This window comes from Thalassophryne amazonica, chromosome 1, assembly GCF_902500255.1.
Source record: "Thalassophryne amazonica chromosome 1, fThaAma1.1, whole genome shotgun sequence".
NCBI classification, from domain to species: Eukaryota; Metazoa; Chordata; class Actinopteri; order Batrachoidiformes; family Batrachoididae; genus Thalassophryne; species Thalassophryne amazonica.
Window position 1 is genome coordinate 45,670,024 of NC_047103.1, and position 144,179 is coordinate 45,814,202.

Genomic DNA, 144,179 nt, shown 5'->3' on the forward strand with positions numbered 1-144,179 from the left:
CAAATGCAAGGGAGGTGATTGATGCAGAAACCCTGACACTGAATGAGTATAATCTTCATATCTGGATTTTGTTGTGTTTACATATTTGAAAAAGAAACGGTAATGTGGTGTTATAAGTTGTGCGAGCGTTTTGCCATTGTGGTCCATTTAAAAAATCAAATGACAAAACAGAAGTAATAATAAAATAATGATAATAGTAATAATAACCCATGGGGATACACAGGCTCTAGATTGGGTAGTGTTTATTAAATAGGTAGCTGACTTTTTTCAAGAGTGGTAATAAATTGTTTCTGTGATGAGTTGGAATGGCGTGCAAGTCCAGAATGTTTAAGAACCTTAGACCTCAACAGTTTTTAGAGGAAGAACTCAACCCTTTTATTTCCTGTTAATTATGTATTTTTTTAATGTTTATTTACTGTCTTAATGTATTTATAAATTATTTAGGTCCTTTTTATCATATACAATGGTCCCTCGCTATAACGCGGTTCACCTTTCGCGGCCTCGCAGTTTCGCAGATTTTTTTTTAGTGCAATTTTGCATGCTGCTGATTTTTTTTTTTTTAACAGCGCATTGTGTTCTGGGTCCTTATCAGGCGGGCCGGTCGCAGCACTGGTCGGCATCACCGCGATTGCTCTCACTGCCTCCAGTGCGCTTACTGTGTCTGCAGGCTCGGTAAGTGCGACTTCTTGCGGAAAAATCCGCAGCGCTGCATGGTGTTGGTAACCGCAGCCGCAGAGCTCCGTGGCCACTGAAGAGGCTTGTATCTTTTTAATGACTTGGCTTCTTTGCAGGTCCAGCATCCATCTCGCAACGGTAACACCGGAGGCAGTGAGCGAAGAAAACAGCACACGCATTGTGTTCTGCGTGTGCCTGTTTATAATCTTCTCGCCCAGAAGAAAAAAAGAGCGCCAACAACTACCCATAATTGTGTTCTTCACTCAGAAAAAGACACCTGCACCAAGGTGTCACTTAGTGGAAAAAGACGCAACAGCGGAGCGGCGCCAGGACGAAGAAGCGCGGTCAGAGGAACTGTGAAATACTATTAATAATTTCTTATGTGTCCAACCTCGTAGGTTGATCGTTAAAATTAAATTCGTTAGTTCTAAAAGCCATCATAATTATTTATAGGAAAATGTTCTATTTTTATTTCTCAAAAAAAGTTTGGGCCTGAAAATAGTTTTGATCTTTGGTTTGATTTCTATATACTAGACTTATTTTTCTACTAAGGTTTGAACTTTGAGAGTGTTTACACAGGAGAGAAAAGTGAGGAAATGTTAATGCCTGTTTGAGAAAAGTGTAAAGTGTGTAGTGAGGGGTTTTGCAGCCTTAAAACATCTATAATAATTGTAAAACTAATGCTGACTACTTCGCGGATTTCACCTATTGCGGGTTATTTTTTTAACGTAACTCCCGCGATAAATGAGGGACAACTGTACACACTATTATCATCATTGTTATTATTACTATTGTTATCATTATTTTATTATTACTTCTATTTTGTCATTTTATTTTAAATGGACCACAATGGAAATAAGCATTTTCACTTTCTTGTTTCATCCGTATTTTTTTTTTTAACATATTTACAATAATATTATGTACTTACATTGAACTTACTAAATACAATCACACACACATTCACTCTTTTAACATATATATGATTTTCTGTCCATGCTGGAGTGGTGTGAGTCTAGAATGTAGTTAGCAATGTCCACTGTTTTTAACTAATATCCATACTTTCTCCAAAAATATTTGTTCTATCAATGTTCTTTGGTAGCGTTCATGCTTGACCCAAAATACATAAGCATACCAAAAGGCAAATGTCAGCTGTCGCCATTTTCTGCGTGATTGAAGTTACGCATGCAGAGCTTTTTGTCTTTTCCACATCCTGCCGCAAGTAGGTGCTTCTATTTTTCGACCTGCAGAAACAGTGACGGTGGTGGAAGACATCAAAAGCAATACTCTTTTCATTCATGGTAACATCAACATGACACTTAACTAAACTGACTAAACCAGTTGAACTATAAAAACTCAAATTATTAACACTAACAACACGGTTAAACTAACATGAACCACAATAACATTTGAAATCCCCAAACCCTGAACTCCCATGGTACATTGCAGAACAATGTTCATTGCTTACTGGTTAGCTAAAATTGTTATTGTCACCAAAAATATTTGTCCTATCAACTTTCCATTTTCGCAGCATTCAACTTTGGCCCAAAATGCATAAGTATACCACACGCCAAATGTCAGCTCTTCCCAATTTCTGTATGATCGAAGCCATACGTACTCACGCACATATACAGAGGCCACTTGGCTATTATTATATAGATTATTATTATATGGCTGTGATGCTACACATGCTCTGAATGGCTTGATGACCGGTCAGATATTTGCCCATATCCGGACTGGTTAACATGACAATTGATCCGCAACGCATATCTTCATTACAAACCAAGAAGCTAAAAACGTAATTAGAAAAACTAGACACGAACATACTCCATAAATATCTAAACAGCATCAGAAAAACACAGAATGAAAACTTACCAGGTAATGGTTGGATCATCTGTTAGCAAGTTCTTCATAGAAGAAAGCGAACAAGCCCAAAACGTCAGCAGCATATTCGGATGATACTGTAAGTTTGCCTGTTTATATCTGTAATAACCATATAATGAACAAACTATTAACCTCGTTTGCTCGGTCTGTATGGGGATATCAAACCTCTGTGTTTTTTGCATGGACCTCGCTGTGCTTGGTCCGTACTAACACCTTAGTCTGATATTTCCCTGTACAGACCTCTCACTCGGTTAATAATCCTTTATTATTGGCTGTTGGAAATTTCCCTGATAATCTTTAAAACATTTAAGATCTCTAGATACTATCTTAATAGTTTTTACAGTGTGCACGCAGATAACATTTTGATAATGGATCAAATACATTCGGCAGAAAAAAAATTTCACAGGAAATTTTGACCCGGTCATTAAATGAGGCGCACGTCCCGATTCAGGATTCCCGTAGATGTTCAGCGCCTCCTGATTTAACTAATCCATTACCTACATATCGCTCACATCGCATAAATGCCCCATCCGATCTCAATGTATTTCCATTAAAAACCCCGAGCAGTCTGGACGTGCAGAGGTGCAAATTAAAGTTCAGCTCTGATACTCGCCACTTTGAGGAAAGTGGGACCGGAGTCATTTCTGTGATTAAAAGTCTGACCATTTATTTTTTTCAAACCGTGTTCAGACTGGGACCTGAAGCCTGATGTGTACCTGGTAAATCAGACACAAAAGGCTGTGATTTGACACTTTTCTGATTTAAAGCCTTCGTCTTTCATCATATTGTAACAGTTGTTACAGCGCGCACACTGATAAATGGATCAGAAAAGTCCACACATTTACAGCACAAAGTCAATAAAAGAGAAAAATGTACAGCTTACCTTTGATTTGGAGGTGATGATTGTAGAAAGAAAAGCTTGTTGAGGGTCAGATTAGTCCAGAATAAAGCATAATCCAGAAATGGAGAACTTTAAAACTGTCACACGTCATTGCATGACACGGAGTTACAGAGCTGCAGCTGCATAAATCAGGCTTTAAATTAATTAAATAAATCATCAAATTTACATAGATTTGCAATTTAGCAAATCTATGTAAATTTGATAGCTTAATTATTTTTATATTTATTTTGATAGCACATGCATCTATCTGGATGTGTTGCTGTATGTGGTTAAGTGATTTTAAAAATTGCTGGAAACATTAAAGGTTCATTAAGTAGACAGCGCAGTTGAACCCAAAATGGCGCCATGTTCTGAGTTGATGCCACTCTCCAATCAAGGCACTCTAGGAGTGGCTAATAATTTTGTCCTCATCTGTATCTAACATTTGGAGAGAGATATGTTGTTAAATGTCAGTAGGAGTCCACCTACAAAACTACAAAAGTCAAATGAAATGTAAAACAGCTGGAGGCCCTTAAATCATCCCTCTCCAGGAACCTTGGAGGAATTCTGACCTCATTGCCATTGCTCAGTCTGAGATTGATCAGAGCATAAGTGGGAGGTGGAAGAAAAAAAAAACTTATGTCCAGGAGTTGTCTCATAGCAACATCTATGTGGATGCACTCAGATTAACAGCCAGTGCTTCCATATGTCAGACCATATCATAGATGAGAAAATGAGAAACCACAGAGGTGTAGTTACAATCAAATCAAATCTATTTCCAGGAAAGAAAGTAAATTAATTTTCATGTGCTTCTGAAACCTGAACCAATGTGGTATGAAATATTGTGACTAAATGATAGAGATGGAACAAAAGGCAGAATTAGGACATATTCTGTGAAGGATACAAAATAATTCCAGTTATTACACTCTGCAGGAGCACGTTTGATGCTACTTCAGCCAGTGTTAATCATGCTTTATGCAAGATGGAGTTGCATCAGGAAGGGCATCATGTCGCACTTGTTTCAAATCAGACACAGATCCGCACTGGATCTGCAGCTGTGGTGACCCTGAGCAAAAGGAAACGGGTTTTTCTTAATAATACTGAATCAACTCTATCATGATAGAAATGAACCATTATTAGTTGATCAAGTTAAGTAACTTTATGAAAGTTTACTCACTACTCAGTTTTACTCCACAAATGTAATTTAGTTTTACTCCACTCATATCATTTAATGGTACAAGTAGGTAGTTTGTTAAAAGACTTTATAGTGCAGCAGATAAGTGTAATAATCATTCAGCTTATGATACAAGCGCCAAATTTGGTATGGAAGTACTTAAAAAAAAAAAAAAAAAAAAAAAAAAAAGCCATTAGCCATAACATTTTAAAGTTAAACTTTTGAGGGGGGTATCTGTTGAAATCATTGCTTCACCAGTTAAACATTCCATTCTGGAAGTTTCCAGTCTTCATGCACTGATATGGGAGCAAAGCAAACTCCATCACAGAGAATCTCTCTGTGTGCTGCCCTTTAGCCCAGAAGCCATGTGGGTTGCTGGAGTGTGGCCGTTGCTGTGCACAAGCAAGTACTTGGAGCCATAGGTGAGAGTTAGGTAAGAAGTAAGGACAAGTGTTCATCTAAAGGACATGGCTGACTTTAAAAGCAAAAGTACTACCACTACTACTAAACCCAGCACATTCTGCAGTATACACGTCCTACAGCATGCATGCACTTATGGTAAATGGACTGCATTTATATAGCAGTTTTCCATCTGCATCAGACGCTCACAGCGCTTTACAATTATGCCTCACATTCACCCATTCACACAAGCGCCGATGTCAAGGCGATTGCTACACATTGGGAGCAACTTGGGGATTAAGGACCCTTCACCTAGGGCCATTAGTGATTTTCAGGTCAGGTTGGGGTTTGAACTGAGGATCCTTTGGTCTCAAGCCCAAAGCTTAATCACTAGAACAGGGGTGGGCAATCATGTGCCATAAAGGGCCGAGACACTGCAGGTTTTCCGTGCAACCAGTCACCTCAGCAGGTGATTTCATTAATGATCAGGTGTCTCAGCAGGTGATTTCATTGACAACCAGGTGTTTATGTTCAGAGGAGAAGCTCATCAGCAACCCACCTGCTGAGGTGAATGGTTGCATGGAAAACCTGCAGTGTCCCGGCCCTCGATGCCCACCCCTGCACTAGAACATTACCTCCTGACATCGGGGTAAATGTGAGGCATAATTGTAAAGCGCTTTGAGCATCTGATGCAGATGGAAAAGCGCTATATAAATGCAGTCCATTTACCATTTACCTCCCACTAATTAAAAACATATATATCCATCTAACAATTTTGAACGTCAGAAGGAAATGTAAAATGTTTGAAATAAATAAATAAATAAAACAAATTGAGCATGAAAATCTTGCCTGAAGTTAATTTCAACCCCCCCCCCCCCCCCAAAAAAAACCCCAGTATATTTAATAGGTACTACATTGAAATAAACTAATATTTCCTGTAGTACCATTGTTTCTTGTAGACCTTGACCAAGTTTGCACACTGCAGCAGGGATTTTGGTCCACTCCTCCATACAGATCTTCTCCAGATCTTTTCAGGTTTCAGCTCACTCCAAAGATTTTCTATTGAGTTCAGGTCTGGAGACTGGCTAGGGCACTCCAGGACCTTGAAATGCTTCTTACGGAGCCGCTCCTTAGTTGCCCTGGCTGTGTGTTTGGGATCATTGTCATGCTCGAAGACCCAGCCACAACCCATCTTCAATCCTCTTACTGAGGGAAGGAGGTTGTTTGCCAAAATCTTGTGATACATGACCACATCCATCCATCCTTCCTTACAGTGCAGTCCTCCTGTCCCCTTTGCAGAAAAGCACCCCCAAAGTATGATGTTTCCACTCCCATGCTTCACGGTTGGGATGGTTTTCTTGGGATTGTTCTCATCCTCCAAACACGGCTCATGGAGTTGATACCAAGAAGCTCTATTTTGGTCTCATCTGATCACATGACCTTCTCCCATGCCTCCTCTGGATCATCCAGATGGTCACTGGTGAACTTCAAATGGGTCTGGACATGTGTGGGCTTGAGCAGGGGGACCTTGCGATCCTTGCAGGATTTTAAACCATGACGGCGTTGTGTGTTACTAATGTAATCTTTGCGACAGTGGTCCCAGCTCTCTTCAGATCATTGACCAGGTCCTCCCGTGTAGTTCTGGGCTTTCTCAAAAATCATTCTTACCTCATGAAGCAAAGTCTTGCATGGAGCCCCAGACCGAGGAAGACTGGCAACAGTTGTTTACGCCAACAGTTGTTTCCTTCTCACCAAGCTGCTTTCCTGTTGTCCTGTAGTCCATCCTAACCTTGTGCAGGTCTACAATTTTGTCCCTGGTGCCTTTAGACAGCTCTTTGGTCTTGACCATGGTGGATAGGTTGGAATGTAATTGATTGTGTGGACATGTGTCTTTTATACAGGTAGCGAGTTCAAACAGGTGCAATTAATACTGGTAAAGAGTGCAGAATAGGAGGACTTAAAGAAAAACTAACAGGTCTGTGAGAGCCAGAATTCTTGCTGGTTGGTAGGGCATATTTATTTCATGCAATAAAATGCAAAATAATTATTTAAAAATCATACAATGTGATTTTCTTCTTTTTTTAAGATTCCATCTCTTACAGTTGAGGTGTTCCTATAATAAAAATTACTGATCTCTCCATTCTTTGTAGGTGGGAAAACTTGTAAAATCAATAATGGCTCAAATACTTATTTGCCTCACTGTAGCCGTCATCTTGAAAACTGAAGTGGCTAAGTTTTTTTTTTTTTTGCATAAAGTAGACCAAGAAGTGCAATTGTGCCAAGTTTGGCGCGTGTATCACAAAATGAGATTCTCGTGCTATATGCATTCATCTGCTGCACTATTAGACGTTTAAAGTTAAATTTGTTAGTCATTTCTTGTATAAAATTTTATAATTGCTTCTCACAGTGAGTTAACAATGCAGTGAAATCCTTTCAAATGGTGAAAAATGCAGTGACGCATCTGGTACCTCACCAACCTAAAAGGTCATGTTACTCCACTGGTCACCGACCTGTACTGGCTACCCACAGCAGCCCAAATTCTGGGCCCTCACGTAAGTAGTTTTAACTCCATCATGCTTAAGAAGTGAACACAACCACTATGTGACACACCCCCACACATCTTTTTTTCATGGTACACACCTACACATTGGCCTTGTAGAAGTGTGTCTTAAGTAATACTCTATCTTGCGCACTACGTTTCCAGTAAGAATGCCTTATGGCATTGGGTGTTTCTTTCAATTTTCAAATCCTCTTAAAGACCATTTCTGCTACCCCCTCCTCTCCTTACCCAGTCACCTTAACATACACTTCACTACCTATTTCTGATGAGATGCAGTACTTAGTACTTACTCTGATGACTTTTACTTTACTTGAGTTTGACTGTTTGTTCTGCACTGGATAAGCACATCAGCTAAATGAGTACATTTTTTAAGAGTAAATGTCAGACTGTTTTTATTAGTTTGGTAGGTTCTGTGACTTATACTACAGTGCTACCTATAAACTGACAACACAAAAATTACTTATGTAATAAAAATGACATTTAAGACTTTCAAAAAACAAAGCACTAAACAAAATAAATTTGCACTAAAGATAAACTAGAATAAATGGCGATACTATAACGTGCACTACAGCAATGCACAAAAATCCTAAATTAAACAATTGAAAATACAGAAAAAGGTACCCTTAGATTTTTAGACCACTCACCCATCAGTCAAATCCTATGCTGGTCTGATGTTGGCTTAAGCCTCGAGTCCACACATTCCTGTCAATTTCCAGGTGGGCTCCTGGTAGAAATCGGGAAGCAAACGACGTCCGAAGCCACAAAAGGGGTGAAGCTGAAGCTGACAGTGACATTACCAGTGGTGACACCTTTTCAGGGGATGGAATATTTCGCTGCCTGCTTGCCATTCTGCCGCTGAGGTTTAGGATAACAGATCGGGTACAGATCTCCATCAGTGTTTGTAACAATTCGAAGGTTGTGAGCTTGCAGCAGGGTTCCCAAAAGTTTCAGATGGCCTGGTTAATTTGGTGTGAGCTTGCCGATGACCTGGCTGGGTTCCCGATGTCTATCGCCGTCAGAATTTTAAACAGTCAAAAATTTTGTTCTAGATTGTCCCAACACGCCAAATGGTGAGTGGCATGCTCTAGGATGACCATGTATGCCGATCATCCAGCGAGTTTGCTATTTCGCACATTTCTTTTTTTTTTTTGTATCAGGAAGCCAAGTGCAACCGAACGGGACACGTGTGGACAGGGAGTTTTAAGAGGCATTTTGTAACATGTGCGACTTATACTCCAGAACAAAATAAAGCATACAAGTTGAAACATACACACCATCATATTAACTTATATAGTGCACAAAACATGCATCTGCACTTGTACTCAGTTGCACAGGGTTTCATAAATCCAGAGGGCTGTTTCAGTGAGGTACACACACACACACACACACACACACACACACACACACACACACACACACACACACACACACACACACACACACTAGATATTAGATTAGACTAAATAAAACAGACGTTTAACAAATCACAGGGCTTTGCATATGAAGGGCGATTATAAATTCTTATAATTGGTCATTTTTCTGGGGGGGGGGGGGGGGGGCACCTCTCAGACCAGAACAGTTCTCAATATTGGCAAGAAGCAACCCAGCTTTCAATCAGTCCTGAGCACAATAAATAATTTAATCAACTTTTTTATATTCTAATCCAATGAATTACAGTGATGCATTAGTCTGATTCTGCTAAGAGCATGAGATGAAATAAAGAAATAGATGTTTTCAAACAACCATATTCACTGTTTCAGTAATGTAGCCCATTTATAATGTTTATACATTCTATTTAACAGGATCAATACATTACCTAAAGGTTACCACTGATAATAAATGTTCAACAGAAAGAAAAACAATGAACCAAGACTGTCCTCAACGCATACAGCTCATCTGCATTAGCAGCTAGGTGGCGTCACTGGATAAGAACAAACTTCTCATTTTGACTTCAGGGCAAACTGTTTTTCACAGTTACTACAGTTTGTATTGTGAGGAACAACCAAGACAGTTATATAAGATTTTGTTGAATTTATTCAGTGTAAACATTTATAACCATTTTATTCAAATCTCAATACTATACTTTGGATGCAGTTTTAGCATTCGTGGTACAGTAAGAAAAGTAATTAAACAAAGGCAAGTCGTCACACAGAAATGGCTCAAAAACCATCAACTTATTTATTCAATGACGCAAAATCTGAACTCACGTCAACATGCATTCTATAAAGATTTGTCACACAGGACAAGGAAAACTGTTGCATATACATTTACGTATTTCAGAGTAGAAAAACAGGAGTTCCAAAAACAGAATATACAAATATGCAATGTAAAGTATTTACAACTAATTTCTGAGAAGTGTGATTCTGATGAGAGTTTCTCTTATGTCTCTTAGCTTCTTGAGCTGTTATGCTGACTGGAATTAGCGCGGTTGTTTCCAGCTGTAACGGTCCCAAAAACAAGACAGTCTGACTTTGTGTATACTTGTGGATTGTTTAATGCTGTTTTGACTAATTCATATTCTCAAACATTCAAAGACCTCCTGAAAGCTAATGCACATTTTCCATGCACATGAAGAGAGAATATGTAAAACAATCCAGTACTGATGTAATAGACTTTTTCGGCAGTTGCTGGTCTGTCATACCACCAACTTGTACAAAAAAAACAACTAAAAACTAAAAATAAAATCATCAGTATGATGTGTGCACAGTGTCCAGACTGTGGTTGTGCTCCCCATCAGTAGTCCTTTTTGTGGTGTTGCTCAGCTGTACCTGCTGCTGCGGCTGTGACTTCTGCCCCTCGAAGAACTGCGACTGGACGAGCGGTAAGACCTACAGACGCCAGATTACAATGACACACTTTATCCCGTTTACAAGCACTAAGGAGATTAGTGCATGTAGGATGCAGACAGCCTTCATAGAACTTATGAATTCACATTCAGAAGAAAAAAATAAATAAAAAATAAGCAAGACAGGAAAAATTAATCAGTACATAAATTATAATAGTGTGTATTATGGATGCAGCGACTGATTATTAGATTTAGAAGTGAGATTGTTTTCCATTCAATCATTTTCTGCTGCTTGTCCGGGTCCAGATGGTGGTGGCAGTAGACCAAGCAGCTCTTCCCACACTTCCCTATCCAAGCCATTGGACAGGGACTCTCTTAGCTCATTCTAAGAAGCAAGCAAACTACATCTATTCATGTATTCATGCTCCTTGAAATGAGAAAGTGGGCTGTGCTCAGCTTTAAATCAGGATGCTTATTTAAGTTAGCACAAAGAAGCAATAAATAGTCTGAAAACTTTTTGGACTAATTCTGCAACATATACTGAACAAAAACATAAATGTAGCATTTTTATTTTTGCTCCCATTTTTCATGAGTTGAACTCAAATATCTGAAACATTTTCTATATACACAAAAGACCTATTTCTCTCAAATATTGTTCACAAATCTGTCTAAATCTGTTAGTGAGCACTTCGCGTTCGCCGAGATAATCCATCCCACCTCACAGGTGTGGCATATCAAGATGCTGATTAGACAGCATGATTATTGCACAGGTGCGCCTTAGGTTTACCACAATGAAAGGCCACTCTGAAATGTGCAGTTTTGTTTTATTGGGGGAGGGTCAGAAAACCCATCAGTATCTGATGTGATCACCATTTGCCTCTTGCAGTGCAACAAATCTCCTTCACATTCCTGCAGTCAGGGTGCCAAATGCACACTCCCTCAAAACTTGTGACATTGGCATTGTGCTGTGTTGTAAAACTGAACATTTCAGTGTGGCCTTTTATTGTGGCCAGCCTAAGGCACACCTGTCCAATAATCATGCTGTCTAATCAGCATCTTGATATGCCACACCTACGAGGTGGGATGGAATATCTCAGCGAAGGAGAAGTGCTTACTAACAGATTTAGACAGATTTGTGAACAATATTTGAGAGAAATAGGTCTTTTGTGTATATAGAAAATGTTTCAGGTCTTTAAGTTCAACTCATGAAAAATGGGAGCAAAAACAAAAGTGTTGTGTTTATATTTTTATTCAGTGTAATTCACATTTTTATGACAACTGTCAACAGGTGAATTCATAGATGATCAAGACTAAGTTGAGGGGAAGAATTCATCAGTAAAACCACCTGCTAAGGCAAATGGCTGTAAGGACACCCTGCACCATCTTGGCCCTTGATGGTACACTGTTGCCCCCTCAAAGAGACAAGTGATCCATCTCCACATCCCAAAAGTACTCATCTAGCTACCACAGCCAGGTGATACATGGCCGCCCCCTTGGCCTTCACCAGTGTCTGGGATCCTCAATTCTGAGTCATCAGTATGCTGGATCCTGCTCTGAGAAGCACGCCACATGAATGTAGCTGAGATTCCCTTAGAATGCAAGTAGTAAACTTCATCAGTCTCCATAAGTAACCGTTTATTTGACACAAAGTTAATCCATCGGGAATGAAGCATGTTCCAGAGACACCTTGTACCAAAGACATCCAGCCATGGCCTTAGGTCACTGGTTTGAGTCCAAGTCTCACAGCCATGAAGTAAGAATGGAAGCACCAGGATTCTGACAAGTTGGACGTTTGTTCTACTGCAAAGGTATATTCATTGCAAAACACCTGTCCAATGACCTTGTGACTCCATAAACTCTGTCCAGGCTTCTCTTCATCTCATAGGCCAAACTTCCAGACACATGCCAGTGCAAAGATAAGTGAAAGGCTTTACAAGTTCCTTAATCTCCAAGTTGCTACCAGTGTGCATTTGAGCAACCTTGCAAAGCAGAATCCTGACACTGGAGTGTGAGTGCATGAATGTGAGGCATCATTGTAAAGCACTCTGAATGTTTGCATCAGGTGGATGAGCATCACAGAAATGCAGTCCATTTACCATTTTCATCACAGATGCACTCCGGATAGCTATGTTAGCGCTGATCTTAGACAATCGCAAACCCAGACACTGAAATTCCTCACTCGACTTCTTAAGCGCCGTAATAAGGACATCCATTGATTTCACAAAGATCACCGCATCATCTGCTAAATCAAAATCAGCAAACATTTCCTCTCCGACCACGGCACCCAGGTTGTCGGACTTGATGACACTACCCAATCGTCAGACCATGGAAGCATTGAACAGAGTATGAGTCAGAGCAATTTCTTAACAAATGCCACAAGTCACTGGGAAGATTCTTAAGTTAGAGAAACTACACTCTGCACAGTATTCACAAAGCCTACATACACCCTAAAAACATACATGAACATGCATGGCTGTGCATGAAAAATGCATGGCCAATCAAAATATAACATTCTGAAATCGATATAGGCCACAAAGACCTGTCAATATTCACACTTGCTACAACATGCATGAACACCCCCTCTGCACCCCCAAGCTTATAACTTAGGGAGGTCAGTACTCACTGCTCTGGTTTACAATACAGTAGTGTTCAGAATAATTTCTACTTTTTCTTACTAATAGCCCAATTTCATAGCCTTAAGAGTGTGCATATCATGAATGCTTGGTCTTGTTGGATTTGTGAGAATCTACTGAATCTACTGGTACCTTGTTTCCCAAGTAACAATAAGAAATACACTCAAAACCTGGATTAATCTTTTAGTCTTTTATCACAACTTCCTCAAATAATCCTTTAAGCCTCAGTGTGTATACTCATCAATTAAAGCCAAACAATTTTAGGGACACAAAATTAATTAAAATGTTTAACAAAATTGTTTAGAAGTTTAATGACTGAAATTTTATCATTCACAAAAAACTATTTGGAGTGGTTAGGTGACACTCATACAGATGTGAGTACAGCAACTGATCTAACAATGTTAAAAAAAAAGACGAGATGTGGTGTGACCTTTTTGTTCTTGTGTAAAAGTCTGAATAAAGGCTATGTATAACATATTCATCCACAATTAAAAAACAGAAAATGAAAATACTGACGTGAGACCGGGCACCATCCAGATGTCTGGTGCGGTTCAACAGGAACTTCTTACCAAGATCTGCGGTCTGAGCTCCTGTAGCTGTCACTGCACCTGTGTCCACGCCTCCAGCTCGCACTACGACTCCGGGAGGAGTAGCTGTCAGAGGAGTCTGACCTGTATTAACATGAAACAACATAACCAAAACTGTAGTGACTTTAATGCAAAAACCAGTGACAGTAAGCTGCTCAATTTTTCTCAATTTGAGTGGTAAAAAACAGACTACCTTATTGCTAAATCAAAACTGAAGACATCATGACTTTTTTACATTAGTGATTGATGATTTTTTTTTAAACTTACAGTAGTGTTCAGAATAATAGTAGTGCTATGTGACTAGAAAGATTAATCCAGGTTTTGAGTATATTCTTATTGTTACATGGGAACAAGGTACCAGTAGATTCAGTAGATTCTCACAAATCCAACAAGACCAAGTATTCATGATATGTACACTCTTAAGGCTATGAAATTGGGCTATTAGTAAAAAAAGTAGAAAAGGGGGTGTTCACAATAATAGTAGCATCTGCTGTTGATGCTACAAACTCAAAACTATTATGTTCAAACTGCTTTTTTAGCAATCCTGTGAATCACTAAACTAGTATTTAGTTGTATAACCACAGTTTTTCATGATTTCTTCACATCTGCGAGTCATGGAGTCAACCAACTTATTCCACTCCAAGATTCTTTAACAACATTCCACAATTCATTCACATTTCTTGGTTTTGCTTCATAAACAGCTTTTTTGACGTCACCCCACAAGTTCTCAATTGGATTTGCTGAGACTCTGATTCACGCATTTGTCTCTTCTAGATTGGATTATTGTAATGCTTTATTTTCTGGTCTGCCGCAGTCTAGCATTCGAGGACTTCAGTTGGTGTGGAATGCTGCTGCCAGAATTTTGACACAAAGTAGAAGGTTTGACCACATTACTCCCATTCTGGCATCCCTTCATTGGCTACCGGTTTCTGCCAGATTGGATTTTAAAGTTTTATTGTTGGTTTATAAAATTGTTCATGGACTGGCGCCTTCCTACTTGGCGGACTTGGTTAAGCCCTACGTACCTGCGAGGCCTTTGCGTTCGCAGGGCGCAGGGCTTCTGTGTGTTCCGAGGATGAACAAAAAGTCTGTGGGGTATAGAGCCTTCTCCTACCGTGGTCCGGCTCTCTGGAATGATCTACCTGCTGTTATTCGGCAGTGTGACACGGTGGAGATTTTTAAATCAAGACTGAAGACCCACTTTTTTAGACTGTCTTATTAATTTTTTAATCTGTTTGTGTTTGCTTTGTAATTTATTTTTATTCTACTGTGTTTTATCTTTTAACAGTGCTTTTCTTGCTTTTAATTTTGAATTTCGATTAATTTGTGTTGTTGTAAATTATGTGAAGCGCCTTGGTGCGACTGTCGTGATTTGGCGCTATATAAATTAATAAATTGAAATTGATTTAGGTCCGGGGATTGGGCAGGCCACTCCAAAACATTCATTTTGTTGGTTTGTAACCAAGATTTTGCTCGTTTACTAGTGTGCTTGGGGTCATTGTCTTGTTGAAACAGCCATTTCATGGGCATGTCCTCTTCAGCATAAGGTAACATGACCTCTTCAAGTATTGTGACATATCCAAACTGATCCATGATACCTGGTATGCGATATATAGGCCCAGCACCATAGTAGGAGAAACATTCCCATATCATGATGCTTGCACCACCATGCTTCACTGTCTTCACTGTGAACTGTGGCTTGAATTCAGAGTTTGGGGGTCGTCTCACAAACTGTCTGCGGCCCTTGGACCCAAAAAGAACAATTTTACTCTCATCAGTCCACAAAATAGTCCTCCATTTCTCTTTAGGGCAGTTGATGTGTTCTTTGGCAAATTGTAACCTCTTCTGCACGTCTTTTATTTAACAGAGGGACTTTGCGGGGGATTCTTGCAAATAAATTAGCTTCACACAGGCGTCTTCTAACTGTCACAGCACTTACAGGTAGCTCCAGACTGTCTTTGATCATCCTGGAGCTGATCAATGGGTGAGCCTTTGCCATTCTGGTTATTCTTCTATCCATTTTGATGGTTGTTTTCCATTTTCTTCCACGCGTCTCTGTTTTTTGTCCATTTTAATGCATTGGAGATCATTGTAGATGAACAGCCTATAATTTTTTGCACCTGTGTATACGTTTTCCCCTCTCCAATCAACTTTTTAATCAAACTACGCTGTTCTTCTGAACAATGTCTTGAACGTCCCATTTTCCTAAGGCTTTCAAAGAGAAAAGCAAGTTCAACAGTTGCTGGTTTCATCCTTAAATAGGGGACACCTGATTCACACCTGTTTGTTCCACAAAATTGACAAACTCACTGACTGAATGCCACACTACTATTATTGTGAACACCCCCTTTTCTACTTGTTTTACTAATAGACCAATTTCATAGCCTTAAGAGTGTGCATATCATGAATGCTTGGTCTTGTTGGATTTGTGAGAATCTGCTGGTACCTTGTTTTCCATGTAACAATAAGAAATATACTCAAAACCTGGATTCATCTTTTTAGTCACACAGCACTACTATTATTCTGAACACTACTGTATAACTGGCAGTGGTTAAAACGTGACTCAGTAGAACTGCAATTAAGGCAAAATGATGTTATGGGATTTATGATACCATTGCCTCAATTTGACTGTTAGACCACTCAATGATAAACTATTAAAACATTTTTGAGTTAGTAAGTTAAGGAACCACACCCACCTGGATGCCCTACGGCGGTTGTATGAGCGACTTCTAGAATGACTTCTGCTGTATGTCCGACTAATGTATAAAAAAAGCACAAAGCAAGCATGCCAAATAGATTTATGTCAAACATACTTTAATAATAACAGAACATATTAAAGTTCAATTAAAAAAAGTCTGAGTTTTTTAAGCTAAATTATACAGATTTTATGTATAAAGTTTGTCATTTGTGTTCTTCAAGAAATAGTCAAAGAACTTCTATAAATACAGCTAAACACCTTGGTGCAAGCAAAAAAAACAAAAAAAACAAAAAAAACAAAAAAAAAAAACATTTTTGGACTGTTATCTCTGCATATTGTTTGATTTTGTGTGCCTTTTATACATGAAATGTTGCTAAAAAGGTAAAACACGGTGTTCGTTTTGAGGCCAGAAACGGATTTATCCATTGTATATGCTTTTTTTTTTTTTTTATGGGAAAAAATGGTTTTGGTTTAAGAACAACATTTTGGAACAAAAGAAATTGTGCACAGCGCAAATTTTGCATTTTGCATCAACACTCTTAGTTTCTTAGTGGAGCAGAGCAGAAGATTTTCTTTCACCAAAACAGAACAAATCCAGGCTTGCATTTCAGATGTACCTTCTGTAGCTAAACTTTCAGTGTTTCTTTTTAAAGAAAACCCTCCCCTATACCACTTCATCATGCAGCTGTATAACTGCTGATACAAAATACAAAGCCTGTACTGTGCACAAGTTCTCCAATCACAGCCACATAAGCCTATAACTTCTTCTGGGTTGTCTTGGTGGCTTTCATCACTCTTCTCCATCTTGTACAGTCACTTAGTTTATGAAAACTGTCTACTCCATACAGATTTACCAGAGTGCCATACTGTTTGTATTTTTTTTTTTGTAATTGATGTAAATAAAATCCAAGACCTATGCAGTGGCAGCTTTAAAATCAGAGAGCCTCATTCACAACTACCACAAAAGACTCCAAGCTGTCACTGATGTTAAAGGGGCAATACACGGTAATAAGAACAGGAGTATTTAAACATTTGATCTGGGTCATTTGGGTGTTTCTGTTGTCATTATGACAGTTATTTGACAATAAATGGCTTCACCCAACCATTAACCATGAGTGAAAAGTTTTTGCATTATCATTCATATTCTGTGAAAAATGGCAAAGAAAAAAAAAAATCTGCCAGGGTATGTAAACCTTTGAGCACAACTGTACATTACACACACACACATATATACACTCAACAAAAATATAAACGCAACACTTTTTTTTGCTCCCATTTTGTATGAGATGAACTCAAAGATCTAAAACTTTTTCCACATACACAATATCACCACTTCCCTCAAATATTGTTCACAAACCAGTCTAAATCTGTGATAGTGAGCACTTCTCCTTTGCTGAGATAATCCATCCCACCTCACAGGTGTGCCATATCAAGATGCTGATTAGTGCAAAGGTGTGCCTTAGACTGTCCACAATAAAATATGTTTTTACGTCAGACATGCTTGAACCCTCGTGCGCATGCGTGAGTTTTTCCACGCCTGTCGGTGACGTCATTCGCCTGTGAGCACTCCTTGTGGGAGGAGTCGTCCAGCCCCTCGTCGGAATTCCTTTGTCTGAGAAGTTGCTGAGAGACTGGCGCTTTGTTTGATAAAAATTTTTTCTAAACCTGTGAGACACATCGAAGTGGACACGGTTCGAAAAGTTAAGCTGGTTTTCAGTGAAAATTTTAACGGCCGATGAGAGATTTTGAAGTAATACTGTCGCTTTAAGGACTTCCCACGGAGCGGGACGTCGTGCAGCGCTCTCAGGCGCCGTCGTCAGCCTGTTTCAAGCTGAAAACCTCCACATTTCAGGCTCTATTGATCCAGGATGTCGTGAGAGAACAGAGAGGTTTCAGAAGAAGTCGGTTTCAGCATTTTATCCGGATAGTCCACTGCTCGTTAGTCTGCATCTAAAAAGGAGTGAACACACCTTGGAGAGCTGTTGCACCAAGTGGACTAACATGAATCATGGCTCCAACACGAGAGATGTCAATTGAAACAAAGGAGAGGATTATCAAACTCTTAAAAGAGAGTAAATCATCACGCAATGTTGCAAAAGATGTTGGTTGTTCACAGTCAGCTGTGTCTAAACTCTGGACCAAATACAAACAACATGGGAAGGTTGTTAAAGGCAAACATACTGGTAGACCAAGGAAGACATCAAACTTAAAGCAATATGTCTCAAAATCGAAAATGCACAACAAAACAAATGAGGAACGAATGGGAGGAAACTGGAGTCAACGTCTGTGACCGAACTGTAAGAAACTGCCTAAAGGAAATGGGATTTACATACAGAAAAGCTAAACGAAAGGCATCATTAACACCTAAACAGAAAAAAACAAGGTTACAATGGGCTAAGGAAAAGCAATCGTGGACTGTGGATGACTGGATGAAAGTGATATTCAGTGATGAATCTCGAATCTGCATTGGGCAAGGTGATGATGCTAGAACTTTTGTTTGGTGCCGTTCCAATGAGATTTATAAAGATGACTGCCTGAAGAGAACATGTAAATTTCCATAGTCATTGATGATACGGGGCTGCATGTCAGGTAAAGGCACTGGGGAGATGGCTGTCATTACATCATCAATAAATGCAGAAGTTTACGTTGATATTTTAGACACTTTTCTTATCCCATCAATTGAAAGGATGTTTGGGGATGATGAAATCATTTTTCAAGATGATAATGCATCTTGCCATAGAGCAAAAACTGTGAAAACATTCCTTGCAAAAAGACACATAGGGTCAATGTCATGGCCTGCAAATAGTCCGGATCTTAATCCAATTGAAAATCTTTGTTGGAAGTTGAAGAAAATGGTCCATGACAAGGCTCCAACCTGCAAAGCTGATCTGGCAACAGCAATCAGAGAACGTTGGAGCCAGTCCATGCCTCAGAGACTGCAAGCTGTTATAAAAGCCAGAGGTGGTGCAACAAAATACTAGTGATGTGTTGGAGCGTTCTTTTGTTTTTCATGATTCCATATTTTTCCCTCAGAATTGAGTGATTCCATATTTTTTTCCCTCTGCTTGGTCTAAAAAAGTAACCGTTACTGACTGCCACAATTATTTTTCCTGATTTTTATAGTGTTTCTTAAAGCCAGAAAGTTGCCATTTGAAATGACTTTAGTTTTGTGTCATGTCTGTGATCAGCTTTTTTTCTACAAAATTAAACAACTGAATGAACATCCTCCGAGGCCGGTGATTCCATAATTTTTGCCAGGGGTTGTAGACAAACAAACACATGTACACCTGCATGCACACCTATGGACAATTTTAAGTTTCCAATTCACCTAACATGCATGTCTTTGGATGTGGGAGGAAGCCGGAGCACCTGGAGGGAACCCACACAAACACGGCAAGAACATGCAAACTCCACACATCTTTTAGGTGCTTAGGTCTGAAATGCAGAACAAAGCATCTGCAAATGGCTTTTGCAAATCAATTATTACTTCCCATCCCTTTCGACCAGAAACCCCTATGTCCAGCTCTTTTCTTATTCAAAACAAAGCATAGCCATTTCTGCTGTAGCGACAATTGTCTGTCCATGCTTGGAATTTACCAGCAGTTGTGTAAAAAATGTGCCCTTGGTAAATGAACTGCATTTATATAGCGCTTTTCCATCTGTATCAGATGCTCAAAGCGCTTTACAATTATGCCTCACATTCACCCCGATGTCAGGGTGCTGCCATACAAGGCGCTCACTACACACCGGGAGGAATAGGGGATTAAAGGCCTTGCCCAAGGGCCCTTAGTGATTTTCCAGTCCAGCAGGGATTTGAACCCATGATCTTCTGGACTCAAGCCCTACACCTTAACCACTAGATACCAATGATACGACCACCACAGTCACAAAACTAGCATTATCACATTTTTCAGAATTTTGGTATGAGGCATTTGGTGAGGATGCCCCTGGTCATCTCCCTGGGAAGACGCCCAGGGGGAGACCAAGGACACGTGGAGGGATTATTTCCCAGCTAGTCTGGGAATGCCGCAGGATCCCCTTGGAAGAGTTAGAAGACTTGGTTGAGGATAGGGAAGTGTGGGAGAAGCTGCTTGATCTGCCGCCACCACATACTGGACAAGCAGCGGAAAATGAATGAACTTATCATTAAGTCAATCTTTCATGAATTACCTGTGAGCTCTATGACTTGGATAGGAGCGTGACCGTCCTCTACCATGTCTTCTTCGACTCCTACTGCGACTCCTAAAAGAATTATGAAGTTCTAAATTATTTAAGATAACACAAAGACCAGAATATTTTGAAACAATCACAAATGCGACACTCATCCTTCTCATTGAATCAACTGCCTTTTCTCTGACCTGGAAGAGTAGCTGGAGCTGTGAGACCTGCTCCTGGACCTGCTGGAAGAGTGGGACCACCCTCTTGAGCAAGATCGGGGACTGGAGACAGAGTGAGACTTCTTTGGGGACCGGTTACCAGAAGTTCCCTTTGTCTTCACCACAGAAGGGGATTTTTCCTCACTGGAGCTTTCCCGGTTCCTTTGTCTCTGGTTGAGTCGTACAGTCTTACGAACCTCATCAAACAGAGATCCCGGCCGGACTCTGTTTGTACTTTTTATCTCCATTCTTACTCCCTTGGTGCTGGGGTTCTGGTTCTCTTGAAGTTGAATGTTGCACATGTTGACTGCTGGCTGACTCAAATTCTGCACAGCCATCAAACCTTTTAATGGTCTCCATTTTAAATTGATAACGGTACCTGTAGATTTGCCAGTGGTTCCTTCATCTTGTATTCCACTTCCCATTGCTGTGGAGGTAACAGAAGGCTCAGACGTTTGTTCTTTACTATGAAACTTAGGCAAAGAGTCAACAGCTTTAGCTGCTGTGTCTGAAGAATTTGAAGTACTTTTTATGGCTGAGTCAGCTGAGTTAACTGAAGAACCCTGAGGAGGTTCAACAATTGTCTCCACATTATGCTCAGGTGTGCATATGTCCATATCATCCAATAAGCCTTCGTTCTTTATATTGGATGAGGAACTAGTATTTGAGGTTTTATAGACACAGTCTTTTAGACTTTGTTGATCCTTTCCTTCTTCTCTGGAAAGCCGTGAAGAATTCTTGTGTAAGGAAGTTAAATTCTGGTCCTTTGCATTCACGGCGTCTACACTCAATGATTTGTCAGATCTTTGTTTGACAGCTCTGTCGGGACTATAATTTTGTTCATACCGCTTCTCCTTCTTTGATTCGTCCTCTTCCTCCTCCTCTCCAAACTCTAAGGGTGGCTGCCAATGAAATGTCTCTTTCAGCTTCTGATGTTTCCTTTTAGATCTTTTTGTCTTGCCTTTATTGTGATGCGAACCAATTTTGGTTTCAGCTCTCCTCTTGTGTTTATGCTTATGTTTTGCCTTTTTCTTGGTCTTATGTTTCTCTGCATCTGTAGCTTTCTCCGGACATTCCTCAGACTGACCAGAAGCAGCAGTGTTCTTGGGTTCCAGTGCAGTCTCTGTCTCCGATAGCTTTCTGCAAGTCTCGTATTCTGATTCTGAACTTGCCTCCCCTTCTTCTTTTTCAGATATTGCCAGTGTCCTGGATGGCAAATTTTCATTGTCACTTTCAGAATTCCACCCAGCAGGAGCAGATGACCTCTTGTCCATTGTTTCACTGAACTGAACTGGTGCTTTCTGTGTTTTAGAAAAGGTGTCACTGTTGCTTCTGCTCAGACTACTATCACGCTCACATTCAGAACTGAGATTTAAGCTGTTCGCCTTTGTGTCTCCATCATGAGAGATGTCCTTCTCTTTTGTTTTCTCCAATGAACTACCTTTCATGAAGACTTCAAAACTAGGGCTGATTTCATTACTACTTTTGCTTTCTGACTCTGCCTGAGCATCTTGATCACTGCTAAGTGAAATGTACTTCTCTAAATATTTTATCCTCTTTAGGGAACTGTAATACTCTTTCCATTCCTTTTCTAATGAATTTTTCTTGCGGATAATTTTCTTCTGGGAGTGTTCAGAGTCTGACCTGCTGTAGGATGATCTGCTGTCACACTGACGAGGCGACCTGGACCTCGTACAACTTCGGCTCTTTGAGCGACTGTATGAACGGCTGTGGGACTTGCCTCTAAATGATCCACTGCGTGAGCGCGGTGCAGCTTTATCCACTTTGTCAGTGTACACATATACATTTTCAGAGTTCGCTGGTATAGTCTTTGGCAAATTTGAAGTCTGAGCTTTTTCCGTAACACTAAAAACAGATTTCCCAGGAGACGTAGGGGCATCAGCAGCTGCTTTAGCTTTGACTTCGTGAATATGGATGTAAGAGGGCTTCCAGGGCTTTTGATCAGGCTTCCAGCGTGAAGGTGGAGGACTGTCACTCAGTGGGATAACAGGGATACTTTTGGGGGCTGGGATAAAGGGGAGTCTGGGCACAGGTGTGACTATGCTGTCTGGAAGCTTCTCTGGCACATGGATAAAGGTGCCTGCCTTGGACTTGCTGTCTTTTGTTTTTCTTGGAGATCTGGAAGAACTTCTTTTTCTGGATGATGAAAACGACCTGGATCTATGCTTTGATCTTCTTCTTGACTTGGAACTGGATCGCGATCGAGAAAATGAACAAGATCTGGACCTCGATAAGGACACACTTCTAGATCTGGACAGACTCCGAGACCTTGAGTATGACCTGGACCTCCCACATGATCTAGACTGACTAGACATGTGGGATCTTGAATAGGATCGAGAGTTTCGTAACGACGGTGAGGACCGTCGTCTTCTCCTATTTGATGAATGATGCCGACTTGAAGAGGATCGAGATGAAGAATAGGATCGTCTGAAGTCGGACTGTCTTCCTGAACACACTGACCTTTCACCCTCAGACGGGTCAGACTCTTGACGTTTGTACTTGGAGCCCTTCTTCTTGCCATGCTTATGTTTTTTGGCCTTCTTCTTGCGTTTGTATTTTTTCTTCTCTTTCTTATACTGTTGGCGTACACTAGATCTGTCAGAGCTGAGGCTTGAAGAGTGTTCTGAAGACTGGGACCAATCTGAGTCACTTCTGTTATCCCATCTGCTTGAGGAACGGTCATTCAATCTGTTAAATCAAAAGATGAATGAAGCAAAAAAAACCTTGATATTCAATTTCACAAAGTTAAAAAAAATTATACTTGTCTCCTTTGCTCCATCTCTCTTCACTCGGGGGCTGATAAGCTTTGGTTCGCTTCATCTCTTCTTTCCAGTGAGGTGGCGTTTCACTGCTGCCCCGCTCTTCCAGAGAGACAGAGCGGGATTTAGACCTTGTGGGCGTGTGATATCTCTGTAGAAGAAAAGTTGCAACAATATAATTCTACATATTAATATACCTCAAATCTTCACACAAAACAGACATACAGTTATATTTGTAATTAGACATAACTTTATTGATCCCTTGGGAAGACTCCCTCAGGGAAAGAGCAGCACTGACCATCTAGAAGAAGATTTTGTTTAGATGCATAGATGATAGACATTATAATTTTATTTATTTATATTTTATGTTTTGTGTGTTTTCTTTTAATGTTGATGCATTTTATTATTTAAAAAAAATAATAATTTTGTGTGTACCCTGGACATGGTTCTACATCTGGAACTGTAGGTGGTCCTCCAGGCCACAGTTAATACTTTAGAGGTTGGCGACGGGATTGATGCTTCAGCCTCCATAAAAACACCTTGCACAACTTCAAGATGAAAAGCAAGAACTCTTGTTTGCACACTCTGTGGGAGGAACTCTGCCACTGATGACAGGGTGCATTATGAAGAGGATGGGGGAAGCCATCCGGAGCTTTGACGTAACGTGAATTTCTCCACTATGAGATCAATAAAGTCTTATCTTATCTCTTTATCTCCCGATAAGAAGAAACCACAGGAGAGCACCAAGGGTCTCCCCTTTGGAGAGTGGCAGCTGAAGCGATGCTGAGGGGTCATCCACTGCATGGCTGTGCCCATTTCCAAAACTGAGGTGGCTCATGTGGGTGGGCACCTGGAACATCCTTTCACTCAGCAAGGATGACTATCTTCCACTGTTGTGGAGGGAGCTTGGAAAACTCCACATTGCAGTGGCCCACGTTTCATCTGGCTACAGCAGATAGATGGTTATTTCAGAGATGTGGGAATGGACCGGTTGTCTGCCTAGATGGTTGCCTACCAGGGCCCAAAGTGGTTCTGCGGTGTTGTGAATGTAGCAAAATGCAGCACCACCATATGCTCCCAGACTTGACACACAGATCAACTTTACAATGTTTACTTCTGTGGTTACTTTTGTAGCGCATGGCCTCAATTCGCCCTAATTAAATAAATACGTTAATGCTATCTCAACAAAAACCTGAGGTTTGGAACTGAAGACAGACTGTATTTTCACTCCCAGTGGAGAAATTCCTGCATCCATCTGGAGTTAAGCCTGAGACCCCCTCCCACCCATGGTCCAACACTGGGCTTCACAACTGTAATTCAAAGTTCTTCAAAGGGGAGCCCTTGCCTTTTTATCAGTGACTTTTCAGTCACTGTGAATTACATGACATTATAATGGCTTCACGTCAAAATCTGAGTTTCTTCAGGCCAGGAGAACCCAAATTTTACGACTTCACCCAAGGCCAGAACCTCTCCACATCGCCAGAGGACCTTCCCCATGATAACACGTGGCCATAAAACTTTGTCTTGACAATCTGCTGTTATCTTTAGGTCTAAGTGAAGAAAGACATTCTTTTAAAATAAAAGAATTGCATCAGTATTATTTTATTCATATATAAAGACTTCTAATGTTGGTATTGATTAGTCAAACGAAATGCTTTGCATATAATCATTCCATTTGATTGACATGTCCTTGTAACTGATTTGTGTTTAAGTGTGATCTTTCTGCATTATCAATATGTTGATGGTGAAGTATTCTGTTTATCCACAGGATGTGTTCAAGTGACGATTAATAATGTGCATCCATTCGAGTGTCTTAGAACAATAGTATAATAAAACAGTTAATGTGTTTAAATAGTTGAATCATTTGGGTCTACCCTGTGAAGACATGAAGTTTTCTGTGAGATTACACACCCCTTAAAAGGTTAGAACAGACTGCTGCTCTCGCTCTCTTGCCTCTCTCTTCCTCCTCTCCACCTCTTGCAACTCTCTTCCTTTCCTTGAATGCTCAATTATTTTTGGGTCAACAAGGCCCCATGCTAAGCTCACCTAGCTGAAGCTACCACGTGGCATTCATTCTTTGTTTTATTCTTGTCTCAATTTTTGAAATTTTTAACCTGACGCTTTAAGGTGCATCAAGTCTTTCGAAGATTTAAGAGAACGTCCGATCTGAACTTTTCAAAATACTAACGAATTTACAGAAAAGCGACTGCAGGCGGCCTGCTCTGTGTCAGCCTGATCCCGTCAGATCTCAGAAGCTAAGCAGTGCAGGACCTGGTTATTACTTGGATGGGAGACCTCTTTGGAACACCAGCGGCTGTGTGTGTTTCTCCAGGTAACACTGGAGTTGTGTCAGGAAGGGCATCTGGCGTAAAACCTGTGCCAACTATAAGAGGTGCACCGATCGATCAGGCACTGATCATTAGTGGCCGATCACGCCTTGATCGGTGATCGGCAAAATGCGCCGATCAAAAGGACCGATCACAACAGTGCAGGCAGTAGTGCAGGGAGCGCTTGGTCCTGTCATGACACGCCCAGCCAAGAGCATGTGTAGTTTCAAAATGGCCTCGCCGGTCTGGACTTTTTTTGCGGTGTCAAAAATAGACAGGGAAATTTGCTATTTGCAACACTTGCGACTAGGGATGGGTATCGAGAACCGGTTCCTTTCGGGTATCGTTAAAAAATGATTCGATCCACCGACATCAATAAGCTTTGTGCTTAACAATTCTGTTATCGGTCCTTCAGAGTGGCCGTTGTTTTGGGAGGTGTTTGTCAGGAAAATGGTAATTTCTCTACATTGATTACAGACCCTGCAGCGGGTCCGTGATCAACTTTTCTGCAGCGCGGCTTTGCTCTGAACCTTGAACCAATCGAAGCAGTGGTTCGCAGATTGAAGCAATGCTTCGATCTGTTGCTTCGTTTATACTTTCTTTCGCTTAATTTTCCCCCGCTAAAACCCTAAAGAGCATACGTCTGTGAGCATTATTTATCTTTTCTATGTTAAACTGACCTGTTATGGTCTTCTGAAACAGGTGACAGATGTATGTTATAACTTAAAAACGGGAGCGATGCTAACGCGTTAGCATGTCTATGGCATTTTCAATGTTAAAAGTTAGCATTACGCATTTGCAGCTGTCATCACGTTCGGGTGCATTTGTTTTCAAATTGTAATATTTCTTAAATTTATTTTTGTTTCTATATTAATAATCTAATGCTTATTATATACAATTTTAGAGAAAGAGACAAAAAGAACCTGAATAGAAACACAACAGAAAATATAAAAGCAACTAACAATGAACATACATAAATAAATAAATACATACATACAGAAATAAATAAGTGTTTCCTGTGAACACCTAGTGACTCTTACACCTCCATTTCATCCCTGTCTTATTTAAGTTTAATGACAGTTTGTTTCGGTCAAACCATATTTTCAATGTGTTAATTTCTTCAGTGATTTCCTCCAGAACTATCTGCCAAACTAGAAAACTGCTGCATCCTAGTAAGAGCAGAATACTGCTGGAATGAATTTAAATAAGGAAAGTTGTTTTGTTTTTTCTCACTAAATGGATGCTGCACTCACTCCAGTATATCGTCTGGAATAGTCCCAGACTGCATTTCAGAGCTTTTAGAATTCAAACATTTTCGTGCAGGTGGTGTTGGAGGTAATTTTGGGTTTCAGCTTTTTTTGTTTTTCACCACTTTCATCCCTGAATATGTCAATCGTGAGTCAAGTTTGTGCGGATTAAAGTTATGAACTGGGACTCCTGTCTTGTTGCGTGAAAGAAACGAGAATCGTCCTCCGTTCTGTTCACACAGCTCCAAACGTTGCGTGGCTCTCTGATGAGTCAAGTTAGAATGATAGAGTCCAGTCTGAATTAATAACTTCAAAGTGAAACACAGTTTTGTTTATTTTTGTTTTTTCTTTCCTCTGTGACGTAAACTCATTTTGACTTCTGATATGAGCTGGACGGACAAGGAGAGCAGTTGCCATCATCTAATGTAGTCCATGTCCGTCCAGCTCATATCAGAAGTCAAAATGAGTCAAATGGCTCTGAGAGATCTAAATAGACTGCTGTGTAATGAATGGAACCACACTGCCATCTAGTGGATATCCAGTGTGCGTGAGTGTGTATTTGTGAATCAGTAGGCATTTGTTTGTGGATCTGTGGATTTCGCAAAAAGAATGTCTCAAAATTACGTCACAGAGAAAAGCGATGAATGCATGTAATTGGTGATCCACAAATGCTGAAACTCAATTCACATATACAATTTCCAGTTTTACAAATGTAATTTTTTTTTTTTTTTTTTTTTTACAAATTAAGTTTTATATTTGGAAATACAACATTAACTGCAAAGACCAATTTCCAAGTTACAAATATGAAATTTGCATTTGTGGATATCTGAACACATTTGCAAATCAATGATTATTTGTAGATCACCCCGTGTGCATTTACAAATATTAATGAGACAATTTTAACCCCATAGAATGAGGGCTGTATTTTACATTCTGAACGTTCTGTAGTGTGTAACCTGAGCAACATGAAACATGGAAAAAAAAAGCTTGCTGGTAGAACAAAGTCAGTGTAATAAAACAAAAGTTGGCAGTTTATTCTAGTGTTGAATGCATGTTTTTTGTTTTCATCATTAAGTTTTAATGCAAAAATAGTCCTATACATTAGGACTACATTACCTATATTCTTATTTTGGGCATGATCCAAATACGAGGTCTATTAGAAAAGTATCTGACCTTATTATTTAAAAAAAAAAAAAACCATATGGAATTGAATCACGTGTGATTACATCAGCCAAGCTGGAACCCTCGTGGGCATGCGAGTTTTTTCACGCCTGTCGGTGACGTCATTCTCCTGTGAGCACGCCTTGTGGGAGGAGTGGTCCAGCCCCCTCGTCGGAATTCCTTTGTCTGAGAAGTTGCTGAGAGACTGGCGCTGTGCTTCATCAAAATTTTTTCAAAAATTGTGAGGCACATCCAGGTGGACACCATTCGAGAAATTCAGCTGGTTTTCTGTGAAAATTTTAACGGCTGATGAGAGATTTTGGATTGTTTCTATCGCTGTAAGGACTTCCCACGGAGCAGGACATCGCGCAGCGCTCCGAGCGATGTCATCATCCTGTTTCAAGCTGAAAACCTCCAAATTTAAGCCTCTGTTGACCCAGGACGTCGTGACAGAACAGAGAACTTTCACAAGAGGTCGGAATCAGCAGTTTATCCGGACATTCCACTGTCAAAGGAGATTTTTTTAATGAAAGACGTGCGGACGGATTGGCACGTGTTTCATGTAAATACGCCGAAATGCGCGCGTACTCAGCCTTTTGCAGTGTTTGTTCATACTTGCAGCTGCATGTGTTCGCTTTTTAATGTGTGCACACAGTCACGTGTACCATGCTGCTATTAAACCAGTTCAGTGCTATTTTCTGCCTCTGTGGAAGTGCGCTCTGTTCTCTACTGCAGGTGTGGTGCGGCTCAAAAACAGTCATTTAACTTTATTTATTTATTTATTTATTTATTGTCTAGATGCTGCTGAGTCTGGCTGTGGTAAAGGCTGCCCTGAACGAAACGCTGTGACTCATTAAACTTTTAAACCTCCGGTTACTCCAATCAGGTCCGCTGATTTGATCAGACCTGATCGATCAGGTCGTCTGATGATCGCATTGACATGCAGCGAGTGCACTTTTATTTTAAAGCGTCACAGCTCTTTTCAGATTTGATCAGATCTGATCGATCAGGGTGTTTGATGAGCGCACCGACATGCAGCGAGTAAGCTTTTATTTTAAATTCACAAGTCTGATCAGACCTGATCGATCAGGGCGTTTGATGAGCGCACCGACATGCAATGAGTGCGCTTTTATTTTCAAGTCACAGGTTTGATCAGACACACAGAGAGAGAGAGAGAGAGAGAGAGAGAGAGAGAGAGAGAGAGAGAGAGAGAGAGAGAGAGAGAGAGAGAGCACGCTCTGTTGTGTTTCTGGATTTCTGAGTTGAGGTTTGATTCCCTGTTCTGAACACACAGGTGCTGTGGGCTGTGTGATCATGTTCTCATGTTCTCCAGCTGACGCACTCAGTTTTTGGTTGTGTACAGGAGCGCAGTGTTGCACAGACTTGCATGCAGTAACGCTGTGCTGCGCAGACCTGCTTCAAACTGTGTCCAGCGCGCTACGCCGAAGAAAATTAAACGTTTAATTTCTTCCATCCTACGTGTGTAGCCCTCAACATACTGTGTAATTAATTGTTTGCAGTTGTATTGTTGCCTTTGTTTGTATATTTTGTTATGTATGTACTGTTGCATGCCTTGCCCATTGGATGGCTTGTTGTTATTATTGAGGACCCCCTTGAAAATGACATTATAAATCTCAAGGGGTTCATCCTTTCAAGTTAAATAAAATAAATGTTTTCTTTTTCTTGATGGTGGAACTAGAGAGGCATAAGCCCCTGACTGTGTTCAGTATTTACCAATAAAAGCATGTGATGTTAATGTCATACACTGTCAGCCGCCGTTCAGTGTGTGCAAGCAGCTCAGTTCAGCATTTACACACACAAACATATTTATTTTCTGTTTTACAACGAGCTGAGAGAACGGCGATCTAACCACAGCTTTCATTGTTTTTGCACGTTGTCTCTGATATTTCTTTAATTATTATTACCGGTATTTATTTTATTTTTTTACACACAATCAGACTATTTGAATACATTTGCATATTCAGATAGAGGCGTGGCCTGGAGGAGTGTGTGCTAATTTCTATGTTCAGTAGGATGTACAAACCAATCGTGCGTGGATTCATACCTACGCACACTTTGATACATCTGAATAGATTTGTGCTTACGCCTAATTCAGGGTTTTGGCATACGCCAACTTTTAGTAGAAAGTCAATACAAGTCTTTGTACATGAGGTCACAGGTCATGGTGACAGTACACCAAACAGCTCATCCAACACTTCCCTGTCCTTGGCCAAGTCCTCTGACTCTTCCTAGGGGATCCTGAGGCATTCCCAAACCATCTGGGAAATATAATCCCTCACCTCGCCTGGATTACGGAAACTGGGACCTCCTCCTGGAGCCGGGCCTGGTGGGCCAAGCTTGCAGGTGAGCGCTTGGTGGCTACACCAGAATTTGTTGGTTTCTTCTTTGGCACTCCCCTCAATTACTTTCAACAGAATTAATCTATAGGTTTCTGGGTGAGCCCGGTGACAATAAAACAAATGGACCAAGAGTCACGGACGAAAACTACCTCATACATTGACACTAAATCCTAATAAAAAGACCTTTAATTAAAAGTCTCAGATGTTATATAAAGTGAACTTACCATTGTGCCTCTACCTTTGATCTTGCGCCCAGATTTGGTGACTGCTGGTTTGAAATCAGTTGAAAGTGACAATTCTTCTTTCTCGGGCCTGAAACAAATTAAAGGACATGTCGCATGTGTTTTAACGTCCCAGTTAGCAATACAACATCAAAGTACTCATGATTGTAAATCTCCTTGCTCACATGCACTCATAAGTAGTGGTTTCTGATGTTTTTTATTCCTCTCCCGAAACGAGGAAACAGGTGCATTTCCGGAAAACATCTCACTGTGCAACAGCATAGCCAAACAACTGGTTGGTTTAATGCTGCGAACCTGCAGATATATGTCTTGTATTGGAAAAACTCAGAAGACGGTATTTTCAGTAGCAAATGGACTATCTAATATGCCACAATCCTGACAGAAGTTGAGTTGAAGGCAGAGCTGTGATCGGACATTACGTGCGTGCGCGATCAGAACCTGGGAGCAAGTAGACCTGGTTGTTATTCTCTGGTCAAATGGAACTTGAAAATAATCTCTGGCTGTGGATCTGTGAGGACGAGTGGACCGTTCCATGGCTGGTGATTGCAATTGTGATCACGTGCGTGGGGGCTTGTTTTTGTTGTGAACTAATTTGGAAATCTTTACACTGGGTGAGTGGGATGTTAATTTGTTTTTCATCTTTTGTTTTGTGTTCTTTTTTAATGGAGCTTTCAATGAAAGTACTTTTTGAACAATATATAATCAGTATTAAGCTTGTAGACTTTCAAGTGTCATAAAACTGTCAATTTCTATAAGGAACTTTTTAGAGAGAATTAATGTTGAATAATCCCTTAAAAAAAAAAAAACAGCTGACATGCAGGTTAAAACGGCCGTTACACTGTTTTAACCTGCATGTCAGTTGTTAACTGCCGCTTAATGGACGTGGAAAGTCTCTGTGATGACACATATATATATATTTACAGTGGTCCCTCGCTATATCGCGGTTCACCTTTTGCGGCCTCGCAGTTTCACAGATTTTTTTAGTGCAATTTTGCATGCTTCTTTTTTTTTTTTTTTTTTTTTTTTAACAGCGCATTGTGTTCTGTGTCCTCATCAGGCGGGCCGGTCGGCATCACCGCGATTGCGCTCACTGCCTCCGATGCTCTTACCGAGTGTGCGGGCTTGGTAAGCGCTGCAGTGGGCCACTCACACCACCCCACTGTCTGCTGTGCGGAATTGCGGCCAAAATCTGGCAACAAATCCAGAGACTACGCTCACTGTTTTGATGCAGAGCGCTCCAGCAGCTCGCAAGGATAGAATTCAGCAGCGCTGCATGGTCTCGGTAACCGCAGCCGCAGAGTTCCGTGGCCACTGAGAAAAGTTTGGATCTTTTTAATGACTTGGATTCTTTGCAGGTCTCGCATCCGTACCGCAACGGTAACACCGGAGGCAGTGAGCGAAGGGAGAGGACGCGCATTGTGTTCTGCATGTGTCTGTTTATAAGAATCTTCTCGCCTAGAAGAAAAAAAGAGCGCCAACAACTACAAATAACTGTGTTCTTCACTCAGAAAAAGACACCTGCACTGAGGTGTCTCTCAGTGGAAAAACACGCTGCGACGCCAGGACAAAGAGGCGCGATCAAAGGAACTGTGAAATACTGGTTAGTCACTATTTATAATTTCTTATGTGTCTAACCTTGTAGGTTGATCGTTAAAATTAAATTTGTTAGTTCTAAAAGCCATCATAATTATTTATAGGAAAACGTTCTATTTTTATTTCTCAAACAAATGTTTGGGCCTGAAAACAGGTTTTGATCTTTGGTTTCATTCTATAATACTGGTCTTATTTTTCTACTAAGGCTTGAACTTTGAGAGTGTTTACACAGGAGAGAAAAGTGAGAAAATGTGTGTAGTGAGGGGTTTTACAGCCTTAAAACATCTATAATAATTATAAAAAATAACGCTGACTACTTCGGGATTTCACCTATCGCGGCCTATTTTTAGAACGCAACTCCCGCGATAAAAGAGGGACCACTGTATTAGATTTTTCACAGTTATATACAACACTTATTAGCGTTTTTAACAGGCTGTGTTTATGAATATTTGCTACAGGTGCACAAAAACTTCTCACAGCTGCTCCTTTTACTGTGACCGCATCAAAATGAACAGTTATCACTTAAAAATGAGTTATCATAACACAACATCACACTTGTGTAAACTCTGGAATTAATCTGTGCCTCAGCTATGTTTACTACTGTGTTACAGAACCTTTCCTTCTAACAACACTCAATATGCGTTTGGGAACTGAGGACACTAATTGTGAGTGTCATGAATGGGTACAAAAGGAGCATCCTCAAAAGGCTCAGCCATTAACAAGCAAACATGGGGCGAGGATCACCCCTTTGTGAACAACTGAGTGAAAAAAATAGTCCAACAGTTTAAGAACAATGTTTCTTAGCGTTCAATTGCAAGGAATTTAGGGATTCCATCATCTACAGTCCATAATATAGTCAGAAGATTCAAAGAATCTGGAGAAGTTTCTACACGTAAGTGGCAAGGCCGAAAACCAACATTACATGCCTGTGATCTTCGATCCCTCAGGCAGCACTGCATTAAAAACCAACATCACTGTGTAAAGATCTTACCGCATGGGGTCAGGAACACTTCAGAAAACCATTGTCAGTTACCACAGTTCGTCACTACATCTAAAAAAAATGAGGTGGGCTTCATAGATAATTGGCAAAGCTTCTGGGGAAAACCTTGTCTTGTTAGGAGAGACGGCATCCATCCCAGTTTGGATGGAGCAGCTCTCATTTCTAGAAATCTGGCCAGTTTTATTAAACTCTCCAAACCGTGACTATCCAGGGTTGGGACCAGGAAGCAGAGTTGTAGTCTTACACACCTCTCTGCAGCTTCTCTCCCCCTGCCATCCCCCCAATACCCCATCCCCGTAGAGACGGTGCCTGCTCCCAGACCACCAACAACCAGTAAAAATCTATTTAAGCATAAAAATTCAAAAGAAAAAAATAATATAGCACCTTCAACTGCACCACAGAATAAAACAGTTAAATGTGGTTTATTAAACATTAGGTCTCTCTCTTCTAAGTCCCTGTTAGTAAATTATATAATAATTGATCAACATATTGATTTATTCTGCCTTACAGAAACCTGGTTACAGCAGGATGAATATGATGGTCGTTACTGTGAGTTTCTCTGTGAATTTTCAGACCTTTTGTCTGACTTAGTGCTTAGCTCAGATAAGATAATTATAGTGGGCGATTTTAACATCCACATAGATGCTGAGAATGACAGCCTCAACACTGCATTTAATCTATTATTAGACTCAATTGGCTTCGCTCAAAATGTAAATGAGTCCACCCACCACTTTAACCATACTTTAGATCTTGTTCTGACTTATGGTATGGAAACTGAAGACTTAACAGTATTCCCCGAAAACCCCCTTCTGTCTGATCATTTCTTAATAACATTTACATTTACTTTAATGGACTACCCAGGAGTGGGGAATAAGTTTCATTACAGTAGAAGTCTTTTGGAAAGTGCTGTAACTAGCTTTAAGGATATGATTCCTTCTTTATGTTCTCCAAAGCCATATACCAACACAGTGCAGAGTAGCTACCTAAACTCTGTGAGTGAGATAGATTATCTCGTCAATAGTTTTACATCCTCATTGAGCACAACTTTGGATGCTGTAGCTCCTCTGAAAAAGACAGCCTTAAATCAGAAGTGCCTGACTCCGTGGTATAACTCAAAAACTCATAGGTTAAAGCAGATAACCCGTACGTTAATTTCACTAATTTAGAAGATCTTCACTTAGCCTGGAAAAAGAGTCAGTTGCTCTATAAAAAGCCCTCCGTAAAGCTAAGACATCTTATTACTCATCACTAATTGAAGAAAATAAGAACAAACCCAGGTTTCTTTTCAGCACTGTAGCCAGGCTGACAAAGAGTCAGAGCTCTATTGAGCTGAGTATTCCTTTAACTAGTAATGACTTCATGACTTTCTTTGCTAATAAAATTTTAACTATTAGAGAAAAAATTACTCATAACCATCCCAAAGACATATCATTATCTTTGGCTGCTTTCAGTAATGCTGGTATTTGGTTGTTCTGTCTGAATTATTTTCATTAGTTACTTCCTCCAAACCATCAACATGTCTATTAGACCCCATTCCTACCAGGCTGCTCAAGGAAGCCCTACCATTAATTAATGCTTCGATCTTAAATATGATCAATCTTTATTAGTTGGCTATGTACCACAGGCTTTTACAGTGGCAGTAATTAAACCATTACTTAAAAAGCCATCACTTGACCCAGCTATCTTAGCTAATTATAGGCCAATCTCCAACCTTCCTTTTCTCTCAAAAATTCTTGAAAGGGTAGTTGTAAAACAGCTGCAGAGGAATGGTCTATTTGAAGAGTTTCAGTCAGGTTTTAGAATTCATCATAGTACAGAAACAGCATTAGTGAAGGTTACAAATGATCTTATGGCCACAGACAGTGGACTCATCTCTGTGCTTGTCCTGTTAGACCTCAGTGCTGCTTTTGATACTGTTGACCATAAAATTTTATTACAGAGATTAGAGCATGCCATAGGTATTAAAGGCACTGTGCTGCGGTGGTTTGAATCATATTTATCTAATAGATTACAATTTCTTCATGTAAATGGGGAGTCTTCTTCACAGACTAAGGTTAATTATGGAGTTCCACAAGGTTCTGTGCTAGGTCCAATTTTATTCACTTTATACATGCTTCCCTTAGGCAGTATTATTAGAAAGCATTGCTTAAATTTTCATTGTTACGCAGATGATACCCAGCTTTATCTATCCATGAAGCCAGAGGACACACACCAATTAGATAAACTGCAGGAATGTCTTACAGACATAAAGTCATGGATGACCTCTAATTTCTTGCTTTTAAATTCAGATAAAACTGAAGTTATTGTACTTGGCCCCACAAATCTTAGAAACATGGTGTCTAACCAGATCCTTACTCTGGATGGCATTACCCTGACATCTAGTAATACTGTGAGAAATCTTGGAGTCATTTTTGATCAGGATATGTCCTTCAATACGCATATTAAGCAAATATGTAGGACTGCTTTTTGCATTTGCACAATATCTCAAATTAGAAAGGTCTTGTCTCAGAGTGATGCTGAAAAATGAATTCATGCATTTATTTCCTCTAGGCTGGACTATTGTAATTCATTATTATCAGGTTGTCCTAACAGTTCCCTGAAAAGCCTTCAGTTACAGTTAATTCAAAATGCTGCAGCTAAACTACTGACGGGGACTAGAAGGAGAGAGCATATTTCACCCATATTGGCCTCTCTTCATTGGCTTCCTGTTAATTCTAGAATAGAATTTAAAATTCTTCTTCTTACTTATAAGGGTTTGAATAATCAGGTCCCATCTTATCTTAGGGACCTCATAGTACCATATCACCCCAATAGAGCGCTTCGCTCTCAGACTGCAGGCTTACTTGTAGTTCCTAGGGTTTTTAAGAGTAGAATGGGAGGCAGAGCCTTCAGCTTTCAGGCTCCTCTCCTGTGGAACCAGCTCCCAATTCGGATCAAGGAGACAGACACCCTCTCTACTTTTAAGATTAGGCTTAAAACTTTCCTTTTTGCTAAAGCTTATAGTTAGGGCTGGATCAGGTGACCCTGAACCATCCCTTAGTTATGCTGCTATAGACTTGGACTGCTGGGGGGTTCCCATGATGCACTGAGTGTTTCTTTCTCTTTTTGCTCTATATGCACCACTCTGCATTTAATTATTAGTAATTGATCTCTGCTCTCTTCCACAGCATGTCTTTTTCCTGATTCTCTCCTCTCAGCCCCAACCAGTCCCAGCAGAAGACTGCCCCTCCCTGAGCCTGGTTCTGCTGGAGGTTTCTTCCTGTTAAAAGGGAGTTTTTCCTTCCCACTGTCGCCAAGTGCTTGCTCACAGGGGGTCGTTTTGACCGTTGGGGTTTTTCTATAATTACCGTATAGCTTTTGTCTTACAATATAAAGCGCCTTGGGGCAACTGTTTGTTGTGATTTGGTGCTATATAAATAAAATTGATTTGATTTGATCTACAAGTGCAAGTTAAAACTCTACCATGCAAAGCGAAAGCCATACATCAACAACATCCAGAAACACTGCTGCCTTCTCTGGGCCAAAGCTCATTTGAAATGGACAGATGCAAAGTGGAAAAGTGTGCTGTGGTCTGATGAGTCCGCATTTCTAATTGTTTTTGGAAATCATGGACGTCGTGTCCTCTGGACAAAAGAGGAAAAAGATCATCCAGATTGTTACCAGCGCAAAGTTCAAAACCAGTATCTGTGATGGTATGGGGGTGTGTTAATGCCCATAACATGGGCAACGTACACATCTGTGATGGCACCATCAATGCTGAAAGGTACATCCAGCTTTTGGAGCAACACATGCTTCCATCCAAGCAGCGTCTTTTTCAGGGACGCCCCTGCTTATTTCAGCAATGCCAAGCCAAATTCTGCACGGGTTACAACAGCATGGCTTCGTAGTAAAAGACTGAGGGTACTAGACTGACCTGCCTGCAGTCCAGAACTGTTGCTAATTGAAAATGTGTGGCACATTATGAAGCACAAAATACGATAACGGAGACCCCAGATTGTTGAACAACTGAAGTCGTACTTCAAGCAAGAATGGGAAAGAATTCCACCTACAAAGCTTCAACAATTAGTGCCCTGAGTTCCCAAATGCTTATTGGGTGTTGTTCGAAGGAAAGGTGATATACACATAAACATACCACTGTTCCAGCTTTTTTGAAATGTGCTGCAAGCACCCATTTAAAAAATGAGCAAATATTTGCACATAAACAAAGTTTATCAGTTTGAAGATTATATATCTTGTCTTTGTGGTGTATTCAATTGAATATAAGTTGAAGAGGATTTGCAAATTATTGTATTCTGTTTTTATTTACATTTTATACAACGTCCCACCTTCATTGGAATTGGGGTTGTAAATTAAAAGGATTCAAAGAGGACACATAATTATCCAAATTATCCATTAAATGGAAAACATCCACTCAGGGCTGACATTCTAGATTTTTGAGTAAGAGGGTGGAATCACAATTCTAGAATGTCAGATTGGCAGTTATGTTTAGAAGGATTTCAATAAGTTTTTTTTGTTGTATAATACTGATACTAGATTCCATAATCTGATCAAACAACATAGAAACCCACATCGCAATTCAAACTTACACATAATTTTCACTGTAAATTAAACTCATATAATCCACAACACACAAACCGGCAGAGGAGAAGTACTGACATCACTGTTTTATCTTCCTGAGATGGCATGTCCCGTCGCAGCAAGAAACGGTTTTCTGGTACGGGTGGGATTTCCTCTGGCCTCACTACAGGTTTCTCTCGTTTCCCACCGTGCTCCTTCTCTCCTTCCATTTCATTCTCTCTCTGAAGTGCCTCTTTTTCCACAGTACTGAGAACAGAAAGAATCAAAGACAATGTAAAACTGCATTTTATTATGCAATGAACCGGCCTACTTCAGGTCTCTTTATGGAGACAGTCAGTCATGTTTGGAATTTACAGTTTTATTTTTTAAGACTTGTCTGTACTGATCAGGTTGAATTAAATCTATCAATTTGATAGAGACCACTGTGGAGATTTTATTATTTTTTTTTAACTTCGGCTGCTCACACTGACTTTGGGTTGCTGAACTGGATCACACTGAGATCAATATACCGATTCAATGGAAGCTTTACGCTGATGCACTTCCTGATTTAACTTCAGATAAAGATACAAGGAGGGAAAAAAAAGGAAAAAAAAAGGTAATGTTCATGTTTTGCTTTTTTCCTATGGTGGGAGGAAACTGGAACATATGGGAAAACCTACAGACACAGAGAGAGCAAGCAAACTCCACACAGAAAGGAACTGTGAATTGGGAGACCTGAACCCAGGATCATCTTCCTGTAAAGTGTGAGTGCTGACAACTGTGCTGCTAGGGCACTGCAGTGATGGAATTTGAAATACTGAAAAGTTGGGAAATTATATATGTAGAGTATGCATGTAGAAGTACAAAAGCAAAAATACCTGTGTTTAGAAGGCAGAACATCTGTGGACTTCACCCTCTTTGATGCTCTCCTTTTCTTCTTTGCCCGTTTCATCTTTGCATCTCTCTTTTTCTTGCTAGTTTGTTTGCATTTTTCATTATCCTCACTTTCCGATTCCTCTGAAGAGGAGAACCGGGGGGATGACTCGTTGCAGTCATGGGAGGAGTTAGAATGTGAAGTTCTTTTCCTCTTGCTCTGAAGCACTGAAGTAATAAAGATTAAAACATTTATTTCATTTCATGAGTAATGCTCAACTCTGCAAACATATAATGAGACGGTATAGTAGATGGTCAGGAAAACATTGCTGTTCACCTCCTACCTACGTATGAACATGAAAAATATCCATCAGACTAATATAACCTAGATAGCATGCGACACAGACTTCCCACAAGATATCAAATCAAAAAAATACAAGTGCACATGCACTTAGAAATGTGGGAATAGACCAGTTGTCTGCCTGGGTGGCTGCCATCCAGGACTCAAGCTGGTTCCATGGTGATGTGGATGCGACAAAGTGCAGCATCAGCACATGTTCCCAGACTTGACTTGCACATGCTCTAAAAATAAACATTCCACAACAAATTAACTGACATGAAAACTCCTTTCTTGACATGAAAAGTTTTATTATCCTGTAAGAAATTTCTCTTCAAACTATTAAAATATGGAAAGAAATTCAAATGGTAACATCAAACTTAACATGAAAGATATTGTGCACAGTCAGTTACACAAAGACAGTCACAAATTTTGTATTTTTGCTTCCATTTGCATATTTTTTTGTAAACCACCACAATGGAGTAGAAATGAAATAATCAAGACATGCTTGCAGTTTGAGCTTACAGCTTTTATTTAAAACTATTTTCACACAGAACCATGCAGCTTCTGCTAACAGAGCTTGCTGTGCACAGCCACTTCCGGTAAAATGATGAGTCACTTTAAGGGCCTCAAAAAGTTTAGTCTTTTTACAGAATCTCTTAGATCTTCCAAGAGTGACATGTCAAGATGTGTACCGATTAACAGACACTCCGAGACACACACTCCCAAGGCCTGTTCCAAACTAGACAAAGGATAGTTTTTTTTTGAGAAGTTCATCTACAACTAAAAAGGTTAGTAGCTAACCAGCTTTGCATCAGCTCAGATACAAACACTGTTAACGTTTTAAAGTGTGCAGTCAAGGGTACCGTTAACTAAACAGTTTATGCCCCTTCTAAAAATAAGAACGAGCTGACTCACTTATTTTATTATGTACCTTATTCTATAACTGAACTATGCTTGCCAATGTTAGTAACAGTTAACGCCAGTTAGTGGCTAGTCAACATTCTCCCTTTTACCCAAATGAACAATCCATTATATAAGTGTAGCTACAGTAGATGCAGTGCAGCAGGCAAAGTTTTGTGCAACAACAGTGGTGGGCACAGCTAACCAAAAAGTTAGCTTTGATAACCGTTAATCCACAAACTGAAAAGATAACTTTTATAAAGATAAACTGATAATCCCTAAAAAATTTAGCGGAAGTTACAGATAAAAACTGAACCGATAACTTTCAGTATTGATTTCAGTACACGGCAGCTACTGACACAAAGATTCAGCGCTCCTGTCTCAGATCGGCCTTCTCTCAGCAAAAGAGACCTGGTGATCAGAGAGAAAGGAGAGGAAAAAAGATGATTTCTCTTCACCCTGTACAGACCTGACGGTCATTTCACTGGAGTCTTGCACAGGCAGACAGTTTTGGTTGGTTATAATTTTAACCAAACTAATTCCAGACAGCTTATTGAAATTAACATCGCATCTGTCGTTTTATAAAGTGAAAATATCAGCTACAGTAGTGTTCAGAATAATAGTAGTGCTATGTGACTAAAGATTAATCCAGGTTTTGAGTATATTTCTTACTGTTACATGGGAAACAAGGTACCAGTAGATTCAGTAGAGTCTCACAAATCCAACAAAACATAGCATTCATGATATGCACACTCTTAAGGCTATGAAATTGGGCTATTAGTAAAAAAAAGTAGAAAAGGGGGTGTTCATAATAATAGTAGCATCTGCTGTTGACGCTACAAACTTAAAACTATTATGTTCAAACTGCTTTTTTAGCAATCCTGTGAATCACTAAACTAGTATTTAGTTGTATAACCACAGTTTTTCATGATTTCTTCACATCTGCGAGGCATTAATTTTGTTGGTTTGGAACCAAGATTTTGCTGTTTACTAGTGTGCTTGGGGTCATTGTCTTGTTGAAACACCCATTTCAAGGGCATGTCCTCTTCAGCATAAGGCAACATGACCTCTTCAAGTATTTTGACATATCCAAACTGATCCATGATACCTGGTATGCAATATATAGGCCCAACACCATAGTAGGAGAAACATGCCCATATCATGATACTTGCACCACTCTGCTTCACTGTCTTCACTGTGCACCGTGGCTTGAATTCAGAGTTTGGGGGTCGTCTCACAAACTGTCTGCGGCCCTTGGACCCAAAGAGAACTATTTTACTCTCATCAGTCCACAAAATATTCCTCCATTTCTCTTTAGGCCAGTTGATGTGTTCTTTGGCAAATTGTAACCTCTTCTGCACGTCTTTTATTTAACAAAGGGACTTTGCGTGGGATTCTTGCAAATAAATTAGCTTCACACGGCGTCTTCTAACTGTCACAGCACTTACAGGTAACTCCAGACTGTCTTTGATCATGCTGGAGCTGATCAATGGGTGAGCCTTTGCCATTCTGGTTATTCTTCTATCCATTTTGATGGTTGTTTTACGTTTTCTTCCACACATCTCTGTTTTTTTCTTGTCCATTTTAAAGCACTGGAGATCATTGCAGATGAACAGCCTATAATTTTTTGCACCTGCGTATAAGTTTTCCCCTCTCCAATCAACTTTTTAATCAAACTACACTGTTCTTCTGAACAATGTCTTGAATGTCCCATTTTCCTCAGGCTTTCAAAGAGAAAAGCATGTTCATCAGCTGCTGGCTTCATCCTTAAATAGGGGACACCTGATTCACACCTGTTTGTTCCACAAAACTGATGAACTCACTGACTGAATGCCACACTACTATTATTGTGAACACCCCCTTTTCTACTTTTTTTTTTTTAACTAATAGCCCAATTTCATAGCTTTAAGAGTGTGCATATCATGAATGCTTGGTCTTGTTGGATTTGTGAGAATCTACTGAATCTACTGGTACCTTGTTTCCCATGTAACAATAAGAAATATACTCAAAACCTGGATTAATCTTTTTAGTCACACAGCACTATTATTCTGAACACTACTGTATATGCACTAATTTTGAAGGTTTTAGCATTTAGACACACATGCTGCATTGCATTATGGGTTTCCTGACGTCAGTGGTTGGTTGGTCGGTATAACACAGTTACTGAAACGTGGTGGGTTTTACAAATAAATCTGTATTTGTAAATATTTCATTTTTTTCATTTGTAAACAACAACAAAAAAGCAATTTGAAAACTGAAAATTCTGTTTCACTGCCATGAACACTGCCATGGATGGTAGATGGTAGTGTTCATGGCAGTGTGAGCAGCCACACATTCACTAAAAGTGAGGAAGGACTTAAACAGAATTTTTTTTTTTTTTTTTTTACAAATGAAAAAAAAAAAAAGACATTTACAAACACAGATTTGTTAAACCCACCACACGTTTCAAAAACTTTCAAAATTAGTGCACTACTTTAAAACTAAAACATATAGCTGATATTTTCACTTTGTAAAACGACAAACGTGATGTTAATTTCAATAACTTGTCCGCAATTAGTTTAATATTATAACCATAAGTCAAAACTGTCTGCCTGTGCAAGACTCCAGTGAAATGACTGGCAGGTCTGTACGGTGTGAAGAAAAATTATCTTGTTTTTCTTCCCTCTCTCTTCCTTTCTCTCTGGTAGTCAGCTCTCCCCTGCCCGCAGAGGATAGCACTCTACCATTCATGGCTGTCTGCTATAAAACATGAAACAGACAGGCACTAAAGTCTTTGATTTCAGACTTTACAAATGTTTTTAACTGTTAAGCTATATTCACTACGCCTGCAGAATTTTGCTAGCAGTCTAAAAGTTATTGGAACTAAATTTATCGGAAGCTAATTGGTCCACTGATGGTTTTCAAAGTTATCTGGAAAGCTAATCCGCTAATAAAAACATTATCTTCGATAATTAGCGGTTAGCGGAACTGTGCCCATCACTCTGCAACGATCTTGTAGCCATGCTCTTTCAGAGTGCCTATTACAGCATGTTGCAGGTTAAGACTGTGGTCACAAATGATGTTTACAAAGGCAGTTTGACTGGAATAACACTGGCTCTCGACGTCTACTCTGACTGATACACATCTTCAATTCTGGTGTGCACTCCTATCTCTTGTCCTGCAGGTGAGAGCTGTACCACCAACTGTGGCCTTCAAGGGTAGTAATAAGTTATGCAAAGTTTCTATATTGAGTTGGAATGGCATGTCAGTCCAGAATGCTTTTAGAACCTCAGACCTCAATGGCTTTTTGAAGAGGAACTCAACCCTTTTATTTTCTGTTAATTACTTAATTTTTTTATGTTAATTTATGGTCTTAATATATTTATAAATAGCTTATGTTCTTGTTCTCATATACACACTATTATTACCATCATCATCATTATTATTTTAATTTTTTATTACTTCCATTTTGTCATTTGATTTTTAAATGGACCACAATTATCAATATCCATTGTTCAGCGTTGTTCGCCAATATCCATAGTACTTTTGTTTGTGGCTGATTAATTAAGGTATCGATCAGACTGAGGCAATACAAAATAAAATAAGATTAGTATGTTGCTCGTGGAGATCCATGGGCTCCAAATTGGGTAGCGTTTTTAAAATAGGTAGCTGACATTTTTCAAGGGTGGTGATAAGTTATGCAAAGTTTCTATAATGAGAATGGATAATAATGGAATAATAATAATAATGGAGAATAATAATGGAATGGTGTGTGAGTCCAGAATGTTTTAGAATGTTAGACCTCAACAGTTTTCAGAAGAACTAAACCCTTTATTTCTTGTTAAGTACGTAATAGTACATAATTGTTTTAATATTAATTTACTACCTTAATGTATTTATAAACTGTTTAAATTCTTGTTACATTATACACACTATTATTATCGTTATTATTAATTCTATTTTTTCGTTTGATTTTTAAATGGACCACAACAGAAGTAAGTGTTTTCACTTTCTTGTGTCATCCATGTACAGTTGTATGTAAAAGTTTGGGCACCCCTGATGATTTCCATGATTTTCCTTTATAAATCATTGGTTGTTTGGACCAGCAATCTCAATTAAATATATCATATTGTTGCATAAATTTGGGCACCCCAAGAGAAAAAAAAATTACATCAATATTTAAAAGATCCTCCTTTTGTAGAAATAAGAGCCTCTAAATGCTTCCTATAGCTTCCAATGAAAGTCTGGATTCTGGTTGAAGGCATTTTGGACCATTCTTCTTTACAAAACATCTCAGGTTTGTTTGTTTCCGAGCATGGACAGCCCGCTTAAAAATCACACCACAGATTTTCAATAACATTCAGGTCTGGGGACTCAGATGGCCATTCAGAACATTGTACTTGTTCCTCTGCATGAATGTCTTAGTAGATTTTGAGCAGTGTTCAGGGTCGTTGTCTTGTAGAAAGATCCAGCCCCGACACAACTTCAACTTTGTCACTTTTTCATGAACATTGTTCTCAAGATTCCCAGTACCTGCATTGGCCACACAGCCCCACAGCATGATAGAACCACATTCTACAGTACGTAGCAAGTGTTTTTCTTGGAATGCTGTGTTCTTTTTCAGCCATGCATACCGCCCCTTGTTATATCCAAATAACTCAATTTTAGTTTCATCAGTCCACAGCACCTTATTCCAAAATGAAGCTTATTCCAAATGTGCTTTAGCATACCTCAAGCGACTCTGGTGTGTACGCAGAAAAGGCTTCCTCTGCATTACAGCATCTTTGGCAAAGTGCACTGAATAGTTGAACGATGCACAGAGACTATCTGCAGCAAGATCATGTTGTAGGTCTTTGGACCAGGTTTGTGGGTTGACTATGAGTGTTCTCACCATCCTTCGCTTCAGCTTATGAGATTTTTCTTGGCCTGCCACTTCTGACCTTAACTAGTACTGTGCCTGCGGTCTTCCATTTCCTCACTATGTTCCTCACAGTGGAAACTGACAGCTGAAATCTCTGAGATAGCTTTTTGTATCCTTCCCCTGAACCATGTTGAACAATCTTTGTTTTCAAGCAATTTGAGAGGTGTTTAGAGGCACCCATGATGCCACTCAATAGAAGAGATGCAAAGAGGAGAAACATTTGCAAATGGCCACCTTAAATGCCCTTTCTCATGATTGGATTCACCTGCGTAAGGAGGTCAAGGGTCAGTGAGCTTTCCAAACTATTTTTGTGTTCCAATAAGTAGTGCAAAATGTATTCAAATTAATAAAATGACAAGGGTGCCCAAATTTATGCACCTGCCTAATGTTGTTTAAATAATTAACACTTTCTGTAAATACTAGAAACTTCATTTCACTTATCAAATATCAGTGTGTTCATCTGCTATATGATAAATTTAACCGAAATTTCTTACCAGACAACTTATGATTTATAAAGGAAAATCACAAAAACTATTAGGGGTGCCCAAACTTTAACATACAACTGTATTTTTAACATATTTACAATTATATTATGTACTTACATTGAACTATATACACTAAATAAAATGAGGCACCTATGCATACATGTATAGACACCACATCACTTTTTATAAATGATTTACCGCCCCCTGCTGGAATGGAGTGGGAGTACAGAATGTAATTATCAATGCCCATTGTTCAGTGTTTTTAGGTAATATCCGTTGTTTCTCCAAAAATATTAGTCCTATCAACGTTGCGTTTGGCAGCGTTCATCCTTGACCCCAAATACATAAGCACACCAAATGGCAAATGTCAGCTCTTCCCAGCTTGTCCATAATCAAAGATGCATGCACAACTTTTTATTTTTCTACTTTCTGCTGCAAGCAGGTGCTTTTATTTTTACACACTCACAAACAGAGACAGTGGCAGAAGATATCAAAAGCACTACACTTTTCATTCATGGTAACAGCAACATGACAACTAAATTGACTAAACCAACTGAACAACAAAAACACAATAAATCAATAACACTAACAACACTGTTAAACTAACATGAACCACAATAACATATTTAAAACCCCAAAACCCGAACTCCCATGGTGCATTGCAGCACAACGTCCATTGTTCACTACTGTTAGCTAATATTACTAATTTCTCCAAAAATATCAGTCCTATCAACCTTCCATTTTCACAGCATTCATCCTTGACCCAAAATACATAAGCATACCAAACGGCAAATGCCAGCTCTCCCCAATTCCTCCATGATCAAAGCCATGCACACGCACGCACACAGAGGCTACTTGGCTATTACAATATAGATTTGTGTACAGGGCCACAAGCAAATAAAAATAGACTGTGGGCTATTAAATTTCTTCCAAACTTGATGTTGACTTCTTACAATGAAGCAAGACATTACAATCATAGCTGCTTGTTAATATCATTCCCAGGGGATTCATGCAGTTCAGGACATGGTTGTGAGAAGACCAAAACCACAAGCCGGGAGTGTCTGCAAGTCAACACGCTATCAAGCATACACAGGTGAGGATACTATTAAACTGTTTGATTACTGTATAATAATGTACATTGCCAATTTTTCTTCATATTGCTGTAGCAAATAAAACAATGCAGTGAGCTATTCTCCAGAATGACTGTTGTCAGAATTGAAAATCAAAACAAGTTGCAAGAGATGCGTGGAAGGTCAGTGAATTTAAAGCTTCTTTTATTATTATTTTTTTTTCTTAATTTATTTCAGGATCCCTCCCTGACCCATCATTATTGACTCTTGGTGAAGGACTGAAAAGCCTCAGACCACTGATCTCCTCAGCGCTGCATGGCCTGTCTGAGCTCTCCGTGGTTGACTGTAGGTTCGGACCTGTGCCACGAGGTTAACCCCCGTCATACCAGTGTCATCCTGTTGTGGGTATACCCACAAGTCATGTACAACACTCAAATGCACCTACATTCCCCAAGGGCCCAGTCACACGGCGATAGCTGAACGAAGGATAAAAAGTCAAAGTTCCAAATTGTCAAGAAAGGGTAGGCAAATGATCGTGTACCCTTCTCATGAACGAAACCAAATCAAAATGAAACATTCACAATGACGTAACCAACAGCGGGTATGAGACCGAGCGCAACCAGCCTTGTCCTGTCCGCAGCACTTACAGAGGTGGGATTTGGTCGTCTTGACAACAGGTGAGAAATGTTGTGTGTGCACATACAGGCCAGCCACAAACGGTTGGAACGTGCATAAATAGTTAAAGTAGTTGATAAAACGTTTTTAATCGCTATTGTTTCTGTATGACAACATTGCTTTTCGTCTCACACAAGGACGAGTCATCAGCGATACAAAGATGTTACGTTAAGCTTGTCAGAGCTTTAGTTATTGATCTGTACAGATATTGTTAACGTTCCTGCATTACATCAGACTTGGGAGGTTGGATGAAGGTGGATGACAGGCGGATGCTGACATTACGGAAACTATGCAAATAATAAGCAACCATCAAGCCACAAAGCAAAACGGGATACGGATTAAATGAGGTTGTCATCGGGATTCGTTCACATTTTTCAACAGTTTGAAAATTCTGACATAGCAGCAGCTGCAGGAACAAAGCTGGATGACGGTTAAAACTAGAGTTGGTAGTCCTGGAGAGCTAGCAAGAGAGCTAGGAAGATTTGAAAGTAGCACCTCCTCTAGATTCCACCCCCTCCCCCCTACCCTGTCAGTGCTCCATCCAAAGCCACACCCCCACAAACTTGAACACGCATCTGACTGTGGGACTCAGCGGGGCAGAGAAGAGTCAACTTAGCCATTTCAACATTGATCAAACTACCTCATGTCTCGTTCACCTGTAAAGGCCCCCTGACACGAACATGGCTTTGACTCACGCACTAGCACGACCTGTGTCGTGCTGGAGCGTAAACTTGTCTTTAATGGGTGCAGACAGGACATGAGAGGGGTGCCGGCGCGTGTTATTGTGCAGAGAATTTTGAAATGTTCAAAAAAAAAAAAAAAAATCTTTCACACATAAATGTTGTGCTACGTGGCGCAATCTAATCAACACGATGTGCAGCTCATCAAGTGGAGTAAAGAAGTGAACAGAATGACTGGCGACATCAGCGGATCGCATCAACTCGCACCTCGTCTGAACAACTATAACAAGATGTTAAATCTCTCATAAACATACTTTAACAGCTGCACACAAGAGGGAAAGAACACATAACTGTTGTACCAAGCTATGACAATGTAAACATGACAAATATTTACCTTTTAGATGGCTTAAAATGTATCCACCAGCTTGTTAGGCGCGTGTGCGAACGACTGAAGCAGCCCTCTGTGATTCAGGAAGTGATTACAGCTGTTTTCAACGGCCAATTTGCAGAGAAAATTATTAATCTGACAATTATTTTATATACACAGAGTCACACCGGGCCTGCTTCGAGTTGCTTCATGCGGCGTAATGACAACGCAGGAATGTCTGCGTCAGGTGCACGCAACAGAAGGGGCAGAGAGGAGGTGATAACGCAGAGGAGGATCTGCAGGCAGTCTGGCTGCAGCCTGACTGCACTCTGATTTCTCTTCTAGTTTATATTTGTTCTTGTGCAGGGCTGCAGGTCTGCGCTCTGATTTCTGTTATCGTTTATCTTTCTTCTTTTGACCACGAGCTGCGCACATGCGAACGAATCATCCGTGAGTAAATGTAGAGATGTCTGGAGTTATACTTGATGTGGACATGTCCTGTCTCTGGCAATCAGTCTGTGAGCAGGACTTATCTCCTTTTTTGTCCTTTAACACAATTATGAGAGAGTTTAAGAGGACAGTAAGAAAATGCCTGCAGCCAGCCAGTTTTTGTCTTAACTGTTCACATGTGAGTGTGCAAACGAATGGTCTGTGAGTGGACTGGAGATGTCTATCGGGGTGAGCTGTTAAATGTAACGGTGGAAGTGGTAGTTTCGACTGTATTCCATCTGCCACTGTACCGAAGTGAACGTCTTCGGTGAAACGAGATGAGCGTGCACGCGCGGAGGAGGAAAGGACAGAGGGAGGCATTGAGCCTGGTGACCCGAGCAGGAAGAATTAGACATGAAGACATCTAATTCGTTTTTTGAGAGCGGACCGTGGTGCCTACGTACAGTAGCGTTCAGAATAATAGTGCTATGTGACTAAAAAGATTAATCCAGGTGAGTATATTTCTTATTGTTACATAGGAAACAAGGTACCAGTAGATTCAGTAGAGTCTCACAAATCCTACAAGACCAAGTATTCATGATCTGCACACTCTTAAGGCTATGAAATTGGGCTATTAGTAAAAAAAAAAAGTAGAAAAGGGGGTGTTCACAATAATAGTAGCATCTGCTGTTGACACTACAAACTCAAAACTATTATGTTCAAACTGCTTTTTTAGCAATCCTGTGAATCACTAAACTAGTATTTACGAGGTCTATTAGATAATAAACCGAGCTTTTTTTTTTAAACTATATGGATTTGAATGACGTGTGATTACACCAATCATGCTTGAACCCTCGTGCGCATGCGTGAGTTTTTTCACGCGTGTCGGTGACGTCATTTCCCTGTGGGCAGGCCTTGAGTGAGATGTGGTCCCGCCCTCTCGGCTGAATTCCTTTGTTTCACACGCTGCTCAAGAAGGCGCGCGTTGCTTTATCAAAATTTTTTCTGGACCTGTGAGGAATATCCGAGTGGACACTATTCGAGAAATTAAGCTGGTTTTCGGTGAAAAGTTTAACAGCTGATGAGAGATTATGGGGTGTTTCTTTCGCTGTAAGGACTTCCCACGCAGCGGGACGTCGTGCAGCGCTTCCAGGCGCCGTCGGCGACCTGTTTCGACCTGAAAACATCCTAATTTAAGGCTTAATTCACCCAGGACGTCGTGAGAGAGAAGATTCAGAAGAGGCCGGCATGAGGACTTTATGCGGACATTCCACTGTTTAAGGACATTTTGTAATGAAAGACGTGCGCGCAAATTCGCTGAGTCGTTTCCGTGACGACTCGGCAAATCTGTGTGCGCCGCGACAGGAAAAACACCTCCGTGTTGAAAACCATTTGTAAAATTCAGGCGGCTTTTGATGGCTTTCAACAAGTGAGTAACTGAAATTGTTTAACAGCTTGGGCATGTTCCAACTTGCCCGTTAAGGTTTCCAATGGAGGTGTTTTTCCTGTCGCGACCCCCCGCGGTCGGATCCAGCCCGACATGCGACTCTGCCCGCACGTTCTTTCATTACAAAATGTCTGTTAACAATGGAATGTCCGAATAAACTCCTCATGCCGACTTCTTCTGAAAGTTCTCTGTTCTCTGACGACTTCCTGGGTCAACAGAGCCTGAAATGTGGAAGTTTTCAACTTGAAACGGCGAGACACTGCCGCCTCGAAGCACAGATCGCCGTCAGGCACCGTGGGCCGTCCTTACGGCGACACTACCAGACCAAAATCTCTCATCAGCCGTTAAAATTTTTACCGAAAACCAGCTTAATTTATCAAATGGTGTCCACTCAGTTGTGCCTTACAGTTTTGAAAAAAATTTGATCAAACAAAGCAGCAGTCTCTGAGCCATTCCTAAACAATGAAAAAAATTGACGAGAGGGTGGACCACTCCTCACTCAAAGACTGCCCACAGGCGAATGACGTAACCGACAGGCGTGAAAAAACTCTTGCATGCCCACAAGGGTTCAAGCATGTCTGATGTAATCACACGTGATTCAAATCCATATGGTTTTTGAAAAAAATAATAAGGTCGGATACTTTTCTAATAGACCTCGTAGTTGTATAACCACAGTTTTTCATGATTTCTTCACATCTGCGAGACGTTGATTTTGTTGGTTTGGAACCAATATTTTGCTCGTTTACTAGTGTGCTTGGGGTCACTGTCTTGTTGAAACACCATTTCAAGGGCATGTCCTCTTCAGCATAAGGCAACATGACCTCTTCAAGTATTATGACATATCCAAACTGATCCATGATACCTGGTATGCGATATATAGGCCCAAAACCATAGTAGGAGAAACATGCAAACAACCTTGATGCTTGCACCACCATGCTTCACTGTCTTCACTGTCAACTGTGGCTTGAATTCAGAGTTTGGGGGTCGTCTCACAAACTGTCTGCAGCCCTTGGACCCAAAAAGATCAATTTTACTCTCATCAGTCCACAAAATATTCCTCCATTTCTCTTTAGGACAGTTGATGTGTTCTTTGGAAAATTGAAACCTCTTCTGCACATCTTATTTAACAGAGGGACTTTGCGGGGGATTCTTGCAAATAAATTAGCTTCACACAGGCGTATTCTAACTGTCACAGCACTTACAGGTAACTCCAGACTGTCTTTGATCATCCTGGAGCTGATCAATGGGTGAGCCTTTGCCATTCTGGTTGTTCTTCTATCCATTTTGATGGTTGTTTTCTGTTTTCTTCCACATGTTTTTTTTTTGTCCATTTCAAAGCATTGCAGATCATTATAGATGAACAGCCTATAATTTTTTGCACCTGCGTATAAGTTTTCCCCTCTCCAATAAACTTTTTTATCAAACTACGCTGTTCTTCTGAACAATGTCTTGAACGTCCCATTTTCCTCAGGCTTTCAAAGAGAAAAGCATGTTCAACAGGTGCTGGCTTCATCCTTAAGTAGGGGACATCTGATTCACACCTGTTTGTTCCACAAAATTGACCAACTCACTGACTGAATGCCACACTACTATTATTGTGTACACCCCCTTTTCTACTTTTTTTTTACTAATAGACCAATTTCATAGCCTTAAGAGTGTGCATATCATGAATGCTTGGTCTTGTTGGATTTGTGACAATCTACTGAATCTACTGGTACCTTGTTTCCCATGTAACAATAAGAAATATACTCAAAACCTGGATTAATCTTTTTAGTCACAAAGCACTACTATTATTCTGAACACTACTGTATAATGGTCAGAGTTTTATCGATCCTACAGCTGCTACAGAGGTCTGATTTGTTTCGTTCCTTTTTCTGAATACATAATATATTGACGACTGTTAGGATAGACGGACCATTTCACCCAATATAACAAAAAGTGTTTCTGAACAGAGTTACCTCCCCGAGCTTTAAAGGATGCGTCCTAAAGTCTCATAAGTCCAGATTTCTTGTTTGGGCTTTGTTGTTCTTCGTTAGTGCTGTGTGACCAAGGCTTTAAATAAAATTTTTACATCTCAAATGAGTGACTTCTCATATTCAATATACACAATATATAAATATAACTAGAAGAAGGATATACACTGTAGAGCTGTGTGACACTGTTATGAAAAGGACAGAGGTTTCTGGGGTGAATTCACACTGAAATAATTGAATGAAGACAAAAAAAAATAGTGCTTTATTCAACAGGAATATAGCCTTTCAAATCAAGTGGTCCCTGGAAGTTGGTCGACAGCTGGTCAACTGTCCCAGACTAGGTCAGAGGTAGATTGTGTTACCAGATGTGACACTCCTTCACTCTGCGAATGGCTTTTTCCACAAGGATTTGAAGTTGGGTGATTGCTTGGGTTTTCAGAGCATCCTCTTTGCTGAGCAGCGGTTAGGAGTGAAATTAATTAATTTCTATTATTTAACTGTTTACCATGCAGCCATCTCCCACCTCCATTAAGTCCAGAAAGTCCACTCTGTTGTGTCAGCTCTCGGTCTGAGATGGAGCCGGTGAAGAGACTTGATAGAAAAGTTAAAGCACCACATGGGGCAATCTCAATCAACCTGTTTATACTACAAACTGTTTTTGTAGAATGAAAAAAACCTAAGATTGGAGTGTGAGGGATCATGGGTTCTGGCATCCCACCTTGGTGCAGTCGATAATTACACAAACCTCTGGACAGTAATGCACAAATTTAGCTGGCATGGTCTTCTGGACTTGCCATTTACTCATCAAGATGGGCAGAGAACAAAGGAGCAGGTAGAGGTAATTGGCACATATTATAACTATACGGGAGACAGTGGGCATACAGACCTGAAACATGTCAGCAATGCAGCAACAGTAGAGGAAAACAAAACTCATCTACCAGTTGCAGGCTGTGTGGTGGAGTGGGAGATGTAGGTTCAAATGTCTGTCCTTTTTTCTGGCTTCTGCCCAATAAATCCCCATGGAGGCAGATGGTTGAATAGCCTCCCAGAAGGCACAAAAATCTGCTTTGAAGTAAATCTTGTGTAAAATCAGATGTCATCTGAGACAAAAAAGATCAAATGTACCCAACACACTTTCAACTTATTCAACTCTTTAGCCACCTCCTTTACTTCAGCCTCCAAGTGCTGTATGCGGGAAGCTGCAGCATCCAGTGCACCTGTATGAGATAAAAAAAAAGAAAAAAAAAAGCTACAGCTCAATATTTACCTTTACTTGCTATTGTCAGACTATTACTTTTAACTGAGCAGAATTATTTGACTATTAATTATTATTACTTTATTTGACTTTATTACCCTTTCTTTACTTATTACTAATATTACTTTTAATTGAGCAGAATTTCACACTGTGGTCTAACAAACTTGGTTAAATGCTGACATCAATTAAATTGAGATTCGCTTATCAAATATATATCTGGGCTTAAGCTCATGTGTCAACAGTGTTAACTTATAGTAACTCCATACACTCACTAAAGTACAGAATACTTGTGCATAACATACCTGGCTGAGAAGCCAAATGGTTGTGTTCTGTCATCGCAGCTGAAGCTGCCATATCCTCCACTTCATTCTCACAGCGGCTCCTCCAGAGTAAGGGCTGGGCGACCGTCATGACCAACACGACGCTTGCGTATAAACGGACTCTGTTGAGACCGACATCCCGTCGCAACCATTCCACTCAAAACTACAGGGCATAGCTCTGATTTTTAATAATTTTCGAGCAGTTTTCTCAGAAATATTAGTTGTAGTTAGGCTGCTAGCAGTAACCACAGTTAGTTTACTTAGTTTACTTCACTAAAGTGCTGGCTACAGATGACTGTGCTATTTTGTTTAACTGTAAAACTTGACCCTTCATTCCGACGAATAGCTCTCACCCATTTCTTTCGGAGACTTTTGTCACCTGGGAATGAGTGAGAGCTGAGGTACGGCTGTGTTTGTTTGTTTGGGTTGCAAAGCAGCACAGAGCAATGACACTGTGAAGTCGCTTCAGTCATTGATGTCAACTAACAAGAAGTGGAAATGCACAGCTAACTTTCACTTTCGCCTAAGAAACCCAGAAGCGTGAAAATCCTCTATCCCCCCATTACCTTTTCAATTCCTTAATGGTTAATATGTTCTTGTCAAATATCTTGAATTAGCTCTGAAAAGTCAACACAAGCACAACTTGACTGTTTCATTTTGCCTCTACTGTGGTGGTGTACAGAGCAAAACTACAAAAATCCTGGAAGTGTCCAAATACTTATCATAATGTACATAGTGCATACACAGTACACTGAAATTCTTAAAACCTTTGATTTAATATCACACCATTTTTCCAAAAATGTATTTAAGAAAATGATAATTTACTGATGACAGAACTTACCGTCATTTGCAGACTTGGTGATCAACTGGCCACAGTCAACAACTCTCACATCTGCATAGGGCCTGCTAGCAGAATCAGTTTTCAGGCCCTCAATCTTCTTTATCACTTCAAAACCCGAGATGACTACACCAAAGACAACGTGGACTCTGCAGAGTCATAAAGCATTAAGGATTCAAGTTAAAGGAAAACACCAGAAAAGCCAAGACAAAAGTGACGGTCACAATTCTGTCACACTTACCCATCAAGATGAGGTGCCGTCTTTGTGGTACTGTTTGATGGTATTACAGAAATCAGACAAACCATGATGATTCAACCAAGGACAGTGTTGGAGCCATGAAATGGAAGAAAACAGAGGGAAAAACCTGAGAATAAATAAGAAACCTGAACAAAGTCTGGGTGGTACCATCGGAAACAGGATTTATTGAACAAGTGACAAAGGTCAAAATGGGCATAGCATTTTAAAAATGTGCCTAATATTAATAATAATACTACAACAACAACACTTATCTTGACTACTGAAGTACAACTGCATACAGCAGCAAACTGGTAGTACCTTAACACTCATCTTACACTGTGAAATTAATTAATATGCACTTTTATATCTAATTTAAAATAAAGAATAATATCTGCCGCTATTTACTCCATATTTGACAAGTGTGCCCATCAGTCACACTGGCAACATATGAAGTGAGAAACTGTTTCAGTGACAGAGAAGTCTACAAACCTTAATTATATGTGTCACCTTATGTCAACAGTGAAAACTAGGTAAATACAATCACCATACTCAGAAAAATAACTGCAAATACAAAGTGGTGAATGTAAGCAGTCAGGATAGGTAGGTAGGTAGATAGAGAGATAGAGACACAGCTGTGGAGACACATTACCTTGGAAGAGCAGGATGCTAGAGTTTCTGTAAATTTTACACAAAAATGGCAAGAGAAAAAAAATGTAACACTTTTAGGTAAAAAAGTAATGAATCCATGTTCTCTGTACTTTGAAATCTAACTGCACATAGAGAGGGGACTGTTGACGGTGACAGTAATAAATTCTACAAGTTCATTACAGAAGCAGGGACAAGAAGCACCCCCCCAACTTGATTAAAACAAATAATTTAAGTGATGTATTTGTGTCTCTCACATGAAAAACTGTGAACCGTTTGTGTCTTTCCCACGATTGGCCATGGACAACAGGAATTCTCTGTCGTGTTTGAGAGTGAAGTTTTCATCTGATGGAAACAGAAAAAGAAGGATCGATGTCTCCGTGTGTTATCTGATTTGGAATAATTTAAACTTTCAAGAGCAGGCAGGGAAAAGAATCAAACCTTTAACTCAGCTTTACTCAGAAGTACATTTTGACACATTTACTTATTCATTTTTAAACAAACAATGGTTCTCTATGCACAAGGCATCTGGAACCATATAACTCCGACCATCTGCTGAAGAATGCTATAGTGGTTTCCATTCATTTAATGTTATTGACAAAAGCAACATGTTTTAAAGACTGATCCTTGTGACAGAAATGTAATTCTAAAAAATAAAATTTAAATTAATGGTGTCTAAATACTCACTATGAGAGCTATAGGATTGCAACAGTACAGTATTGTCATACTGAAACCAAATATTCAATTTTGATAGCTATCTTAGTGACAACACATTTCAAACGTTCAGAACCACCAGACCTTTCCCTATACTACTATCATATTTGAAGGGAAAAAACAAAGTGTACAAACAAAGGCCTCATATTTAAGACCTTAAGCCCTTATACACACACACGAGCTACAAGTCATCAATTACTGAGTCATCAATTATTAATTATAAATGATTAATCACCAACTATTTTGATGATCACAGGCAAAGCTGTGTGCAAGACTTTATTCCATGGCTGCCTTTTTAGCATTTCTTGGTACTTTAATTCCTTTATATGTTAGGACTTTGAAAATTTGTAAAATAAATACTACTTTATGACAGAATATTTGAATGTAAGGTTGAAGGTTATTGGTACAGTTTCTACTTGTGATTTACTGGCAGTTTAAATAAACAACTACTTAAAACAACTGTTAATCAATAAATAAAAAAAACAAATCAAGTTAATCAATCAGATAAATATTATTAGTTATGATATAGACAATACCAGTCAAACATTTGAACAACATTTGTAACTTCTCCAAGCCAAATCATGATATCAGAAGATTTTGCCCAATTAGTTATTTGAACAGTTTCAAAAGATGGCACACATCTCTGGGTGCATCGGTGCAAATACCCTGTGCACTTACAACCCACGTGTGTAAGAATTCTATGAATGAAATCATTCCACAAAGTCAAAATTTTATGACTAAAGTGACTGAAGGAATAATCCATTTTTATACTGACTGCCTACAAGAAACAATTTAAAGTTTATTTTCAGAGCATACTAAAATGACTGAAAACCTGAAACAAACAAATGCATTAAGTGATTTGTAATGCAGTGATTTAAATGATCAGAGATTTATTCCATCACGTAAAACCTCTGGCATGAAGCTTTAAATGTCACAAAGAAAACAAAGGACATCTCAGTCATTCACACACTACACAAAATACGTGTCGTAATATCACTCACGTACCAAAATAACAGACGTCAATATCATCAAGGTATTTAGAAAATAAATTTATTGTAACATAATGCTGCAAAGGTAACCTGTGATGCAGAGAATCTGTATGTGACTGCGCGGTCACTGCAGTCATGCAAGTTACTACAACTATAAATACCGGTAGGAAACAAAAACTAGTATGAGCAGCGTGAAGCTTTGGGGAAGGGGTCCTAGAAAGAAGCTTCTAGGGGTGCAACAATAAACCCTGAAACTGAAGACCTGAAATATACGTATGAAATTGTGGGTTATGAGGTCTGCAACACTGACTTGCATGAATTATATTGTCATGTTCAGATGTTTTTCATGTGATTACACAAATTGCATGTGAAACCTGCATTCAGAATGTTCAGGGTGTGCAAACTGTAGATTCTCAATGCCTTTTTGAAATTTGTTCATATACTATGTTGTGTATATTTTATTATGTTTTATATGATTTTAATTATGTTATTCTTCATTTTGAGGTAATAAAATTCAATGTCGAACATATTTTTTTTACAATGTTTTCTTCTGTACCTGTGTGAAGAAATCAGAAAGGAATGGCCCATGATTTGAACGTACCATTACCCTGAAACTGTGATTCATTGCGAACTGTAAGGGAGGTGTACTGTTGCACCCCTACTAGCTGCATGAACGGAAAATCCTGCAAGATCCTTTCACAGTTTTCATCTGTAACTGTGAAACATTATGACCATTTATGCTGACAGAGGAAGGTGGTGAGTTCAATGGTGTTACTGAGCTGTGTACATCTCTTACCTTCTCATTTTGCAAAAGACCACTCTATAAATAAAAGAATATGTTGAAAATTTTAGGCAGGAAGATTGTAGCTTTGAATCAAGAGAATGCCTACTTCTCCATGCTGATTTGATAAAGCCGATTACTGTGACTAAACAGAAAGTAGGAATACATAACTTAAAGTGAAGGCGAACAGAATCGTATCTTGGTATACTCAAAAGAAACCCATGACTACCACGACAGGATCATGCAACTTTACGCTCATGCAAAAGGTAACTACATCGGTGGCTCACGTAATTCATATATATTTACAAACACGCTGCACTGTGTATTGGAGAATTTGATCTCACATTACCTTTAAAGTAACCACCATATATAGACTCTCCTCCCCTTCCATTTCCTGCAAAGATGATCACAGTTACATAATTAAAGAATTACATAAACATTCTGAGTCACAACACAGAAAAAGAGCGTGCATAGACTTCAGATGCAGAGAGCACTTTTGTCCAGTGTTGTAGTCGAGTCAACCTCCCCGGAGGCCAAGGCTGAGTCCAAGACATAGGTTTCCAAGGCCAAGGCCAAGACCCAGTCACGCCACCTTGAGGCAAAGGCCGAGGCCACAGCATCCAAGGCTGAGGATGGTATACTATATAAAAATAATTTCACCCCATCGACAACTAAAGGAGCGCCACAGAATGGTAGGATAAAATCTTGGAAGCATTACTTTTGGAGTAATCCTCAATTATTTGTTACCTTCACCGACTGAAAGACAAGGGCCGTCTGTATGCTATCTGTGAACACTGAGGAGATTAGAGAAATGGGATTGTGTCCATAGAATGCTGGATTCAATTCACACTCAGACAGCAAAATCACTAAAGTGCCTTAATCCCCAGGATTCTCACAGTGTACAGTTGGGTGTCCTGACATAAGTGTGGAAATAAGACAGCCAATCGATATACGTTTTTCAGCGGCTGGTGCCAATATTCAGACAGCAAGGCAGCTAATGAATCCCAATCCATCCATGATGATGCATGTGTGCTCTATTATCAGTCACATCTTCAATTGCTTATCCGGGATCAGCTTGCAGCTCCAGTCGGGGACCTCCAAACTTTCCTTTCCCGGGCCACATTTACCACCTCTGTCTGGGGGATACCAAGGTGTTCCCAGGCCAGTGTGGAGATATAATTTGTCCACCTAGCTCTGGGTCTTCCCCCAGCTGGACGCACCTGGAACACCTCCCTAGGGAGATGCCTAATGCCGCATTCACACCGGGCGCGATCAGACGCTACAAATTCGCGTGGGTCGCCAGGCGACGGACGCGTCTCCTTCGCCCGGTGTGTCGCTCTGCTTGGGTGGACTTTCGCTGTGAAAATTCGCCCCGGTGCGTCATCAAATAGGAGGAGCATCCATTCCACTCGCCGGCTCCGGTTGTCAGTCAAGCTAACATGACGGACCTTGATCACACGGAGCGAGTTGCTGTGGAAAGCTCCCAATACAGAGTATCATTATTTGCTACAGGAGCTGTGTCTGGGTGACGGTCGCTTTCAGCGGTCCTTCCACCTCTGCGGGACCCAGTCTGAGGATCAACTGTCCCGTTCGCGCGCGCACATGTAAACAATAAAAAAAAAAAAAAAAAAGAAAAAAAAAAAAAAGAAACTCCGCTGCTTGCTGCAGCTGGCTCTTCCCCCAAAAAACTCTGTCATAATTGTGTTTAGAAACCAGTCACCATTTGTTTTATTATACATCTGTGTAGTTAATTAATAAAATATTCTCTACAGACAATTCGCTCGCGTGCACACGTAAAAAAAAAAAGAAAAGGAAAAAGCTCCGCTCCCGCTGCTGCAAGTACGGCTGCTGCTCGCTCCAAAAGCTCTGTCATAATTGTGTTTAGAAACCAGTCACCATTTGCTTTATTATACAGCTGTGTAGTTAATAAGTAAAATAATCTCCAGGACGATTCGCGCGCGCACACGTAAAATAAAAATAAAAAGAAACTCCGCTCCACGCTGCTGTGGTGCTGCTGCTCGCTCCAAAAACTCTGTCATGATTGTGAAATAAAGGACAAAAGAGACATAAGTCCTGCTCACAGGCTGCTACCAGATACAGGACATGTTCACATCTTCAGCCAAACTCCAGACATCTCCACGTCACTACATATTCAGTCCCTGATTGGTCATCGCGGCGCGACGAGACGAAAAAGTTCAGATTTTTGAACTTGGGGAGGAGGGCAGCGCGATGTGAGGCGATGCAATATCGCGCCACAAATGCGCAAAACGCTCAAAATCGCTTCACTCGCCTCCATCGCGTCGCGCTGTGCAGTTTGGCGCCAAAACGCGTCCTTACATAGGGACTACATGGCAACCTGTGGCTGCAGTCGCTCGCATTGCGCCCGGTGTAAACGCGGCATAAGAGGCATCCTTACCAGATGCCTGAGCCACCTCAGCTAGCTCTTCTCAACATGAAGGAGCAGCAGCTCTACTCTGAGCTTCTCACGGATGACTAAGCTTTTCACCCTATGTCTAAGGGAGACACCAGCCATCCTCCTGAGGAAACACATTTCAGCCGCTTGTACCCACAATCTATTTCTTTCGGTCATGACCCAACCCTCATGACCATAGGTGTGAGTAGGAATGAAAACTGACCGATAGGTCAAGAACTTCGCCTTTCTGCTCAACTCCCTTTTCATCACAACAGTACGGTAAAGTGAATGCAATACCGTCCCTGCTGCATTGATTCTCTCACGCACCATTGTCATGAACAAGACCCCAAGGTACTTGGAGTCCTTCACTTGGGGCAAGACCTCATTCCCTATTTCTGTCTTACCAATAGTGAAACTGTTTCATCAAACAGATGAAGCAGGCTTTCTAAACTCGGTGCATTACTAATTCAGATCTCACTTTATTTGCATTTCCTCACTAAAAACTGTAGTAAATGTAATTAAATACAGGGTAAACAGTGTATAGTCTATTAAGAGCAGCAAAAACGAACTATACTGAAATTTGAAAGCTCAGAGTTTTCAGTCTTACTGTTTCTCTCTGGTAAGGTAGTTCTCCAGCTTTGACGCCTGCTCATGAATTGGTGAAGGGATACAAGGAGGAGCTCCCACATTATTTTATCCCCCAGTTCATTTTTTTAATAATAAGCTGCTGCAATGTCATATGTATTTTATGATATTGTGGAAGCTTTTCAAAAAAAGCTGCAATGCAAGTCTGTGATGGGTTTAGGTGGATTTTGTTTTGGCAATGAAATTGCACAAACAAGAAAAACAGCAAAAACTTATTATTTTGTATAATGCGTTAAAATGTAAGGGAAGTTGCTTTAGTGGGACATTTAGACTTATATAATGCCTAAACAGATCTTTGTCATTTGATTGGTAGTTTGTGTGTCACGTGATATGGATTATTCATACCATTTGCCATTGTGTTCCATTTACTGAGTAATTTTGGTTCTATTTAGTGTGCAATTTTGGTGCTATACATTTTGTGCTATTGCACGCCACGACCACTGTGCGCGCTTACACGAGCGGCAACAGCACTTAGCTTAAAAATAAACATGGCAGGGTTTGACAGTTTATTGACAGTGCTCATTCTTGTAACACAAGAAAACAAATCGAGTACGCCATAAACCATCTAGAGGCATTTGCAGTATTCGCTAGGAGAGCTCTACCTGAAGTACAAGCCTTGTTGGATTAAGAGTTCTGCAAATTTCTGTTGCGGTCTTTCGCTGGACTGAGGAAAGCAGTCTGTACACAAAGAAGTCAATGCACGGCATCAGGTATGGACTACATTGTCAGGTTTGTTAGGCGTTATATAAAACAAATAATTAATGTTTTTTTATTTAAGCAATGGAAAGAAAATTTCAAGTGGTGAAAGATGAAATGTTCCATCTTTCACCTCATGAAATATTCTTACCATTGCATTCATAAACATTCATTATTTCTATAATATTTTCATTCCCTCTATATCACTATCACAATTTTTTTATTCCCCAATATTGGCATCACCATCGGTTGGGCTCTGCCAGTGCACATGCACGCAACTGGTGCAGCCAGCCACAAAATGAAGGGGGGAAACTTTTACTGTTGTGTTTTACAGCTTAACCTCTGAGGGGGGGTTTGTTTGATTAACCGTTTTCTTTGATAGGACTCCGTCACATTCTCTCACCACCACATTCCATCTTGTCACTTTTCTTTTGCTCTTAGTGAAATGTTCTTAGGCTGCAGCCAGGAAAAACTTGCAGCCAAATTCCTGTGACAAAGTTCAGCTCCACACGGTGCTCTGGCAGTGACAACTGGCGGACTTTACATGCTGTTCATTCCATTCCAAAAAGTCTACATACAATTTTGTTTTATTGGACTTGTGAGCCCTTTACAACCCCAATTCCAATGAAGTTGGGACGTTGTGTAAAATGTAAATTAAAAATACAATACAATGATTTGCAAATCCTCTTCAACCTATATTCAAATGAATACACCACAAAGATTTTTAATGTTCAAACTGATAGACTTTGTTGTTTTTGTGCAAATATTTGCTCATTTTTAAATGGATGCCTGCAACACATTTAAAAAAAGTTGGTATGGGCCAACAAAAGACTGGGAAAGTTGACAAATGCTCAAAGAACACCTAATTGGAAACACTGTCATGATTGAGTATAAAAGGAGCATCCCCAAAAGGCTCAGCCGTTCACAAGCAAAGATGGGGCAAAGATCACCATTTTCTCAACAACTGCGTGAAAAAAATAGTCCAACAGTTTAAGAACAATGTTTCTCAATGTTCTATTGCAAGGAATTTAGGGATTCCATCATCTACAGTGCATAATATAATCAGAAGATTCAGAGAATCTGGAAAACTTTCTACACGTAAGCGGCAAGGCCGAAAACCAACACTGAATGCCCATAACCTTCGATCCCTCAGGTGGCACTGCATTAAAAACCGACATCATTGTGTTAAGGATCTTACCGCATGGGCTCAGGAACACTTCAGAAAACCATTGTTAGTTAACACAGTTCATCGCTACAAGTGCAAGTTAAAACCAGTGGTGGACACACTTCCGATAATCCATCCATCCATCCATTTTCTTCCGCTTTATCCAAAAAAAAAAAATTTCCTTTAACACCATACTGATATAATCGCAATATCACCAAGTCATCCAGAGGCATACATTTTTAGCTTAGGGTTCAAATTTTAACCTACTCATTTTGGAGAAGTTATTTAAAATTACTGTCATGTCTGAAGCTTTATGAAGTGAAAATATCAGATATATGTTTTCGTTTTAAAGTAATGTGCTCATTTTTAAGGTTTTATGAGCACATGCTGTGCCAGGCAGCAATGCATTATGGGCAGCATAGGGTAATCTCAGACGTTCACAACAGGACAAATGCATTTCAGACACTCTGTTCAGGCTCCACGGATAACAGCATTAAATTCTAGTGCCTAAAACTCTCGTGAATATATTCTCTGGGTTTATAGACGTTAGTGTATTTGTGTTTGTTAAATTCCACACATCTTAAAAGTTAAATGTAGCAGACACGGATTATATGGAATTTTGTTTGGCAAGTTTTCAAGGCCGCTACTGCCATCTAGTGGCCAGTAGTGTTGAGGGCAGTATTCGCCCCAAGAAGTACTAAGCGTCTGGGTACCAGTAGATGGCAGTGTTCTATTTATTTTAACCCAGTTATATCAGATGGTGGTCAAATCAATTTTGGCTTTTTTTTTTCTACAAATTAAGTTTAAAAACAAAACAACAACAACAACAACAACAAAAAAACATTACAAGACAGCTCTGCGGTTGGATGCATGAAGCTCTTCAGCAGCAGGAGGTGGTCGTGAGATGTTAAAGCTTGTTACTCCACTACACGATGCAGGACGCGCGATTAACCTGAAACTCGGTCCAAAAAATACTCGCACGAATGAAAAATCATCTGAAAAATGGCCAAAACATGCACAGTGTAAAGCCAACATTTATGTGTCAAGATAAGGCTTTTCAGAACTGACCAATTGTTAACCTTGTCCTTTGTTTTATCTGTTTTCATTATTTACAAGTATTATTGCATTTTAACCTGTGAAGTGCTTTGTGACTTATGTCTGTGAAAGGCACTATATAAATAAATTTACTTACTAATATTGAGTGCACGTTTTACAACATCATAAAAGTTTTAAAACATGCACATATCAAACGTGTGCACGGCATTAATAAAACATGCGCACATTCTCTCCACATGCAAAACATTTTGCGATGACACTTCCAGGGCTCCGTAAAAATGCCTGTTTTTACAAATAAAATGGAATATTTTACAAAAGTACATTTATCTTTAAACCAACACACGACACGTCACATTAATGTATTGGTTTGCATAATGAATGACTGAACCAATCAGTGTTTAGCAGAGGCACCTTTACCCAGAATGCTTTGCGGTCTGTGTTTGTTACAAAACCTCAGAATCAGTGCATATTCAACATTAAAAGATATGTTATATTTTAACTTTGTACAAATGACAGAATTGACATTAATGGAGTTATTCTATCAGTATTTTCACAAAACCATAAGTTAGTATGACTTTATTTTTCAAGACCTCCGCCTGACCGGAGCGTTGTAATTGATAGAGAGCTGGCCTGGGTGCCTCTGCGTTGGGAGCGCTGTAATAAACAAGCGCTTCCAGCAGGGGCAGTATGTTGAAAGAAAAATTATAATTAGTAGAGTGTTGTGTGCTGGGGTGTTTGGCTGGCTTGGGTTTTGTTTTTCTGTTTCTCCCACCAGGTGGTATGCATTCAGGACTGAGTGGCTGAGCATTAGGATCTCACCCTGAACACCTGAGGCTTGTTTTCACGTGCAGGTCATCAGGACTCACAGCTATGGTGTATTCTGTCTTGATCAGAGATTGCTGCATTTAAACCTTGAATGCACAGTGCGTGATTGCCAGAGACTCGACCTTGTGAGCAGACGTGTAAGATCGACGTCAGGAGAACAATCTCACCATTACGGATGCAGAGACCGCTCCAGGTTTGACGCCACAGTCTGTGAAGGAGGAAGCATAGTCAAACCTTCTGGCTCATTCTTTGGGTTTTCTGTCGCTTTTGATGCTTTCAGAAGCGATTGTGTTAAAAATTAATTTCAGATTCTTAGCAATTGCAAATGTACCAGAAACAACGGAATTTATCGATTATCTGTAACTTCCGATACATTTTTGGGTGGTTTATGTTTATCTTTATCAAAGATAACTTTTCAGTTATCTTATTATCTGTTATCAAAGTTAATTTTTTGGTTATCTGTGCCCACCACTGGTTAAACCTCTACCATGCAAAGCAAAAGCCATACATCAACAACATCCAGAAATGCTACCACCTTCTCTGGGCCCGAGCTCATTCGAAATGGACAGACGCAAAGTGGAAAAGTGTGCTGTGGTCTGATGGGTCCACATTTCAAATTGTTTTTGGAAATCATTGACGTTGTGTCCTCTGGACAAAAGAGGAAAAAGACCATCCAGATTCTTACCAGTGCAAAGTTCAAAAGCCAGTATCTGTAATGGTATGGGGGTGTGTTAGTGCCATAACATGGGCAACTTATCAATTTTATTTATATAGCGCCAAATCACAACAAACAGTTGCCCCAAGGCACTTTATATTGTAAGGCAAGGCCATACAATAATTACGTAAAAACCCCAACGCTCAAAACGACCCCCTGTGAGCAAGCACTTGGCGACAGTGGGAAGGAAAAACTCCCTTTTAACAGGAAGAATCCTCCAGCAGAACCAGGCTCAGGGAGGGGCAGTCTTCTGCTGGGACTGGTTGGGGCTGAGGGAGAGAACCAGGAAAAAGACATGCTGTGGAGGGGAGCAGAGATCAATCACTAATGATTAAATGCAGAGTGGTGCATACAGAGCAAAAAGAGAAAGAAACACTCAGTGCATCATGGGAACCCCCCAGCAATCTAAGTCTATAGCAGCATAACTAAGGGATGGTTCAGGGTCACCTGATCCAGCCCTAACTATAAGCTTTAGCAAAAAGGAAAGTTTTAAGCATCTTAAAAGTAGAGAGGGTGTCTGTCTCCCTGATCTGAATTGGGAGCTGGTTCCACAGGAGAGGAGCCTGAAAGCTGAAGGCTCTGCCTCCCATTCTACTCTTACAAACCCTAGGAACTACAAGTAAGCCTGCAGTCTGAGAGCGAAGCGTTCTATTGGGGTGATATGGTACTATGAGGTCCCTAAGATAAGATGGGACCTGATTATTCAAAACCTTATAAGTAAGAAGAATAATTTTAAATTCTATTCTAGAATTAACAGGAAGCCAATGAAGAGAGGCCAATATGGGTGAGATATGCTCTCTCCTTCTAGTCCCCGTTAGTACTCTAGCTGCAGCATTTTGAATTAACTGAAGGCTTTTCAGGGAACTTTTAGGACAACCTGATAATAATGAATTACAATAGTCCAGCCTAGAGGAAATAAATGCATGAATTAGTTTTTCAGCATCACTCAGACAAGACCTTTCTAATTTTAGAGATATTGCGTAAATGCAAAAAAGCAGTCCTACATATTTGTTTAATATGCGCTTTGAATGACATATCCTGATCAAAAATGACTCCAAGATTTCTCGATTCTTCTTACACTTACACATCTGTGATGGCACCATCAATGCTGAAAGGTGCATCCAGGTTTTGGAGCAACACGTGCTGCCATCCAAGCAACGTCTTTTTCAGGGACGTCCCTGCTTATTTCAGCAAGACAATGCCAAGCCATATTCTGCACGTGTAACAACAGTGTGGCTTTGTAGTAAAAGAGTGTGGGTACTAGACTGGCCTGCCTGCAGATCAGACCTGTCACGCACTGAAAATGTGTGGCGCATTAAGAAGCGCAAAATACAGCACCGCAGACCCCGGACTATTGAACAATTGAAGTCATACATCAAACAAGAATGGGAAAGAATTCCACCTACAAAGCTTCAACAATTAGTGTCCTCAGTTCCCAAACACTTATTGAGTGTTGTTAGAAGGAAAGGTGATGTAACACAGTGGTAAACATACCACTGTCCCACCTTTTTTGAAACGTGTTGAAGGCATCCATTTCAAAATGAGCAAATATTTGCACAAAAACAATAAAGTTTATCAGTTTGAACATTAAATATCTTGTCTTTGTGGTGTATTCAACTGAATATAGGTTGAAAAGGATTTGGCAAATCATTGTATTCTGTTTTTATTTACATTTTACACAACGTCCCAACTTCATTGGAATTGGGGTTGTAATCAGCCAATGCCAATTATGGAAAAACAGCATTAACCAGCCTGATTAATTGGTTGAGCACGCACTAGTATGAATGGGGCAGCATTGTAAAGTGCTTTGACCATCTGCATCAGAAGATAAAAATTCTTCTAGTTATCACTGATACATCTCACACATAACACCATGAAACCTAATAAGTGTTCCATTCTTTCTAAAAACAATCCTGTCATGAAAAATACATATACTTAACAACATCATTAACACCTAAGACATAATTACCTTCAGTGAAGTCACCTCCCTGGATCATGAAGTTTTTTACGACTCTGTGAAACGTGGAGCCTTTGTAGCAAAGCTTTTTCCCTGTGACTTTGCCTGTCCCTTTTTCACCTGAAGACAGATCAGCAATCATGAAACAAAACAGGCCTGCTAGGGCACAAAGTATAGATACCCTGAGATGCTTAGAAACACTGTTCTTGAGTGTTGCTGTATTTATTTGCCAAGTGTACTGATATCATCACATGATAGAAAACTGCACCTTGATTTAAATTAACATGGTATGTTACAATGAAAGAGAAAGAACACAGAAGCAGGTTTTAAGTCTAAACCTGATGTAGATGAAAATGTGCAAATACAGATGCAACTATTCTCTTTGAAAGGAGTAAGGAAGCATTAGAATGAATCCCCAGTCTTGTCACAGGGAAACCTCAACCTCTTGGTGATGAATTGTGTGTGGCTATATGAAAATGTGTCTACTTTATGGCACAGAAAACACTACAGTATGTAGCACGATAATATCAATTCAAAATGTAAACTCTGGAGTCAGATTTAACTTCATGTGTTTAAAGGTACTGCTAAACAGAGGGGTGAATAATTAAGTTGTCATCTTATGATGCAAATCTTATAGCATTTTGTTTCACTGACTCCACTGCTGTTCTGTAGATTTTGTTTAATACTGTATAGCATGAGCTGTGTCCTAAAAGGACACGTGACTTTGACAATACCACAGCAATGCACTGAGGCAGAGGTGTTCATATCATAATAGTGCATCGTGTGTGTGTGTGTGTGTGTGTGTCTGTGTGAAAATATTTAGGAAAGAGAATCATATTGACAAATAATCTCCCTCACCTGCATCACAATACCAACAGCTACTTTGGGTTAAAAGCAAAAAGGAGGATCAAATCATTGTCTGTTTGCAGATTAGTACGCATTTCCTTTATTCACAAACATTTAAAAACAAGTTGTACAACAAAATAGAATAAAACACCCAAAAGAAATAAATCACGTTAATAAAAGCACCAGACTTTCAACCTGTACACAGGTGTGTAATTGTGGCCATACATTCTTGCTTGCTGAGCAAATTTACCTCACAATTATCTCTCATTGCACATATTTCTATAATTTGCTGTGAAAGTTTGAATACCTCTCCATCAAAACTATGCTGCCAAGAGGCACAAACATTACTAATATCACACTGAAATTTATACAACCTCAATTCCAATGAAGTTGGGACATTGTGTGAAATGCAAATAAAAACAAAATACAATGATTTACAAATCCTCTTCAACCTATATTCAATTGAATACACCACAAAGACAAGATATTTAATGTTCAAACTGATCGACTTTTTTGTTTTTGTGTAAATATTCGCTCATTTTAAAATGAATGCCTGCAACACATTTCAAAAAAGCTGGGACAGTGGTAACAAAAGACTGGGAAAGTTGAAGAATGCTCAAAGAACACCTGTTTGGAACATTCCACAGGTGAACAGGTTAATTGGAAACAGGTGAATGTCATGACTGGGTATAAAAGGAGCATCCCCAAAAGGCTCAGCTGTTCACAAGCAAAGATGGGACAAGGATCACCACTTTGTGAACAACTGCATGAAAAAAAAAAAAAATAGTTCATCAGTTTAAGAACAATGTTTCTCAATGTTCAACTGCAAGGAATTTAGGGACTCCATCATCTACGGTCCATAATATTACAGCTGCCACAAATTACTATTTTGATAGTCGACTAACCAACGATTATTTCTGTGATTAGTCGACTAGTCGGATCATACGTAAATTGCAGCTTATCGCATTTTATCGATGTTGATACCATTATCAATTCCACTTATCAATCCGATTCCTTATCGATACCTCCTGTGAATTTTCTGTGTGCTACAAGTAGACTTTACAGGTTTTCTATGTCAACAACATTTTATTGAGTCTTAAAGTAAATAAATATGAAATTGGTCACTGGATCCTTGATCTCTGGACATAAATAAACTCTACATGGTGGATCCTTGACCTCTGGACATAGACTGAAGAGAAAAAAAAAAATCTGTAGTTTTTGTCAAAAGCAGTTCCTTTCAGATATTAACGGCATGGATGCCACTCCATACGTCTGAGCTGAGCTCAGCTGGCTGCTGGAGTCTGCAGGTCTACAGTGACACAGTCTTGGGCTGCTGCGTGTCAACCAGGACGTTTCATTTTGGGAGAAAAAAAACAAAACATTTTGATCGAGTGCAGTTTATTGTTTGTATTACGTTTGGAAAGAGGTGCCATTTGATTTAAACTGCAATTCGCTTTGTAGTTATTGGTTCAAGGTTCAAAGCAAATGACTCGTCAACTACTAAATTAGTTGTTGACGGTTTCAAAAGTCAACATAGTCGTGACTAGATGACTAGTCGTGGCAGCCCTACATAATATAATCAGAAGACTCAGAGAATCTGGAGAACTTTCTATACATAGGCGGCAAGGCCGAAAACCAACACTAAATGCCCGTGACCTTCGATCCCTCAGGTGGCACTGCATTTAAACTGATATCATTGTGTAAAGGATCTTACTGCGTGGGCTCAGGAACACTTCAGAAAATCATTGTCAGTTAACACAGTTCATCGCTGCATCAACAAGTGCAAGTTAAAACTCTAGCATGTAAAGCAAAAGCCATACATCAACAACATCCAGAAACCCCGCCACCTTCTCTGGGCCTGAGCTCATTTGAAATGGACAGATGCAAAGTGGAAAAGTGTGCTATGGTCTGATGAGTCCACATTTCAATTTTTTGGGGGAAATCTTGGACGTCGCGTCCTCCGAACAAAAGAGGAAAAAGACCATCCAGATTGTTACCAGCACAAAATTCAAAAGCCAGCATCTGTGATGGTATGGGGGTGTGTTAGTGCCCATGACATGAACAACTTACACATCTGTGATGGCACTATAAATGCTGAAAGGTACATCCAGATTTTGGAGCAACATACTCGTATGCTTCCATCCAAGCAGCATCTTTTTCAGGGACATCCCTGCTTATTTCAGCAAGACAATGCCATGCCACATTCTGCACGTGTTACAACAGCGTGGCTTCGTTGTAAAAGAGTGCGGGTACTACAGGGCTGTGAAATGAAAATTGTGAAATCCTGGGAAAATTTGCAGGGGGTCTGGGGGGCATAGGCCCCCATGAGCCAGGGTCTCAGGCCCTGTGGGATCCCAGAAACCAAATAAATTTTTTTATCTAATGATACATTTTCAGCATCTCCTGGAACAAAAAAATCTCAAAATTAGTGCATACTTAAATGACCCTGTATTCAACCTTTCATTTGAACCGTCAATGATCCTGTTGAAATAACAGAATATGACGTGGAAGTAGGACCTGGAATGATTTTCCTTTTAATTGTAAACCAAATTATGCATTAACTCAGAACAATTAAACTACATGAAATTCACAAAGACTGAAAAGACTGTAAAGCATTTCAAAAACAGCTAAATCTTGGAGAATATTTTGAAAATCATGGTCAAATATCAATAACATACCTAACAGCAAAAAATCCACATATTCTTGTGTAAATTCCTGTAAATCCACTCAAAGCCACAGTGTCTTTTTCCCATGAAAAAGTCTACATTAATAAAAACTCATTTACATTCTTGTGTAAATTCATGTAAATCCATTCGAAGCCACAGTCTTTTTTCCAATGAAAGAAAGTCTAGATTAATGAAAAGTCACATAATCTTTTCTAAAATCCAGTTTGAACAGCACAACATTTATTTTCCAAAGAGAGAAAAATTCTTAGCGTGTTTCCCGATGGCACAGTTCACTTTTTGTGTTTCTTTTACCTTTTAGGTGTGTTGATGAAGCTAGCAACAATTCCACGGCTTCTTGTCCTTAGACTTTTTCAAACAGTCTCTCATCTTCTCTCTGACCGACGTCAGCCTGTGACACAGACATGCTGCACAATTCTTTTAAAAATCTGAGAGCTCTAAAAGTTTTGTTCACATGCTACATTTAGCTTAAGCTTCACGCAGGAGCCACACAGCGTCGCTGCAGCAACCAACCAATCCAGCTTTACGACAAATGTTGCAACAGCCAGGCTCTGAGAGAGGGATTTTTCTCCTCGAAACTCTGCGGATCCAAGGATACTAATTTGTATCTGTAACACACAGATCAGTATCCGGACTGATAAAACTTGCACAATGTCGTAAAAAAAGAAAACTTTGCGAACAACATTTTAAAAACCCAGTGACGATCATGATTACAGAGTAAAACACTAAACCCCCCCCCCCCCCCCCCCCCCCCCCCCCGATGAAATCCATGGAATTTCACGGATCCGCAAAGTTTTCACAGCCCTGGTACTAGACTGGCCTGCCTGCACCCCAGACCTGTCGCCCATTAAAAATGTGTGGCGCATTATGAAGCGCAAAATACAACCATGGAGACCGTGGACTGTTGAACAACTGAAGTCATACATCAAGCAAGAATTGCAAAGAATTCCACCTACAAAGCTTCAACAATTAGTGTCCTCTCAGTTCCCAAACGCTTATTGAGTGTTGTTAGAAGGAAGTGTGACGTAACACAGTGGTAAACATACCACTGTCCCAGCTTTTTAGAAATGTGTTGCAGGCATCCATTTCAAAATGAGCAAATATTTGCACAAAATCAATAAAGTTTATCAGTTTGAACATTAAATATCTTGTCTTTGTGGTGTATTCAATTTAATATAGGTTGAGGATTTGCAAATCATTGTATTCTGTTTTTATTTACATTTTACACAATGTCCCAACTTCATTGGAATTGGGGTTGTACAAAAGGCATCCCCTGTTAGCACCAATTACAGAATGGGAGCCTAAAAGGCCCATACTGATAATTGTACTTACAACATTGTTATTACTATTACACACCTTCTCAATAAATGTTATAAAACAGTTAGCAAAATGAAGCTTAATACCTATACAATTTGCAATAAATTACAATGTGTGGTATATGGCACACACCAGACTTTACGCCTTTCTCCAACCACAATAAACAGTTTCAATTTCATTTGAGCACAAAGGAAGAATCTGGCAACCATAAAATGAAATACAATACCTATGAAATAACTCCTTCCTTTATGATTAAGGTTGGGTATCAAGAACCGGTTCCTTTCGGGTATCGTTAAGAAATTATTCGATCCACCAACATCAATAAACTTTGTGCTTAACGATTCTGTTATCGGTCCATCAGAGTGGCCGTTGTTTTGGGGGGTGTTTGTCAGGAAAATGGTAATTTCTCTACATTGATTACAGACCCTGCAGCGGGTCCGTAATCAACTTTTCTGCAGCGCGGCTTTGCTTTGAACCTTGAACCAATCGAAGCAGTGGTTCGTAGAATGAAGCAATGCTTTGATCTATTGCTTCGTTTATTCTTTCTTTCTTTTGCTTAATTTTCCCCCGCTAAAACCCTAAAGAGCATACGTCTGTGAGTATTACTTACCTTTTCTATGTTAAACCGACCTGTTATGGTCTTCTGAAACAGTTGATAGATGTATTTTATAACTTAAAAATGGGAGCGATGCTAACGCATTAGCATGTCTACGGCATTTTCAATGTTAAAAGTTAGCATTAAGCAGTTGCAGCTGTCATCACGTTCGGGTGCATTTGTTTTCAAATTGTAATTTTCTTAAATTTATTTTTGTTTATATATTAATAATCTAATGATAATTACATACAATTTTAGAGAAAGAGACAAAAAGAAGCTGAATAGAAACAACAGAAAATATGAAAGCAACTAACAATGAACATACATAAATAAATACATACATACATACATACAGAAATAAATAAGTGTTTCCTGTGAACACCTAGTGACTCTTACGCCTTCATTTTATCCCTGTCTTATTTAAGTTTAATGACAGTTTGTTTCGGACAATCCATATTTTCAGTTTGTTAATTTCTTCAGTGATTTCCTCCAGAACTATCTGCCAAGATAGAAAACTGCTGCATCCTAGTAAGAGCAGAATACGACTGGAATGAATTTGAATAAGTTTTTTTTTTTTTTTTCTCACCTAAACACTCACTCCAGTTCATCGTCTGGAATAGACCCAGATTGCATTTCAGAACTTCTAGAATTCAAACATTTTCGTGCACGTGGTGTTGGGGGTAATTTTGGGTTTCAGCTTTTTTTGTTTTTCACCACTTTCATCCCTGAATATGTCAATCGTGAGTCACGTTTCTGTGGATTAAAGTTACTAACTGGGACTCCTGTCTTGTTGTGAGAAAGAAACAAGAATCGTCCTCCGTTCTGTTCACACAGCTCCAAACGCTACGCGGCTCTCTGACGAGTCAAGTTAGAATGATAGAATCCAGTCGGAATTAATAACTTCAAAGCGAAACACCGTTTTGTTTATTTATGTCCAGAGATCAAGGATACAGTAACCAATTTCATATTTACTTTAAGACTCAATGAAATACATAGAAAACCTGTAAAGTCTACTTTTAGTACAAAATTCACGAGGTATCGATAAGGGAATCGGATCAATAAACAGAATCGATAATGGCATCGATATCGATAAAATCTTATCAATACCCATCCCTATTTATGATACTGCTCACATTTTTACAATCAGCAAATAACATTACACTTTTGATGAAAATCTGCCACACATTTGCCAGCAGGTAAATTCAAAATATCTTCATGAAGTTCATGACCCAAGTAAATAACTATCAATTCAAGGTACTCTACCATTATTTACAAAAATAACAGGATTCGATGGTCTAGCCATAGTACACATGTAAATAATAAGCTTGCCATTAAACAAAATGTCATTTTTTTTTAGCATACTCTTCACAAACAATCATACATTCTAATGCACTTACACTAGGTGCCAGTAATTTGATATGATCTGCATAACTAAACACCACCCACATGACAGCCAACACCCAGACTTTGCAACTTGTACAGCAAACCATTAATACCATGACCTTACCTTGTTTGACACCATTAGAAATTGAAAAATAAGGGGAATGTATAGTAGTACATATACATATAGTAGTAAATATACAAAATGGAGAGAGAGTACAACATACAGTTTGCAACTACCATGAATATGATGGGTTGCAAGTTCAGAGGCACATCTCTCTTATTACATTTATGTTTTTTTAACACCCTCAACAATGCCAGATACTGTGATACTATGAACACCATGTGTACATGTACCATCTACATTACTATTAGCACATATTAACTTTAGAGTGTAACTTAGACATTTTATATTTTTCATATGTCATATGGACCACTATTATACAATGCACTGAATTTGTTAGCAAAACGATTTACAATATTTTCCACACCAACTGCATGATCAGCCTTACTTGGATATGAACTTCTACTTCTAAAAGACCTAGCAGGCCTATACATAGGCTTACTGGCCACTGTATCAGCTATCATCTCAGCCTCTTTCCTAACAACCATTTTATAAGCCCTATCTTGCTTGCCTCTACTGGTGGTTGGCTCTCACTGCGGTATTGTATCACTTCCTGTTCCGGAGCACAGCGGTGTTTTTCTGTATCTGTTAGCTGTTTAATCTGCGCAGTTAGATTGATCTAGTTATGTAGATTACGATTTGTTTCCCAGTGTAATCTTTACGTGCCTTAACTTAAAGCACTCCTTCTGCTGAATCACCTCTAAATTATTTACACATTATTCACTTTGCGTGTTTTTAGGAATCCGCTAGCTTAGCGTAGCTACTAGCTCTTAGCCGATTTAGCATGGCGGCTTCTCCTGTCTCTCCCGCACTTTTCTGCTCTGGGTGTGAAATGTTTAGTTATTCCTTGGCCTCCTTTAGCAGTAATGGTTCTTGTAATAAGTGTAGCTTAATCGTAGCTTTGGAGGCCAGGCTGGGCGAATTGGAGACTCGGCTCCGCACCGTGGAAAATTCTACAGCTAGCCAGGCCCCTGTAGTCGGTGCGGACCAAGGTAGCTTAGCGCCGTTAGTTACCCCCTGGCAGATCCCGAGCAGCCGGGAAAGCAGGCCGACTGGGTGACTGTGAGGAGGAAGCGTAGCCCTAAACAGAAGCCCCGTGTACACCGCCAACCCGTTCACATCTCTAACCGTTTTTCCCCACTCGACGACACACCCGCCGAGGATCAAACTCTGGTTATTGGCGACTCTGTTTTGAGAAATGTGAAGTTAGCGACACCAGCAACCATAGTCAATTGTCTTCCGGGGGCCAGAGCAGGCGACATTGAAGGAAATTTGAAACTGCTGGCTAAGGCTAAGCGTAAATTTGGTAAGATTGTAATTCACGTCAGCAGTAATGACACCCGGTTACGCCAATCGGAGGTCACTAAAATTAACATTAAATCGGTGTGTAACTTTGCAAAAACAATGTCGGACTCTGTAGTTTTCTCTGGGCCCCTCCCCAATCGGACCGGGAGTGACATGTTTAGCCGCATGTTCTCCTTGAATTGTTGGCTGTCTGAGTGGTGTCCAAAAAATGAGGTGGGCTTCATAGATAATTGGCAAAGCTTCTGGGGAAAACCTGGTCTTGTTAGGAGAGACGGCATCCATCCCACTTTGGATGGAGCAGCTCTCATTTCTAGAAATCTGGCCAATTTTCTTAAATCCTCCAAACCGTGACTATCCAGGGTTGGGACCAGGAAGCAGAGTTGTAGTCTTACACACCTCTCTGCAGCTTCTCTCCCCCTGCCATCCCCTCATTACCCCATCCCCGTAGAGACGGTGCCTGCTCCCAGACTACCAATAACCAGCAAAAATCTATTTAAGCATAAAAAATTCAAAAAGAAAAATAATATAGCACCTTCAACTGCACCACAGACTAAAACAGTTAAATGTGGTCTATTAAACATTAGGTCTCTCTCTTCTAAGTCCCTGTTGGTAATGATATAATAATTGATCAACATATTGATTTATTCTGCCTAACAGAAACCTGGTTACAGCAGGATGAATATGTTAGTTTAAATGAGTCAACACCCCCGATCACACTAACTGTCAGAATGCTCGTAGCACGGCCGGGGCGGAGGATTAGCAGCAATCTCCATCCCAGCTTATTAATTAATCAAAAACCCAGACAGAGCTTTAATTCATTTGAAAGCTTGTCTCTTAGTCTTGTACATCCAAATTGTAAGTCCCAAAAACCAGTTTTATTTGTTATTATCTATCGTCCACCTGGTCGTTACTGTGAGTTTCTCTGTGAATTTTCAGACCTTTTGTCTGACTTAGTGCTTAGCTCAGATAAGATAATTATAGTGGGCGATTTTAACATCCACACAGATGCTGAGAATGACAGCCTCAACACTGCATTTAATCTATTATTAGACTCTATTGGCTTTGCTCAAAAGTAAATGAGTCCACCCACCACTTTAATCATATCTTAGATCTTGTTCTGACTTATGGTATGGAAATAGAAGACTTAACAGTATTCCCTGAAAACTCCCTTCTGTCTGATCATTTCTTAATAACATTTACATTTACTCTGATGGACTACCCAGCAGTGGGGAATAAGTTTCATTACACTAGAAGTCTTTCAGAAAGCGCTGTAACTAGGTTTAAGGATATGATTCCTTCTTTATGTTCTCTAATGCCATATACCAACACAGTGCAGAGTAGCTACCTAAACTCTGTAAGGGAGATAGAGTATCTCGTCAATAGTTTTACATCCTCATTGAAGACAACTTTGGATGCTGTAGCTCCTCTGAAAAAGAGAGCTTTAAATCAGAAGTGTCTGACTCCGTGGTATAACTCACAAACTCGTAGCTTAAAGCAGATAACCCGTAAGTTGGAGAGGAAATGGCGTCTCACTAATTTAGAAGATCTTCACTTAGCCTGGAAAAAGAGTCTGTTGCTCTATAAAAAAAACCTCCATAAAGCTAGGACATCTTTCTACTCATCACTAATTGAAGAAAATAAGAACAACCCCAGGTTTCTTTTCAGCACTGTAGCCAGGCTGACAAAGAGTCAGAGCTCTATTGAGCTGAGTATTCCATTAACTTTAACTAGTAATGACTTCATGACTTTCTTTGCTAACAAAATTTTAACTATTAGAGAAAAAATTACTCATAACCATCCCAAAGACGTATCGTTATCTTTGGCTGGTTTCAGTGATGCCGGTATTTGGTTAGACTCTTTCTCTCCGATTGTTCTGTCTGAGTTATTTTCATTAGTTACTTCATCCAAAACCATCACATGTTTATTAGACCCCATTCCTACCAGGCTGCTCAAGGAAGCCCTACCATTATTAATGCTTCGATCTTAAATATGATCAATCTATCTTTGTTAGTTGGCTATGTACCACAGGCTTTTAAGGTGGCAGTAATTAAACCATTACTTAAAAAGCCATCACTTGACCCAGCTATCTTAGCTAATTATAGGCCAATCTCCAACCTTCCTTTCTCTCAAAAATTCTTGAAAGGGTAGTTGTAAAACAGCTAACTGATCATCTGCAGAGGAATGGTCTATTTGAAGAGTTTCACTCAGGTTTTAGAATTCATCATAGTACAGAAACAGCATTAGTGAAGGTTACAAATGATCTTCTTATGGCCTCGGACAGTGGACTCATCTCTGTGCTTGTTCTGTTAGACCTCAGTGCTGCTTTTGATACTGTTGACCATAAAATTTTATTACAGAGATTAGAGCATGCCATAGGTATTAAAGGCACTGCGCTGCGGTGGTTTGAATCATATTTGTCTAATAGATTACAATTTGTTCATGTAAATGGGGAATCTTCTTCACAGACTAAAGTTAATTATGGAGTTCCACAAGGTTCTGTGCTAGGACCAATTTTATTCACTTTATACATGCTTCCCTTAGGCAGTATTATTAGACGGTATTGCTTAAATTTTCCATTGTTACGCAGATGATACCCAGCTTTATCTATCCATGAAGCCAGAGGACACACACCAATTAACTAAACTGCAGGATTGTCTTACAGACATAAAGACATGGATGACCTCTAATTTCCTGCTTTTAAACTCAGATAAAACTGAAGTTATTGTACTTGGCCCCACAAATCTTAGAAACATGGTGTCTAACCAGATCCTTACTCTGGATGGCATTACCCTGACCTCTAGTAATACTGTGAGAAATCTTGGAGTCATTTTTGATCAGGATATGTCATTCAAGCGCATATTAAACAAATATGTAGGACTGCTTTTTTGCATTTACGCAATATCTCTAAAATCAGAAAGGTCTTGTCTCAGAGTGATGCTGAAAAACTAATTCATGCATTTATTTCCTCTAGGCTGGACTATTGTAATTCATTATCATCAGTTGTCCTAAAAGTTCCTAAAAAGCCTTCAGTTAATTCAAAATGCTGCAGCTAGAGTACTGACGGGGACTAGAAGGAGAGAGCATATCTCACCCATATTGGCCTCTCTTCATTGGCTTCCTGTTAATTCTAGAATAGAATTTAAAATTCTTCTTCTTACTTATAAGGTTTTGAATAATCAGGTCCCATCTTATCTTAGGGACCTCGTAGTACCATATCAGCCCCAATAGAGCGCTTCGCTCTCAGACTGCAGGCTTACTTGTAGTTCCTAGGGTTTGTAAGAGTAGAATGGGAGGCAGAGCCTTCAGCTTTCAGGCTCCTCTCCTGTGGAACCAGCTCCCAATTCAGATCAGGGAGACAGACACCCTCTCTACTTTTAAGATTAGGCTTAAAACTTTCCTTTTTGCTAAAGCTTATAGTTAGGGCTGGATCAGGTGACCCTGAACCATCCCTTAGTTATGCTGCTATAGACGTAGACTGCTGGGGGGTTCCCATGATGCACTGTTTCTTTCTCTTTTTGCTCTGTATGCACCACTCTGCATTTAATCATTAGTGATCGATCTCTGCTCCCTCCACAGCATGTCTTTTTCCTGGTCTCTCCCTCAGCCCCAACCAGTCCCAGCAGAAGACTGCCCCTCCCTGAGCCTGGTTCTGCTGGAGGTTTCTTCCTGTTAAAAGAGAGTTTTTCCTTCCCACTGTAGCCAAGTGCTTGCTCACAGGGGGGTCGTTTTGACCGTTGGGGTTTACATAATTATTGTATGGCCTTGCCTTACAATATAAAGCGCCTTGGGGCAACTGTTTGTTGTGATTTGGCGCTATATAAAAAAACTGATTGATTGATTGATATGATACCATGCTCTGTTTTTTCTCCTGAGATCAGCTATCACACCTTGCCTCGGATGTCCATTATCAATCCACATATTATTCAGAATAGTGAGTTTTCAAAACACTTTTTGGCATATCGTTCCAACCTGGTACTCCCTTCACATGCTTTACATTTGCAAGATGATATACATTTACTGCTAGCTTTTAACAGAATATCAACAATGTTGCAAAACATTTTACTGAGATCCTCACTATGTAAATTACAAAACTTACTGTCACATAAAACAGCACCATTAGGTATATACAAAGCATCTAACAAATGATTTAACTCACTACTATAACCTTCTAAGTGCTTATCAGTTGCACTATCCCACATAGCATCAGTTACAATGAGTGCTGGTATTACTGTGAAAGTGCCAAATGATCAGAAAAATTTTGAGAACTATATGAATAACATCATACTCCAATAATTGAGCATAATTATTACAATAAAATGATCTATTAAAGAGCAATGGCCAAAACCTTTACTTTGATAGGTATGTGTAAAGTTTCTAGTTACATTTTTGGAAAAAACATGCAGTTCACAATATAGTTATGCAAGGCTCTGGTACAATAAAATCAGCGTTAAAATCACCAGCAAGAACTACATAAGACACATCTATAGCATTGCAAATAGTGTAAATGACATTCAAAATACAATTATACTCCACAAGGTTTTGACAAAGACGATTGTCATCACAAAGCATAAATACACACACCGTATTTTCCGGACTATAAGTCGCACCGGAGTATAAGTCGCACCAGCCACTTTATCCATTATAAAGAAAAACAAACCATAAATAAGTCGCACCGGAGTATAAGTCGCACCAGCCACTTTATCCATTATAAAGAAAAATAAACCATAAATAAGGTCCACTGGACTATAAGTCCCATGGACATACAGGTATGTTAACATGAAAAGTTCAGATGATAATATTGTGACGGCTACCGTTTTCGGATGCATATTTCACCAGTCGCAACTTGTAATCTGCAGAGTATGATTTTCTTTTTGGTGGCATTTTTTCGGGCCTTCTCCGTTGTCTTATGTTATCAGTAACGTTAAAATTTTTATTTTTCTATGGTAGTCAGAAGTCGCAGGAACAGTCACACAAGCCTCGAGTGCCCTCTCGTGAGCTGCATTTTACCTACGGATATGTTTGTATTTTGCGGACCACATTGCGAGCCGAACCATGCAGCGCCTACCTGCGCAGCTTATGACCTCCCAGCGGTGTCGATCCAGCTCCTTCCAAGTGGAGACGCTAATCCTCCGCCGTCGCTCAGTGCTCCCATGCAGCTCTCAGCGTCAACTCTGCTCACACTGATATCCAAGGGTTGAAGCTGTCTTGTTAGCCGTCCCGGAATAAACACCATGTTCGTCTGCTTCAAACGCTTTTCACAATCATCGACGCCAGCTCCTTCCAAGTGCACACGCTAATCCTCCGCCGTCGCTCACCCAATGCTCCCACGCAGCTCTCAGCGTCAACTTAAACACTCTGCTCACATTGATATCCAAGGGTTGAAGCTGTTCTGTTCGCCAAGCCGGAATAACAGCAAGCACCGAGTTCGTCAGCTTCGCACGCTGTGGGTGAGGTGAGGAATACGCATCCAAAGTTCTGTTCTCTGATTGGTTATCACGACCAGCGTGAACTATAGGATGGCCGTCATACTACAGTGCCCATGATGCATTGCATTTCCTTTTCCGGTGGCCATTTTAAAACATAGATCGACTCTGTCACGTAAAATTGTTTTGTTACAGTAAATTAATTGAGATCCTACCGGTATATTTTTCATTTATAAGTCACACCGGAGTATAGGTCGCACCCCCAGCCAAAACATGTAAAAAAGTGCAACTTATAGTCCGGAAAATACGGTACTAGGAGAAAGCATGTACTGATCACTTTCAACAATTACAGCACATAAACAACTGGAATCATATTCTACAGGTGTAACCTTAGCATTAATACTTGCTCTCCAAACAATCTTGACACCACCATGTGGCCTTCCTCTAACGCCCGCACTGTTGTCTATGGCACTAGTACCATGCACAACAACACTGTCAACAAGCTGATCAAACCAACCAAATTGTCTCTTAAGAAGTCCATGCTCTTGCAAAATTAAAAAGTGGCATGGTGTGAATTGATTTTGTAAAAACATGAATCTTGCCGAGTCTGAATACTCACAACTGTAACTAATAAAAGTAAGTTTATCTGAAGCTAGATGACAATTCTTACTGGCCATTATCTAATCGGAACGTTATGTCCTTGGTATCACCACGAAGCCTCCATCTTTGGACCCTAATGCCGAGCGGTCACACTTCAGGACAAAACACCTTGTCTTTGTCAACAAAGTCAACAGACAACTTTTAAGACTTGAATTTAGCATTCACATTAGAAGCCAATGTCAGATCAAAAATGCTGACAACATCATCATTCATAAAGTCCATAAAATCATCATCCTTGGTCTGGGGTCTCTTGTCATAAAAAAAAAGTCACATTTTGGTGGTGGTGCACCACGGATGACATCACTGCACGCTACCCTGGATAGCACACTTTCCTCCTCTGGGCTGGGTGTTATTGCCCTGGTTACTGTTAATCTCCTTGCCACCACGTCCAACAAGTTTCCACTGGTTGCTTACACCAGCAGCAGCTGCACCTCCACCAGATGCCGGTCGGAAGTCTCTTCATTTGCCATTCACCAAGAAACCATTCGCATCACGACTAGCATGAGTGCTATTCGCCACAAAAACAGCAGGTGTATCTATCAGGGACAGCATGCCGACCGGTTGTCACACCATTGATTAGGCAGTCAGACACCCAAGAAGCATCTTCAACAACAGCACCTCCCTGGTTTAACGTACCAGAGTCAGCAGATCTATTGCCAGATTCAACAGCACCATCACGTTGCAGAACATCATTCTCCACGGCATTATAATCAGCAGCCACATCACCACCAGATATCTCCACCTCGCTGGCTGCTTGGCTCGACGTGAGGAAGCCACCTCGGTAAATGTAGGTGTAGGTGGAGTGAACCTCATCTGCAACAGGATGTCATGAGTCTTCACATCATTAGTAACTGTCTGTAATTCATCATCATGTCTGCATGTTCTTGCTACATTCTCACTCAGATTGTTCTCAAGTTTTCTGTACTTCTCTTCCAGAAACAATATCGTCTGCAAGATAGAAAAATGATCAACATCCTTGGGATCCTCGGCAGATTCTGGAGGTCCATAGCAACAAAACTGGTAAGAATTTTGTTGTGATGAAGTTCAAACATTGCACTTACAATGCCATCGAGAGTCACTTCAGCTTTCATCTTATCAAGAGCATTACGAGTCTGCTTTAACTTGACCAACAGTTTGTCACCATAATGCTTATCAAGCACATCACAAGCTTGCATGATGACGGTTACGCAGGGGGAGCTGGCCGACTGTTGAACAGGGCGAACCGGCATCCGTTGGTTAGCTTGCCGCCAATAAAACAGGGCATGCCAGTGTCTGATGATAAGCAAGCCAATTAGTAATTTTGCAAATAACTTAATGTTATATCAGCTGCCAATATTAACACCATAAACAAACACTACAAATAATTACAAAATAAAGCACAGCAGCACAGGCACTGCAAAAAGAAAATCATCCAACAACCCAGTCTTCATGTGTTATGTAAAGAGTACGGTACGGTGATCATCCTGACAAAGATTACAGTATGCGCTTTTGTTTCAGTAAGGCGTTATCTCGGGAGACACACCAGGATTCTTTACCAAGCTAGTGACTTAATTTGTAAAACATACAACATACAGATAGCCATACCAGCTTCTCTCATTATATAATATGAACAGGAACAAAGGTGTCGATCTTAGACTCAACAAAAATATAAACGCAACACTTTTGGTTTTGCTCCCATTTTGTATGAGATGAACTCAAAGATCTAAAACTTTTTCCACATACACAATATCACCATTTCCCTCAAATATTGTTCACAAACCAGTCTAAATATGTGATAGTGAGCACTTCTCCTTTGCTGAGATAATCCATCCCACCTCACAGGTGTGCCATATCAAGATGCTGATTAGACACCATGATTAGTGCACAGGTGTGCCTTAGACTGTCCACAGTAAAAGGCCACTCTGAAAGGTGCAGTTTTGTTTTATTGGGGGGGAATACCAGTCAGTATCTGGTGTGACCACCATTTGCCTCATGCAGTGCAACACATCTCCTTCGCATAAAGTTGATCAGGTTGTCAATTGTGGCCTGTGGAATGTTGGTCCACTCCTCTTGAATGGCTGTGCAAAGTTGGCAGGAACTGGTACACGCAGTCGTATACGCCGGTCCAGAGCATCCCAAACATGCTCAAATGGGTGACATGTCCGGTGAGTATGCCGGCCATGCAAGAACTGGGACATTTTCAGCTTCCAAGAATTGTGTACAGATCCTTGCAACATGGGGCCGTGCATTATCCTGCTGCAACATGAGGTGATGTTCTTGGATGTATGGCACAACAATGGGCCTCAGGATCTCGTCACGGTATCTCTGTGCATTCAAAATGCCATCAATAAAATGCACCTGTGTTCTTCGTCCATAACAGACGCCTGCCCATACCATAACCCCACTGCCACCATGGGCCACTCGATCCACAACATTGACATCAGAAAACCGCTCACCCACACGACGCCACACTCGCTGTCTGCCATCTGCCCTGAACAGTGTGAACCGGGATTCATCCGTGAAGAGAACACCTCTCCAACATGCCAAACGCCAGCGAATGTGAGCATTTGCCCACTCAAGTCGGTTACGACGACAAACTGGAGTCAGGTCGAGACCCCGATGAGGACGACGAGCATGCAGATGAGCTTCCCTGAGACGGTTTCTGACAGTTTGTGCAGAAATTATTTGGTTATGCAAACCGATTGTTTCAGCAGCTGTCCGAGTGGCTGGTCTCAGACGATCTTGGAGGTGAACATGCTGGATGTGGAGGTCCTGGGCTGGTGTGGTTACACGTGGTCTGCGGTTGTGAGACGGGTTGGATGTACTGCCAAATTCTCTGAAATGCCTTTGGAGACGGCTTATGGTAGAGAAATGAACATTCAATACACGAGCAAGGTTGACATTCCTGCTGTCATGCCAATTGCACGCTCCCTCAAATCTTGCGACATCTGTGGCATTGTGCTGTGTGATAAAACTGCACCTTTCAGAGTGGCCTTTTATTGTGGGCAGTCTAAGGCACACCTGTGCACTAATCATGGTGTCTAATCAGCATCTTGATATGGCACTGGTTTGATGGTTAGACTGGTTTGTGAACAATATTTGAGGGAAATGGTGATATTGTGTATGTGGAAAAAGTTTTAGATCTTTGAGTTCATCTCATACAAAATGGGAGCAAAACCAAAAGTGTTGCATTTATATTTTTGTTGAGTGTACATCTCCGCTTGTTATTTTAGTGATTTAGTTAGAGATTTTTTCCCCAATCAAGAGAAGGAAATGGCTTCAAGACAAAGATGTTAAATATGCACTAAAACATATATAAAACAAACCACAACATAATGAATAACATTTTGAGTGAACATTACTAACCTGTACACAAACAGAGAAAGTTTTTGCTCGTCCTGGGACAAATATCCGAAAAAAGTTGAAAGACTATGCGCCCAACTACAAAACATAAGGAAGAAGAAAAGTTACTACTGTAAACAATGCTGTGACAGTGCTGAGAGACAGAAACCACAAATTTAGTTGAACTCGCAATCATATGATTTGTGCATAATGCTGCCTGAATATAAAGTCTGTCAGAACAACACATGATTAATGGCTCAACTCACAAATCATCCATCCATCCATTTTCTATGCCCACTTACTCCAATTTATTCAGAAAGCTTCTGACTGAAAGTGTAGATATGTGTCTCTGCTGTGTTGATGCTTCTTTCACTATGCTTGTGTGATCATAGGCATTCATCCACCATACTGTTATCTGTTTACAAAATAAGGCACGCCTCCAAGATGTGTACAGCATCTGATAAGTATCCCCCCAATTATGTCGCAACTGATCACACATTTACTTAGTTGAATGTGAAGCAGGAAAGTTTGGCCAGTGCTGTTATTTATTTATTTAATAACACGATCAGTAGGATTTCTCTGTAAAGCAGAGCAGAATCCAAATAAAGACCATTCACAATGTATTATCAGGTGTCCCTTCCCCACTATAAAGTACATTGTCTTTTTTATTGTATGCAGAAAATGTAAAATAATGCTGAAGAGCACAATGGCCCCTTGCCAAACCAGTTACATTTAAAAGCCTGGGTCCACTAAGGTTATCCCAACTATCAGCTAGATCTGGTTTCTGCTAGAAAATAAATGAAATACTGACAGCTTATAATAGCCTAATTTAATTCAAAATGACATAATTCAGTAAAGCCAAGATCTTTTTTTTTTTTGCACAACCAAGGAATTAAGCGTTCAGAAAAATAACAGTTATTGAATGTGGTCAGCTCACAATCATCAGCTGTGAAAGTTAGACATGACTGTTTGCATGACCAAAATAACCCTCACATATCTGGCTTTATATAGTCTTACCTGGTTCCCTGTTGAGCTCGACATCAAAGTAACACTGAGGGCGGTCTTTCACACCCATTATGATTAGAGTCCAGGTGACCTAAAATGTACAAAAATAAATATATATACAATAAAATAAAGTCATACAACAGTCATTATAAAATGAGCACACACGCACTATTCAAATTATATCCAAATCTACCAATGCAAGTCTACAAAGAAGAGTAATTCATTGTCTGTATGTGTGGAAAATTGTACAAAAAGAGAGAAGATGGATTAAGTGAAGTGGAAAAATGAGTTAATGAGGAAACGTACTTGCTTGAGACAAATCCAAGCAGAGCACAATAATAGAAGCCTTTTTTTTTATACATTTTTAAATTCCTTCAGTTGATCAAATAAGTACCAATCACTCTGTCAAAGCTTATAGCCACCGAAATGTATCGGAGTACACTTCACATAGTGTACAGGGGCCTAACAGGGAGGACAGAATGCATTATTTCACTTGAACTTGAGTTCACGAAAGAGAAGTCTAGCGTTCCCTGCTGGAGGTGTTGCCCCCACAACCTGATCCTGGATAAACAGTTGAAGATGAGTAAGTTCTTTCGACTTCTCCATTTTTCATCACAGCAGAAACATTAGGGATCTGCATTTTGATTTGGTGCAAGATTCATGTGGGATGCCCGTCCTAACTCAACTCCACATTACATGCAGAACAAGCAGGGGTAGTCTTGAACTGGAAACCTACCGCTCTGAAAACAAGTGCACCAACCGCTTGACCACCACACTAAGGTATTTCCACAGTCTAATTTGGCATAAGTAACAGTTGTTAATGCGCACCCACTAAAATGATTTAGAACAGCCTCTGTGGATTTCTGTTTGCATGATGAAGGATAAGAGCAAATTCTAGCAGTAATACTGAAGGAAAAGTATCACTGGGCCATGTCATAATCACTACGCTAGTATACTAAGGTATATTTACGGTCTGTTCGAAAAGTATCAGACCTTTTTATTTTTTGCAAAAACTATATGGATTTGAATCGTGCGCTTGCATCAGCCAAGCTTGAACCTTCGTGCGCATGCGTGAGTTTTTTCACGCCTGTCGGTTGCATCATTCGCCTGTGGGCAGGCTTTGAGTGAGCACTGGTCCACCCCTCTCATCGGATTTTCATTGTCAGGAAAATGTCTGAATGGCTGGAGCAGCGCTGCATCAAATTTTTCAAGAAACTGTGTGAGATAGCCAGGTGGAAACCATTCGGAAAATTCAGATGACTTTCGGTGAAAATCCTATGGGCATCACACAGATTAAGAAGCATTACAACAGGATTAAAGATGGCCCACGGTGGCTGAGGGTGCGCTGCGCTTCGAGCGGCCATCGACAGGCTGAAATGACCAGATCATTTCCAAAGTGAAGGCTGTGTTGATCCGGGACGTCGTGTGACTACCAGAGAAATGGCAGAAAAGGTGGACATCAGCAATTTTTCGTCAGATTCCACTGTTACAGGAGATTTTGTAATGAAAGACGTGTGGAGGCATTCGTGCCGCAATGGCATTAGGTCTTCCACCATTCAGAAGATTCAGACAGCTTTCGGTGGCTTTTTAGTCGAGTGAGTATCCAAGAAATTGTGGAGAGCTGGGCATGTCACAACATGTCCCGTGAGACTTCCAACACAGACTTGCTTTTGTTCTCCACCATTGCGGCTTCGTCCCGACGCGCGAATGCCTCTAAATATTGTGTCGCTGTCAAAATACTTATGGACTTGACTGTAGCATTACAAGACCATACATTTACCATATCAAAAGTCCTTCCCATAATAGTTGTAATGACTTTTTCATCAAATCGTGCAGACCCATTTGTTACATTTTCTGTCTGTTGTAAATAATACCTGAGTTGCTGATAGAGGTGGGCAGATCGATGCTAATATTGATAATATCGATACCAACGCGAGTATTGATATTGAACGATTCTTGTGTAAAAAGATCGATACTGAAGTTTTTTTTCTCTCCCGCATGCACTGACTGCTGCGCACGCAGATTCATCAAAGTCTACTCTGTAAGAGCAGCGCTCCGCTGTGTCACACAACACGGAGCAGCGCACCCTTGTATTGTGGTTTGTCAGCCCTCTACCTCAAGAGATTTTAAGTTGTGTTGAGTGATTTTTTTTTTAAACAAAAATGTTGATTGTGATAAAGTATTTTGTTGTCACATACAATGTTTGGCAAAATTCTATCCTAGGTCTTTTGGATCCTTTTGATCTATGAAGCTTAAATATGAAAAAGTATCGTTAGCAATCTCGGCCATACTGGGCCTGTATTTACTTGGTATCGGATCAATACCAAAATTCCCGGTATCGCCCACCTCTAGTGGCTGAGTCATATAGTTTCATGATATCTGACCGTGTACTTATCTACACTAACATGCACTGCTAATCTTTCATCTTTTCATCAACTTGTTGAAATCATACTGTAATTCCTCTTGCGCTTCTTCATCATTTACACTATACAGTACAATAGTATACAACTTTTAAAATCAGAAAAGGGAGTTAAACACTGTTATATTCGGCGTTTTCCTCCAAATTAGCAAAATGTTAATTCAACTGCACAACTGTCCTCAATCCGAACCGTCCGACATGTCATACTAGGCCTGACAATGTTCACACTCACTACCCAAATACACAGGAAAAAAATAGTTTAACGATAAATACAAGGGATATTCTGGCCTCTCCTCTAATTCTCCCTGAAAAAAACTAAAACGCTGCAGGCAGATAAACGAGGATAACAACTGAAAGCTAACGCTAACACATACAAAATGGTTGATTTAACAGCTAGCCGGCTAGCTACATAGCCTAAATGCATAGCATGCATAATACACGTATCTTACCCGCATTTACGATCAGCTTTTAACAATAAGAATAAAATAATACATCTATCTACCCGAAGTTGCAAATTAAACAACCAACCTGAATTCAGTAGTTAACCAACACTACGAGTGACGGTGCTAAACTCGCTTTTACTCGCTCTGTGAGCTGATGATGTCAATGGTTACGCAAAGTTTGTCCCTCTTGAGATTCCGTATGTGTTTTGCTGTCACAGGAACTTAGCTTGTTGGCTAATGTAAATATACGTAGATAACGCTGTAAATGCTAACAGGTTAAACAGGCTCTCTTTAGTGAACACTAACATCAGGAATTGTGCAGCTTCACACGTGGAGTTGCTTTTAGCAGCCAGAATGCTTTACGTGGTGCTGTAGACAGTCAGCTAGCCTGCAGCGGCTAACTTTTCTCCAAGCAGGTGCAGCTGAAAACACCACAGTGAGGTAAGATTACGCCTTTCTCCAAGCAATTTTTTAACCACCACTCAAGTTCTATTTTCGCAGAGTCTTAGGTAAAAATAGTAATAATGATGACGCTACAGTGACATTAATCACGATTTCATTTTAAATGCGAGTAATGGACGGAGTAGGGCACGCCTTTGAAATTGTGTTATGTAAACATATTTGCAGAAACAGGTTTGGCTGAGCAAACATACACTTAATGTGTAAGCTACTTAATAAATAGTTATTTTTAAAGTCAGCTACAAGGTGTTTTTCTGCTGCCACTACCTACCAGCGCTGCCAGAGGGGTCCTCCTTGACAGGAGTCACCAAATGACATACTCCAAATTACAGAAATCAATCATTTATTTATATCACCCTTTCAAAAGGTGACCAAAGTGCTTTATAGTTGTTGTTTGCCTTGTGGCTGCTCCCATTTGTTCAGGGTTGGCACAGCAGATCCAGTGCAGATCCGCATTGGGATATGGTACAAGTTTTACACTAGATACCCTTCTTGAACAACAACAGTTTTACCTGGAAAAAACACACAGCTCCTAGTCATTCGAAGAGGTCTCCAATCCATGTACTAATGAGGACCCACTCTGCCTACCCTCTGAGATCAGACAGGATCAGGCTGACTGGCCTCATCAAAGTGTTTTACAGTAATATCAAGTAATTCACAGGAATAAAAGCAAACATACAATAAAATCGAAAAGCCACATTAAGGGAAAACATGGAATGGTGCCACAAGGTATTAAAAACCAATTTAAAATAAGTAAGCCCTGAGCTTTGATTTTTAAAAAGTGCTAGGTCAGAAATAGTGTGTTAATCATGGGGTAACTTGATCCACAGTTTAGGGCCAGCTACTGCAAAAGCACAATCACACCAAAGCTTTTATTTTGACCTTGGTACTGCGAAATAAAGTTGACCAGATGACCCCCATTTGCTGCTCATTGGTCGAGGGACATCTGCTCGCAAGAAGATACTGACGTCATGAGCCGACAACGGTCGCTGGACGACAATAACAAAGCAGCATGGCTGATATCGATACAGACACTGGCACTGCAGATATGCCTACAGACAGCAATGTCTGTAACGTCGTTACTACTCCTCCTAAAAAAAAAGAATGCAAAAATACAGGGGAGAATGAGAAAAGGAAAATGGCTGGGTGGAAAAGGTGCACGACAACAGTATTGTTTACTTTTCAGACTTTATTTTTTGCACTTTTTATTACACTAAATTTGTAAATGTGCACTGTTACATTGTTTTGGATGATGCAAATTTTCTATTGTTTTTTTGTTAATTTATACAATTTTAAGTTAAGCAATAGCACTACAGAGATTTATTTTTAAAGAAGACAGAATGCTCATATTGAAATTGTGAGTGAAAATTTATTTTGCACTAAAAATAAATTGCTAAATAATAATTTGTTTTCCACGTGTTCATATCAGAACAAATGCATGTATGCATCTACCTAAATTCAGGGTCAAGTCAACAGTCAAATGGTTAAAAATCGTTTCACACAGACGCTGGGAAGGGTGAAGGCAATGGTCAGTCCGCCGGTCGGCCCTGGCGGTGAGGTGTCCCTTATTTAGTTTTCAGAGAGTTGGCAACCCTAGCGCTGACTCATTGTTTGGGTCTGTGGTCGCCTTTGATGCTACCAGAAGTGATCGTGGTGTTAAAACTCAAAATCAACTTGTTAGTAGTTGCAAGTGTATTGGAAGCAGTACTGAAAGTTATCGGTTAGCTGTAGCTTCCGATACATTTTTGGGTGGTTTATCAGTTTAGCTTTATAAACGATAACTTTTCAGTTAGCTGAATAGCTGTTATGGAAGCTAACTTTTTGGTTAGCTGTGCCCACCACTGTGTGTATGTACAAGTCTTCACAACTTTAATAATTACAGCATGTGGCGTTAAGGGTACTAAATTTAGATAATGGTCGTTAAAGTCACCCATATCACTTTTTTTGGTGTTTATCAGTAGATAGGATATGTATACAGTGATGACATTCATCATCACCCCTTCAGTTTCTAGCTACAAACATCACTCTGACAGACACTCTCTTTACCTCTGGTACACCTTCGGGTTTAGCACTACACTATTTTATCTCCCATCCACAAAACAGTAGAACAGTTAAAGCCACCTCTGATGACACTCCTGGCTTTGATTTCCTTCCACTTATATGCACAGTATGTCTACCTTTCTGCACTCCATCATATCAGTTAACTCTCTATCATTAATACTGTCAACACTCAACATTATGAAAATTGGTCCATAAAAAAGTGTGCATGTCACATCCCAATGGAAAGTGTCTCCTTTCTTTTTGTTTTTTTTTTTGGAGGGGGGGAATGGTGTGTTATGTTATGATTCATACATACATGTATTTGTGTTCCAACTATAAAACATGGTGCAGCTTACTTCCTTGGCCAAGGCCAGAACCCATTTACAGTTGAGTAGACTGGGAGTCTTTTACAGTGCAGATAAAGTGTAACCAAGGCTCAAACCCAGGTCTACAAATCGATTGCCTGACAATTTAGACGGAACTGTTTGTATGGGAAAAAAAGTGTAAAATAAGGACTGACCATACATGTGGACATCATCTCAGCAATGAAAGTGATGATGCAACTGAGACGTAGGTGTGCTTGTGTAACTGTAGTTATGGAAGTGCTAACTAGGGGGTATTTGCATAATGCTGGGTTGAGGTGGAGGGAGTTATTGTTAAAAAAAAGGCAATTTCTTCTATATGATACAATTTCTCCTGGCTTGGAAATAGTCCGTTCTTAGGGCAAAGATGATGCTGGGGTGAATTACAACTGAAATGCTATGTGATAGAAGTAGGGCAAAAAAAAAAAATAAAGTTTTGTGTGTGCCAGTATTCCAGTGGCTCCTTCATTCTTGGAAACTTAGGTTCTGCCCAACACCTGTGGATGTCACATCAGCAGTGGCATTTATTTTCTTCCTGACCTCCTGAACTGTAGTGTCCAACAAGGTCCATAGTTTTCCATTTAGGGTATATCAGTACCTAGGTCCACTGCTGCGTTTTTCATTGGATGTGCATTGCCATGAAGGTCGATGATGTGTTATGTATGTGAAATGGCATTTTAAAGCACTGTGTCTTTTAAAGTAATTAAAGTCCACGAACTGCGGTGGGGGGGGGTCTCCGCCGCTGAAATAGTAACAAGCGTACAGCTTCGAAAATCATGCTTATACAAATGTATGGGAATGTGGTATATCTTTATAAATTTGGGTTATTTTATTATGTGCTATAATTTAAGATCAAAATATTCCCAAACAGGAGAGGTTTTCCACTTGTCAACATGATCCATTTTGGGGAAATGGGCCCACTATGCAATCAGAACAATAATTTTTGTAAATGTTGCACAACTCTCCTTTTAGCAGATGTGCAAAGTGTTGGTTTCTTTACCACCAGTGATGACACCTCATCTTGAGACTGACACGTGACACATTATTCTCAGGACTGTTGTCAGCCTCAGGCACAACTTCTACATTCAATCTTCAGATGCTGGTCAGTTATGAATTGAATACTTGTTTGAGACCTAAGGAATTGAGATACAGTCACCCCCCCCCCCCCCCCCCCCCCCCATTCTTTTCTTTTTCTTTGGTTACCACCAGCGGGCAGTGTGTTCCTAATGGCTCCAGTGGATGATGTCTCTGATCCTATTTGCCTTCGTGGTTCGGGTCAGGGATGGACTCCCCCTGTCAGCCTCCACAGACTTTGAACACAATCGAGAGCTCCAGGAGAGGAAACAACAACTCAGAACCATCAGCAAAGCGCTGGCCCTGTTCCCCGAGAGAGGGACGATCAAGGGCCAGAATCTCAACATATGGTGAGGCTTCAGCTCAGTTTAACCTCTTTATATTCTGCATACTGTAACATGGTCACTTTCAAAGTGTCTACAGATAGCATTTCAAAATGCTAACTTTGAAATTAATTAAATTTCAAGTCCAGTGGCATGAGTGAGCTATATTGTTGCATGTAATAGATTGCTTACATTTTTACCAGAACATGAAAAAAAAAACAAAACTCAGTTATTTTAAGGTGAAAGCAGAATTATTTGTGCACAGGATAGATTTAATATCAGTTCAAGAATAGTTGCTGTTTTAAAGTTTCACTGATCAAGCCTTGAAATTAACAGTCACTGATTCTGTATTTTTCATGCTGCAATAATCTTGTTCAAAAGAGGTTGTGCAAGCTGCTGTGTAAATGTATTGCATTATAGTTTAGTTGAGCCTTGTTGTTCTTCCAGTACTGAAGGGTATCTGCGTTTTCAGAGCTGTAAGTGAGGTGAAGGTAGAGACCGACCTCTGCTGTTTGTATTCCCCTCATTACCCATAAAGGCCAAAGTCTTCCTGTGGTTAATATTTCAGTGCCACTAAACACATTCAATTAATTCAATTCAATTCAACTTATCTCATTTACAACCCCTGGCAAAAATTATGGAATCACCGGCCTCGGAGGATGTTCATTCAGTTGTTTAATTTTGTAGAAAAAAAGCAGATCACAGACATGACACAAAACTAAAGTCATTTCAAATGGCAACTTTCTGGCTTTAAGAAACACTATAAGAAATCAGGAACAAAAAATTGTGGCAGTCAGTAAGTAACGGTTACTTTTTTAGACCAAGCAGAGGGAAAAAATATGGAATCACTCAATTATGAAGAAAAAATTATGGAATCATGAAAAACAAAAGAACGCTCCAATACATCACTAGTATTTTGTTGCACCACCTCTGGCTTTTATAACAGCTTGCAGTCTCTGAGGCATGGACTTAATGAGTGACAAACAGTACTTTTTATCAATCTGGCTCCAACTTTCTCTGATTGCTGTTGCCAGATCAGCTTTGCAGGTTGGAGCCTTGTCATGGACCATTTTCTTCAACTTCCACCAAAGATTTTCAATTGGATTAAGATCCAGACTATTTGCAGGCCATGACATTGACCCTATGTGTCTTTTTGCAAGGAATGTTTTCACAGTTTTTGCTCTATGGCAAGATGCATTATCATCTTGAAAAATGATTTCATCATCCCCAAACATCCTTTCAATTGATGGGATAAGAAAAGTGTCCAAAATATCAACGTAAACTTGTGCATTTATTGATGATGTAATGACAGCCATCTCCCCAGTGCCTTTACCTGACATGCAGCCCCATATCATCAATGACTGTGGAAATTTACATGTTCTCTTCAGGCAGTCATTTTTATGAATCTCATTGGAACGGCACCAAACAAAAGTTCCAGCATCATCACTTTGCCCAATGCAGATTCGAGATTCATCACTGAATATGACTTTCATCCAGTCATCCACAGTCCACGATTGCTTTTCCTTAGCCCATTGTAACCTTGTTTTTTTCTGTTTAGGTGTTAATGATGGCTTTCGTTTAGCTTTTCTGTATTTAAATCCCATTTTCTTTAGGCGGTTTCTTACAGTTCGGTCACAGACGTTGACTCCAGTTTCCTCCCATTCGTTCCTCATTTGTTTTGTTGTGCATTTTTGATTTTTGAGACATATTGCTTTAAGTTTTCTGTCTTGACGCTTTGATGTCTTCCTTGGTCTACCAGTATGTTTGCCTTTAACAACCTTCCCATGTTGTTTGTATTTGGTCCAGAGTTTAGACACAGCTGACTGTGAACAACCAACATCTTTTGCAACATTGCGTGATGATTTACCCTCTTTTAAGAGTTTGATAATCCTCTCCTTTGTTTCAGTTGACATCTCTCGTGTTGGAGCCATGATTCATGTCAGTCCACTTGGTGCAACAGCTCTCCAAGGTGTGATCACTTATTTTTAGATGCAGACTAACGAGCAGCTCTGATTTGATGCAGGTGTTAGTTTTGGGGATGAAAATTTACAGGGTGATTCCATAATTTATTCCTCAGAATTGAGTGAGTCCATATTTTTTTCCCTCTGCTTGGTCTAAAAAAGTAACCATTACTGACTGACACAATTTTTTTTTTCCTGATTTCTTATAGTGTTTCTTAAAGCCAGAAAGTTGCCATTTGAAATGACTTTAGTTTTGTGTCATGTCTGTGATCTGCTTTTTTTCTACAAAATTAAACAACTGAATGGACATCCTCTGAGGCCGGTGATTCCATAATTTTTGCCAGGGGTTGTATATAGCGTCAAATCAGGCGCTTCCCACAAGTAAGGGCTAACCTTACCAACCCCAAGAGCAAGCACACAGGCAACAGTGTTTCTTCCTCAAATCATCACAAAAAACTCCCTCTGATGATTTGAGGAAGAAACATCAAGCAGACCAGACTCAAAGGGGTGACCCTCTGCTTGAGCCATGCTACTGACACAATTAGCAATACAAATATACATGAAATTTTGAGAGTCCATGCTGCTGCACAGGACGGGAGGCTTGCAGAAGAAGACACCCACTCCCATTTCTGGATGGAGGTGCACTTCAAACAAAGAGAAAAAAAACTGAATCAGGTGGCAGAAAGGCAACAGATACACTATAATTTGTTAGCATTAATCAAAAAGAAAAACGGAAGAAATACTAAGACGATCGCCAGCCACTAGCCCTAAGCTTCACTAAAAGACCCAGACTTTAGATAAAGTTGAGGCCGCGGCCCACTCTGTTTACTAATAAAATTAATTTAAAAGTGTAGAAAGCATAGTACTATTCTATGCCAGTATGCTAGCCATACGAAAGGGAAAGTAAGTGCGTCTTAGGTCTGGGCTTGAAAGTCTCTACAGAATCAGACTGTTTTCATGACGCATGGAGATCATTCCACAGAACGGGGCTACAATAAGAGAACATTCTGTGACCTGCAGACTTTTTATTCACCGTAGGGACACAAAGTAGTCCTGCACCCTGAGAATGCAGAGCCTAGGCCGGTACGTAGGGGTTAATTAGGTCAGCTAAGTAGTGAGGTGCCAGTCCGTGTTCAGTTGTATAGGTTAGTAGCAGAACCTTAAAATCTGATCTCATAGGGACAGGAAGCCAGGGAAGAGATGCCAAAATGGGTGTAATGTGGTCAGACTTTCTGCTTCCTGTCAAAAGTCTGGCAGCAGCATATTGAACCAATTGGAGACCACTAATGCTGGACTGTGGTGAACCAGAAAATAGAACATTGCAGGAGTCTACTCGAGAAGAAACAAATGCATGAATCAGGGTCTCAGCATCAGCCATAGACAGGATGGGACGAATCTTCGCAAAAATACGACATCCATAAGTAGTTGGACAATTAAACAGTTTTTGTAATTTTGCCTCTGCACATCAGCATAGTGAAGCTGAAATGATACATGTACACTTTCAGATTTAATACAGAAACACTCAAGGCATTGTACTACTTCATTGTGGAATGGAATTGAGAAAGATTTTCTTAAACAGAAGAAATTTCGGTGACGTTTGCCAGAGGGCACATGGAACACTTGATTTGACTTGAGCCTAGATTTGATCTCTTGAAAATACTTCTCTGTTCCATTTCATCATGAAGCTGTGACTGATGGTGCAACAGATAGTTGTTGCACTATGCAGTTACTCTCACCATTTAAGTCCATTGTGCTGGTGTACAGAGGCAAAATTACAAAAATTGTGTTGCTCTCCGACTTATAGACTTGACTTTAATAATTAGAATTTGATGTAGTATTTGGAATTTTATGTTATTTTACTTTGATCATTCTGAGCACAAAAAAGTTGGGAATGTTGGCCATGCCTTTTGGCAGTGAAGGTTGCTACTAAATGCCAGTGTTGTACACTGTTAAAAGCACCACTTGGGCATGTTGAAATGTTTAAACATGATTAATTGGAGAGTCATTTAATGCTCTGACAATTGTTTTATTTATTTATTTAACTAACTTGAAAGGATGAACCCCTTGAGATTTATAATCTCTTTTTCAAGGGGGTCCTCAACAATAACAACAAAAACATTCAATGGACAAGACATGCAGCAGTACATACATATCAAAATATACAAACAGAGGCAACAATACAGCTACAAACAATTAATTACACACAAACATGTCTATACATACACCCACAACCAGTCACACCACACACACAAAGCTCTCTAACACTTTCCCATTATTACTACCATACAAAATGAAAAAAATGAATTGTTATGGACAAGCGGAAACAAAAACAGTTACATGTGTTTTTAAGGTGTTGTACAATGGCACTTTTAAATACATACAAAGAGGTTGTAGAGCAGATAGAGGAAGGAAGCTGTTCCAATAATAAGGTGCTTTATGTTTAAATGAAAATTTTCCACTTTCCTTATTAATTCGTGGGACAACAAAAAAAAGATTGAGATGCATGTCATAGACTATAAGAAGAACCAAAAGGATTCAAATATTGCTTTAAATATTCTGGATAACTAAGAATAATGCATTTAAAAATAAATATCAACCAGTGAAATTGTTGTCTGGAGGATGGAGTAAGCCAGGACAACTGGTTATAAAGGTCACAATGGTGAGTCATACTGTCATAGTTCCACCTTAGAATTGGAATATAATATACAGTAGTGTTCAGAATAATAGTAGTGCTATGTGACTAAAAAGATTAATCCAGGTTTTGAGTATATTTATTAATGTTACATGGGAAACAAGGTACCAGTAGATTCAGTAGATTCTCACAAATCCAACAAGACCAAGCATTCATGATATGCACACTCTTAAGGCTATGAAATTGGGCTGTTAGTAAAAAAAAAAAGTAGAAAAGGGGGTGTTCACAATAATAGTAGTGTGGCATTCAGTCAGTGAGTTCGTCAGTGTCGTGGAACAAACAGGAGTGAATCAGGTGTCTCCTATTTAAGGATGAAGCCAGCACCTGTTGAACATGCTTTTCTCTTTGAAAGCCTGAGGTCCATCTATCCTAACAGTCGTCAATATATTATGTATTCAGAAAAAGGAACGAAACAAACCAGACCTCTGTAGCAGCTGTAGGATCGATAAAACTCTGACCATTATACAGTAGTGTTCAGAATAATAGTAGTGCTATGTGACTAAAAAGATTAATCCAGGTTTTGAGTATGTTTCTTATTGTTACATGGGAAACAAGGTACCAGTAGATTCAGTAGATTCTCACAAATCCAACAAGACCAAGCATTCATGATATGCACACTCTTAAGACTATGAAATTGGGCTATTAGTAAAAAAAAAAAAAAAAAAAAGTAGAAAAGGGGGTGTTCACAATAATAGTAGTGTGGCATTCAGTCAGTGAGTTTGTCAATTTTGTGGAACAAACAGGTGTGAATCAGGTGTCTCCTACTTAAGGATGAAGCCAGCACCTGTTGAACATGCTTTTCTCTTTGAAAGCCTGAGGAAAATGGGACGTTCAAGACATTGTTCAGAAGAACAGCGTAGTTTGATTAAAAAGCTGATTGGAGAGGGAAAAACTTATACGCAGGTGCAAAAAATTATAGGCTGTTCATCTACAATGATCTCCAATGCTTTAAAATGGACAAAAAAACAGAGATGCGTGGAAGAAAACGGGAATCAACCATCAAAATGGATAGAAGAATAACCAGAATGGCAAAGACTCACCCATTGATCAGCTCCAGGATGATCAAAGACAGTCTGGAGTTACCTGTAAGTGCTGTGACAGTTAGAATACGCCTGTGTGAAGCTAATTTATTTGCAAGAATCCCCTGCAAAGTCCCTCTGTTAAATAAAAGACATGTGCAGAAGAGGTTACAATTTGCCAAAGAACACATCAACTGGCCTAAAGAGAAATGGAGGAATATTTTGTTGACTGATGAGAGTAAAATTGTTCTTTTTGGGTCCAAGGGCTGCAGACAGTTTGTGAGATGACCCCCAAACTCTGAATTCAAGCCACAGTTCACAGTGAAGACAGTGAAGCATGGTGGTGCAAGCATCATGATATGGGCCTGGTATCATGGATCAGTTTGGATATGTCACAATACTTGAAGAGGTCATGTTGCCTTATGCTGAAGAGGACATGCCCTTGAAATGGATGTTTCAACAAGACAATGACCCCAAGCACACTACTAAATGAGCAAAATCTTGGTTCCAAACCAACAAAATTAATGCCTCGCAGATGTGAAGAAATCATGAAAAACTGTGGTTATACAACTAAATACTAGTTTAGTGATTCACAGGATTGCTAAAAAAGCAGTTTGAACATAATGGTTTTGAGTTTGTAACGTCAACAGCAGATGCTACTATTATTGTGAACACCCCCTTTTCTACTTTTTTTTTTACTAATAGCCCAGTTTCATAGCCTTAAGAGTGTGTATATCATGAACGCTTGGTCTTGTTGGATTTGTGAGAATCTACTGGTACCTTGTTTCCCATGTAACAATAAGAAATGTACCCAAAACCTGGATTAATGTTTTTAGTCACACAGCACTAATATTATTCTGAACACTAGTGTATAAGATATACCTTACTGAATTTTCATAAAGGGGCAGCAGAGACGGGCCCGGCGCCACGAGGGGGCGTTTGGGGGCGACGCCCCCTCACGTCATCAACCTCGCCCCCTCGCATGTGAGAGTTATCAAAAATAAAAATAAAAAAGAAATAAAAAGAAATACTGGAAAATATAGCGCCTCGCAGTTTCGCGGATTTTTTAGTCCAATTTTGCATGCTTTTTTTTTTTTTTTTTTTTTACAGCGCATTGTCCGTCCTCATCAAGCAGGCCGGTGTTCTGTCGAGATGACTGTTGCAGCACCGCGAAGGGAGAGTATGCGCATTGTGTTCTGTGGGTCTGTTTATAAGAATCTTCTCGCCCACAAGAAAAAAGAGTGCCAACAACTACCTATAAATGTGTTCTTCACTCGGAAAAAGACACCTGCAGTGAGGTGTGAGTGGAAAAAGGCGTGACAGTGGCGCGGCGCCAGGACGAAGAGGCGCGATCAGAGGAACTGTGAAATACTGGTCAGTCACTATTAATAATTTCTTATGTGTCCAACCTCGTAGGTTGATCGTTAAAATTAAATTTGTTAGTTCTAAAACCCATCATAATTATTTATAGGAAAACGTTCTATTTTTATTTCTCAAACAAATGTTTGGGCCTGAAAACAGGTTGGTCTTATTTTTCTACTAAGCTTTGAACTTTGAGAGTGTTTACACACGAGAGAAAAGTGAGAAAATGTGCTCCTGTGAAATTGAAGAAACACTTTCAGTAGTGATTGTTTTGTGTTACTCTGCAATGCTTCAGTGTTTATGGTGACGGAATCTGTGACTACGGCATCTTATTCAAGCTGTGTGAGGCTGTTTGTTTATTAAACACCTTTGCTGTTTTTACCTCTTCAGCTTCATCTCTTTGGAGGGTGTGTCTTACATGACCGTGTGCCACCGCAGCCTGCCCGTCGCTAAGGCCTTCTGCTTTCTGGAAGATCTGCGCTGGGAGTTCACAGCTTCCTTCAACAGCACAGTTGTTGCCTTGGCAACAAGGCCATATCCTTTTTTGGAATTTGGTGAGAAGAGAAATAGTATTATAGTTTTTTTTGTTGTTGTTTTTTTTTTAATGAATTAATTATTTTTTTAATTAATTAATGTGTATTTTTGAGGCTGTTGACATTTTTTGTGATTGCATGGAAATTAGGTTGGAATTAAAATGTCACAAAAGTTATATAATTATGATTATCTCCCTGAAATACCAATTACTTGATATGGCTAAAAAAAAGTTTGTGTAATTTACAGATGGTAAAATCCAGAAATTGAAGCAGCAGTACAACCAGAGTGGAGGCCCAGCTCTAGAAGTCACATTGGTAGAGGTTCAGGAGGATTTGAAGCGTCATCCTCCACAAATAATTACCTTGGAAGAGTTGGAGTTAACCAATGGCGCTGCAAATGGGCACGTGGAGCAAATCCCTGGCTCTGGTATGATCTGTTCCTTTTGTATCATCCAGAAGTTTTGTTCATTGGATAATAATTTGATGCTCAAGAGGTCTAGAAATGTAGAAGTAGTTGTTGCCCACCTTTTTCACTTGGACCCCCACCCCACTCCTAAGAAAGGCTCAGCCCCTCAACCACAACCCGCTAAACCCCTCCCCCCAAAAGAAAAAGTGAAATGATTAATTAAAAATTTTTATGCATTTTGTATTTTTTGCAAAAATGAACACATACTTAACTTTTTTTATAAGTTTTAATTACTTTATTATAAGTTATTATAAGCCCCCCCCCCCCCCCCGAGGGAGGCTGGGACCCCAGGTTGGGAAACTTGATACTTAACTGAAATTTACATGGTTAGTTGCCAATTTTTAACAGGTCAGAGTCTGAGGCTTGAACCAGTGACGCCACCAGGCATCCTGTCTCTGGTCCTAAATATCATGTGTGCATCTTTAAACATCATCCGTGGTGTGCACCTTGTAGAGTACACATTACAGGTATGTACACTGAAGCCATTTTCCTAAACATTTTAGCGCATTGACAAATGAAGTCCATTATTATGTACAAGGGAACCCAAACAGAGAGGACTATCCCATGTTTTTTTTTTGTTTTTTTTTTTGTTTTTTTTTTTTGGGGGGGTGATCATCTGTATCCGGTTGTTAAGTGTGACGTAACGCATCATGTTATTTTCAACTTCCGGCTCCAAACAAAAAAAGGCGCACTGTCATTAACATTGAGAACTGCACTGAGATGATCTGATCAGGCTGCACTTACACCATTGCACATGGACAACAGGATTAACATTGCAACATAAAACTCTTTGTATATTGTGCCTAAACTCTCCTGGATATATTAACTGGGTTTTTAGACGTTGTTACTGCGTTTGTTTTATGTAAAAATGTCAGACGCTTAGGTTGTTTCTCCGTTATTTTCAATGGGAGTTGCTGCGAGCTGCGATCGCTTCCTGTTCATGTCGTTCGGGGATTAAGTGAAGTTTGCACTTTAACATCCTGTTTATTGTAATAAATATTTTTTATTAACAAACAGACATGTATATTTTACCTGTGCAGTTTTATTAAGTGTTTTAACCATAGAACCAGACGAATGCGGTTAACAGAGGTGGAGGCGGAGAAGGGAGGGATGGAGGTTTGCGCACAATGTAAACACAAACTAAACTTAAACTGTAAATCCTTAAAAGGATCAAACAGACGTAACTTTAATTATAAACTTGGAGGTCTTTGGACCCGGAAACAGATTTATCACGTGATGCATTACGTCAGCGCTTAACAACCGGATAAAGTAATTTGTCATTTGTTGATTTACTCGAGTTTTGGGCATTTTATTTGATACAAATAATGCATACTGTTAAATTACGCAGGCTGTAATAGTGGCTAAAGTGCATTTGTTTAAAAACAAATTTAATATTCATGCAACAGTGAAAGCTCAAAGTGTTTTATAATATAAATGTAATTTAAAGCTATTAGTCAGAAGGGCTGGCTCTGTCCTACAATGCACTCTGGACCCCCATAGAGGTGATGGGTGAGAGGATGTTAGCTAAGCTAACATCAGTTATCGACAGCCCCTCTCACCTCCTGCATGAGACAGTGGGAGCCTTAAGCAGCTCCTTCAGCAATAGATTGCTGCACCCTTGGTGCAAAACAGCTCATTTATTCCAACTTATCAGGTTTGGTTGACAGGACAGGCAGGATGCAGGTACACAACTGTGTGGCGTAAAATCGTTTACTAGATTTTCAGGCTGAGGTCGGTACACGGAAAAGCAGTCCAAACAGAGCAACAGTATCAAGAGCATCAGGCTAAAGGCGTGGTCCAGGTACATAAGCAGGTAGTCAAAAACACAAAGAGGCAATCAGAACAAGGCAAAAATACACGAACAAGGCTGGAAAGAGGCACTAGGCACATCGATCTGGTGAAGGACAAAGGCCAGCTGTGAGACTTTTATAAAGCACCCAGGTGATTAACTGCAAATCAGGAACAGGTGTGTAGAGAAGCTCCCAGAACCGGGGTGCGGCCAGACAGAGAGAAACACCCACCACCAAGAGCCCAGAGAGAAAGGCAAGAAACACCAGGACAGAGAAAACCCAAGCAGAAAGATAGAACAGAGACAGAGTAAGAGATAGAACACAAACACAACCCACAAACCCAGGAATCACCTGCTGATTTTACATTATCAACTATGTCTACCCTCACCTTTTGTATTTTATTACAAGCACAACTGTGCAATTCATCCTGTGCATTAATTTTACCATACCTATACATACTCACTATATTCTATTTTTCACGTAATCTGTTCACATCAGTATTTATGCACCCACCAGCAAACAAGGCAATATACATTAGTCACCTTTCTTTAAAGTAAATGTTCTTTTTCTTTACTACTATATGACTCTTGCTGCTGCAACAACTGATTTTCCTTGCTGTGGTATCAATAACATTAATCTGATCTTATTTTATTAGTCTATTATTATTATTATTATTATTTTTTTTTTGGTGCATTTTAGGTGAAGAAATTAGTCACCAAAAAAGTAGTTTTATCCTGTTCTTTTTGTGCAGGATGACTATGAAGGCATATGGAATGTTGTGGCATTTGTTCTGGCATTTTCTTGCTGTGTGTTTCAGGTGAGAGTGTTTTTGCACAGTTTTTATTTGCAGGCAGAATATAATACAGACACACTGTTACCAGAGTGCTTTTTAAACCTCTGTGTGCCCACAGTGCCACTTATACCTGTTCCACTCTTCTTCAAAGAAATTTAAGTCCTTCACTCTGTTGACTGCAATCATCTTATGCAACATCTACCTGTTTGGTTTGAGGAATGTGTGGCAGCTCCTCTTCCACATTTCTGTTGCCTCCTTCTCTACCTTCCTCATCCTCTCACGAAAACTTCAGGACAGATTAAATGACTGCGGGGTCTGAGGAGCCATCTATCGGGCTGCACTTTTCAGTGCAGGTGAGAAGGAAACGGTTTGAGCTTCGTGAAGACTTTCTGTGGATTTTGAAGAGGAAACATTCAGGAATTTCTGTCATCATGGATCTTAATCATTGGATGTACATATCACATATTTGCAGTTTGTGTACATTGCTTATAAGAGGTTAAGATACAGTGAAATGTCATTTTCGACTGATGTTGTTTGCAGATTGAAAGAAAATTATAGGATGTCATTCAAGATGTCTATTTTAGAACCAGTCAGGTTATGTTTTTGAAGATGTTAAAGGATTTTTTTTTCCTTGGCAGTTTTGACCAAAATTTTTTGTGTGTTAATGTTTTTGTTTAAGTTTTTCTTTTAAGGTTCCTACTTTCTTTCACTTTAGTATTACCGTATTTTTGCTAGCAAAGACTTTCTTTGTTTTTTGATTAATGAATGAGTTTACAGTAACAGGTGAATGTTAAAGATTGATATTACACCAAACTTAAAAATATATGTTGCTGTCTAGTAGACGGTTATGTACTCCAGTTCTCACTGGTGGCAGTGTGACTAATTATTTATTGTAATTTAAAGTAACACCAGATTGGTGAGTGAAGGCAAATGGTGCAGGTTATTTGTTTTTAATTTGTAAATTAGCCTAGAATTTGAAAGATGGAAATCTGTAGCTTTGAGTTGTCTTATGCCTTACAGTGTGATGAAGCTGGTAATTTTAGTTTAATATGCTTTCATACAAACATTTCAAATGCTCAGTTGTTCATTACAAAAGTTTGAATGTAAGGGCTGTGTTTATTAATGACTTAAAGGGACTGGGTTTTTTTTCTAGGCTGGCCTTTTTTTTAAAAAAAAAGATGTTTTTTAATTCATCTTTTCACTCAGGACAAAAAAATAACTATTTGAATTGGTGCAGTATTGATTTAGAATGCAAACAGTTACAGGCTATATGAGATATTTGTACAGAGGAAGCTAAAAACAGAGGAAATTTCTTATTGTGGCCACTGAGCAGGCGAAAATATCATTAGAAGTACCTGGTACCATAGAGAGGACACTCACTAGGTGTAAAGAAACAATTTAGGGTGCTTTCACACATACTTTGTTTGGTCTGGAGCTTCAGACATTTTAGTTTGGTCCAAACCAAAATAGCAGGAGTGAAACCTGCCTTGTACCATGGTCTGGACTAAAGGTGGTCTGGGTCCAGATCAGACTGAACCATGGTCCGGTGCATTTATAGTGTGAAAACACTTTTGGGATAGTTTGGACTATTGGACAAATTACAGGAGTTCACAGTAAAAGTGTGACGTTGACCACTGAGCTCATGGACTGGACTCGACCTATAGGTACACAGTCACATAGCAGACAAATGCAAATTGTGATAATTTAACCAAATGATTCACAGAATCTGTTCATTCATTTGTGTCAGTTTAAATGGAAATATTCACCAAACTGACAACATGCCGGCATCAGATGCAAGCATGTCTACAAGACAGTCTCAAGCAGAGTGAGATGTAGCCGACATAGATGAAAATGTTGGGGCTCGAATACATCATGAAAAGTTTTTTTTTTTTTGTTGTTTTCGTTTGTTTGTTTGTTTTTTTAGTGCAACTGCAACATTCCAGTGTGAAACCAAAGTAACTGTACCAAACGTCTACACATATCAAGCTTGGTTCAGACCTTGTGTTGTGAAAGTGTAGGTACACGGACCCACAACAGGGGGCGCAATGAACGGACAATGGAGAAAAGTAAGAACAAGTTTTACTGTTGTGAAAATAGCACAACTGATACAACAATTAGCAATTTGGAGGTGTAAGCCGAAATCTGCTGGTGTCTTGTGGGCAGGCCCGAAGGTAGGAGACGTCCGTCCTAGTTGAACCGGAACCACCCAGATCTCCTCTGCCACCGAAACCCAGAAGTACTGGAACCGCCAAGTCCCGAATCCCCAGGTGGCCACTGCCTCCGCTCGTCGGATCCGGTACTGCTGGCGGGAAAGAACACAAACACACAGGTTGGGATGCGACCGCACCCGGTAGATGAGAGGGGCAAAGCCGCCTCCACCTCTTGTCACACTGAAGCAGGAAAGGTGAGTACTTATCTGAGCACTTGGCCTTCCGCTGTCCTGAAAAGTTTATAAAGTGTCGTCACACAGATATATGTTGCAGAGGTGATTACCTTAAACTCAAGGTGATATCTCGGCACTGAGGTGGAGACGCTGTCCTGCTGATATACCTCCGTACTGAGTGAAGTCAGCTGTGTCCAGTAATGGGTGACAGCTGTCACCCTGGCTGCTCTCATCAGGCGGCGGCGCCCTCTGGTGCCTGGAGCCCGCACTCCAGGCAGGGCGCCCTCTGGTGGTGATGGGCCAGCAGTACCTCCTCTTCAGCGGCCCACACACAACACCTTGTTCCAGACTTCCATGTATGTGGAACTGGCCCTACATTATGTAGCCGGTTAGCCTGTGAAGCTTTGTTTGTGTTCTGCATAAATACTGCAATGATTAAAATTTTTCATCCCACGTGGAAAAAGATGAAGCCTAAAATGGATAAATACAGAGTCCAGGTTGAAAAATACCAGAAGTCCCATTTAATACAAATGCATTGTCTTCTGAGGAGGAGAAACTAGTCTTATGCTCCTCTTAGGAATAAACTTTAAACATATCACTTTTTGATGTGAAAATAATTTTGGACTATTGTTAGTACCATCTAAACAAGTTAAAAGTTTTAAATAAATGTAAATTAAGCTTTTACATCTAAAATACATTGTCAAAATGGATACATGGGTGCTACCGCTAACAAAAGGACACAATTTAATAAAAACTTGGCAGCACACATCGTGAAACTGCTAAATGGATCTTAATGAATCAAAACTGTTAAGATTAAATAGAAAGTGACTCATGCCATGCCTGTCATTACACAGAGGAATTTCAAAGCACTGAATACAGTGGAATAATTTTTTTTTTCGGTGTGGGGAGGGTGTAAATGAGACTGCACTATTAATTTTAGATATTTTTTTCTTTCTTTTCTAATGGGTATAGAAACAATTTTTGGTCATGTTCTGTAGCAAATTCAGCTAAAACTAGTGTGTTGCCCATGGGGAGCCACGTGCTGTAGAATGGGTAATGTTTAGAAAATAGGTAGCTGACATTTTTCAAGGGTGGTAATAAATTATGCAAAGTTTCTATCATGATTTTAACTGAAAGGGCAGGAAATTACAAAGAAAATTTTGTGAATAATTGTATTTATAACTTGCCACATTTAGTTGTCATATTTTACAACTGGCAAGGTTGACATATTTCCTTTGTTCAGACCTTGTCTGTTTACCAGGGAGTAATTAATGGTGATATCAACGTCCATTGTTCACTGTTGTTACGTAATATCCCTAATTTCTCCCAAATATTAGTTCTATCAACTTTGCGTTTTTGCGGCGTTCATCCTTGACCCAAAATACATAAGCATAGCAAACCGCAAATGTCAGGTCTCCCTCGTTTCTCTGTGATTGAAGTCCACTGGGCTTTAAATATGTTGATGTTTTTTTATTTTTTAGTGACGGGTTCAACAGGTTTACATGGTTAATTTATTTTTCAGTCTTGTTTTATCTTTTATTATGGCGTTTCCTAGATAGAGTTGATGTGTAGTTTCTACACTACATTACAGTGTAGATTGCAACATTGTAGTCAGGTCTGGGACCATACTCAGTGCTGCACATCACACCATCCACCACAGTACAGAACCACTCTGAGTCTTGATTGGCAACCACCCAATCAGACAACAGTCCCTCCCTACATCCCTAAAGTAGCCATCTATCTGCCACAGCCAGGTGATACATGGGTATGGCACACCGGCTGCCTTGTTTTGTTTTTCCCGCAGTATTTAGGGTCCTCAGCATTGAGACAGCTATGTGTTGAATCACGCTCAGGGAAGCATGGCCACACTACTATCGCTCACATTCCATAACAATGCACGTAGTCTGAGTCTCCCTAAGTAGTCAGTCATATGACACAGAGTCATTCCAGTAGTCCCCAAGGATTTCCCAGAAAGCCTTATTGCCAGGGTCATTGTATTGGATCACTAGTTAGTGTCCAAGTCTCACCAGGACCCTGAAGACTTGGACCTTCATTGTCTTGCAGAGGTATCAGCATTGCCAAACACCTCTGTCCAGTGACCTCATGGATCCATAGGTCCTTTCTAGTGGAGATGAGAATTGAGAATCGGTTCCAAATTTTTCAGTCCATCAGAATCGTATGCATTAGACATTATCGATTCTTATCAGTGCCGGTGTTGTAGACCGAACGCCCCCCCCCCCCCCCACCCCAAAAAAACGATCTGCCCTGCCTCCACTGCATATGCGTCATTTGGGATCACAGGAGCTCGTCTGAGACAGTCTTCACCCAGATCGATCAAAGGGAATAATGGGATTATTAACCATCAGATGACGAAGAAGTAAAACCTCTTCAATCATTATAAAGTCAGTTGTAAGCAGGAACGAGGCTGTTTTAAGCAGAAATGAGGCGATATTCTGTGATGCTTTGAAATGATGATGGCGCAGTGAACGCATCAGCTATCAGATCGTGTAGCCGCAGCGCTCTGATCGCTTCTTCCATCTTTTATTATGACATAATGCTGAATTTATGTAAAAATGATTGCTTCAGATATCTGTCGCTGAGATAGATGATGACTGGAGTGCAGTTTTTAGCAGAAACAAGCCGATAATTGGTGAAATATGGCCAACGCTCCGAAATGACGCATGCGCAGAGAAGGCAGGGCGTACCAATTTTTAGGGGGGACCGTTCGGTCTGCGACACCAGCATGTTATTCTGATATTTCTGTGTTGCAAAAATATATATAGATTTCCAAAATTGTTGGTACTCCCTATATTTTATGTACACATTTTAATATATGGTCAGAAATAAATGCAAAGAAAGCACTTTTGTTTAATCAAAATATTTTTTAAAATGTCCAAAGTTATTTGGCAACAAGAACAAAACAAAATGCTTTCATATTTCCTGTATATTTGTTTTGTAAATTGTGTCAGTAGCATGGTAGTGCAGCAGATAACTGAAACACTCATGCAAATGGTGATAAAAGCATCAAATTTGGCATAAATACTCCTTAGACACTCCTCTTTTGAAAGAACCAATTGGCCACTTGACTTTTCAGTCGGTGGTCAGGTAGGGGTCACTTGAAGAATTACACAGAGGTCAAAATTAAAAGATGCTCCAATCATATTGAAAAATATTCCACATTATTTGCCTGATCATAAAGATTCCAAAAAGGTATAGTTTTGGACTATCTGAATTCTATGGAGTTACAGGATAAAGACAGCAAGAATGGTGTCAAAGCTCAGTGTCATTTTGTACAGGAGTCAAAAGTTAAAGCTGCTCCAATTTTGGTAAAAAGTGATGCAAGTTATTGGTTGAGCTAATAGGATTAATAAATGGAATAAGCGTTGAATGCTTGGTCACCAAAGTAAAGGTCAAACAAGGTCTACGTCTATTGGATTCTATGACATGTGACATATGTTACCCCATAAAGTGGTAAATAAGGATGATACATGGTCCAAACTATTCCTTTTTAAAACCGTGTTAACTAGTAATTTGCATCACTTTTTTACCAAAATTGGAGCAACTTTAACTTTTGGCCCCTGTACAAACCGATCTTTGTCACCATTCTTGCTGTTTTTATCCCATAACTCCATAGAATTCAGTCACAGATAGTCCAAACCGTTTCAATGTGATTGGAGCATCTTTTAATTTTGACTACTGTGTAATTCTTCAATTGACCTCTACCTGAACGCCAACTGAAAATTCAGTGGCCAATTGTTTTTTTCAAAAGAGGATTGTCTGGGGACTACTCGTATTTCTGCAGAATTTGATGCTTTTATCACCATTTGCAGGATTCCGCTCTAAATATTCTCTTATCTGCTGCACTATGGCCCAAGCAGCATCCCCTTTGAGTCTAGTCTGTTTAAGGTTTCTTCCTCAAATTATTTTCCTTATCACTGTCACCTGTGTGCTTGGTCTAGGGGTTGGTAAGGTTAGACCTTACTTGTGTAAAGCACCTTGAGGCTATATAAATGAAATAAATAAAAAGAAACAAAATCCCTGACCTAAAATGTATGCTGGACACAATTATTGGCATCCTTTGATGAATTTAGAGTAAATTATCACTATTACATCCAGTTTTCTTTAGACAAGTTAGGGGATGGACACATGAACCTTTCCAACTCCCTGATTATGCCTTGGACTTAATTTCCATCAATCTTTAAGAAATACAAACAGTATGGTACTGTATGGTTAATCTTTCTGGAGGAGGCAGTTCTTAAAAACTGAGTGACTGTGCAAGAAAGAGACTGGTGAGGAAAGCCACCAAGACACCCATAACAACTCTGAAGAAGTTATAGGCTTCTGTAGCTGTGATTGTACATAGTGCAACTTTTGTCTGTTGCACCGTCACTCAGCCTCAGTGAAGTGGAGCAGAGAAGGTTTTTTGAACAAAACACATCAAATCTAGGTTGCATCTCTCATGTACCTTCTGGCAAACTAGCTGAAATTTCACATCTTTTTAAGAAAATCCTTCTCTGTGCCACTCCACTATGAAGTTGTATACCTGGTGATGCAACAGTTAAAAGTTACACTGTGCACAGCTTCTACAATCACAGCCACAGATGGCAAAAACGTCTTCAAAGTTGCTGTGGGTGTCTTGGTGGCTTTCCTTGCAGAATTTGACAAAAGCTTGTAGAGAGGTGGTCCTTGAATAAGGGGAGAGTTTACTGAAATTTAAGACGGGTTAGATTGTGATTCAAAACTCTCATTTTTTTTGTTCTGCTGTGTCTTTCCTGGTATTTCCAAGAAGCAAGCCTTGTGACATCACAAAGGGTTATCGACCAAATGTAAAAGCCAGAGAAAGCTGGTAGAGGTAATGACAGGTGGCCAGTATTACTCTGGCAGGTGTGTGAATTCTTCTGGGTGTTTCTTCTGTTTTGCTTTTGTTGCTTTTTTCAGTTCCTAAAGTCAGAAGTCCATTTTTGAAAGTAAATTGTAATTGCACAGATGTAACTTTCAAACTGATGAATTTATAGCTTCATTTTTCCCTGCTGAGGCACAACTGACATTTCAGTAATAAATATTGTCTTTTCCCACGTGAGTTCATTCATTCAATCAGTCATTTTCCTGAACATACTTAGTCCAGCAAGGGTTCACAGTTTAGGCAGGGTGCACCCTGGTCACGCTGCCAGTCTGTCATAGGGCCAACACATATGGACACACAAACACGTTTGCACTTTCACTCACACCTACAGTCAATTACAGAGTTTCCATCTCACCTAACCTGCTCATCTTTGGAAGTGGGAGGAAGCCGGAGCATCTACGTGAACACGGGAAGATCATACAAAATCTACACAGAAAGGACCAGGTTGGGTTCAAACCCGGGACCTTCTGGCTATGGTGCAACAGTGCTAACCACTAATCCACTGCTTTGCCAATGTGTCATTTATCACTATTATTTTATTTTATTTTTATTACACATCTGTGAACTGCTGTAACGACCTCCTTGATCTGGAATTTTGGATTATTCTCAGGTCTTACGTTTACAGAGTAAATTGAAGAAGTAAGAATCATGAGAACTAAAGTGAGAATCGCCATGGCAGAAGACCTGAAAAAAATGTAGTTATTGCTGTCTTTTCTCTTTGTAGCACTAGATGGCGCTCTTCCACCCCCTAGCGTCTTAGCTCTCTGCAGTGTTGAAATTTTATTGTGCTGAATAGTTTGCACAAAGGTGAACAGTTCAGACGTGACAATCAAATGTGAAATTTGTAGCCGTCTTTAGTGACACACGTCACAAATGGAATTTAACATTGGATGTAATTGTGACTTCATTGTACACATTATGAAGTCTACATTTGCCAGTATTTTAGAAGCAGTATGAAAATGCTTTTGGGGAAAAAAGACAACCTTTAAACATTCTACTAAGCTTTGACAAAACTGAGAAATCAGCCTTTACTTCCTGGTATTTCATGATCAGAAATAAAGCATTTTATTTCTGTTCTTTCGATTAGACACAACCGGCTCTTTCTGATATCACAAAAAAGGCCCCAAAAATAATCTTTGTTATGGCAATACTGAAATATCTGTTATCTTAAATAACTCCGTCGTTTAATTTCTTGAAGTTCCTATAAAACATTCACATAAACAATAGACTGTTGAATCTTTAAGTGATTGGGTCATTCAGGGTTTATCTGCATTTTTATGTGTAGTAAAGAAGGAAATCGAGGTCACGACGTGGAAATGGATTGTCTCAGAACTCTTGGTGGCATCTGTGTGCTATCAGTTGGTGCAGTGCCTATAAATTAAACTGTCAGTTTCAGATGTGAGCTTCATTTGCAAAGATTCATCTATTTAATTCTAATTGGCAGAAGATTATTTCTGCCGTTGAGTAACTGCCCTCTCTCTTAACCAAACAGGCTTAACAGCACCGGGGCCCCACAAATAGTGCAGCAGATAAGTGAATATTTACTGAGGGATCCTTCAAGTGGTGATGCAAGCACCAAATTTGGCACACGTACTCCTTAGACATTACTCTTTTAAAAATGCCGGGTACCCACGTGACCTTTCAATAGGCGGCCAAGAAGGGGTCAAAATTTAAAAATGCTCCAATCATATTGAAAGGTATTCCATATTATTTGTCTGATCATAAAGATTCCAAAAAGGTATAGTTTGGACTATCTGTGAATGAATGTTCCGGAGTTATGGGGTAAAAACAGCAAGAACAGTGACAAAGGTCAATTTCAATTTGTACAGGGGTCAAAAGTTAAAGTTGCTCCAATTTTGGTACAAAGTGATGCAAATTATTAGTTGGGTGAATACGGTTTTAAAAAGGAATAGTTTGCATCATGTATCATGCTTAGTTATCATGTTACAGGGTAGCATATGTCACATGTCATAGAATCCAATGGATGCTGATATTGTTTAACCTTTACTTTGCAAACCAAGCACGCAACACAGTCAAAACTATTCCATTTATTAATCCTATTAGCTCAACCAGTAATTTGCACCACTTTTTACCAAAATTGGAGCAACTTTAACTTTTGACCCCTGTACAAACTGAAATTGACCTTTCTCAGTGTTCTTGCTGTTTTTACCCCATAACTCCAGACCATTCATTCACAGATAGTCCAAACTATACCTTTTTGGAATCTTTATGATCAGACAAATAATATGGAATACCTTTCAATATGATTGGAGCATTTTTAAATTTTGACCCCTGTGTAATACTTCAATTGACTCCTTGGCCGCCTATTGAAAGTTGGGATTTGTTCACAGAACAGCAGCGTTGTTGTTTTCCACCAGTGATCTAAACCAGGCTGAACACAATTTTTGACATATAGCGCATCTAAAATATATATATATATATATATATACAATATTGTGAAAAGGCCAATATTTTTGCAATTTTATGTTTTCTAGACTCATTGCATATAAACTGAAATGTATAAAAATTATAATGACAACTCAAAAAATAGAAAACGTGTCTCAAAATATCTATTTCATAAGATCAGTCAAAAAAATTACATTTTACAGAAATGTCAAGCTTCTGAAAAGTATGTACACTTATGCAGTCAATATTTGATTGGGGCTCCTTTCGAATTAATTACTGCATCAGTGTAGTGCGGCACGGAGACGATCAGCCTGTGGCACTGCTGAGGTGTTACAGAAGTCCTGGTTGCTTTGATAGCAGACTTCAGCTCATCTCTATTGTTGGGTTTGGTGTTTCTTATCTTCCTCTTGACAATACCCCATGGAGAATCTATGTTCTCTGTGGTGCCAATCAAGTACAATAATACCATGGTCAGCAAACCAGTCACAAGTAGCTTTGGCCCCATGGGCAGGTGCCAAGTGGAAGCATGAAGTGCTCTAAAATCTACTGGTAGACAGATGTGTTGACTTTGAACTTGATAAAATACTGTACATTGGACCATCACCAGCAGATCACATGAAATTCTGAATCATCACTGGTTGTAGAAACTTCACACTGGGCTTCAAGCAATTCTGTGCCTCTCCACTCATATGACAGTGAGACCTTGAGTTCCAAATGAAATGGAAAATTTCCTTTCACCTGAAACGAGTACCGTCCAATAGACTGGCATCTTCCCTACAGTGTGTACCCTGCCTCTCGCCCTATTACTGTTGGGCTAGCCTCCCTCTCACACACCCGTGGCCCTTACTTGGAGTACACGGGTAAAATGAATGAATCAAAGAAATGAAATGAATGAATGAAAGAAAACAGGACTGTGGACCACTGAGCCACGGTCCAGTTTCTCCTTAACCCAGGTAAGGTGCTTCTTACATTGTCTGTGGTCCAGGAGTGGTGTAGGAATGTAGCCTATTTACTGGACATGTCTAAGCGTGCAGACTCTTGGTGCACTCACTCTTAAGCTCAGTCCACTACATGTGACGCTCCCCAATTTCTTGAATCTCCTTTGCTTGACAGTCTTCTCAAGGCTGCAATCATCCTTGTTGCTTGTGCTTCTTTTTCCACCACACTTTCCCCCTCCATTCAACTTTCCATAAAGATGCTTTGATCCATCACGCTGTGAACAGCCAGCTCTTTCAGAAAAGACCTTCTGTGGCTTACCCTTCTTGTGGAGGGAGTCAATGGCGATGATGGTCTTCTGGACAGCTGTCAAGTCAGCATTCTTCCACATGATTGTGGTTGTGTTTGCTGAACCAGACTGAGATATCAATGGTATTTATACTGTATAAATATTTTGAGATAGCTTTTTCAATTTTTTTTTAACCTGTAGACCATAATTATCCATTAATTTTCTAATTAAGGGTCATAGGGGGCTGGAGCCTATCCTACAACCCATGGCAAAAATTATGGAATCACCGGCCTCGGAGGATGTTCATTCAGTTGTTTAATTTTGTAGAAAAAAAGCAGATCACAGACAAGACACAAAACTAAAGTCATTTCAAATTGTAACTTTCTGGCTTTAAGAAACACTATAAGAAATCAGGAAAAAAATTGTGGCAGTCAGTAACGGTTACTTTTTTAGACCAAGCAGAGGGAAAAAATTATGGAATCATGAAAAACAAAAGAACGCTCCAACACATCACTAGTATTTTGTTGCACCACCTCTGGCTTTTATAACAGCTTGCAGTCTCTGAGGCATGGACTTAATGAGTGACAAACAGTACTCTTCATCAATCTGGCTCCAACTTTCTCTGATTGCTGTTGCCAGATCAGCTTTGCAGGTTGGAGCCTTGTCATGGACCATTTTCTTCAACTTCCACCAAAGATTTTCAATAGGATTAAGATCCGGACTATTTGCAGGCCATGACATTAACCCTATGTGTCTTTTTGCAAGGAATGTTTTCACAGTTTTTGTTCTATGGCAAGATGCATTATCATCTTGAGAAATGATTTCATCATCCCCAAACATCCTTTCAATTGATGGGATAAGAAAAGTGTCCAAAATATCAACGTAAAATTGTGCATTTATTGATGATGTAATGACAGCCATCTCCCCAGTGCCTTTACCTGACATGCAGCCCCATATCATCAATGACTGTGGAAATTTACATGTTCTCTTCAGGCAGTCATCTTTATAAATCTCATTGGAACGGCACCAAACAAAAGTTCCAGCATCATCACCTTGCCCAATGCAGATTCGAGATTCATCACTGAATATGACTTTCATCCAGTCATCCACAGTCCACGATTGCTTTTCCTTAGCCCATTGTAACCTTGTTTTTTTCTGTTTAGGTGTTAATGATGGCTTTTGTTTATCTTTTCTGTATGTAATTCCCATTTCCTTTAGGCGGTTTCTTACAGTTCGGTCACAGACATTGACTCCAGTTTCCTCCCATTCGTTCCTCATTTATTTTGTTGTGCATTTTCGATTTTTGAGACATATTGCTTTAAGTTTTCTGTCTTGGCGCTTTGATGTCTTCCTTGGTCTACCAGTATGTTTGCCTTTAACAACCTTCCCATGTTTTTTGTATTTGGTCCAGAGTTTAGACACAACAGACTGTGAACAACCAACATCTTTTGCAACATTGCGTGATGATTTACCCTCTTTTAAGAGTTTGATAATCCTCTCCTTTGTTTCAATTGACATCTCTCATGTTGGAGCCATGATTCATGTCAGTCCACTTGGTGCAACAGCTCTCCAAGGTGTGATCACTCCTTTTTAGATGCAGACTAACAAGCAGATCTGATTTGATGCAGGTGTTAGTTTTGGGGATGAAAATTTACAGGGTGATTCCATAATTTATTCCTCAGAATTGAGTGATTCCGTATTTTTTTTTCCCTCTGCTTGGTCTAAAAAAGTAACCGTTACTGACTGCCACAATTTTTTTTCTTGGTTTCTTATAGTGTTTCTTAAAGCCAGATAGTTGCTACTTGAAATAACTTTAGTTTTGTGTCATGTCTGTGATCTGCTTTTTTTCTACAAAATTAAACAACTGAATGAACATCCTCCAAGGCCGGTGATTCCATAATTTTTGCCAGGGGTTGTAGTATTCAAAGTGTGAGGCAGGGTACACTACACCCTGGGCAGGACGTCAGCATGTTGTAGGGCCTAGGCCATAATTATTAAAATTTTAAAAATGCTGAAAACACTGTAGTTTACATCTAATGAATCCAGAATATATACAATTTTCACTTCCTGAAATATCTGATTTAAAAAAATTATATACGTCAAGATATGCTAATTTTGTGAGATGCATCTGTAAGCATGATTACATTGTAGCACAAAAAATGGTTTTGGTTTCTGCAGATAGTTTCACCATTCTTGACAACAGTGAATTTTTTATGTAAATCGTCAATTTAAACCATAAATCATAAAATTAGGCGTAACTAAGGGTGTGGTCGATTTGAGTGACAGTTGTGTGTCCAAATGGCCAGCTATGTTTGTCTTTGTGATCATTTTATTCCACATTTATCTGATTTAATTTGGCTTGGTGAATTATACTAACAGACCCTCTAACAAGTCTGTACTTCAGTTTTTTCTGCGAGTGAAATTTTCATATTTCATTTGTACATCAGCACTATTATCTCTAATTAGCAAGTGTCTATGGTTAGATAATGTTAGCTAAACTGATAGTACTATGGTTACTGAGTCTATTTGCCGGTCTTAGTTCGAAGTACACACGCAAAACCTACCCATTATTAGAGCCACAAAAATATGCATTACTCACTCCATACCAGATTCACAGTAGTTTAGTAACTTCAAGATAGGTGGATCTGATGGGGCTTCATTTATCCTGCACAGGGCCCGGTTTCAGTAAGGAGTCTAATTTCTTAGTTTTCTAAGCATACTTTAGTTGACTAAGGTTAGTTGCCCAACATTATCCATGTAATCTCAGTTTCCCATCGACAGCTAAACTCGTAGATTATCCATTTTACTCTAGTCGATGATTTTCATGGTCATAGTGACCTCACGAGTGCCGTTGCCGAGAAACCCCTCCAATGTGCGACAGTTTTCTTTACTTCCGGGTTGGTCCATCTGCTACAAATATAGCCGAGTCCACTGCAGCAGAGGAGAAGTGCTCCTGACCTCAGCATCCGTGAACATCTCCAATGGATTATTCCAGTCACGGAACACTCGCTCCCGCTGCAAATCTCTCCTTTCTTCCTCCTCCATCAAGTACATGACAGCCGCCTTTTTTTGATGTAAGACACTGAAGTTTTGTCAACTAAAATAAGATTAGCCTCCTCTGTACTGGGCTACAAACTTCAGTCGGGTAACGCAAAACTTTAGCCGACTAAGTTGTGCAATGACTAATGTCAACAGATCAATCAGTCAATCAATGTTTATTTATAGAGCCCTTTACAACACTCAAGGTGACCAAAGTGATTTACAGTAAAATAAAAACAATATAGAAAAAAAAATTAAAAACACATTAAAACAATTACAAGACAAGAAAACACAAGAAGGTAAACTGTCAGCGTGCTACTCAGTGTTAAAAGCCAGCCTGAATAAATCAGTTTTGAGCCTCGACTTAAAAAGACCAACATCATTATACGTAGAACACATATCAGAGGCTTGTTTATTCCAGAGTCTGGGACCAGCAACAGAGAAGGCCCGATCCCCCCAGTGCTTGGAATTGGTTCTGGGGACTTCCAGTAGCAGCTGATTGGTGGACCTCAGGGCTCGGTCTGAGTTGCGACTTGCGAACATTCAGAAGTTCGGTGCGATAAGAAGGGGCAAGGCCGTTTAAGGCTTTAAAAACAAACAGTAAAATTTTAAAATCAACTCTAAAAGAAACAGGAAGCCAATGCAAAGAATACAGGACTGGTGTGATGTGCTGACGTCACGGTGTATTGATTAAAATACGGGCTGCCGCATTTTGCACCAGTTGAAGACGACTGAGACAGCGCTGGGAAACTCCAAAATAAAGTGCATTACAATGGTCTATTCTCAAGCTGAGTCTACTAAGTGAGTTTAGTCTATGAAACAAGATCAGACTGATTTAATAAACCGGGCCCAGGTCACATCGGTCTTGCACTTGCCTGACTCCTTTACCTATAAAGAGGTCGGTTGGTAGTTATGCTACAAGAACAAGATGATGACACCCAGAGCCACCCACACTTCAGCTGCAAACCCGTTCTTCAGACAACCTGTGGGTGATGTCACCATACGGTCTATGGTGCAAAGTTAGAAAATGAACCTGTAGGCTACAGTAGGGTGAAATCTGTAAGTGACTGTGGCTGCGGTAAAAGGTCATGACCCTGTTCCCTGCTCATGTGGAATTCCAGACTTTGTCTCTATTATTTAAGTGAAATCTTCCGGAGTCCTCTCCAGTTCTGTATGAAATGACCCTGTGTCTGGTAGATTCAATCAAGGTGAATCACTCCCGCACTGTCAGCTCCACTCTTCTCTCTTTAATGGCCGTCTTGGGTTCGGTGGCCGTGTCACACACTCGCGGCGTGCACTATAGCCTTTTCCATTAATTTCAAAGGCATCATTCATCTTTCTTTCCTGCCGCCACTTGTGTGGCAGCCGCTCAGTGGAGCTCTTCAATATCAAGTGGTGAAGTATTATCACCTGTAGACATTTTTTTTTTTCATTTGCTTCCTCAACAGCAAGCAAAAAGCAGGAAAAGTTAATACTACATTTATCTGGTTGGTCAGTAGACTGATAGCATTCATTATCCTGCCTCTGCCCGCTGGGCAGGAGCAGTATTGTAATTGTCTCTGTGCTCCTGTGTGCATAACTCACACTACTGATGCGCGACCCGCATACAGACTCAACTAAATGAAGGGCACGCTCAATGAAGAAGGATGATTTCAATTTGAAATAGATATATTCCAGCTCTTTCTGCATGCATCTGGACGTTATGTCGTATCTCAGGAACTGGTTTCGTTTTGGTGTATCATTATTTGCAAGATATGAGTTTCTAAAAAAAGTTTCTACAAAATGGGTATTTTCTCAGAAACTGGAAGATTCACATGGTAACAACAAAAAACTAATTTTACCCACAACTGCCATCTGAATACTGACTCATTCTAGTGAGTTGATTTTGGGCTAAAAGTTTTCAGTAACGCAAAATTACTATGTGATCAAATAAATAAATAAAAAGTTTTTTTTTTTTTTCTTTTTTTTTTTTTAAGAGTGACAATACCTGTTTTGAGCTTTGACCTTGGTTAAATTACCAATCTCTTTAAATTTCAGTTGAATTTATTTCTATAGCACCAAATCACAACACAAGTCACCCCAAGGCTTTTCACAAGGGTAAGGGCTATTCAATTCCATTCAATTTATTTCATTTATACAGCGCCAAATCACAACAATACTGCCTCAAGGTGCTTCACATGAGTAAGGTCTAACCTTACCAACCCCTAGAGCAAACACACAGGCGGCAGTGGTAAGAAAAAACTCCCTCTGATGATAATGAGGAAGAAACCTTAAGTAGAGCAGACTCAGGGGTGACCCACTGCTTAGGCCATTCTAACAGCTACCAGGCTTTTACAAAGCTGACAAAACAGTAAACCAGAATAACATGAAAACCACTTTCTACCACCAGTTATACATCTTCATGATGAAGTGGTATAGAGGAGGATTTTCTTAAAAAGAGGATCTGAAAGTTCAGCTACAAATTGCCAGAAAGAACATCTGAGATTCAAACCTAGATTTGATCTGTTTTGGTGAAAGAAAGTCCTTCTCCACTCTACTCTACTATGAAGCTAAGAGTGGTGATGCAAAATGCAAAATTTGCACTGTGCACAATTTCTCCAATCACAGCCACATAAGCCTATAACTTCTGGGTGTCTTGGTGGCTTTCTTCAATCTTCTCCTTCTTGCACAGTCAGTTTTTGAGAACTGTCTACTCCACACAGATTTACCATAGCATTCCATGCTGTTTGTATTTAGGGAATAATCCCCTTTTGTCTGATGATTTGCGGATGTTAATGTTAGATTTTATGGTCGCAAATTGAGTTTTGTTTTAACTTTTATTTGTAATCGGAATCCAGCATTAACATCCGCAAATCATCAGACACAAGGGGGTTATTCCCATTCTAATCCAATTCCATCGTTTGCACGGTTTATTTTTCTGGAATTAATTCGACCTGGCCGACGACGAGATGCCTCTCCGCCTGGCCACTTTCCGAATCATTGTCAAAGGGTGTGGCCGGCTCGTCAAAGCTTACAGTAGCAACAGCGTCTTCATGCCAAACTGGAAATTCTGTGAGCAGACCCACAGATTTCTCCATCTTGTCAGCTGCATTGAGTAATCTACATCAATTACTGTTGGGCTAGCCTCCCTCACACACACCCGTGGCCCTTACTTGGAGTACACGGGTAAAATGAATGAATCAAAGAAATGAAATGAATGAATGAAAGAAAACAGGACTGGACCACTGAGCCACGGTCCAGTTTCTCCTTAACCCAGGTAAGGTGCTTCTTACATTGTCTGTGGTCCAGGAGTGGTGTAGGAATGTCACCTATTTACTGGACATGTCTAAGCGTGCAGACTCTTGGTGCACTCACTCTAATCACACACACATCAATCGTCGTTGCTCCACCAGTTTCTCTCGCACTCAGCTGATGGTGCCATTATTGACATCTGCGGAGCAGCGCACGGTCAGGGCGCGGAATAATGCATCAAATGTCAAATATTTTGCCACTGTCAGTGTGATATTTTATGGTCTGAAATCTCACACGATTAACCAATCACATTTGTTGAAAAATGTAATTAGATTAGAATTCTTTGTAAATGATGTAAATAAAGTCCAAGACATATTCAGTGGCAGCTTTACCATCTGAGAGCCTCATCCACAACTACCACAAAAGACTCCAAGCTGTCATTGATGCTAAAGGGGGCAATACAGGGTATTAAGTACAAGGGTATGTGTAAACTATTTATCAGGGTCATTTGTGTACAAACCCAGTTCCAATGAAGTTGGAACGTTGTGTAAAATGTAAATAAAAACAGAATACAATTATTTGCAAATCCTATTCAACCTATATTCAATAGAATACACCACACAGACAAGACATTTAATGTTCAAAGTGATCAACTTTATTGTTTTTGTGCAAATATTTGCTCATTTTGAAATGGATGCCTGCAACACCTTTCAAAAAAGCTGGGACAGGGACAGCAAAAGACTGGGAACGTTGATGAACGCTCAAAGAACACCTGTTTGGAGCATTCTACAGGTGAACAGGTTAATTGGAAATAGGTGAGTGTCATGATTGGGTATAAAAGGAGCATCCCCAAAAAGCTCAGCTGTTCACAAGCAAAGATGGGATGAGGATCACCACTTTGTGAACAACTGCATGAAAAAAATAGTCCAACAGTTTAAGAACAATGTTTCTCAATGTTCAATTGCAAGAAATTTAGGGATTCCATCATCTACAGTCCATAATATAATCAGAAGATTCAGAGAATCTGGAGAACTTTCTAAACGTAAGTGGCAAGGCCGAAAACCAATATTCAATGCCCCTGACCTTCGATCACTCAGGCAGCACTGCAAAAAAAACCGACAACATTATGTAAAGGATGTTACCACGTGGGCTCAGGAACACTTCAGAAAACCATTATCAGTTAACACAATTCATCGCTACATCTGCAACTGCAAGTTAAAACTCTACAATGCAAAGCGAAAACCATACATCCAGAACACCACCGCCTTCTCTGGGCCCAAGCTCATTTGAAATGGACAGACGCAAAATGGAAAAGTGTTCTGTGGTCTGATGAGTCCACATTTCAAATTGTTTTTGGAAATCATGGACGTTGTGTCCTCCGGACAAAAGAGGAAAAAGACCATCCATGGGCATGGGCAACTTACACATCTGTGATGGCACCATCAATGCTGAAAGGTACAACCAGGTTTTGGAGCAACACATGCTACCATCCAAGCAATGACTTTTTCAGGGACATCCCTGCTTATTTCAGCAAGACAATGCCAAACCACATTCTGCACGTGTTCCAACAGCGTGGCTTCGTAGTAAAAGAGTGCAGGTACTAGACTGGCCTGCCTGCAGTCCAGACCTGTCACGCACTGAAAATGTGTGGCGCATTAAGAAGTGCAAAATGTGACAACAGAGACCCTGGACTGTTGAACAACTGAAGTCGTACATTAAGCAAGAATGGGAAAGAATTCCACCTACAAAGCTTCAACAGTTAGTGTCCTCAGTTTCCAAACACTTATTGAGTGTTGTTAGAAGGAAAGGTGATGTTGTGTGGGCCGCTGAAGAGGAGGTACTGCTGGCCCACCACCACCAGAGGGCGCCCTGCCTGGAGTGCGGGCTCCAGGCACCAGAGGGCGCTACCGCATCATGGGAGTAATCTGGGTGACAGCTGTCACCCATCACCAAACACAGCTGTTTCTACTCAGCACCGAGGTATATCAGGAGGACGGCGTCTCCACCTCAGTGCCGAGATATCGCCTAAGACCAAGGTAACATTCTCTGCAGCATATTCTGTGTTTGACAAACTTGTTAAACCTTTCAGGACTGGTGACTACTGAGACCCTCCTTCTTTGGATAAGTACTCACCTTCCTGCTGAACTTTGCCAAGAGGTGGAGGCGGCTTCTCCCCTCTCTGTACTGGGTGCGTTCATCCACTCCTGTGTGTTCTTGCTCCCTCCTGCCAGCAGTACCGGATCCGACGAGCGGAGGCAGTGGCCACCTGGGAATTCGGGACTTGGCGGTTCCAGTATTTCCAGGGTTCGGTGGCAGTGGAGATCTGGGTGGTTCCGGTTCGACTGAGACGGACGTCTCCTATCTTCGAGCCTGCCCACACGACACCAGCGGATTCGACCCTAAACATTGTGTTTGTTATACTACTCGTGCTTGTTTCAGTAGTAAATCTTGTTTTTTACTTCCTCCATTGTCCATTCATTGCGCCCCCTGTTGTGGGTCCGTGTTCCTACACTTTCACAACAGGTGATGTAACACAGTGGTAAACATACCACTGTCCCAGCTTTTTTGAAATGTGTTGAAGGCATCCATTTCACAATGAGCAAATATTTGCACAAAAACAATAAAGTTTATCAGTGTGAACATTAAATATCGTGTCTTTGTGGTGTATTCAATTGAATATAGGTTGAAGAGGATTTGCAAATCATTGTATTCTGTTTTTATTTACATTTTACACAACGTCCCAACTTCATTGGAACTGGGGTTATAGTTTCTGTTGTCATTATGATTTAAAAAGAGTAAACACAGTTGTTTGACAATAAATGGCTTCACCCAACCACTAATCATGAGTGAAAAATGTTTGTGTTATTATTCATATTCTCTGAAAAATGGCCAACAAACAAAACATTCTGCCAGGGTATGTAAACATTTGAACACAACTGTATACTGGACAAAGCCTAGGTTATCTATAGAGACCCGGAAGAACCAAAATGAAGCCCGTGTCTGGCCTATGTTGTAGGCGGCGCCGTGTTCACTGCAGCTAAATGCTGAACTCATTAATGCATAACTTGTAGGTTAAGGGAGTACTGTACTGTCTTATGAAGTAATATAAAATAATGTCATAATAAAATGACATATTTTATAACCCTGTATTTGAAAAAAAGAAGGTAATTCCTGTTATTTCTTAACAATATTAGACTGAATAAATCAATGCAGTATATTTGTGTTTGTTAAAAAATAAGGAAAAAGGTTCATTCATATTATATACTCTCTACATACATACCATAACAGCCCTCTTCCTTTTCTGTATACTTTGTAATTCTCTGTAATATTGTATAGTTTGTATAGTCATCTTCTATCTGTCCCTCGGTTCCTGGGACTACAAAGACACACCATTTATTAGGTAATCCTAAAAAGCAAATAGACAAAACAGGGAAAAAATGTTGTAAAATTTACTAAAATTTTATTACATTTTAGTTAAATAATTTGCTTGTAAAGTGGCTCCATAAGCTCACCTTCACTAACATCCTCGTTGTTCTTTTATGGTTTTGTCTTTTTATTGTGTTGTTAAATTTTGAATTTGATTTTCTCTGTTTTTATTTTGCTGTGTGAAGCACCTTGAGGCAATCTCACTGCGAATTGGTGCAATATAAATTAATAAATTTGATTTGATTTGACAAGATGAGGGACCAGAACCTGGACCAGCACCTCATGCTTTGTCTGAAACTAAAGGCCATGGTGTTCATAATGTTAATATTACATTCTGATAATACTTTTTTTTTATTATTGTAAAAAGTTTAACCAATTTGTGTGTGTTTTTGTAGGCAGGTGAGTGTGCTGGACTGTGGTCATATTATATCCCACAGAAGATAGGCAGACTAATGCATGTTTTTCTGTCATTCTAATAAAACAGACTTTTCCAAATCTGCACATATATAATGAAAGGGACAGCGCTAAATGCACGCAGTTATTTTTAGCATTTGGGTAATTAATTTGCCATAAATGCGCTAACAACCAGTGGAAAGTCAGGGGAGACTGGGTCAAGACATTTGATTTTCTTGCAGCAGAAGTAACCTGTCCTGCTCCTGTCCTGTCGTCACAGCAGCCACACGAAGTTTATATGTCCTCAGTACTGATATTAGCAAGTTTCCTGCGTGCGCGTTAAGCTAGTTTTCGAGCTTCACCTCTCTTCTCAAAGAATTTGGTTAGCAGCTGTTTTCCCTCATTTAGTTTTCTTTTTTCTCTTCTTTTTTGAAATCCGGACTTTGATTTTTTTAGTAAAGACGTCTTATTTCAACCTAAAAACCTCTCCTCATGCTGTCAGGTTTGGGATGTGTGTGTGTGTGTGTGTGTGTGTGTGTGTGTGTGTGTGTGTGTGTGTGTGTGTGTGTGTGTGTGTGTGTGTGTGTGTGTGTGTGTGTGTGTGTGTGTGTGTGTGTCAGCGTGTCGCCTGTGTGCCTGGACTAAACGATGGTAAAACTGTGCAGGGGTGGAAGGGCCCTCAGAGATCTTTCAATACTATTGTTAGAGCAGAATTATGTTTTGCAACATTTATACATTCATTGTAATTATATTCTTTTACATGAATTGTATGGACATTAATAAAATGCAACACAAAAATGTATTTAATGCCATTTTTTTCTGGGCCCCCTCCCATGCTCTGGGCCCTGGGTACATAGTACCCTTTACCCCCCCCCAGTCCGACGCCACTGGAAAATGCTCTGTGCCTCAAGCAGCCAGTCAAGGAACTGAACTTCCACATAGGCCTCATTTCACGCAGTCTCGGGTTGCTGCTTGGTTTTATTTCAGCGGGCAGACTTGTCCACAGAACAGGTGCACAGCAAGAAAAAGCCCCATGGCTTGCTGACTTCTTTTTAACCTTTGCAACACACAATAATCCTGCCTGTTGAGAACATAGAGCACAGGCCGGTACATAAGGTTTAATTAGATCAGCCAGATAGGGAGGTGATAGTCCGTGAATTCGTATGTTAGCAACAAAATCTTGAAATGTGACCTCACACAGATACCCCTCGCTATAACTACTGAAGCTAGACAACGGACATAAAATGTATATGTGACAGATCGTGGCACACATTTGTCACAGTAATTCATCAATTTTACAGCTACGTTTGTTTCAACAAGTCAGGGGATGGATATAGGAACATTTCCAATTCACTCAATATGTCTTGAGCTAAATATACATTAATTATTAAGAAATACAAATAGCATGGTACTCTACGGTAAATCTTTTTCAAGGAGGCAGTTCTCAAAAACAGGGTGTGTGTGACTGAAAGAAGGAGATGAGTGAGGAAAGCCACCAAGACATTCATGACAACTCTGAAGAAGTTGTAGCCTATACTTGTAGCCTGATTGAAGAAACTGGGTGTAGTGAAACATTTATCAATTTCATCACCAGTTACACAGGTTAGGGCTTGGCAGGGAAGAATTTTGATATAAGGAAACAGATTAAATCTCTACTGGTGGTTGGCTCTACTGGTGGTTGGCTCTCACTGCGGTATTGTATCACTTCCTGTTCCGGAGCACAGCGGTGTTTTGCTGTATCTGTTAGCTGTTTAATCTGCGCAGTTAGATTGATCTAGTTATCTAGATAACGATTTGTTTCCCAGTGTAATCTTCACGTGCCTTAACTAAAGCACTCCTTCTGCTGAATCACCTCTAAATTATTTACACATTATTCACTTTGCGTGTTTTTAGGAATCCGCTAGCTTAGCACAGCTACTAGCTCTTAGCCGATTTAGCATGGCGGCTTCTCCTGTCTCTCCCGCACTTTTCTGCTCTGGGTGTGAAATGTTTAGTTATTCCTCGGCCTCCTTTAGCAGTAATGGTACTTGTAATAAGTGTAGCTTATTCGTAGGTTTGGAGGCCAGGCTGGGCGAATTGGAGACTCGGCTCCGCACCGTGGAAAATTCTACAGCTAGCCAGGCCCCTGTAGTCGGTGCGGACCAATGTAGCTTAGCCGCCGTTAGTTCCCCTCTGGCAGATCCCGAGCAGCCGGGAAAGCAGGCCGACTGGGTGACTGTGAGGAGGAAGCGTAGTCCTAGACAGAAGCCCCGTGTACACCGCCAACCCGTTCACATTTCTAACCGTTTTTCTCCACTTGACGACACACCCGCCAAGGATCAAACTCTGGTTATTGGCGACTCTGTTTTGAGAAATGTGAAGTTAGCGACACCAGCAACCATAGTCAATTGTCTTCCGGGGGCCAGAGCAGGCGACATTGAAGGAAATTTGAAACTGCTGGCTAAGACTAAGCGTGAATTTGGTAAGATTGTAATTCACGTCGGCAGTAATGACACCCGGTTACGCCAATCGGAGGTCACTAAAATTAACATTGAATCGGTGTGTAACTTTGCAAAACCAATGTCGGACTCTGTAGTTTTCTCTGGGCCCCTCCCCAATCGGACCGGGAGTGACATGTTTAGCCGCATGTTCTCCTTGAATTGCTGGCTGTGTGAGTGGTGTCCAAAAAATGAGGTGGGCTTCATAGATAATTGGCAAAGCTTCTGGGGAAAACCTGGTCTTGTTAGGAGAGACGGCATCCATCCCACTTTGGATGGAGCAGCTCTCATTTCTAGAAATCTGGCCAATTTTCTTAAATCCTCCAAACCGTGACTATCCAGGGTTGGGACCAGGAAGCAGAGTTGTAGTCTTACACACCTCTCTGCAGCTTCTCTCCCCCTGCCATCCCCTCATTACCCCATCCCCGTAGAGACGGTGCCTGCTCCCAGACCACCAATAACCAGCAAAAATCTATTTAAGCATAAAAATTCAAAAAGAAAAAATAATATGGCACCTTCAACTGCACCACAGACTAAAACAGTTAAATGTGGTCTATTAAACATTAGGTCTCTCTCTTCTAAGTCCCTGTTGGTAAATGATATAATAATTGATCAACATATTGATTTATTCTGCCTTACAGAAACCTGGTTACAGCAGGATGAATATGTTAGTTTAAATGAGTCAACACCCCCGAGTCACACTAACTGTCAGAATGCTCGTAGCACGGGCTGAGGCGGAGGATTAGCAGCAATCTTCCATTCCAGCTTATTAATTAATCAAAAACCCAGACAGAGCTTTAATTCATTTTAAAGCTTGACTCTTAGTCTTGTCCATCCAAATTGGAAGTCCCAAAAACCAGTTTTATTTGTTATTATCTATCGTCCACCTGGTCGTTACTGTGAGTTTCTCTGTGAATTTTCAGACCTTTTGTCTGACTTAGTGCTTAGCTCAGATAAGATAATTATAGTGGGCGATTTTAACATCCACACAGATGCTGAGAATGACAGCCTCAACACTGCATTTAATCTATTATTAGACTCTATTGGCTTTGCTCAAAATGTAAATGAGTCCACCCACCACTTTAATCATATCTTAGATCTTGTTCTGACTTATGGTATGGAAATAGAAGACTTAACAGTATTCCCTGAAAACTCCCTTCTGTCTGATCATTTCTTAATAACATTTACATTTACTCTGATGGACTACCCAGCAGTGGGGAATAAGTTTCATTACACTAGAAGTCTTTCAGAAAGCGCTGTAACTAGGTTTAAGGATATGATTCCTTCTTTATGTTCTCTAATGCCATATACCAACACAGTGCAGAGTAGCTACCTTAACTCTGTAAGTGAGATAGAGTATCTCATCAATAGTTTTACATCCTCATTGAAGACAACTTTGGATGCTGTAGCTCCTCTGAAAAAGAGAGCTTTAAATCAGAAGTGCCTGACTCCGTGGTATAACTCACAAACTCGTAGCTTAAAGCAGATAACCCGTAAGTTGGAGAGGAAATGGCGTCTCACTAATTTAGAAGATCTTCACTTAGCCTGGAAAAAGAGTCTGTTGCTCTATAAAAAAGCCCTCCGTAAAGCTAGGACATCTTTCTACTCATCACTAATTGAAGAAAATAAGAACAACCCCAGGTTTCTTTTCAGCACTGTAGCCAGGCTGACAAAGAGTCAGAGCTCTATTGAGCTGAGTATTCCATTAACTTTAACTAGTAATGACTTCATGACTTTCTTTGCTAACAAACTTTTAACTATTAGAGAAAAAATTACTCATAACCATCCCAAAGACGTATCGTTATCTTTGGCTGCTTTCAGTGATGCCGGTATTTGGTTAGACTCTTTCTCTCCGATTGTTCTGTCTGAGTTATTTTCATTAGTTACTTCATCCAAACCATCAACATGTCTATTAGACCCCATTCCTACCAGGCTGCTCAAGGAAGCCCTACCATTATTTAATGCTTCGATCTTAAATATGATCAATCTATCTTTGTTAGTTGGCTATGTACCACAGGCTTTTAAGGTGGCAGTAATTAAACCATTACTTAAAAAGCCATCACTTGACCCAGCTATCTTAGCTAATTATAGGCCAATCTCCAACCTTCCTTTTCTCTCAAAAATTCTTGAAAGGGTAGTTGTAAAACAGCTAACTGATCATCTGCAGAGGAATGGTCTATTTGAAGAGTTTCAGTCAGGTTTTAGAATTCATCATAGTACAGAAACAGCATTAGTGAAGGTTACAAATGATCTTCTTATGGCCTCGGACAGTGGACTCATCTCTGTGCTTGTTCTGTTAGACCTCAGTGCTGCTTTTGATACTGTTGACCATAAAATTTTATTACAGAGATTAGAGCATGCCATAGGTATTAAAGGCACTGCGCTGCGGTGGTTTGAATCATATTTGTCTAATAGATTACAATTTGTTCATGTAAATGGGGAATCTTCTTCACAGAATAAAGTTAATTATGGAGTTCCACAAGGTTCTGTGCTAGGACCAATTTTATTCACTTTATACATGCTTCCCTTGGGCAGTATTATTAGACGGTATTGCTTAAATTTTCATTGTTACGCAGATGATACCCAGCTTTATCTATCCATGAAGCCAGAGGACACACACCAATTAGCTAAACTGCAGGATTGTCTTACAGACATAAAGACATGGATGACCTCTAATTTCCTGCTTTTAAACTCAGATAAAACTGAAGTTATTGTACTTGGCCCCACAAATCTTAGAAACATGGTGTCTAACCAGATCCTTACTCTGGATGGCATTACCCTGACCTCTAGTAATACTGTGAGAAATCTTGGAGTCATTTTTGATCAGGATATGTCATTCAAAGCGCATATTAAACAAATATGTAGGACTGCTTTTTTGCATTTACGCAATATCTCTAAAATTAGAAAGGTCTTGTCTCAGAGTGATGCTGAAAAACTAATTCATGCATTTATTTCCTCTAGGCTGGACTATTGTAATTCATTATTATCAGGTTGTCCTAAAAGTTCCCTAAAAAGCCTTCAGTTAATTCAAAATGCTGCAGCTAGAGTACTGACAGGGACTAGAAGGAGAGAGCATATCTCACCCATATTGGCCTCTCTTCATTGGCTTCCTGTTAATTCTAGAATAGAATTTAAAATTCTTCTTCTTACTTATAAGGTTTTGAATAATCAGGTCCCATCTTATCTTAGGGACCTCGTAGTACCATATCACCCCAATAGAGCGCTTCGCTGTCAGACTGCAGGCTTACTTGTAGTTCCTAGGGTTTGTAAGAGTAGAATGGGAGGCAGAGCCTTCAGCTTTCAGGCTCCTCTCCTGTGGAACCAGCTCCCAATTCAGATCAGGGAGACAGACACCCTCTCTACTTTTAAGATTAGGCTTAAAACTTTCCTTTTTGCTAAAGCTTATAGTTAGGGCTGGATCAGGTGACCCTGAACCATGCCTTAGTTATGCTGCTATAGACGTAGACTGCTGGGGGGTTCCCATGATGCACTGTTTCTTTCTCTTTTTGCTCTGTATGCACCACTCTGCATTTAATCATTAGTGATTGATCTCTGCTCCCCTCCACAGCATGTCTTTTTCCTGGTTCTCTCCCTCAGCCCCAACCAGTCCCAGCAGAAGACTGCCCCTCCCTGAGCCTGGTTCTGCTGGAGGTTTCTTCCTGTTAAAAGGGAGTTTTTCCTTCCCACTGTAGCCAAGTGCTTGCTCACAGGGGGTCGTTTTGACCGTTGGGGTTTTACATAATTATTGTATGGCCTTGCCTTACAATATAAAGCGCCTTGGGCAACTGTTTGTTGTGATTTGGCGCTATATATAAAAAAAATTGATTGATTGATTGATTGATTAAATCTAGGCTTGAGTCTCTCCTGTGCACTCTGGCTAATTTTATGTATATATTTTTATTTCACTATTGTTGTTAAGTAAAGTTTATAATGTTTGCAATGTCATGATTTACATTTTTTGAAACATTCAGGTATGCCAGTGATGCTGACCAGGATAGTAGCAGTTTTTGTCTGAGTGCCTCTTAAAAATCTTAAATCTCAAATCTTAAAAAAGGGAGATGGTATTTTTGTCAATTCACAACAGCGTAAAAATTGATCACTAAGCTTTTACATTCTCAGTATGTTTAATCTGGGATTTGATAATTCCTAGTCCTGGATTAGTTCTAAACTGGAGCTTTGATGTTCCCCACCGACTCACCTACTGCATGAAATCCCAAACGAATGACAGATCACAAAATAAAATCATATTTTTCTGTCTCAATGAGCAATTGCTCAACAGGATGAATATTTTCTGCCTGCCTCACTCACTCATCTTCAGCAGCTTACCCCAATTAAGGATGACGGGGGCTGGAGCCTATCCCAGCAGTCATAGGGCATGAGGCGGGGTCCACGCAGGACAGGACGCCAGTCTGTCACAGGGCGACATATAGACGGAGAGACACACTCACATGCCCACACACAGTCAATTTACAGCTGCCAGTTCAGCTAATGTGCATGTCTTTGGATGTGGGAGGAAGCCGGAGCACTCGGAGAGAACCCACACAAACATGGGAAGAACATGCAAACTCCACACAGAAAGGATCAGGTTGAGTGATCCCACAACCTTCTTGCCCCCACCCCAGGGCTGTGTCTGGGGTAGTATTTGTCTAGCTTGCCTGGGAGGGTTTTCCAGTAACTATGTCCCGTTGTTGACTTAGTGGGGGCCCCCTGTGTGCCTGCATCCTTGTAACACAACAGGTCCCCCAGGGATGGTGCAGGGCTACTGGAGGTAGACGGGTGGGCTAAATTTTACTACTCCAGGTCCCATCGCACCATAAGGTGTATTGTGAAACTATTTAGTGCTTTGATTCCAGGGAAAGCCCTATACTATTTTTAGGATACAAGTCACACTTTATTGGAATTTTTTCTGTTGTTAAAAGTACTATTTTATTTTTATCTATTTATTTATTTGTAAAGAATCAAAACTGTACAATTACACGTGTTTGGACAGGGATCATTTTTGTAATTTTGTCTGTGCTTGTGGAGTAGAATTGCAGCTGTAATTCAAGGGCTTAAACAGAAACATCACAATCTTTTAAGAATTACAACTATTTTTAATGTGCTGTCTTTCTATTTTACAACGTCAGAAGTAACTGGACAAACTAAATATAATAATCATTGTCAATAAAAATCATAATTTCAAAGTCACTGAATATGTTTTGAACTTCATTTATATCAATCATTCAGAAATACAAAAGTATGGTACTATGAATTAAATCTGTCTGAAGCAGGCAGTTCTCAAAAACTGAGTGATCATGCAAGAAGGAAAGTAGTGAGGGAAGCCACCAAAACACCCATGATAACTCTACAGGATTTAGGGACTTCTGTGGCTGTGATTGGACAAAATAACTGCATAATTTAGTATTTATTTGTTTCCTGTCGTGGTAGAAAAGCGGCTAGTCTGCTCGTTTCAAGATCAGAAGGTTCCCACAGTTCAACACAACCTCTGCTCGTTCTCCGTGTAATATAAAGTTGCGTCAGGAAGGGCACCTGGTGTAAAACTTGTACCTAATCAAAATTTAGCTTTGTCTCTGATGTGGTGGGACGGGAGAAACCAAACAGATGTACTTACGTTTTCTGTCATGTCGGTTTCTTCCTCATATGAAATTCAGAGGGCACAGAGATAGTCTGAAATTGACTCTATCAGTCCAGCGGGAAGCTCGATAAATGTCCTGCAGAGAAATATTAGACAGGCAGTCGGATCAAAGCAAAGTCAAAACCGCTGCCTCAAGTCTGAGCTCTGATATTTGTGCATTCGTCAAAAACATATCTGTCATGTTGGAGTTTGTATTTGGATTGAGTTGGTGTTTAATGGCCTGGTGCCGCAGGAAACCAAACCTCAGCACAATATAAACATTTTACACACACGAGGCAGCACACCTTACAAAGTCACATTTTCCACTAACGCAATTAGTTATTCATGTAAAACGTGAGATTGAGCATCCTGTCATTGTATAAATGTGTGCAACAATTTCCTCCGTCTGTTTCCGATCTTGTTAAACATGAATCAAAGCGTGTAGCTTTGACCTGTTTGCTGTGTAGACGGGAGTGACGGATTAGTACACTGTGCGTACAGTTTGTGCGAGATGACAAATAATGTGAGTGCGGTGCACATTTATTACCGCCAAAGACAGAATGTTAAGAAAAAGTTTTTCCTCAGATTTGAGATTTTAATTCTGTGCATTCATGAGCCGAGCTCAGAGGAGTGTCAGATTTTTATGTATGTCCAATTAGCAGCGTACATCTTGTAGTGTTTGTGCTTTTGCTTCAGGCCAAATTTTGATGCTAGCGCTTCACAGGATTGTTGACATTGATTGACGTGTTCTTACAACTGTGCAGAAAAGCTCCTGATGCGTTGAGATTTTGCAAACAGCATTTTCTTAAGTTGGGTTCTCAGAACTGGCACAGGTGATCCTAATTAGACCAGACCTCAGCTGCACTTCCAAAGTTTACACATCAATATTTATAACTGGTGGCATCAATATTGAAAGTTGCTTAGAGGGATGACACCTGTCTCATATTTTTAGAGTACAACTTTCTCCTTTTTTTTTTTCCCACAGACCGCTGCCTTTTCTGCAAATTGTGTCATCTCAACAAACATTTGAAGAGCAGTTCTTTAATCAGTATACTTAGAATTCACACCTTGAGCTAAAATAAAACTGGCCCTCACAGAGTGGAAGCGTGCACAGTTTACATATTTACCAACAAATGAATGCTATGGTTCTGTGCGATACAGGCACTGAGGCTCGTTTCTCATCTCTGGATTCTATAGCATGAAGCAGAAGAGACTCTACCAGTCCCCTTAGATGGGATGCCAAGACCAGGGAACATTTACAGCTAAATGGACTGCATTTATATAGCGCTTTTCCATCTGCATCAGACGCTCAAAGCGCTTTACAATTATGCCTCACATTCACCCCAATGTCAGGGTGCTGCCATACAAGGCGCTCACTACACACCAGGAGCAATAGGGGATTAAAGACCTTGCCCAAGGGCCCTTAGTGATTTTTCCAGTCAAGCAGGGATTTGAACCCATGATCTTCTGGACTCAAGCCCAAAAGCTGGGTGGATGAGGACAATGTAGATTAAGTGTGTTGTCCAATTGGACACGGACTGGTTGAATGGGTTTGAAGCAAGGGCAGACCAGCACCATAAGCACTGACCTACGTACCTGCTCTGTGCTGCCATAATGTTTGATCATTTTCTATTCCTGCTTACTCCAATCAAGGGTCACAGGGGACTGGAGCCTATCCCAACACCCATAGGGCAAGACACAGGATGCACCCTGGAGAGGACACCAGTCTACTGCAGTGCCACATAAGTACAGACAGACTAACTCATTCACATGCACACCTATGGTCAATTTAAAGTTTCCATTTAACCTAGCATGGATGTTTTTGGATGTGGGAGGAAGCCAGAGTACTCGGAGGGAACACACACAAACACTGGGAGTGCAGAGAAACAACATAAAAAGGACTAAACAGGAAGTGATCCCAGGACCTTCTTGCTGTGTGCCAATACTGCTAACCACTAAGCCACTGTGCCACCCAATAAGGGCGAAATCACAACATAAATCGCCCCAAGGCGCTTCACAAGGGTAAGGATGAACCTTACCAAACCCTCTGGGATAGCACATACAGTGCATCCAGAAAGTACTCACAGTGCTTCACTTTTTCCACATTTTGTTATGTTACAGTTTTATTCCAAAATGGATGAATGTATTTTTTCCCTCAAAATTCTGCTCACAACACCCCATAATGACAACATTAAAAAGTTACTTTTTTGAAATTGCAAATTTATTAAAAAACAGACAACAACAAAAAAAACAAGTAATTTCAATTTCAATTTAAAGTAATCACGTGGACATAAGTATTCACATCCTTTCCTCAATACTTTGTTGATGCACCTTCATTTGATGCAAATGAAGGTGTTGATGCAAATTCATTAAAAATAAAAAACTAAGAAATCACATGTACATAATTATACACACCTTGTGCTCAATACTTTGTTAATGAAACTTTGGCAGCAATTACAGCCTCAAGTCTTCTTGAATATGATGCCACGAGCTTGGCTCACCTATCTTTGAGCAGTTTTGCCCATTCTTCTTTGCAGCACCTGTCAAGCTCCATCAGGTTGGATGAGGAGTTCCTGTGCACAGCCAGTTTTAGATCTTTCCAGAGATGTTCAATCGGTCTAAGCTCTGGCTGGGCCACTCAAGGACATTCACAGAGTTGTCCTGAAGCCACTCCTTTGATATCTTGGCTGTGTGCTTAGGGTCACTGTCCTGCTGAAGGATGAACCGTCAACCCAGTCTGAGGTCAAGAGCACTCTGGAGCAGGTTTTCATCCAGGATGTCTCTGTACATTGCTGCATTCATCTTTCCTTCAATCCTGACTAGTCTCACAGTTCCTGCCGCTGAAAAACATCCCCACAGCATGATGCTGCCACCACCATGCTTCACTGTAGGGATGGTGACTGGTTTCCTCCAAACATGACGCCTAGCATTCACACCCAAAAACAGTTTTGTCTCATTAGAGCAGAGAATTTTGTTTCTCGTGGTTTGAGAGTCCGTCATGTGCCTTTTGGCAAACTCCAGGTGGGCTGCCATGTGCCTTTTACTAAGGAGTGGTTTCCCTCTGGCCACTTTACCATACAAGCCTGATTGGTGGATTGCTGCAGAAAAGGTTGTCCTTCTGGAAGGTTCTCCTTTCTCTACAGAGGAATGCTGGAGCTCTGACAGAGTGACGATCAGGTTCTTGGTCACCTCCCTGACTAAGGGCTTTCTCCCCGATCGCTCAGTTTAGACAGGCGGCCAGCTCTAGGATGAGTCCTGGTGAACCTGAACTTCTTCCATTTATGGATGATGGAGCCCACTGTGCTCATTGGAACCTTCATAGCAGCAGAAATGTTTTTGTACCCTTACCCAGATTTGTGCCTCGAGACAATCCTGTCTCAGAGGTCTACAGACAATTCCTCTGACTTCATGCTTGGTTGGTGCTCTGACATGCACTGTCAACTGTGGATCCTTATATGCAGACAGGTGTATGTCTTTCCAAATCATGTCCAATCAACTGAATTTTCCCCAGGTGGACTCAATTAAGCTGTTGATACATCTCAAGGATGATCAGTGGAAACAGGATGCACCTGAGCTCAATTTTGAGCTTCATGGGAAAGGCTGTGAATACTTAGGTACAGTAGTGTTGAGAATAATAGTAGTACTATGTGACTAAAAAGATTAATCCAGGCTTTGAGTATATTTCTTATTGTTACATGGGAAACAAGGTACCAGTAGATTCAGTAGATTCTCACAAATCCAACAAGACCAAACATTCATGATATGCACACTCTTAAGGCAGTGAAATTGGGCTATTAGTAAAAAAAAAAAAGAGTAGAAAAGGGGGTGTTCACAATAATAGTAGCATCTGCTGTTGACGCTACAAACTCAAAACTATTATGTTCAAGCTGCTTTTTTTTTTTTTTTAGCAATCCTGTGAATCACTAAACAAGTATTTAGTTGTATTACCACAGTTTTTCATGATTTCTTCACATCTGCAAGGCATTAATTTTGTTGGTTTGGAACCAAGATTTTGCTTGTTTACTAGTGTGCTTGGGGTCATTGTCTTGTTGAAACACCTATTTCGTGGGCATGTCCTCTTCAGCATAAGGCAACATGACCTCTTCAAGTATTCTGACATATCCAAACTGATCCATGGTACCTGGTATGTGATATATAGGCCCAACACCATAGTAGGAGAAACATGCCCATATCATGATGCTTGCACCACCATGCTTCACTGTCTTCACTGTGAACTGTGGCTTGAATTCAGAGGTTGGGGGTCGTCTCACAAACTGTCTGCGGCCCTTGGACCCAAAAAGAACAATTTTACTCTCATCAGTTCACAAAATATTCCTCCATTTCTCTTTAGGCCAGTTGATGTGTTCTTTGGCAAACTGTAACCTCTTCTGCACATGTCTTTTATTTAACAGAGGGACTCTGTGGGGGATTCTTGCAAATAAATTAGCTTCACACAGGCGTCTTCTGTCACAGCACTTACAGGTAACTCCAGACTGTCTTTGATCATCCTGGAGCTGATCAGTGGGTGAGCCTTTGCCATTCTGGTTATTCTTCTATCCATTTTGATGGTTGTTTTCCATTTTCTTCCACGCGTCTCTGGTTTTTTTGGTCCATTTTAAAGCATTGGAGATCATTGTAGATGAACAGCCTATAATTTTTTGCACCTGCGTATAAGTTTTCCCCTCTCCAATCAACTTTTTAATCAAACTACGCTGTTCTTCTGAACAATGTCTTGAACGTCCCATTTTCCTCAGAGAGAAAAGCATGTTCAACAGGTGCTGGCTTCATCCTTAAATAGGGGACACCTGATTCACACCTGTTTGTTCCACAAAATTGATGAACTCACTGACTGAATGTCACACTACTATTATTGTGAACACCCCCTTTTCTACTTTTTTGTTTACTAATAGCCCAATTTCATAGCCTTAAGAGTGTGCATATCATGAATGCTTGGTCTTGTTGCATTTGTGAGAATCTACTGAATCTACTGGTAACTTGTTTCCCATGTAACAATAAGAAATATACTCAAAACCTGGATTAATCTTTTTTTGTCACATAGCACTGCTATTATTCTGAACACTACTGTACATGTGATTCCTTAAGTTTGTTTTTGTAAATAAATTTGCAAAAAACTAAAAAATAATAAAATTAAAACATGTCATTATAGGATATTGTGTGCAGACTTTTACAATAAGGCTGTAACATAAAATGTGGAAAAGGTGCAACACTGTGAATACTTTCTGGTTGCACTGTAGGCAACAGTAGCAAGAGAAAAGCTCCCTCAGGCTTTTTTTGAGGAAGGAAACATCAAGCAGACCAGACTCTGAGGGGTGACGCAATGCCTAGGCCATTCTAATAATAAGAGATCAAATAAAGAAAGTGCAACAAATATTTTTAAACATGTAAAAGAAGAATAAAAAAAATACAATATATAAGCACCAATCTGAGTTAAACAGCCATGGCCTTAAGTTTGTCCTTTCAAGGTCAAGTAACCAAGACCATGGTAATGAAAAATGTTCACCCCTCTCTGAATTATCACACTCACACACCCTCACGTCAGCATGTGAGTGTTTGTGTGAATGTGAGGTATAACTGTAAAGTGCTGAGTGTCTGATGCAGATGGAAAAGTGCTATATAAATGCAGTCCATTTACCATTATGCTTAGGGTTACCACAGCAAATCAAATATGGATCAGCATGTTGATTTGGTACACATTTCATGCAGGATGCCCTACCTGACACAATTTATATTATATATGGTTTTGAATTTGGAACCTTTCTTAGAAAACAAGTGCGCTAACCACAAGTCGATCTTGCTGCCGCAGGAAGATGATGTATTACTTCATGTTAATGTTCTATAATAACCAGTTTCTCAGATCCCTTGTAGAATATCCCCTTTACATAAGCACTCACCCAAAGGTTTGATCTTGGGGTGTGATCTTGTAAGTCAGCCAGAGGTCAATCACATGGGTGAAGGTTAAGGTAAAAGTATGTAGTTTTTTTGGCTTCTCCCTTGTTGCTCAAGGTCAGTCACCACAGCAAGATTGGGGTACCACGGGTACTATTACCTAGTTACACCAAGTTTATTCCAAATCGGATCAAAACTCTAGATTTTTGTTGACATCCACAGAGACTGAAAACAATACATCCACATGCACTACCACCACATCCAGTTTTAATCCACACACACATTTCATCCAAAGGTCTGTGAATCCCTGTGACACAGTTATTACAGGTCTTATGCAGAGATGAGCACATTAAACGCACGCTCGTTTCCACTTCAAACACCAGTCCAATGAAACGGGGCAGCCGAAATAAGAAAGCAGGCACACCGTGTGGTGCATTAATCTTTTAACTGTGTCAAGTACAACATAATCTCAAAGACAGTAAACGTGCCCACATGCATGTTTCACCACACTTTAACAAAGTGAGTCAATCAGTCGAACCTGATAACTGTGTCATGGTCGTGCAGCTGGAATAGAACTTGGCAAAAGAGCGGTGATGCATGATCTGAATCTGAATGCGTCATTTCTCAGAGGCTGTTGTCTTTTAAAGTACAATGTACTTATTTGTTTTGCTTTCTTTTTATGTGTGGATTTCTTGGGTTGTTGCCAACATCTGGCGAAAATTTCATGTCAATAGCACGAAATACAGTGTACTCCAAAAGTATTGGAACACTTGGTATTTCACATTCTAGTTTGTTTAAGCCATTGTAAAAAAAAAAAAAAACAAAAAAAAAAAACAAAAAAAAACAACTAAAATTGTCTTCCTTAAACTCAAATTGGAAGCAAATCTCTACAACTTGATTTAAATTCATTAAAATATAAAAGCCAAGATGGTGGGTTGCATAAATAAAGGAACACTGTGGTATAATACCCATAAATAATTAGTTTAATTGCCAGTTTTCTTCAGACAAGTCATGTGATGGATACATGAACATTTCCAAGTCACTGAATATGTCTTGAACTTTATGTAAATTATGAAGAAATACAAACAATATGGCACTCTGTGGTAAATCTGTATGGAGTAGACAGTTCTCAAAAACTGACTGTGCAAGAAGGAGAAAAGTGAGGAAAGCCACCAAGCCACCCAGACAGCCCAGAAGAAGGTATAGGCTTCTGTGGCTGTGATTGGAGAAATTGTGCACAGGTCATGTTTTTGCATTTTATATCCCCACTTATACAGCTTCATGATGAAGTGGAATAGAGCAGGGAGTATACAAAAGGGGCCCATTACTTATGCAATCCACCATCTTGGTTTTTGTATTTTTTAATTAATTTATTTCAAGTTGTAGAGATTTACTTTCAGTTAGAGTTTAAAGAAGATAGTTTTAGAATTTTTTATTTTTTGCATTTGAAATGGCATAAAAATTAAAATGTGTGAAATACCTAGTGTTCCAATACTTTTGGGGGGCACTGTTTATTTACTGAGAAAAATAGTGACGTGTTCAATACCTATTGTACCAGCTGTATGTATGTATTTAAAAACTTGGGATTTGCATATTTTTGACTTCAGTCTGAAATTTAAGGGAGCATCTAATGGGTGAAAATAAAATATGAAATAAAGTGGAGGTCATGGCCTTGTCAGCGAACACAGCGCACTTAAGACAATAAGGCTCATTTATGCAACAATATGCAGCATGCGTGTTTCACTTATGGGATTCCATGTGTTCCTGATGTCCAAAGCTTAACCTCTGGTAATAATAATGTAATACTTTCACCTCAGTAAAAGTTACTCTCAACAAATTGTGACACAGAATACTGCAGCTTATTTAGAGACATTTGTAAATAATTTATTTCATACAGTTAGAGTGGAACAATGTCAAAAAATACTTACGGGAACTGGAAAATACGTCTGTTCACACACACTGAACAATGAAAGCAAAGACAGTTGTCTAAAAAACCAAGTTATTTTTAATGCTGAGTGAGTGTACGGAAATGTGCACAAAAGCTAACATACTTACAGTACACTTGCAGTTTCACAATGGTATAGAATTACGCCACTCTCAAATGTTATACACACAAGACAATATCCAGTTTGAAGATCAGATCTTTTTTGCAAGAAAAAAGAATCCAGATTACACAGTTTAATACAGAACAGCTACAGTGCTAGTTAAAAGTTGGACACAGCAGATTTTTCTTTCTACAATTTTTACGCTTCTAAATAACAGTAAAGTCTTGAATTGTGTTCAAACAAACCCTCAAGTCTACATCTTTGTCTTGACTACCTCACGACTGATGAAAGAGTTTGTTGATATTAAAATGTATGCTTTACCAACAGATTAATTGATGAAACCACATTAATGCACAAATATTTATTCATGGGTCATTACAAGAAAGCACACAGAAAAACATTCTAATAAGCACTTTCATTTGGACTCAAAAGAAGTCAATGCCATGAATTTGCACATTTGACAGGAACTATGAGTGCACATTATTATTCAGTTAAATCTACAGTGTGTAGAATTTAGTGTCATCCAGTGGTGAGGTTTCCACTTGCATCATGTTGGTCACAATTTTGTTTCCTTTCACGTTTCATTTCTTTGGCAATGGGGGATTCATGCTCCCTTGCCTTCTTTTTTGATAAGCAATACGGCTCTGTGGTTGGCATGAAGCTGGACTCTCTGGTGACGGTGGCAGAGAACACTGAGCAAGCTGCTGAACATTATGGACGATGCCAGTCGCCCTCTGCACACCGTCATCAGCAACCAGAGGAGTCTCTTCAACCACAGACTGCTCCTTCCCAAGTGCAGGACCAACAGACTGAATAAGTCCTTTGTCCCTCAGGCCATCAGACTGAACAACCCCTCACTCAGTGGGAGCAAGAGTAACAGGAAGACAGAGGACGGGAACGAGAGGAGCAGTTGTAGCCAATAAGCCAGTAGTTCTGGTATTTATGTTTGTATTTACTCTTTGCAAATTGTTTTTTTTAGTTCTACTTTTGATACTTTGTGTGCTACTGTCCAATGCTGCTGGAACCTCAGTTTCCCTGATGGAGTCTTCGCAATGGATTCATAAAGTTTTATCTAATCTATAGTATGTATGATCCTCCATTTTACAAAGATGAGGGTTCTCAAATTTGTTAGCCTGTACTAGCAGCCAGTAGACAGTGTATTGGGAGCAACCTCTGATTCCTCTTATTTTTTCTTCAGTCTTCTAGACATACTGCAAAATGCAGAAGGTGGTGCAGGTATGTCCCTACTGACTACTGTATCAACATGGCGCTGCACAAGGGCTCGCACCCATGTACTTGTAGATATGAAGGGCTCATTCTAAGCTTATGAAAACATATTGTTGCAGGTAGCTGTTATAAATGCTATATGCCATTTCTGCTCATAAACAGCCCTAAATCCTACACACTGTAGGTTTCATTTCACTTTCATGGATTCCAAATTTACAACCACCATGTCAGGCCAATTAAATGCTAAAAATAATGTCACTGAGTGAAATTATTTACATTCACTATTAGATGAAAAGAAGAGTACTGTGCCAAAATCTGAAAAAGTATCTAAATATCAAATATTTACAAGTCAAACACAGAGATTTGCCTCTTTCACGGCTTTCATCATCTGTATAACCATCCATTAGCCTATAAACGCTGGAAATTAAGGCTCCAGACAAGAAAACACACATGTAAATAGAAACTCACTCATTCACAACGGTGGGGGGGAGAAGAAGCTGGTGTGATCAATTTACAGTTCTTCAGTATCAAATCGTGTTGGTGACACATGAATTGATCTCCAAAAGTGAAATTTTAGTCACCCTTTCAGACACTGTCAGAAATCAGAAATGTGAGCTGCATGCACCAATTTTTTCATTTTAAAAACCACGTTCACTTTTTTTTATAAACAATCTTGTTAAACCATTGTTAGTAGACGATCCTGATCGTCAGTGACAATTGTCATTTGAGAGAAATACATTTTGTTGAACGGGAAATACATGAGTGATGGGGCAACTGTTCTCTAAATGAACTCCAGTGTTTTTTTACAAACCTTTAAATGGTATAATGTAGTTATTAATCCCCAACTTGCTCCCGGTGTGTAGTGAGTGCCTTGCATGGCAGCACCCTAAAATTGGTGTGTGAGCGTGTTTGTGTGAATGTGATGCATAACTGTAATGTGCTTTGAGCTTCTGGCGTAGATGGAAAAGCATTATATAAATGCAGTCCATTTAACATTTGAAGTTCATTGGATGAACAATTTTAATTGGAATTCCAACATGTTTGCTTTCACCATTTGATAGCATTAATTTTCTCTCAAACAGACAGTCTCTCCATAGCCTGGTTCTGCTCACGGTTTCTTTCCTATCAAAGTAGTCCATTTAAAATCCCCCAGCTGCTCTAAAGAAAGAATGGGGATATAGAAATGCACATCATCCATTTATCCACGATAACCTGAACAAAATTAATTAGTATTTCACCAAATCTGAAATGAAATGAAAGCATCTCTCCTGCAATACACTGGTGTCCTGTCCAGGGTGTATCCAGCCTCTTGCCCTGTGACTGCTGGAATAGTCTCCAGCCCCCTGTGACCCTTGAATGGAGTAAGTGGGTAAACAAAATGAATGAATGAAGGTGTTTCTGACAAGGTCAAATTTGAGCATACATGGTTTCATCAAAAGCCTCTATGGATCCTCAATTACTGAACAAAGTGTTGTTTATTGCAATGTATTATTTCCTGGTAGCTGTAGATGAATTTTTTTTTCATCCCAGATAAATCAGCTAAATAATCTCTGACAATTGTTTAACAAAACAGTGAAGTAAACAGGATGTTCTGTAATATAGTTGATCTTTCTCTGCATATTTTGCCCTTGTTCATGTGGAGTTTATGTTTAACGGAAATGTTCTCCAAGTTGAGCAGTGTTGAGATTCAGTTTCTTGCTGAGGGACACTTTTTACAGAAGCATGAGGATACCTTGGATTTTTGCACAGTACTACACTTCAGCAGAGTCACAATAACACTATAACAAACAATGACACCAACTAACGAAGGATACTGGAAACGACGTTCGTTTTGGACAGCACGCTTTGTTTAAATATGATGCAGTGCTTTTAGAGGACCAACTGTTCAAATCAGCACTGCACTGAGATGATGAGCATTTTCCCAGAGCAAAGCTGGAACTTGTGGATGTTCTCTTTTACAAGTGATGTTCAAGTCTAACTGTGTAAATGGAAAAAGCACAAGAGCACGGTTGTGAGAGGGACAGTCATCCGTGTCGCCTTGCTTTGCCTTCCACACGGGCTCCTGTGGTCTCTCCGGAGCAGTCAGGTTCAAACATCTCCAGCAGAGAAGCTCCAACCTGACAGGAATCATTTTTCACAGGAGGTGAGCTAGAACTCTGATTTTATATTTTGCAATAACAAAATTCCTGCCACAAATGAAA

At 39.9% G+C, this 144,179-nt stretch overlaps 3 protein-coding genes across 4 annotated transcripts in view; 1 reads left to right on the plus strand and 2 right to left on the minus strand.

Moving 5' to 3' along the window:
- Nucleotides 1-9,585: 9,585 nt before the first annotated feature.
- nktr (natural killer cell triggering receptor) lies at nucleotides 9,586-89,012 on the minus strand. Of its 2 annotated transcripts, XM_034168992.1 has the most exons (17): nucleotides 88,914-89,012; nucleotides 85,979-86,057; nucleotides 84,986-85,060; nucleotides 67,319-67,426; nucleotides 58,184-58,228; nucleotides 55,608-55,695; nucleotides 54,709-54,738; nucleotides 54,471-54,616; nucleotides 38,794-39,016; nucleotides 38,015-38,182; nucleotides 30,748-30,835; nucleotides 23,431-23,579; nucleotides 20,631-23,357; nucleotides 20,443-20,514; nucleotides 16,271-16,330; nucleotides 13,557-13,658; nucleotides 9,586-10,397 (listed from the first exon to the last, which is right to left on the minus strand). In XM_034168992.1, the coding sequence occupies exons 2-17, from the start codon at nucleotides 86,034-86,036 to the stop codon at nucleotides 10,328-10,330; spliced, it is 4,209 nt and encodes a 1,402-aa protein (XP_034024883.1). In that variant the 5' UTR covers nucleotides 86,037-86,057; nucleotides 88,914-89,012; the 3' UTR covers nucleotides 9,586-10,327. The 2 variants fall into 2 exon arrangements, with proteins under 2 accessions (XP_034024883.1, XP_034024892.1); XM_034169001.1 differs by lacking the exons at nucleotides 84,986-85,060; nucleotides 85,979-86,057; nucleotides 88,914-89,012 and adding an exon at nucleotides 57,850-57,873 and having other exon boundaries at nucleotides 67,319-67,373.
- A 68-nt stretch (nucleotides 89,013-89,080) lies between these two features.
- Nucleotides 89,081-105,518, plus strand: sec22c (SEC22 homolog C, vesicle trafficking protein). Its single transcript, XM_034169016.1, has 7 exons — nucleotides 89,081-89,269; nucleotides 92,899-93,113; nucleotides 100,511-100,674; nucleotides 100,901-101,080; nucleotides 101,468-101,586; nucleotides 103,661-103,726; nucleotides 103,821-105,518. Exons 2-7 carry the CDS (start codon nucleotides 92,929-92,931, stop codon nucleotides 104,019-104,021), a joined length of 915 nt encoding a protein of 304 aa, XP_034024907.1. The 5' UTR covers nucleotides 89,081-89,269; nucleotides 92,899-92,928; the 3' UTR covers nucleotides 104,022-105,518.
- Nucleotides 105,519-143,716: 38,198 nt separating this feature from the next.
- The window catches only part of LOC117521894 (vasoactive intestinal polypeptide receptor-like), a 118,560-nt gene continuing 118,097 nt past the window's right edge, over nucleotides 143,717-144,179 (minus strand). Inside the window, exon 9 of the mRNA XM_034183595.1 lies at nucleotides 143,717-144,179. This exon is cut by the window's right edge and continues 1,332 nt beyond it. The gene's annotated coding sequence lies outside the window, so the exon portion shown is untranslated.

Excerpts from the sequence above, each read along its gene's own strand:
- nktr (XM_034168992.1), bottom strand. The coding sequence starts at position 86,036 with ATGGGTGTGAAAGACCGCCCTCAGTGTTACTTTGATGTCGAGCTCAAC. Across the intron at positions 85,061-85,978 it reads CGAGCTCAACAGGGAACCAG|TTGGGCGCATAGTCTTTCAA; the intron begins GTAAGACTATAT and ends TATGTTTTGTAG. Across the intron at positions 13,659-16,270 it reads AACCGCCGTAGGGCATCCAG|GTCAGACTCCTCTGACAGCT; the intron begins GTGGGTGTGGTT and ends ATGTTAATACAG.
- sec22c (XM_034169016.1), top strand. The coding sequence starts at position 92,929 with ATGATGTCTCTGATCCTATTTGCCTTCGTGGTTCGGGTCAGGGATGGA. Across the intron at positions 93,114-100,510 it reads GGCCAGAATCTCAACATATG|CTTCATCTCTTTGGAGGGTG; the intron begins GTGAGGCTTCAG and ends TTACCTCTTCAG. Across the intron at positions 100,675-100,900 it reads ATATCCTTTTTTGGAATTTG|ATGGTAAAATCCAGAAATTG; the intron begins GTGAGAAGAGAA and ends TGTAATTTACAG.